This window comes from Symphodus melops (genome assembly GCF_947650265.1).
Source record: "Symphodus melops genome assembly, chromosome: 2".
Lineage (NCBI taxonomy): Eukaryota > Metazoa > Chordata > Actinopteri > Labriformes > Labridae > Symphodus > Symphodus melops.
The window spans coordinates 8,227,484-8,361,631 of record NC_136692.1 but is presented as its reverse complement, the minus strand read 5'-3'; the positions used below and the strand labels follow the sequence as shown (position 1 = coordinate 8,361,631).

At 40.3% G+C, this 134,148-nt stretch overlaps 5 protein-coding genes across 9 annotated transcripts; all 5 read left to right on the top strand.

Annotated features, from left to right (window-relative positions):
• The first annotated feature begins 18,100 nt into the window (after nucleotides 1-18,100).
• Nucleotides 18,101-31,705, top strand: LOC306820732 (uncharacterized protein). Its single transcript, XM_079338674.1, has 6 exons — nucleotides 18,101-18,498; nucleotides 22,382-22,426; nucleotides 22,839-22,883; nucleotides 24,820-24,964; nucleotides 25,796-25,957; nucleotides 26,363-31,705. Exons 1-6 carry the CDS (start codon nucleotides 18,448-18,450, stop codon nucleotides 27,493-27,495), a joined length of 1,581 nt encoding a protein of 526 aa, XP_079194800.1. The 5' UTR covers nucleotides 18,101-18,447; the 3' UTR covers nucleotides 27,496-31,705.
• Nucleotides 31,706-33,024: 1,319 nt separating this feature from the next.
• Nucleotides 33,025-49,524, top strand: pdcd4a (programmed cell death 4a). Its single transcript, XM_079337916.1, has 11 exons — nucleotides 33,025-33,516; nucleotides 39,085-39,372; nucleotides 39,807-39,904; nucleotides 42,130-42,243; nucleotides 42,405-42,626; nucleotides 42,854-42,951; nucleotides 44,380-44,494; nucleotides 45,976-46,083; nucleotides 46,928-47,038; nucleotides 47,141-47,280; nucleotides 47,870-49,524. The coding sequence occupies exons 1-11, from the start codon at nucleotides 33,471-33,473 to the stop codon at nucleotides 47,919-47,921; spliced, it is 1,392 nt and encodes a 463-aa protein (XP_079194042.1). The 5' UTR covers nucleotides 33,025-33,470; the 3' UTR covers nucleotides 47,922-49,524.
• Nucleotides 49,525-51,378: 1,854 nt separating this feature from the next.
• On the top strand, nucleotides 51,379-58,070 carry mogs (mannosyl-oligosaccharide glucosidase). 4 transcript variants are annotated; one of them, XM_079338645.1, is made up of 5 exons: nucleotides 51,379-51,486; nucleotides 52,400-52,763; nucleotides 53,598-53,821; nucleotides 53,947-54,140; nucleotides 55,133-58,070. In XM_079338645.1, the coding sequence occupies exons 2-5, from the start codon at nucleotides 52,415-52,417 to the stop codon at nucleotides 56,901-56,903; spliced, it is 2,538 nt and encodes an 845-aa protein (XP_079194771.1). In that variant the 5' UTR covers nucleotides 51,379-51,486; nucleotides 52,400-52,414; the 3' UTR covers nucleotides 56,904-58,070. The 4 variants fall into 4 exon arrangements, with proteins under 4 accessions (XP_079194771.1, XP_079194772.1, XP_079194770.1 ...); XM_079338646.1 differs by lacking the exon at nucleotides 51,379-51,486 and adding an exon at nucleotides 51,520-51,709; XM_079338644.1 differs by lacking the exon at nucleotides 51,379-51,486 and adding an exon at nucleotides 51,716-51,816.
• Nucleotides 58,071-68,765: 10,695 nt separating this feature from the next.
• Nucleotides 68,766-71,929, top strand: LOC306820572 (uncharacterized protein). The gene is made up of 2 exons (XM_079338452.1): nucleotides 68,766-69,136; nucleotides 69,385-71,929. Exons 1-2 carry the CDS (start codon nucleotides 68,980-68,982, stop codon nucleotides 70,710-70,712), a joined length of 1,485 nt encoding a protein of 494 aa, XP_079194578.1. The 5' UTR covers nucleotides 68,766-68,979; the 3' UTR covers nucleotides 70,713-71,929.
• Nucleotides 71,930-88,974: 17,045 nt separating this feature from the next.
• fbxo41 (F-box protein 41) lies at nucleotides 88,975-133,870 on the top strand. 2 transcript variants are annotated; one of them, XM_079337511.1, is made up of 14 exons: nucleotides 88,975-89,120; nucleotides 100,724-101,519; nucleotides 102,571-102,800; nucleotides 117,134-117,341; nucleotides 121,333-121,406; nucleotides 125,531-125,913; nucleotides 128,225-128,460; nucleotides 128,551-128,666; nucleotides 129,305-129,457; nucleotides 129,585-129,680; nucleotides 129,794-129,912; nucleotides 130,184-130,342; nucleotides 130,679-130,794; nucleotides 132,211-133,870. In XM_079337511.1, the coding sequence occupies exons 2-14, from the start codon at nucleotides 100,971-100,973 to the stop codon at nucleotides 132,271-132,273; spliced, it is 2,502 nt and encodes an 833-aa protein (XP_079193637.1). In that variant the 5' UTR covers nucleotides 88,975-89,120; nucleotides 100,724-100,970; the 3' UTR covers nucleotides 132,274-133,870. The 2 variants fall into 2 exon arrangements, with proteins under 2 accessions (XP_079193637.1, XP_079193638.1); XM_079337512.1 differs by having other exon boundaries at nucleotides 88,976-89,120; nucleotides 117,134-117,326.
• The last annotated feature ends 278 nt before the right edge of the window (nucleotides 133,871-134,148 follow it).

Here is a 134,148-nt window from a genome sequence, read left to right as displayed (position 1 = left end):
CTAAAATATGCTTTTGAATTTTGGACCGTGGAGTAAACAATAGCTAAAGACAATGCAACCATCGACGCTATTTATATAGGATATGAATGATAGCTTTTATTTAAGAATATGAGATAGAGAAACTCCCCACAAAGCTTGTTTTTTGTGTTCACATCCTGTCCAAGTCATTATGAAAGTCTTTTATGGGGCTGCAGAAACTGGATTGGGTTATGACGCCTGAAAGTATAAAATGATTTGCAGGGTTTCAGGTCGATATTTCAGGTTTATCTGCACATAAATCGAATGGAAAATAATCTAGCAGTTTACCAACACAAAATTTGTGAAGGCTAAATAAAAGAATGATTTATTAATTATTCAAAACATGAAATAAAAATGTTTGCGATTCCAGAAAGTCAATTATTAGTCAATATGCATTCTGCTGTGCAGACTGTCATGGCGGTTGTCTGGTTATCTTGTTTTAGTTTTCATTCTTTCCCTAGTGTTCTGTGTTAATGTTTCCTAGTGTTGATTGTTTCTCTTGTGTGTTTTAATGTTTCCTAGTCTCGTATTTAGTTTAGTCTTTTGTGTGTTTCCCTGTGTCCTCCTATGTTGACTGTATGTTTATTTCCTGTGTCACTTGTGTTTTTAGGATCCTAGTTTTGTGTTCAGTGTTTCCTGTTTTATTTTGTAATATCTGGTTTAGGTTTTGTTTTTGGGTTCAGGTTTTACTTTGTAATTGTCCTCAGTGTTCTGGTCTTGTGTTCTTTGCTCTCTATTTCCCTCCTGTCTTGTTTACCCTGATTGTCCTCACCTGTTTGATTAGTCTCACCTGTGTCTGATTACCCCATGTCTATTTAGTCTCTGTGTTCCTTCCCTCCTGTTGTCAGTTCATTGTTTATAGTTTATCCATTGAGTGTCATGTGTAATCTGAAGGCTGTTGTCTGTTACTTGTCCTATGTCTCCCTCTTCTCCCTGGATTTATTTGGTTTGGATCTTTCTGGATTTATTATTGAAGTGTTTTGCTTTTGGTTCTCATACTCTTGGACTTATTTTGTTTTACTCTTAGTGGCTTTATTGGACATTTTGGTTTATTCTTTAAGTGAGTTTGTTTTTGGCTTTTGTTTAATAAATATTCTTTGTTTTACCGCAACTTGGTCCTCTTCCCTTTTTTCTGCCCGTGGAACGTGACACAGACAGATAATAACTTGGCCGTCTTATGATCTGTTTTCAGCACATTCTGGCATTAATAATAATCATACATTTAATTTTATAAACATAAAAGCCATCAGATACATCCCTAAAGCGTGAATAAAATCAATGTCATGTGACTTCAGTTGACATTACGCCCTTCTCTGTTTTAGCGCTTCATAATCAAGCCTATATATTGCTTAATTCTCAGACCCTCAGCTATGTGTTTGCAGCTAAATTGTGGTTATCACTTTGCAAGAGCAATAATGAATGTTTGAGCAGGAGTGCTGCAGAGTATGAATGTGGTTCGGCCTGCATGGCAGGCAGCTGATATTGCAAGCAGCCAGATGTTTATGCCTGTGATAGTTGGGAGTCTTTCTGAAGAAATTACAACCACAAGGAAGTGACTTTTAGTGTGAATGATGAGGGAAAAGGCCCCTGAGAAGCGGAGCCACAAACATTGTTTTTGTTGTACGATACTGGTTGTAAGTGTCATTCAGAATCCCACTGCACACAATTTATCATATATTGCAAGAGTTCAGACAGCACATATTGTTAACTCTGTTGCTATGTGCTATTTGCAAGAGGGGGAAAAATAAAATGTATAGAGCTCTGTATAATTATGACGACCACAACACACAAATGAAAGTACATTAATTAATTATTAATTAGGGGTTTCTAATGTTAAATATACACAAAAAAAACCAAGGAAACAAAATGATAGGTTGATAGATAAAAGTAAGCTTTTTTGCAAGACTATTGGATCTGTGTTTTATGTTGCCAATCTGGCTGCTAAAGTTTAATGTTAATTAAGTGTCTTTTTAAAAAAAGACCTTAGATGTAAACAAAGAAATGCAATATTGTTCATTGTTGCAATGATGAAAACTAGATCCTATCATGGTTTCCATGTTGTGGTAGCTTGCTTTTGTTTGCCCTTTTAAAACCCACTTGTGAAGCAAAGCTGCTTGCTTGCGAGATGATGAATTCTCTCTTCCTCCCATGCAATTTTAATGTACTACATCAAAACAGGAGGGGTGGGGTTAGCTTTTTTGTGTATCACTCCTTAAGCTTAATAGAATACAATGATTTATGTATGAGATGGTTTGATAGCTTTTCACAGGAGACTATCGCTTGCTTTTCTGCCTGCTTGTCACTTTGCATGGTGATGTGAGGACACAGTAAACAAGAGACCAAATTAGCCTCACAACATCCTTGTTTCAGATGTACAGTCATATCGAGAATATAACCAAGACACTCACAGTGCAAGTGTTGAACAACAGCTATAAGCAACAGCATTTTCTCAGGTCAGGCCTGATGCTGTTTGGGCTGCAACTCATGACTCTTCCTGGGGTAATTATAGGCACATTGTGCCAGTTCTAATCAAGTGACATAGATTCACTCTAGCACCAAACTTTGGACATCTGCAGCTTATATCAGACCGCAGTAGAGTTTATGATGTCACGTGGTGCGATCTTCTCTTTAGGTTTTGGTGTTTGAGCATTTGTTTGACCTCACTACGGGTCAATGCAATCTAGCAAAGCCTGTGAGAAAGTTGACCTTGACCCTGCAGAGGTCTTTTATGTAAGCAGCCATTCATCATTGTGTGCATGTTGTCCTCTGTTTGTTTTTTTTGTACTTTTGTACACACTGTGCTATTTCTTTTTGCTGCTGCAGTTGCAGAAATATTTCAGTGACATGGTTTGACAATCAGCCCAGTTACAGTGATGACTTTAGCATAGAATCTTTGAAGAAAGGAGGTTAGTATGGTTAGGGAAAGATGATTTGTCAGCACATATATGAAGAAAAAGGGGAGACCTTCTGTTCACTTAGAATAGAAAATACTTGTAAAACGCCATCTGGTTTTGGAAAATGCATGTTAATCTACTTGACTTTCTAGATGTAAGCCTGTATCGTATTTATAATCTGTTATAAAACGGAAAACTGAACCACTTGAATGTAGACATCTGCAAAGTATTCGATGCAAACCAAGAAAATACACTATAGAAGTTTTAATTGCTTAAATTTATAATCACTGCCTGTTATCCTCCAGTGCTTGCATATATTCACGTTTTCCTACAATTGACAAATATATCAGATTAAACTGCTTATTGCCATCTCCTAGACTGGTCTGGTGACATATGTGTTTAGCAGCTAACCTGTGATGTTTTCTTACAAAATGAACTAGTCAAAACAGTCATCATCCTTCTGTATTTTATGTTATTGGGTCAAAATTAGAACAAACTCAACAATAGGCGGTCATGTCCTACAAAGCTCATTACACTGCAGATATTCTACCACCCTTTTGCAGCGTATTAAAGGAACTAGCCGCTGTCCCTCCCGCTGCATGTTTCTATTTATAGACTTATCATCTGCATGCTCTCTGATCATAGTGGCTCAGGCCTTGCATCGTTTGCTGCCTCAGGCCTGTCAGCCAAATGGCTACTCTCCCTCCACTCTTCTCTTTCTTTGTTGTCTTCCATCTTTTCCTGCACCTATAGTGAAGCCTCTTGGTCTTGTCAATCTCACCAGGAACCAACTGCATTTTGAGGATTATCAGTGACAAAAACCTGCATGGAGAGCATTTAGAGCTTGGACAATTTAGGTCAAAATATTTGTTGCTGACAATAAATAAGATTATAACATAGCCAGTTAGAATTTTAGTATTTGTTTTAAATACTGTCTGTATTTTATATTATAATATAATGTTATTTATAGTTAATTTTGTTGGTTGGAATAAAATCTTTTATTTATTTCCAGAAAATATTTTGTCGACCTTAAAAGATTAAACATACATTTTTAGATGAGACAGCGAACATCTAAATGGAAGTGTTTTAGGCTGCTTCAATGTCCTATACAAAAAAATGTCTCATTTCCCTTTTCCCTTTGTTTACCATTTGGCAATAATGAAAATAAACGTGGAGTAACAATTTACACATAAACACAATGAGACTGCAGCTCTTCACATTGACAACTGAGAATATTAACACATGTACTAAATGTAGTTATTTGTTAGAATAAAATATATGACATTCATTATCCAGCATTATCCAATAATAATTAATAAAAAATAATCAACTTTATGAAAAGGTAAATGGACAGTTTCCATTACATGGGCATGACAGAGGGAAAAAAATATCAGCAACATATGTTCTGTGCTTCCTGAGCATTAGCAGGCTGTCTCAGAGTGATAATCTCCCAATCAAAATGACACTCTAGAGGAAATGACCCAAATGCTTTCAATGTGTGGCTGGAGGAAAGTTCATTTTTCCTTAACACTCACTTGTTAGCTTCTTTGCATTTCCAGTCATGTATGTGTCTCATAAAACCATCTTCAACCATAAATAATCTGGAGACTCAGAAGTTACTGAGTCTATAAACCTTGAAATAAAAACATTAAATCACTTTTTGACAAAAATGTTTGACCAACCCTCGGTTGCTCATGTAAGATCCAATTTTACTGAGGACGATCTTAATAAAAAAAATGTCTGCCTTTTATAAGTAAATTGTAAGATTTACAAGAATGCTTCAAAGTTAATATTGAGCACCATTTCCAAAAGTGTGTCCCTTAGGATTTAACAACAACACGTTTAGAAGAACAATCACAACTCTGCTAAAATAACATGACAGCTGTTAATCAAAAAAGCTTATGAGACGTAAAGAGAGTGTGCAGAGTTGGGAGGTTATCTACCTCGTTGACCCTGATTGTTTACTGACCACCTTCTCCCATGTGTGAGCACCACTCCACTCTATCCTATAGGCCAAAGGTCGCTCACTGGAGTCTACCCTGCACCATTTTGGTTTCACATGTAATCAGGATTAGGTCTGCTAATGCCACTGTATGCTCTGGTGTAACTGTATAAAGAGACAAACAACAGGCCTGGGATAAGATTATCATTAAAGGATTCAAAGCTTCCTTTAAATACAAATCAAGCTGTGCAGAGCTCGTCGGCATTGAAATAGACGCTAAAGCCCCGAGCTGATAGAGTCAAAGCCTATTACAAGCTAAGATCTGAAATCCAACATTCTGCCAATACTGACCAGAGGTCACATCGTGTTAGTGTGAGCACAGCCTGATTGGTCCCGAGTAATATCGCATGTTCACAAGACTAATTGTGTCCCATGATAAAATCTATTGAAGCATGTGTTATTTCGCACCTAATATTCATCATGTTCCATTTACTTTGGTTTTCGTATTAGACAATGACACAAATAGCCTTAGTCACCAAAATAACATGCCCCATCATCTTCCAATACGCCTACGTTTTCCGAAACATCCTTTGTGTCATAGGAGGTGACGTAGCAGAAAAATACCAGAGTAAACTGTCTGAAAATCTTCCTAAAGGGCGAGGTGGGGTGTGTACACAAAAGGGTTAAGTCTGTAAACCTACACTGACTCCGCTACCTAACCCAAACACACAATCACATGACCAAATGTTTGCTCATTATAGATACACCTTGCAATCATCGATTAAAATGCTACAAATAGTAAAAATTCAGTTTTTAATTATGCTTTTTAAGACTGTTATTTATCTGAGATCAAACGTTTGAGCAACAACCAGCACAAAGTCACTGTTCATTTGCAGAACTCTATTGCATCAAGTTGACCGTTTTCATCACATAACGAAACTTCTCTAAGCCTGACACTATCCTCAACCCTGACTTGAAAGCTTTGATGTTGCCAGACATCAAAGCTACGAGAATATCACAGACGTATAACGCACTCCACCCGACATTATGCACCCATCACAACATGTGTGAATCACATTTTGACATTTTGCTTCGCAAAACAATGTTTTTGATAAATATGTTTTGCGGCTACATTTGAAAGGGTCTTTGTCTGGTGATTTCAGATGACCATCGTTTTTTTTAACCTGTTAGCTTGCAACATGCTGTCTGTCACGTTCGTTTGAGTCACATCGAGCCATGCTTATCTCAGCATGTGTGATGAGCACATGACACATGAGATATTCTTAGATCACATTTAGAATTTTAGGGGCGTACAAGGACAGACAAAAAAAGGATAAATCAGCCTCTGAGTTAATCAAAATCCTTCTATTTTTATGTAAATTCAAGCAAGATAATAATAATAATAATGCAATTATTTATAAGGAGCTTTAAATCAAAGTGCTGAACATTGATCAAAGTTTAAAAAGACACCTTTAAAAATAATCTAAAAGCCTTTAAAAACCTAAACTGACGATTTTCTCTTTCCATTTTGATATCATGGTTTTGGAAACTACCACTTGACATTTGCTTGCACCATATGTTTTGCTCCTGCAGTTTGCTCATAGCTGATTGGATATATTTTTGGAGCTCTGTTTGTCATTTTTTTGAAAAAAACTGTAAATATCTCTTTCCTCCCCGTGCACCCATGCAGTCTCCCATCTGTGTCCCCTTCTCTTTCCTGCTTGCTGTATCCCTGTGACTCTGCCCAGAGAGCTGACGTCTGCTCACTCTACAAGAGGCTGAAAGGTGGAAAACTACTCGTCTATCGTATGATCCAGTGTTGTGCTCCAGCCTCTTGTTCGCCTGTTTTCTGTTTCTGGCAGTGTTTACCCAGCCTCTTTCCAGGTTCCTGGGGTGCACCGGTCCTCTGCCTTCCCGGCCTATAGGGTGCTGCCATAGAACGCCTGTCTTTTAGTTGTTTTGTGCTCACATGACGATACCATGTAGATGTGACATATGTCCTCCAAAGGACCAGGGGAGTCAAGTGATACCAAAGTGCACAGGCGTTACTGCATGTAGCTGAGTATGTTAAAGTCGTGTGAAACATCTCAAAGAAAAACTCAAACCAATCCTTTCCTTTTTGTGGTTTAAAAACTTGAATGTTAGAACTGCTTAACAGTGAAAAGATCCAAGCAGACTGCAGACATGATAAAAAAAAGCCACTGAGACTTAAGCTAGCCTGAGCAGGGGGCAGGGATGTGAGTATGTGCGTTTGAATGGGCTCAAATAAAACAACCATATCCGTGACCATGGCAACTGGTGAACTTCAGCTAATTCATACACTCAAACAGCGGGTCTCTAACAACAAACATCCTCCCCATAAATATGCAAACCAGGCCTATCTGCTCTTGTGGGTGGGCAGTGGAGAGAGATGGTGACAGACCACCCACCAATGGATGTGATTCTCTTCTGCTAATGGATGAATATTGGAGAAAGAAAGCCCTTGCTCGATGAAACATGAAGCAGATCTGAAGCCCCAGTCCTGGTTTATTCTGATATCCCACTGAGAATCCTTGTCAGGATGTCTGGATTTACAAAACCCTGGTGTGTCACTCCTTGTAACCTTTGTGACTTGTCTTGTGTGCTTCCGTGTATTCAGTTGCGGTGATACTCCACCCAAAGACTGCCTTTCAACAAATACCACACGAAGACTTAAAAGAAAGGATTTCAAACTGCTTTAAAACCGCTTTACCTGCTGCATCACAACAAATTTTTAAACATTAATACTGAACACATGCCAAAATATAAGCTTTTGAGATACGTTAAGTGTCATAGCCTACTTTTCGTTTTTGCTAACGTTAGTAAGTGAGTTGCCCTCACGTTTGATACCAGCATTTATTTAAATATTCTCCTCAAAAGTTAAAAAAATTGTAAACCAACCACAACATCGGGAGAAAAAAGCTTAACACTGTGCACTGTTCACAAACCAAAATCTAATAAAAATTGTGTGGGGGTGCTGCTGCTTAAGTTTTTAAGATAGCATATGCTGGCTAGCTGCTGTTTAACACTTAACATGTTAGCATGAGATGAGTTTTGAAAGCTTTTAAACCACGTGAAGTTTATTTTCAGTCTTATGTACCAGCACATCTCAATATTTCTCAAAATATCACTGCGTAGATGAAGACAAACCAATTGTAAATAAAAATGGTATGACAGGTAAGCTAATATCCTTAGGTGAGACATTCCCCCGAGGAAGGCTTGATGTCAAACCACCACCAGTTTCAGAATCTACCAACTATCTATATGTATCAGAACATAACCCTGTACATCTTTATTAAGGGGGGCTGTGTTACAGAGCTGCTCCCAGACTTCATGCTAACGTACGTAAGATAACCTCCTCCTAGCTCTGACTATGTAACACATGGGCATGAGAGTGGTTTCAACCTTGTCATCTAATTCTCTTCAAGTGCAGAAATAACATACTGTAATCCAAACAAAGATGTATTTTTAACTACTTTATCAAAATTATCCCCTTTAAGTTATGGCTTGTTGTGCCTGAGGAAAAAAAAACACTCGGCAAAAAATAAACTTATCCGCAAAGAAAATATAATGCCATATTTTAAAGTAACGTTGCTTGTTGTTTTAATCAGTTTTTAGGCTCCATTTGTGTTGGTGAAAAACAAAATGTATCAACATGCCCCACCAATTATTAGTGGCCTGTGTGAGGGAATACCTGCATTGCTTAAATGCCTAGCTTAAGCTTTTCATCAGCTACATTACAAGTAGTTAAAAGGCGTGGCAAGGACAAATGTCAGAGACAACACACCACTTTAATTACAAACATCTAACGGGCTCATACATACACTTTGACATGTGTTTTTGTGACTGACTGACTGACTGCATGCAAGCCTTTGTTTATTCTCTTTGTATCCTTGCATGCATACTTGCATAGTGACTGTGCTATATGTGGATTTGTTTGGGTGTCTGGGTTTGTCTGTGTGCATTATTTTGCCCGTCTGGCATTTCAGGCCCACAGCTGCAAGGTACAGGGTTTGGCTCATATCCGGTGCTGAGCTGGCAGTGGAGGGAGGGGTGTTAAAGGGTCCTGACTGGGAAGAGTCATCGCGGCTATTTTCCTGCTGTACTATTCCACTGCTTCACTTTGCAACATCAGTGGTGTTTTCTCCCCTTGGTTTTAGGGAGGGCAATTCTCTCAAAAATGAGACGTCTTTCTTTTTCCACACACACACTCTGAGGCACCTGACAGGTGGTGTCCCAGTGGGTCATGGGAGGTAATTACCCCCAGGTGCTGCGTGTGCACATGTATATAAAACCCAGGACAAGCAATTAGGGGTAGGCCTGGAGGGGCATTGATGTCTAATCCAGACATGCCAGTGTTGGTGTCACCTTCAGGACCACCGCAGCTTTTTCCTCAGCTTTGGAACTTGCTGGTTAATTTATGTTACACATCAGCTATTGTCCAGAGCAGCAGGAGGGAAGCACATTCTGCAGTTGAGCAATGTTTTCATCACAAAACAATAGGCAGAACCACAGATATGCCCGGCGGTTTTTAATGGCTTTGAGGGAAGAAAGGCAATAAGCCTCCAGGGTGCTTTAATGAAGGAATCAAAAGGCCAACAAGACAGAACATATGCATGTGAAGACAAAACATGCCATCACAATGTTACTTTTCTGCATGCAAAGAGGTTTAATGTGATAACAGTGATGATGTTAACTAGACTGGTTTTCATTTAAACCCAGGAGCATGTTTCATAAGAATTGACCCAGACCCTGAGTCTTTATGCAATCCCCTTATTCATCACTTTAGGGGAGGAAAGTGGAACAAACTGCAGGAGTTTCAGAGCAGGAGGGGAGTTTGAAAAGTGAAGTTTTAGCTCAGTATGGCTATGTGATTGCTGTTGGCGAGAGAGAGAGATGGAGAGAGAGAGAGAGAGAGAGAATAGCCCACAAACGCACAGCTGTTTCTAATCGGTAACTCAGCACCGATGGCTGACCTACATTCTGGTACTTGCACGTCTTTGAACCCATGGCCCTGCTAGACTCAGCTATGGGGGAAGGTAGAGTGAATGAGGGAGAAAAACAAGAGGGAGGAGAGGCTGGAGTCAAGAGGGGCTGAAGAAACAACAGGAGTAAAAAGACAGGAAAGAAAGAAAAAGAGAACTCTTTACTTTTCCCCCCCTGTTTGCAGGTTTAGATCCGACACAGGTTGCAGTACTTGCATGCATGTTTAATGACAGTTTGTACTGGAGCCAGAGTTCTGCAACTGCCTGCAAACGTTTTCACAGCCCAAAGTGCAGCTGTGCACATCTAAAAAAGAGCGGAAAAACAGGGGAAAAAGAACTCATACAAACTTCCTGACTGTCAATTTTCTGGTCCTCTCCTTGGACTTGTTACGCTTGGAAAAATATCCTCATTTTTCAAAATTGCTTTTTTTGTCAACACCCTGCTGTCCATCAAACTTTCATAAAGTTCTGCTGTCTTCATCCTCATGACTGCCCCCTTTCATTAAGGCTTGAGTGCATCTAGCATTCCTTGCATGCAGAGGAGGGGTACAGCAGAGTGCCAGGGTCCCCTGGTAATGACTCATGGCAAAGATCCCTATCCACTCCCACTTGCAAACAGGACGCTTCCCTGGGTCATGCAGAAAGAGCGAGAGTGGGGGTGGGTGTATTGTATAGGAGAAAAAAAAATAGAGCAAAAGAAGGAGGGGAGAAAAATGCTGCAAAAACAAAACACAAATGCTAGCTTCAACAGTTGACCACCGCTGTGGAAAGAGGAAGGAACTGGAAGTGGGTCACTATGTCTTAAGACTGCAGCAAAAAGACAAAGAAAATGGAAAGCATCGGAGTTGGGGGAGAAGGGAAAATTCAGAGTCTGTGGTGGAGTCTCAGAATAAAAATGTGCAGCAAACTGCATGAAAAACCCAAAGACCTGAAAACGGTTCTACTAAAAGTCAGTATTAGAGAACATACGTATCAACTGTTCTCACAAGAATAATCTGACACCATGGCAGGATGTGTATCAAAAATGCATTGTGTTCTTTTTGAGCACATTTGTGACTTGATTCCTATATTTAGTTCCCATTTTTTGAAGGTTCTGTCATTTAACTCAAATAAGACACGGTGAGGAATGAGACACATGGCAGACAGAATCAGCTTTTCTGCTTGTGTGGAGTTTTCCTTTGCACCCCTGCTGACTGCTTTTTCAGCAGTCTGTGCTGCAACTAAGCTTTGGTCAACTTATTGTCCTTTCTTTCCAGTGCATCTCTGTTCCTCTTCGGGCTCTGATGGTCCCCTGGGTTCCTCTTGTGTTTGTGCCATGGCTGAGAAAAAAAACCCTGTTATCAGCAACACTGAAGAAGGCATTCAAGGTCTTTGCAGGGACTAGAACCAATAATAGAGCAAAAGCAGGAATGGAGATTATATTGATGTCATTAACTTTTTTCAATTCCTTCATGTTGCTGTGTTTGTTTTTCAATTGCCATTCCTTTAATTATAATTTCTTCCAGCACTTATTAGGATAAAAACATTGTTTTGTTACAACTACTTGAAAATTTAAGGGGCATCAGATCGCACCTTGATGCAGCTATAGGTTTACTCTCCAATTTATTACACAGCAGAGTCGCACACAATAATTGCTCTCTTATCATGCAGGTGCAAAGGCCACTACTGTAGGTGCTGTTTTTTTAAAACATTTTACCCAAGGATTTGATCTTTTATCTTATAAGTAGACAACATTTTTTGATTGATGGTACAAAATAAAATTGACATCTACTTACCCAAGGAAGCACAAGGCTCAATAATAAATCCTTTTTTAACCTGCAGGTACACAACACTTTCAAAAGTGAAGTCTTCAGATTAAGATATTCCTTGTCGTGTTTGTTTTCTTCGGTTGTTGTGCTTTGATGTGAAGCTCTGGATTACAGGCAGTAACTTGATGCAAGCCTTCTCATATGATGTTTTGCTTGTTTCACTCAACAGCAAGATAATCACATTTGATAGAAGGCCTCTTGTGTGTGTGTGTGTGTCGGTGTGCGTGCGTACATGAGTATGTGTGTGTGTGTGTCAAGGTCTCGACTACCCTCATTAAGTTAACTACGGATGACTTGCCAGGACTTGTCATGAACCTCTGTTTGGCCTATGGTTCCAGACTGTGTGTGTGAGTGTACGTGCGTTTGCTCATATGTTTGTGTGCTCAGATATTTGTGTGTGTGTACAGGGAGTAGGCGGGGCCTGTCAGTTTAATCCCCCGTCAAACAGAGGAACAGGAGAGCAGGGGTGCAAAACAGCCTGTCGGTCATGTGTGCTCTCTCTCTGAGTAAGAACCGGTGTTTGTCTCCTAGTTAAGACATTCAGAGTGTTACATTATGTTAGCTCTAACATCTTTAATGTGGAAACAAAACTGTTGGCGAGGGAAATGTTGGGACAGGACACTGTTACAGGACACTCTTTGTTTGTGTGAGAGTTTTAAGCTGAAGCCTGTGCCCAAAAAGTATTTTTTTTATTGCCAGCTCATCATTTCGCAGAGTGCTCTCTCCTCTCCGAAGGATAATGACTCACATTGATACAGCTGTTGTGTTTTTATGGAATCACATACCACACACTGATTGGGCACACATCAGCAAAAAATACGGTTCCCACAGAATATCTCATGATGTCTTATCACGAGATAAGGAGACATCGTATATTGGAAAAGCAGAATGGCGTATAAGCAGGGAGGCCTTTCGTGTCTGTGTTTTGACTTATAGATTGTTGTATTGTATTTTTTCTGTTTGCTTGTGGTTTGTGTCGGGGCTGTACCACACAAAGTCAAATGTTTGCAGCCAGATTAGTCCTGTGATCCTTAGACAAACATCAGAGAAATATTTTTATGTTTCCGTGTAGTTGTGTTTGACAGCTGTATTCTATTAGCAAAGAGACAGCTGATTTACAATGCTGATGATAACACTCTGTCATCAGACTTCAAACAAAGAGGCCAAAGACACTGATCCGGTGACTGGGCTTTGCTTAACCAGTGACAGCTGCTGGAGGATCTTCTTGGGGGCACATGAAGGCCTTGTATTGCATGTCTGGTGTCACTAGGAGGTATGACAAGGTGTCTAAATACTGGTTTCAGAAAAGTTTTGAATGCAGTTTTGAGCAACTTGCTTTCTATTGTTGGATTTTACTTCACAAAATGAACATTATAAAACAATAAAAAGAGTAAAGTTTAATGGGGAAAATTGTAATTTATACATATAAAATATAAAATATATATGCTCTCACTATGTCTGCTATCCTGCTTTGGACTGTGAGGGTGTGGCCAAATAATAGTTGTTTGACAGTGACATCTCCATGGCAACAAGAGCAACAAAACTTCAGCAAAACAACCTCTCGTCTGAATCTTCCTGTTTCCTATAATGTGCACTTAGTAACGCAACTTTTCCACGTTAAAATAAGTTGAAACTTCTACACCTATGTTGGATATTTATTTGGTTTGTGTACATAAATGATTCGAAATGTTTACATCAAACATCTATAATCTCAAATGAATCTTTCTGCAGACGAAACACCAGATCAGCAAGTCAGCGAGTTGTCTTTTGCATCACAGTAAGCAGACAATGGTTTTTTTTTGAGGCGGCGGGGGGGGGGGGGGGGGGGGGGGTGTATTGGTGAAATAGCATTAGAAACGGTTTACATATACATGGCCAATGAAAAAAGGTTTTAAGAAAATTAATATATTATTATACTAAAGTTAATCATAATTATGATTATGTAATTTATGGATGAGGGTAGTGTTGTAAAGTGCAAACAAAGCAAACCGGTACATAGAGGCCACTGGAGGAAGACAGCAGAGACACAAGTTCAAGTGGAAGCCACTTATAAACAGCGTCCTGAAGGACTCAGGTGTACCCAGTTGAACTAGTGGCCTTCCTCGCTCCGCCCACTGTCTACCAAGTCAGGAAGCCAAACAAATGCAGACAGAGGGCCGGACGTCACATCCAGGGAAAAGGGAAAAAGGGAGGGATGGAGTGGCATCGAATATGTTTTTTCCTCCATTGTTTATTCTGATTATACCAAGGAAACATTAAACATAAGTTATAGTATTCATCTCTTATATAAAGTAAGAAGATAGAAAACATAAATGTAAAGAAAAATATTGAATGATTTGCAAAACTGAAATGCTTTGAACGCACACCTGATGGAACATCTCCCTTAATAAAATTAAATTAAGGGTATTATGATTGGGCACACTAAGTATCCCCAGTGGAGCCTTTCGAAAGTAAAACTTAAGATAGACTTCAAAAGCCAGCACCACTGATAGTATGGGGCATAAGTACACATGGCACTCATGCCAAACGATATATACAGGTGTTTGAGCAACATGTGTGGCCAACAACCTGTTTGTTTAGGGAAGGCCTTGCATATTTCAGTAAGACAATGTCAGTCCACATTCAGGACATGTGACTACAGCATGGCTCTGTAGTGATAAACCAGCCTTACTGCAGTACCATCTTGTTACCCATTACAAATGTTTGTAACATTATGAAGTGTAAAATGAAGACCAACTAACTGCTGTAAATAAGCTGTAATACTGCATTAAGCAAGACAGGTAAAACATTTCACTATCAACATTTTTGAAACGTTTACAAAGTGTTGTTAAAAGATAAAGTGATGCAACATAATAGTAGTAATAACTAGTTCTGGGGCACTGATGGCCTAGTGGTTTTTTGTACAAAGGCTGGAGCCCTTCAAGAGGTCAGCCCTGGTTCAAGTCCGACTTGTGGCTCCTATGCCCCATGTCATTCCCCACACTCTCTCCCTACAGTTTTTGACTCTATCCACTGTCATATAAACATACAATGAATAGCAGGTAATTGGCTAGGAGAGAATTTAAGCATTAATGTGACATTACAGAGAAAAAGATACACACACATAGAGCTGTTATTTCAAATGGAGGTTAGCAAAACGCCTAGTTCTGCTTACAGCAATGACGCAAAGTATATCGACTTTTTCTCTCCCTTCAGGGACCCATCATGCTCTGTGCTGTCATTTACAGTGGCATTTTTAAATGTCACATGTCCACGAGGCACAGGATGTGACTTGACAATGTGGTAAGTGGAGGCCAATGCATGTTGTTTTTGCAGCACTAGATCTCTTTGCATTTTACCAGCATTAGCAAATTAGTAGGCTTTGGTGGTTTATCCTTGCAGTGTCAGTTGGGCATTTATCTACAGAATAAGGGAAGTTTAAAGAATCACAAGTTGTGCTTTTTGTAATTGGCTTTCCAGAGTGGTGTCATTGGGAAGATTTTTGACAATTATTTGATGGTCAAAACAAAACTGCAACTAAAGTTTGTTGCCACAGGAAACATTCCTTTGTGTCGTATGGGGGCTTAAGTTTGACAACTGTGTCAAAGTCTGTCACATGAACTCTTGAGATTGGGCCCAGGCTGAATTTAATCCCTCACAGAACAACATGTGTTTAATCCCCCATGCTGTCATATATTGTCCATTGTTAGTGTGCTGTTTAAGAAATGACTGTCAACTAGATACGACAGTGGATGTTTACAAGCACTTATTTGTGGTCGCTGTGCAAATGAGATATAACCAGAAGATGGAAAGAGAAGTTTAGAAACAAATATTATGAATAATAAAGTCATTATTCTAATATCTGTAAAGAGTACAACAAAATCCTGTTTAGCAACAGCTAAACCAGAATTAAAGCAGTTAGATAAATGTAATGTAGTATGAGGAAGTGGTAACAGGAAAAACATTGATGTTAGATCGAATATGTAAAACTATACCGATTAAGCTAAAGAAACTGTGTAATAAAAAACTGTATCTCTTGAACATTGCCTGTGCCTTCGATCAAAGTCTTAACTGTCACCTCTGAACGAAATACTCTATTTGAATTTACACCATTTCTCTGTAAAAGTTAAACTCTCCATTCTACAGGCACATGTGCATGAATGTGTAGCTGCTCCCATTCTGCATAATAAAAAAAAGTTGATGACTGTGTGGTGAGACTAGAGAGAGAGAGAGCGAGAGAGAGAGAGAGAGAGAGGGAGGGAGAGACGTGCTGCAAGGCCACATCTCACATACCAAATGCCTGTTAACAATTTGAGGCTCTTACAAATTCCACAGGCTACGGTAAAGACAAAGTAATTAGCATGATTAATTGCTGCATAAATCACGTGTCAACCTTGACTTTGAAAGTAAAACAAAACAATCATTAAGTTTCATTTTAAGTATTCTGTCAGGTGGTTTTGAAGAAGCAGTGCAATATCTTGTGTAATGCAAGAAATTTTTCTTGGTTTTAAACAGGTTTACTCTCTCTTGCATTTGAGCTGTTCATAAATATATGTGACATAAATCCGTCTGATATCCCTGCAGCTTAATTATTTCTGCCTCATAATTAATTGTCACTGACACTCCAACAGAACTTTAAACTTCAGTATGGGTTTGTCTTTGTGTGTGTCTAAATATGGGCGGGAATGCAAGCAGGCTATATGTGCTAAGACAAAGGAAGTGTGTTTTTTCACATTGTGTCATTATATGACTAAGCAACCAAGATGACCGAAACTTGAAACGAAAATTACAGCAAATCAGAAAACACTCTTTACACTGTAACAAACGAATGGGGAATGGTTTCATAATTTTACCAGTATATTTCAACACTCATCCCTCTGATTAACAACTAAATGATGATAGTGTGAAAAAATTAGAATTAAAATTAGGAATATTCAAAAGCCAAGGTGTTGCTTAATTGTATTTATCTGTCAGGTTTTTTTGTTGTTGTTGTTTTTTTGCTCGGATTTAACCATCTTTTTTCAATTTTTTCAAATGTTTTATATATTGATTCGTTCATTATCTGTTTTTTTTTTTGTATTTAACTACCAACACTGATTAAGTTACATATGTATATAAGATCAATACGTCCAAAAATAAAAAAGCAGTTTACCAAGTTGAATTGTTGTTTTAAGACTGTTTTTCTGCCAAAGGTCTTACAGCCAGCAGGAAAATATTTCAAAAGGCAAAAACCTGTAGTCTGCTGCCCTCTAGTGACAAAATGACACAACAGCCTGAGAGTTCTAGCGAGGAAGAAGAGAAGATTTGTTATGCATCTTAACACCTGATAAGTCCATAATAAATAAACCAGGCTCTTCCTCTTAATGCTATAGTTGAAACAAACAGTATAACACTGATATGTGGAAATAATTTACTTTGTTTGCTTTTGTTTGACATCATTTCATTCAATTTCAAAACAAGTTAAGAAGATAAATTAAATATAAGAGGTTTGCTGTGAGCAGTTTAAGCTGGTATAAAACAAGCTGAAATTCATATGCCTCCATAGCCTAGAACATCAGGGAAAAGACAGATTTACTCTATTTCTTCATACGCCTGTCACCACTACATGATGTCAGAGAAGGCCATTAACAGCAGGCTGCAGAAAAACCCTTTTAATAAATGTTTACACGCCAAAGATTCCTTGTGAGTCAACGTTAGATACCTAAACTAAAGATGGGCAGTTTGTTTTAAATTGTTTTTCATTTTTCAATTTTAATGTTTTGTCGACAGGGAGCAAATTATCCTACAGGCAAGTCAATCAACATTTTTTTCTCAGTCACTCAGGTGTGAAGCTGGATAACACATTGAGCCTTATGTGCAACAACCTACTCTATCTCTTTCTCTACTCCTACTATATGCAGTATCTACAGTACTGCAGTAGGCCTATGTATATTTGTTATTAATCTCATCGGCTTGATGATTTTTCTCTTGTTTTCTATAATTCTAATTCTTATGTTGCCTTAACTTCCTTGTGAGCCTGTTGTGTCTTTCTTATTATTTGTAGGCCTACTTGCATTATATATATATATATATATATATATATATATATATATATATATATATATATATATATATATGAGATTAACGTGCTCTACAAATAACGTGCATTATTATTATTAAATTAGCCTACGAGCCTTTTTCCAAACAGCATTGTTCTGTTTCGCTTCAAATGACCAGAACAATCAGGTTGACGGTCTATGTTGAGTTGTAGTAGCCCGTTCATACACTGTAGAGCAGGCCTATGTAATAGTGCTACACCGTTAGTAAAGCCAAGGCGAGGTTGCCCATGTGCGGCTGTTGCTGGGAGCCTCGGCCAATCAAAGCCGCAGCGCTCCCATAGTAGGACTTAGTGGGCTGGGGAAGCATGACATCATGCTCAGCTCCGACCCTCCACCAAATCACTGAGCCTAATCATATCTCTGTAAATACAGCAAACAGCTGTCGACGACAGAGCTGCGTTCACTGTGACAATCTGCGGTTACATCCATAAAACACACAGTTTGTCCAGAGTTCCCGTGTGTGTGTGTGTGTGTGTGTGTGTGTGTGTGTGTGTGTGTGTGTGTGTGTGTGTGTGTGTGTGTGTTGTGTGCGTGTGCGCAACGGAGTCTGGGAGGGGCATCTGTCCGTCCATCCGTCCGTCCAGGCAATGGCGGATGAGGCCACCGTATCAGTGGAGTGGGACAGCGGTGATGGGTGCTTAGCAGATTAACATCTCACCTCTGCATTTGTCTTTTCTCTGTTTAGCTTGGTATTCACCTGTCGCCATGGATCCAGAGAAAACGCTGACATTCTGCCTCGGGGTGAAGGCTGAGGAGGTAATACTCTAGCTGCACCGTTTTCATTTGATGCAAACACTGTTTCCAACAGCTGGGCTTCACTTCTTCTGCGGAGCAACATGCTTCCCTTGGCCTGTGTTGTTGTTGTTGTTGTTGTTGTTGTTGTTGTTGACGACAAACATTTGGCAGCAACTTGCTCGCTACTCGTTTCATTTTCTTCTTTCTTCTTGACTCTATGCATCTTTTGAAATATTTCTGGAGACACTATAGGTTCACTTTCTCAGCACTGCAGCAAATGTTTTGTGACCTGATAAGTCAGTCATGTGTGCTTTCTTTATGTTTGAGGTCAGTGAAAAACCTGCGACTTTGTAATCATGCAACGCATGATTATACCGATAAGTTCAAGAGGTGCAGACCTTTAATGCATGAGAAGAAGGTCAATATTTGATTTATAATTGAATGTAGATGACCTATTCTACATTTAGAGGGTTCAAGTGTTTTGTATGTGTACCTAGAAAGGTCAATTAGTACAGGCAGGTTGAGATTGTCTGAGTATACCAGAATAATTGTGGTTGCATATCGATGATTTCAGTCGTAGTATTTGACTTGTTGATTTGTTTTATGAAAGATAAATGAGTTGTGTATGTTAATTCAAGTTTAAGTAAAGTAGCTGAAAAAGTCTGTGTTAAGGATTTGACTGTAATTTATGTTGGTGTGATTACAAGAGCTTTTTGCTGCCAGACACTTAAAGCATAATAAAGCTAACGTACAGAAGCTTGTCCAACAGAACACTGCTGAATCAGGACACGACCAGCTCAATACTGAAGATTATGTTTCCTTGTTTCAAGTCTGCTGATGTCTGGAAGTAAGGCTTGTACCACTGTATTTATGTTAGGACCAGGCAACAACATTAACTTCAATCTAGAACATCATCAACAAATCAAGGAGACATATTTAACATTGAATTCTTACAGTTGATTTAATCTTCTGATTAAGTGCTGGTGCATTTGACCATAGTTAGGTTCAAGTGTATACCTTCACTATTCTCAGCTCTTTTTGAACACTTTAGTTTAAAAACAGAGTAACTCTTTATTCTTAAATTCCACTTTGCCCTGAAATGGAATATTTTGGACTCCAGGAAAACTAGGGATGAATTTATATTTTTTTGGGGGGGATGCCAATATTGATTTTAGGGAGAGAAAAAAATCAGATATCGGCCGAATCTTTTTCAGATTCATCTTCGATCTTTAGAGATAAATATAGATAAAGATATACATATGTGTTGTGTTAATCCCTCAAATGCAGTCATATATAAAACACTGTTAGCAAAAATATGTAATGACGACAAGATGGTCACTCTACTGGAAAGTAACTGTGCATGTGAAAATGCTTGTTGTAATCCGTATAACACACTTTGCTGGTGACAGCCAGAAAGAGAACTGCCGGTGTTTTGCATATGAAATGTTATTTCATTGGTGAATAAATCTCGTAAGATTGTTAACCGATAACTTTAGTCACATGATATGCTAACATCAGCCGATACTATCGGCTGGCTGGTTAATCGGTCGGCCTTGCACGTTCAACTTTGACGGTGTTGTTGTGGTGCTTTAAAGAATCTTAAATGTTGTTTTGCTTCTTGCAGTGTTCAACTGTCAGCCTGTCTTTGATCTTTCATCCAGTAATTATGTTTTGGGGGCTTTCAGGTTACAGAGAACGACACACATAGGTGAATGTTCTTGCAGATTTAAAGTCATAGTTCAGAGCTGGTGTGTGTTCGGTGCTGTTATTAAGAGTCCTCAGTGGAAAATCGTGTGGTTAGTCAGTGGTCTCTTGGGGAAGTCTGTATGATCACTTCAGCGTACTCGGCGCCGTGTGGTGGGCTTACCACAGGAACTCGACTCCCTTCTTTCTCCAACTGACTCGATGACTTTCATGACAATATAGAAACTTAGAAACCACCAGAGGTTATACAGAATGTGACGGTTGGATATGCAGCATGATTTATGATGGGGATTTCATATTGTAAAACATTGAGTCAACACATATTAGAAACAAATTCCTGCTCAGACATAAATATTAGTCTGTCTTTGATAAAATAGTTTCTAAGTTTAATTCTTAGTATTTTTTTTGAGTATGTTATTCAGCCTGTTAAACTTGACTGAACTTCACAGAGGATTGTATTAAAAATAGTGTTTATTATCTGCTAGTACATGTTGTATCAGTACTGAGCCATAATAGCCCTACTGGTCATGTCCTCTTAGTGACGCCTCAATCAAAAATGTTTCCCCCCCAAAAAAGGTAGAAAGAGGTAAACAAGTCCTGAACACCACCGAGAGCATGTTTGCTGTGTGTCCTCAGGTGGCTGATGCTCTTCCATCGGACTTGCTCATTAAGTGTCTAATATTTTTGATTTCATTTTTAAAATGTTGTATATACTTTCTTAATCCCTGAGGGGTAAATTGTGGTTCGCACTCTGTTATTTTTGAGACGTGCTTCTCACACACACACAGGCCTGAATCACACACATTCATTAATGGAGAGATGTCATAGTGCGGCGGCTGCCCCCACTGGAAGCGCCCCCATAAGCAGATGGGGGGTTCGGTGCCTTGCTTAAGGGCCCCTTGGCAGTGCTCGAGTGGTGGTCTGGTACCTGGAGAGGTGCCAGACCAACTTCCATATTTTGGACCGCACCGGGACTTGAACCGGTGACCCTTTTATATGCTCATTTGAGCGACATTCTCTCGTAAACATTAAAGTGTTTCTAACTATTCGCCACGGTTACACGTTGCAGCCTCAGGAGAGCGAATGGGGACAACTGTTAGTGACTTCTTTTGCTAATGTTGTTGTACCTGAATAGACACATGTTGTAATCCTGAACCTGGTCTGCGTGCACTTTTACACTTACTCTACAGTCTGGGGGCCAACATTGTTCACCATGCTGACTACATAATCAGAAGCCAGTTGTTAACAAAAGAGCTCTCATTTACATGGCTTCAAGGCTGGGGAGCCCCCTTGTGTGTCCACATTGTTTTTGACAGTGGTGGGCCCACATCCAGCAGCTGACACACACAGGCTTTTTCTCCCATTCGCAGTGGGCCTGCATGACACTTACAGAGGCGTGAGTGACACACACTTGTTTTAAATCTGCAGTGTAATAGAATAGCATTTTAGTTGGGTAAATGCACATTTCGCAAATCACATGATCACTCACTAATGGTGGTGCTCATATGCTGGCTGCTTCAGCGTTACAATGCTTCATGTTTATAAAGAAAGTTAATCCATTTTAATGACGAATTCAGTTGATGTCTTCAAAAGCAAAATTTGCAGCCTAGGGTTTTCAAATATTTTAATTTGTTAGACATGATTGGAATCGAAGAGTTGTTTTTGTTTTTGAACTGGTGGTTATATGTGGACGTCTCCCTTCAGGCTCCCTTTTGGGTACAAATGTAGTTACATTTTATGAAATAAACAAGAACTCACTTAACCAGAGACCAGATCAGAAATAAAAATACTGAAAATAACTGACAGTTTTTGTAGTCTGCATTTTTCATAAATTTTTACATCTCAAAGAAGTGGGCAGAGAAAAAGAGAAAGAAAAGGAAGGTTTCTGGAATGTGTCTGGGAATTGGTGACTTCTGTCTGCTATCACGGCCCACAGGGGAGAAACAGGTTTTGTTAAAAAGCCATTGACCTCCCCATCTCCTTGATGAGCCAGGAGTGTGCAGCAACCGGAGCTTTCAGACTGGGATGAAAAAAAAAAGAGCCTTTATGTCTTTTCTTGACATGCTAGATTACTAGAGTGATATCGAAGTGGAACGTGTTTTGTGAAGCATGCACCCTTATCAGGTATGATATTGACACGTTTTTTTTTTTCTTCCTTATTTCTTCATCTCAATCATTGTAACTCTCTGTCTTTCACTAGATGACCATGTCCTTGCATGGGCTGGACAGGACTGAGGCTGCCACGGTAGGTAGCTCCGCTCGACCTTCAACCACAGCCAAACATTTCATAACACTGGATAATACAAAGCATTGTCCCCATGTGTAGAAAAGCCTCCGAGCATAACCACACTGGTTGCTATGGCAATCCATAATTACTTTCTCGCAGATCTCAGTCTCGTGTGTGGGTAACTATGTACATAACAGATTTAGAAACCTCTTCTTGTTGAATTACTATTATTGTGATTTGGCCTTGACTGCATGTGCTCATCATTTCGAGTCTTCACTCCACGCCACGACATTTGACAACTTTCCATGATGTTTTGAACATTTGATATGTAATGTTTAGTTCTTCACTTGTCCGTCTTCCTCGCGTTGACTCGCTATTTATTAAGAAGCAGCTGTAACATTCACAGAGGTACTTTCACTTCTTCTTTTAGGTGGCTGTTTCTCAGAAGGAGGCTGACGTGCACACGGTTAATAAGGTGTGAGATGTTTTTTCAGTGTAATTCAACTTGTTACCCACAGCAAGCACAGCGTCACTGCCTTTAATGTGTGCTAATCTTTGTCTGACGTTTTCTCTGAAAAGTTGTCCCCTTGAATTTAGGAATCCATAGAGAATCTTTACCAAAGTCTTTTTAGTTTTGTTTGGACAGTGTCATGTCAAACCTGTTTATATGTGCTGCTGGTGGCTTAGTCATTCAAAGGTCCAATAAGATCACTGTACACAGAACAAACAGCTGACAGACATAGTTTGTCACTAGTTGTTGAACAAGGTAGATCCTTTAACAGCTAAGGAGACAGACACTTATCTGAGGACACAGAGTTAAAACACAGTGGGAGTGAAACACTTCTGGCCTCTGTTTCAGAGTTTGTCTACGTCTTGAAGAATAGTAAATAGTTGTAGTCACTTTCAAGTAGGGCGGCTCGCTTATAGCAAAAATCCTAATCATTATTTTGATAGATATTGAGATCACGATTATTAAACGTGATTACTCATTTTAAAACAGCTGCACGGCACAAATGTATCAAATTGAATCACTCTTGACACTTTGGAAGAAAGAAGAAGCGATGAGTGAAAACAAGTGAGTAAACTATAAATATGTAAAAAATCATATAAATAATCAGAATAAATAAACCTACTGTGGTTTTCATTCAGTGATGATGTACTCATGTGGCTAAAAGTATAACAACAAACTCGAAAACATTTACCACACGACAAAACCCATGACAGAAACGAGTGCAACGCAGTACGCAGCACAGAAATGGTTAAATCTCGATGAGCTTGTTTCATGATCGTCGGACGCCATAATCATAACAAAGCATTGAAACTTCATTTATTGCCCTGCCCTTCCTTCGAGTCATTTTGTACCCTTTATAATTTCATCTAATTTAATTAAGTCAACGACTGAAAACGTGGTCGTCCAGTTTTAATCAGTCAAAAGTCATTAAATTCTCGTGATTACTTTTACTCCAACGTTTTTCATTTTCAAACTAACTACATCAGTCTCATGCAGACATCAGACTGTGGTGTCGAGGCAACAGGTTGAATTAGCTGCCGAGAAACAGAGAAGTAAAATGCAACATATCAATGCAGCTGTACGATGAAAAAAACACAGTCACAGGGTACATATTACTGCGCTATCAATAGTTTGTAACATCACACTGATGACAGTGCTGATATTCTTTTGATGAAGGGCGTTCAGTTCACAGTGTGGTTCAAGTACTTTCACGAGCTCTTGCTGACATTTGAGCCAACCTACCAAACAGATTTTTAAAACGCCTCTTCACCTTATAAGTTTACTATTATTATGATACCATAAAGACCTAACCCCCTCACTGCTGGAGCAGGCTGTGGTAAGCCTGGTAAGATAAGATAATCCTTTATTCATAACGTAGGCTCGCTTTAACATCAGCTCGTGCCCTGCTCGGCGCTCTATTTCTCTTAACACACAGACACACTTCTTCAGCCTCTCTGCCCGGGGATGCCACACGCCTCTCCTCTCTCCTGCTTGTATTTTGACAGATTGATTAGACACACAGTGGATAAAGACTATCTGACAGTCTGTTAATAACATTAATCTCGTTGAAAATTAAACGTAGATGTCGTCACAGTTTTTTAAATCACAGATCTATTTTAGCTTGTCAGTGTCTTTTTTTTTTGTCATGAGACCTCAGAATTGTAACTCATAACAGTTTGGTCCTGTTTTTTTTTTTTTAATAATAGTATGTTTTTGGCAATTTTGCCTTTATTGGATTGGACAGCTGAAGAGAGGCAGGAAACGTGGTAGGAGAGAGAGAGAGAGGGATGACATACAGGAAAGGGTCAAGGTCGTATTTGAACCCATGGCCGCTGTGACGTTGTCCTATCGATGTTCCCGTGCGGCGGTGATATATGTATTGTTGCGTTTTGTCCACTAGGTGGTGAAGCATAACGGTTCTGATGGTCGGCCAGTTTTGAGTCCCAAGTACTGCCCTGGGATCAACAACAATCCAGGCTACCTTTGCGAGACAGGACACTGCTGCGGAGAGACAGGCTGCTGTACCTACTATTATGAACTCTGGTGTGAGTCACCACGTTTCTTCCCCCTCAAATGGTTATGAATGTATTTTGGGTTTCCTTGTCATTGGATTACTGATGCTTTGACTGGATACATCTAGTCAGGTATGTTTGCACAAAAATGTGACTGGGAAATTCATTTAGTTTCTCAGTCTCGTCTCAAGTATCTCGAGAGAATTAGTGGCTCTTATTAATGGAGCCCTTCCTCGTCTGCTTTAAAAGACTGATTTTGTTTTACTTCTACAGCCATTGCAGATCTTAGATTAATTGAACATTTCATTTTATTGTGAGTATTGTTGTGTAATTTAGACTCTTGTTGTGGTACTTGCTGAATTTGTTGCACAAGCTCAACTCATATTTCATGATTTAAGAAAAACACACTAGGGGGCGCCAAAGAATCAATCAAGTTAGCATGCTGCGTCGTTAAATCTTATATTTACATGTTAAACAAGTTATCTTTAGCTGTGTTTTTTGTTGGTTATTTCGTACAATAATTTACCTCTGATTAATGAATGACTCTTTATGGATGTATTTTATTTGAACATAGCAATTGAAAGACCTTTCATATGTAGTCTTCTGTTGTTAAAGTGAATGACAATTAAGCTAGGCTATAATTCCCCCCAAAAAAGGACAGGAGTAATATGTCACACAAGATTTGCATCTTATGACCAAAAGTATCCCAAACTGTCATTGTCCTTGTTTGAAAGCAGAGTTTGCGTCTTTGTAAACTAAACCGATTTGAGATTATCAGGTAACACTGTGAATTATGATTATTGTATGTTTTGCTCATAAAGAACCTGAAGGGTGATTGAGCGTAAATGTCCTTGTTTTGTGCAGGGTTCTGGCTGCTTTGGACTGTTCTCATACTCTTCAGCTGTTTCTGTGCGTACCGACACCGCCGGGCCAAGCTGAGGATCCAGCAGCAGCAGAGACAGAGGGAGATCAATCTGATCGCCTATAACGGAGCCTGCAGCTACCCTTCCTCAATGCTGGACCTCAGTATGTCGATACATGTCTGTGTGCATATCGTTTCGTGAACACAGGTCTTGAATAATAGACGTGTTTTATATCTCGAAATCATTTAAATCGCTTCTAAATCGATTTAAAAGTCTGTGTTTATTGTTTTGTTTGAATCTGTTTTTCCTTTCCATCTATAAAACAACTAGTCTTCATGTGACCTATTTACAGCGAGAATTTACTAAAAGCAAAACTCCAACATGCCTACTATACCTACTCATTAGAACATTGTGACACCATGCAGAATACGCGGTGCTGTTTGCTTATGGTTGTAGGGTAAAACTGCACACAGGCTAAAAATCTGGGGATAGATAGCAGTGTTCTGGGATTGATGCTAAATGAAACTGCAGTCCTTGTGGCCATTTAAGTTATTTTCTTTTGTTGCAGGTTTCCTGGCTTCCTTCAAGTTGCCCTCCTATGAGGAGGTGGCAGCTCAGCCCACCACCCCTCCTCCGTCTTACAGCTCTATCTTTGCCCTGCAGGGAGGTGCCATGGGGGGTCCTCACTCCTCTTACCTCCATCACCACCACCGTCAGCCTTGTCCCCCGTACCTGGGCCCTGGACCTGGACCCGGACCCAGTGGCCTGACATCCTCCCAGAGCTCTGACAACTACACCAGTTGTTCCTGCGAGTCATGCTCTCTCACCTCCCCATCCAGCACATCCTTCTCAGTCCAGGTGACAGATGAAACATATGACAGCAGCCACATGTCCACCCCCAGTGAAGCAGGGGGCGACTTTGCTGTCATGCCAAGAGTCGGGGCCAATTTTTTATTAAATCCTTCCCCGCCACCTCCATCACAAGTTCCACCTGATGTGATATCTGCAGTCACTCCAGATTTCGTACCAAGACGGTCCTCTAATGGAAGCAATGGAGCCTCATCTTCAGCCCCACCGCTCTCTCTTTCATTCCACTCTCATCCTTCTCATCTCCAGCTTTCTCCCCTCGTCCTCTTATCTTCTCTTCCTCCTAATCAAATCCATTCTTTCGTCCTCTCTGACCCACTTGGAGCTGTGGCTGTTCAGAAATTTAAAGAAGAAGATCCCTCTTCTGGTAGTCCGGCCCCCAGGCCTGCTGTATCTCCACCGAAACAAGCGCTCCTGCCCTCAAATGTTCATGCTTTCACACATTCTAACTACAAGGAGGGGCAAAAGCAAGAGGAGGAGGAGGAGGACGACGACGAAGATGAAGATGACGAGGAGGATCATTTCCGCCATCGCCGGCTAACAGGTGACTCCGGCATTGAGGTTTGTCGCTGCCATGTCAAGAGAGAGGTGGAAGAGGAAATGCAGCAGGGGCTTTCAGGTCAAGGATGGAGAGAGGCTGCAAAAGAGGTGGAGAGGGCAGACACGCTGCATGACAGCGTGGACTGTTCCCTCCGAGGGAAGGCCGCTGTCCAGTCTCCACTCCTGGACGAATGTGCCGATCAGTGCAGCCGTGTCTCCTCAACCTGCAGTGTGACCAAGAAAACAGGCGAGGCCTTTGTCACCGTGGAGACATCATACACCGTCAGCAAGTGAGATGTAGAAGTGGAAAAAGTGAGATGTTGATGCTTGATGGCTTCCTTATAGATCAAGACAAGTAGGTGAAAAGTGAAATCACTGAAGAAAAGTCTTGCAGGTCTTGTTGCGATGGTCACAAAAAAGAGGGACAGGAAGAGTGATGTACTCTCTTGTTTCAGTTTATTCCATCTCAAATCAAGAAGGCCCAGAGAAGCTGACCCGTGAAGGTTCCTTTTATTGTAGTTTAGGAGAAGGCATATCTTTTTTATACAGATAGATGAAATGCTAATCCCTCCTTCTCTGCCTCCCATTTTTCCACATCTTAAACAAATCCATTTTCAAGAACAGTTCTGTTTCAAAAGGCCGACATACCTCTGCCACTCTGCACATACCTCTACGTTCATCTCTTTCCCCTGCATGATGCAACATTGCAGAGAGAAGAGCCAGGACCCGTCAATGGAGTCACAAAATAAATCAGAGGTGTCCAAATTAGCACTTGTTTTGGCACCTAAAAGACCTTTGGGATCATGTAATCCTGAAATGGAACAACTCACAATGTATTGTAGTTCCACGACAGTGGTCTCAAATCTTTGATTTTAAGAGGTCATACAGCAAGAAGATTGGGATCCATCGCCTCATATTTCACATTTCTCCAATAATCCTCGGCAATTTATTCAGTGACTATGAGAATGAACAAGACTGTTTATTATTTATTGACTTCTTGTAGACTTTAAAAAAATGCTTCTGATATATTCTGGGAGAATATAAAGTTGATTTCATGAACATTTCATTTTCAAAAGAGCAGCTCTAACATTTGTGTCTGGATCACATAATGTGCCCTTGATTTACTTTTTTACTTTGGAAAAGGTCAATGATTGAACATCTGGTTCAATGACACAAGACGCTGACTTTCCTTTAGTGTGGTGGGTTTTTTGCTGTCACCAGCTTTATCACTCTGTGAATCAGAGGAAATAACGAACGAAGGCAACGATTGCAGCTTATTAAAGAAATGTGTGTTTTATACATTGTGTCTTATGTTGCTCCCTAAAGAAGGGTGCATACGTTGATTTCAAAAGTGTTGGTGGCAAAGCTTTACAAGGACATGGGCAGACTGTTGAGTTTTTTTTAAACAGGCCGAAACGTTAAGCCTAATCTCATCTAGATAATGAATGTAAAAGGTTATGCATCGCAGCAAACGCATATATACTTCAATGTTTACGGAGAACGGTTTTAGCATGTTGCTTTAAGAAAATTAGAAAAGCGTTGTAAACTGCAGCAGGGCTATACAATCTGCCGTGTATGGGATTTAAGCAGACACTTTCAAGTGAAGTGCCCATTAAGTAATATGTGAGTCCAGTAATTCTCGTGAATCATAGTGAAAATGCACCATGTAGGGGTTTTAGTCACAGTTAGAATAATGCCTCTTTTATTATCATCACTGTGGCTATACATTTTTTTCACTTCAGAGACTCACATTTTTAAATGTGTCCTGATTGGTCCGTTATTGTACAGTATGTCAAACAGTTTGTCCATTGTTGTGTAGTTGTTCAGTGTCTGTCATGAGAGAGTAGCCTCTGTCTGTTAGTGGGGGGGATTGTGGGGTTGATACTCTTGATTGATGTTCTTGATTAAGGTTGTCGATCTCTGGTTTTAGGATTGGAGAGTAAATGTGTGCTACTCCCACTGCTGAGGACAAAATGTGCTGAAGCTTACAGCAACATTTAGGAAGAGAGAATGTCTCCAATCACATTTTGTACGTTTGTCTTGCTGTAGTTAATATACGTCTGGTGTCTGTGCAGCGGGCCACATTGGGATGTCCTCTGCTCTGTGTAAAACTAACTTCATTGTCAAATGCATGAAAGAGAAAGCTTTTAACTCATGTGTGGTTCTGTGGGCAGAAAAGCAGACCTCAGTTTAGCTCAGTACCACCTTTCTTTGTCAGGAAAAAAAAAAGCCTGTTTGAACATAGAGTACCTTTAATAAGAAGTCTGAGCAGGTTTGTGGTGCAGTTTTGCTTTGTCAGGAAGGTTATCCTGGAAACTCTTTTCAAAGCTTTCTTGCTGTGACTCACAGGTGTGTCTCAGAGGTTAGTGGTTTCTGGCATAAACCGTGCATCCTCTGAAAAATTATTTAAAAAAAACGTTTTTTGCTAGTTGACTTTTTTTGGGCTTTAGGATAAAGAGCTGTTTTCTTATAGGTTCGATGTTACTCGATGTGACAGGTATATGGTGCCTAGATGAATTTAGATTTTTGTGGTTATGCATTTTAGGGTTTACTGCTGCTATGTTACACAGAGAGAGAGAGTGAGTGTGTGTTCTGTGTAAATTGTGTATATTTGTACATCAAATGGTCAAACATTTTCTTGCAGTGCTTAGCAGTGTCTTTATGAAACATATACAGCACATAGTTCACGTGATCTTTGCAAAACTAGTATTTAGCAATAGTATTCACACGTTTTCCTTACTCTGGTTGATGCTGGTTGGTAGGAAATAAGCTGTTGTGAAGAAAAAAAAAGACATTTACCTCTTTATATCTGATCCGTGGGCTGTGCTGGGCAGAGGCCCTTGATTGTACATAAAACTGCATTTTAAAAGCCTTTGGTTAAAGATTTTCCAAGTGCACTCTTTGATTATTTGGTTTCATTTATAGTCCCAGTCTGTGCCTCCTTATTTATGATTATTACATTAAAGACTATAAATCTGTAAAAAAAAAAAATAGATAGACTGACAATCCTCAATCCACTGATTTCTCAAAGACTCTGTCCATTTCAATGAATATTTTTATTTATTTTATTTAATATTTTTTTATTAGCCCTGCTGCACGATATCAAACATTTTGTTTCCTGTAACAACTGTAGAAGAAGCCAAAATTGAGAAATCGTAATTACTTTGTTTGATTACTAATTTAATAAAATACATGCTTTTCAGTTACATACATTTACGTGAGTCTCACCTTTTAAAGTTTAAATGACTCAAACTGTCCTTATCTAAGACAGTTTGAACTTGTGTTAGAAAGATGGATGCATCGTTAAATCTGTCACCAAATTATTTGTTTTGTCTGTTTAAAGTGGGACTTTTAGCTCTATCCTCTATACATATGAGTCTAAACGTTTATTCCTTGTGCTTAATTCAAAAATTTAAATGACTTTGCATAGAAACTTTACTCCAAACTGAGGACGTCATATAACATCCTTTTCCTCCTGCTGAAAACCTAATATACGTTTATCTTGGTGGATAAAAGTAGATTTTAGTAACTGTGTCAGATGTTTTTTTTCTCTTACGAGATCTAATGTAATGTAATGCTAATATGGCACAAATGGAGGCTATTTTGATTCGCACTCTTATTTTGCATCACAAACAACTGATCTGAGTAGTATAACTAGTTTGACTTTGTTTTACCTTGTCAGCAGCTTTTATGTACACGGACAAATTGCCCAACCCTCCTTCATTGCCACAGAAGGCCAATGCCTGTTACAAGACTGTTACCTCGCAGAGTTTGACTGTATAAAGGACTGTTTACTTCTGCTTATCAAGATAGTATTTACTCTATATTTGTACTGATTTTATTTTGTAATGCCAAGTATTGAGGGATTGAAAACCAACACAGAGCCCACACTAGAAACCGCTGAACTCGTTTGCCAGGAATATGAAGCCCTGTTGATTCAGGACTTACTGAAGACTGTTTGCCTCCCGAGAAACAAAGTGTTCTCCTTTTCCTCCTGCAGCTATGAGACGGCAGGATTTATACAAGTATCTATGTGTCATTCTTAGTAGAGTAGTTGAGATTAATATTAGTACAACGTGCGGTGTTCTTTTAGGGTATCTGTGTGCATTTCTACCTGCAGCTCTTACTGTGTCGTGTGCATGTGTGAGAGGGTTGCTGTCAGCTGTGTTGTTGTTGTGACGTTGCATCATTGTTGCTTATTATCAGGCCAAAGTTGATTGTTGTTATCATGATATTTGTCAATATAAATATCCAAACGTTTTTTTCTCATCATGAATATCAAGTTGATTTGTATCTAGGTGTAATGAAGAAAAATCAGATGTTAAATCCAAAAATGAGATATACTTTTGAATATTTTTTCTGGTTGCTCATATCCTGGTGCTTTTTTTTTTTCTAGATCAGTGAATTTGTATCGTTTGTTTGCATTCAATTTTTTTAGGCTCATTTGTATTGAAATTTGTTGGACACAAACATTTGTGCTACTTTATTTGACAGAAACTGTGGATTTTATGTCAAAATAAAGTATAAAAATGCTAATAATTACTTGTATGCCCTTTTAAATGCATCATGAATGTGTTGTGTAGTTTTCAGCAAAAGTGATGAAAATGATGTCCTACAATTTAGGCAGAAATGAGCCAAACACCCACACACGAGTAGATGTCTCTGTGACTCAGGATGAATCACCAGGCACTCAGGCACTGAAAGCTTTGACTTTTGTCAAAACTGTGATCATGTTATTGACAGCAGATAGGATGAACACAACCGACAGCAGACCTGTAAATACTTTTTTTGAAAGGGACACATTTCAAAAACAGTGCTAGATTTTAAGTCTCGCAGAGGATCCCTGTTTGAAGAAATGTAAAAAATTGACATTTTGAATCAAAACGTCACTCTAGGAACAAGGCAGTATGTAAAAGCTGCTGTAATTTTTCAGATTGTGGAAGAAACCCTTCTACCATAAAAGCCTTTTGTGTTAGTCTGTCAACATGGAGAGACCACACGGTGATAAGACAATAAAACAGGAACTAGTAGCCGATGGAAAGATACAAATCAATCCATAAAGGAGTGTTGAAAACTGTCACTGACATTATATTGTATTATTTCCAAGCAGCATGTTTTCAGCTCCATCTGGTGGTGCAACTTTGGATGACATAAATAGAAAAAAAAATCAGTAAAGATTCTAAAGGTTTGATTTCTCAACTAATGTCTCCCTTAAAAGAAGCAATTATTCATGTAAGCAGAATTGAGCTAACAGGGAAATGAGATCCAAAAACCATAAAGTTCATAAAAAACATCTCAAATCCAGTGAAACAAAACACATGCATTGCGTCATAAAAAAAAGTTATACTGATAGAGAGCAGCATTTAACAGAGTAGAAGACAGGGCAGACGCTTTACAGCAGTCATGTTAAAAATATAATTATGGTGCCTAATGTAGTGTCATGTTTGGGGTCTTGTAAGGCTAGTCTTTGCAAACAAATCCAAATACAACATTTAGATCAGAGCCCAGACAAAAGAAAAGAAATGCACATCTGATATCCTTATTAAATACAATTAAAAAACATCATAAATGGGATTGAAGTAACACTTATTAAACGTGTGTATTAAGTAAGTAAATTAATTAAGTATTCATGACTTAACCCGACATAAATTCATTAAAAATATATATATTTTATAATGCTCGGAGGCTGTGTATTTAGGGACTGCTCGCCGTTAACAGCACACACTATACATTCAATCCAAACAGTGTTTTCTGTGCTGTGATTGGTCAGATCGCACCAGTACCCACCCCCTCTCTCGACCTCTCCCCGTCCGCGTTTTGTCCACGTGACAGCGCTGTGCTCGATTTGCAAAGTTAAAAACAGTTTGTTTATCTTGCAGGCTTGTTTGTCTGCGATGCTCTCCGACTAGTAAACCTGCACTTTCCTCCCACCCTTCCATATCGTCTCCCATATAACTCTCATCAGCCCTAAACGCTGACAGCAGTTTTACAACCTTTGCATTTCACTGCACACCCCGCGGAAGCTTTTTCTGCTCTCTTTGTATCTGGATTTTTTTTTTTGCGTTTGTTATCAGTAGTTAGCTGATACCGTGCATCACCAACAAAGACTCTTCTACCGTGTCAAGCGTTAAACTCAAAAGATCTTTTCCTGCAAACAGCCTCACTTGCAGTTGTTTTTATAAAGGGGGTTTGTTGCAGCAGAAGCTTGCTCGGCAGGAGGAGAGCGCACACAACGTGAGGGTTTTTAAATCGAGCATTTGGTGAGCGCCATGGCGACCGACGTGGGTACGTGGTCCACGGCTCCTCAAGCAGACGGTGAGTTATTCAGTTTATCCACGTTTGATGCAAAAAAAAATACTTCTGTGCAAAGGAGCTAACGAGAGGCCTATTGGTTGTGCTCTCCTGGATCCATTGTTTGTGCATGGGATGGGCTGCAGTGAGCACTAGCCACGCTTCACCATGTGCTCCATTAAAGCCTTATCCACACACACACACACAGAGCTCTGGTAGACTACTATAATCCCTGCAAATATGAGTGCAGATAGACACGTAATACGCAGGAAAAACAAACAACGAAGCTCCATTTACTATGCTTGTGTTTTCTATAACATTTGCTATGGTGTTTGTTTTTCCTCTCCGCTTACATTTAACCCTTTCACGCTTCTGATTGGAGGAGGACACAAAACGCTCACTTCCGCTTTGACAAGTCGTTGTTTTTGCATACAGTGAGGCGCATTTTTCCAACACAAAGGAGTCTTCTTTGCACGTCTTTGCTTGTGTTAAAAAAAATCATGTTTTGGTCATCGTTAAATCGTGTGTCATGAGTCAGCTGAGCTCTTTTAGTTCGGTGTGTTTGTGTTAGTACGGTAGGATGTTGTGATTTTTCTTAGTCGTTCACTTCCTCACATGTCAACACGTTTTCCTCGACTCGCCTTATTTGATAACGTTATCTCAATATTTTGTATTTTACGGTTATTTGACCAGGATGCATTGCTGGGTTAAAATCAAACCCGTAAAAGGCTCCTTTAGTGATTTTGATCATTGCTCTGTCTTTGACTTGAGCTCATGGGACACTGAGTTCCGTGCTTCTTCTCTGACTGCCAGGTGATGACGTCGACACGTATAGCCCTAATATAGCAGCCAATAGGAGCGCCTTACATAATCTGTACACTGCCTGTCTATTTAAAGGTTACATAAGTAGTCTAAATGTATTGTTCTTTAGTTGTAGATTCCACTTGTGTGTGTCAGCAATATCATCAGAGGTGAATCCGAGACACCACTTACTATAACACTGTTGTGATGGTGTGTCGGTGCACAGATGGGCTGTTCTGCATGAACTCTGAAGGCCCTTATTTCTCAAGAGAGGTCAGCCACGCTTGATTGAGCAGCACTCTGTTGATCAGGTGAACACACACTCGTGCAACAGACTGTCAAAGACTCCATTGTTTTTTTTGTGTGGTCGTGGTGGTGGGAGCAGAAGGGGCAAGTCCTCCATAAGATGCGGGTCAGTCTGGCCACTGACCTCTCGCTCAGTAGTATGGGAATTGTATAAAGCTTGCATGGTGAGGCACATAAGTCTGTCAAAGATCCTTGAAGTTAGAAGTTGTTCTGGATGTAAAGAACTTCCCGTTTATCGGCCAATTACCCATCAATAACCCAACTCTAGCAGATATGTAACCACCGCTTACTTCATAAAGATTAAAATGAGGACAACAATTGTTTTACCATGATCATTCTCTTTCATGTTAGATGGACTTCCACAGTATAGCCTCCTAATCTGCAAGCTTCTTTTTATTTTTTGGCTACTTTCATGCTGCTTCCTTTCAATCAGCAGGCGTCTGTTTCTAAAGATGCACATCATGATTCACACTCTGCTGGCTATGCCACAGGGAGCGATTTGGGCTTCAGTTTCCCACTTAGGTACACTTCATAATATGTGACTGCAGGAATTGGGGATTGAACTGACTATCTTCTCAATGAAAGACACCTGACTGTCCCACTGAGCCACTGTCACACTCTATGTCTGTAGTCCTACCATACGTCAGAAGAAAACACGAACCCAAAGAAGATGCGTTTTTAAGATTTTGATTTCATAGATGAAGCACATTAGGAATTGGCTTTAAAAAAAGAAACGTGATTCGTTTAATGTCGCCAAAATAAGTAATCATAAAACATTTTTAACCTGGATGAAACTGAGGTGTGTCTGTTTCTGGATTTACACAGGGCAGGTCTTTGATGGGGTGAATGTTCTAAGTGCAGATTTAAAGCCCCATAAAACTTTACTCCTTTGATAAAAAAAAACAAACATCCGAACATCCCCAGAGTCTGAACTGTCGAGGCAGATCTGTTCATGGTCTTCTGAGTACACATAAAGTTAATCTGCTGCTCATTCTTCTTTTGTTAACCTACCTCCCTGCATATGCTCATGAACCATGTTTGCATACATCCCGCCTTTGTATATAGTTCCTTCAGTTATACAGTAGTGTAAAAACATGGCCGTGATTGGTTAATAAAAAAACGTTGCCGGACTCTTGACTGTTTATCTGAGTCGCTCTTATCTCTTGTGTCGTCTTTATCTGTTGTTGTTGCTCTGCAGCTGTCGCAGAAGGCACACTCAGCAGACGTATCAAAGTGTCCTTCATTTCTTTCTGCATTCACCAAACACGACTCGAAACACGGTTTCAGATGTGGCGACCTTTGTACTTGTATTTGTGGAGCGCGTGTGTGGCCTGCTTCAGTTTTATCGTAGGTTTACGCCGTGCGTCTCAAACATGATTTGAAGTCAAATTCGGCCTCCTTTCATTAACTGTAATGACAGTTAAACCTCCAGGACATCCACACCCTCCTCTTTTTCTGACAGATTACCACCACACAGCCACGTGCAGCAGGACTGATTTTTTTCTTTTCTTCTTCTTCTGCTGTCCCTCTTATCATTGCAAAGAGACATGTTTAATGATGGGGGGGGGCATCGCACATTGTGCTTATGTTTTACTGTGCAACGGGCTGACCAAGAAAGAACTCTAGTCTCTTGAGATTGGAAAGGTAGAGGGAAAAAAAACCCTCTTTTAGCTCGTAAACAGACAAACCGTTGAGTTCTTAAAGATGGCGGTACCTTACGACCAACCCTACACACCACGACCTAGCATTTATTACTGACGTCATCAAAACTAAATACTGTGCATATGTTGCTGTCCAGTTTTGAAACTGTGGCGGCTTTAAACTTAGTTTAATTTCACAAAGTTTTGACTGCTAAGTAAAGCACAGAGCGTGGATACACTGTCACCTGCATGACATGTGCTTCTGTTATTATAAAGGTCCTGTGCTCATGTTTTCAGACATTTGAGGGTATCTCATAATGCATGTAATGATATATATATATATATATATATATATATATATATATATATATATATATATATTACGTGTAAAATGGTTTACAACAATGAAAATACATTTTGATTTATAATAACATCTCCTCCTTCCATTTTGAAAGAATCCAGTTTTGATCACGTCGTATTCTCACTTTTATATTCGCTGTCGTGAAAACTACGACTGTCCCCTGGGAGTAATGTGAGAGCTGTGCTCTGTTGACCTCCCTCTCATTCATGAACACTGCCACCGTGCAGGCACCTAAAACTGAACGCCTCAGCAGTGCTGCTTGGGCTCTCTGACTGCGGAAAGCTCCCACACAACATGTAGGCCAGAGGTCTCTGCATCCCACAGTTATCATTTAAAAACCATTGGGACTGCATTGTGTCCAGTTTGTTTCTGCTGCAGCTTTATGGGATTGTGACAGTGACACACATTCTGGAGAGTCAACTTTTAAAACAACAAATCCTAGTGCTTGCATTGCAGCCATACTTGAGCACGGCTTGTTTTGTAACTCTTGACTTGGCAAACGGCAGTAACTTTTTTTTTTCTTCTTTCTGCGTTTCCATTTTTCTGCTCCTCTCCAATTGGCCCGTGTTGTATTTGGCACGTTACCATTGGTTAGTTCCTTATTTACTGCGCTGACAGGCCCTGTGGCCTACATGAGGGAAGGGGGAGGGGGGACAGAAAGAGGAGCAGATGACACATGGTCGGCTGTTTACACTTTTTTAAAAGCTCAGGGTGTGGTGCTGGACTTAATGCGACAGGTTATATCAGGAAGGTGTCGAAGGTGCTGCCTGTTGTTAACCCTCCTGGGCTACACAAAGTCCCAAGTTTAACAGCAATTCCTGGAATTCTTGAACACTTTTTCCCCACCTGTATTTATTTATTTATTTTTGTGACTTTATGTACTGCACACTACTGCTAGTTAGTTAGTTCGGTGAGTTGTATGGACATGTTCCCCTCCCCTCCCTCTTGAGTGTTTTACGTCTACATGTCCTGTAATGTATAGGGCCAGAACTCCTCAAATTGCCATTTGAGGCTCATGCCTAAGGACTCTTTAAGTATCCATTACACCCTCAGACATTCCTCCTCCTCCTGTTTTCTCTCTCTCTCCTTTTCCTGCAGCCCTGTCATGTGACCATTCCTAGACCCAACCGGGCCATATGTAGTCAGGTCTACTAGCTGCTGCGGACAAATCGCGAGAAGACAGAGAAATAAAAAGCTGGTGTCAGCATTTCTGCACCATGTGTTCCTCTGTGCTCCCTCCCTCCCTCCCTCCCTGTCGTGCCTGCAGGAGCGCTCTAGTCCCACTTGTTGTTGTCTCTGGAAGAAGCAACCGAGACAGTGTTTGTTTAAATGAAAGTGTTTTCTTTACACTCACAGGGAAGTAGTATTAAAAAGTTGATCAACCCACCTTATGGCTGCTGATGGAGCCGGTGAGTGTTACATCAAAGCATGTGTTTTTTAAAGTGTGCAAAACATTGGCCATGACAAATGGAGGTGGATGCAGCACATGCAGTCCTGTTTGGCTTTGGAGGATTCTTTAGGGTCAAAGTGTTCATAGAACTTGTTGAATACAGCCAACTTGGATTTGTTCCAAGTCAAACAGTATGAGCAAGATATCCATGAATATGCAATGCATGATGGTCAATTATGAGCTTTTGTGTCCAAACATCCTTCATGAACAGCAGTAATATTTGGAACGTGTCATGATTTTTGCAGCTTGCAGTCAACACGGTTAGGTTTGAGGTCAGCTTCAGTGATTACAGCAAAGCTTTATCGATAAAGTTTTTTTTTTGTAAATTGTTTCACTGGTTGAGATCGAAGTCTCGATCATCAACATTTAACTGAATATTCCAGGAGCATTTTTGCTGGGTTGAAGTTGTAATTAGATTTATTTGTAGGAGTTTTCAGCAAGTAAACTAAAAGGCATTTCTTTTCCTGTCACACTTTTATGGTGGATGTCGCTGAAATCAACAATTCCTCATTGTGTGTTTTGTTGACTGAGTAAGCCGAGTTCTTCTGCTGTAGCCAATGTGTCAGGAGCCGCCTACATGTACCAGGATGCATTGCCCCTGAGCAGCCACAGTCTTGGCCTTGGTTGGTTTTATGTCTTTGGTCATTTTTCATCCAGAGCGTTAGTCTCCTTTTTGATTAAACTGTTTGCTTGCTTAAGAGGAATGGCGGCGCTGAAAAGACTTGTCGTTCTTTACCTTTACTTTTACTGAGCTCAGAGACACGAGAACACTCGGGCCTTTTTTCACTCCAAATACTTCAAATCTACATACAATCCTCTACCCTATCACTTCAGAGCTATGAGTTTATACTACGTAGAAAAAATCGTTTTGACACTTGCTTTTTAACAATTAGGAATTGTTCTGCATGTAACAGTGCAAATTAAACTGGGGTCATTCAGTGTACTTGACTTTTTAAACGTTTCCAGTTACTCGCACATGTTTTTTTATAGCATTTTGATCTTCATCTTCGGTTCTGTTGTTTTTCTGCACACAGGGATGTTTTCTCACGATGAGAACCTGGCAGACGCTAACAATTCCTACAGCGGCGACGAGGCGGAGGTGAACGGCAACTGGACGCCTCAGGAGAAAGCGCTCCACGAAGCGCGGCTCAAAGCCAAAGCGAAGCGTCGCCTGCGCAAGACGTCCTCCCGCAACTCCACCAGCGAGTCGCTCTCCGAGTCAGGAGACGTGGCAGGGGGCGACCCGAACAGTCCGAAGGGCAAAGTCAACACCAACGACCGCAAGTCCAGGACGGGCAAAGGCCGAGGCCTGCCAAAAAAAGGTACATCTGAGCTAAAGTGGTGCGTGCTGAATGATTTTGTTTTTTTGTTTTTTTAAGAAGCTGCCACAAATCTGTTTTTGGAGACGTGGAGCAGCTCCAGATGATCTCAGAGAGTCAGAGAAAGTTTAGCTTCCGAGAGGAGCGCTAAAACAATGGCTTCCTTCTCTCTTGTTGACCAGTGTACACCGATGAACTTACAGGACATTGTTAGAAATAAAACAGCTAGCTTTTAAGTACTCCGACATTTCGAAAAGTTAAAAAAGGAAGCGGTGGAAATCTTGATTAGCATTTTCCAGGATACAAATCATGAAGATATGAGAGATTCTTATTTTTCTAATTTGTACCTGCCCTTCATCAGCTGCATCGAATGAGTTTAAAAGTTGATATCTAAATATAGATCTTGCTTGTCTGCCTTCTGTGCGTTTTGTCTGCAGGCGGAGCGGGTGGTAAAGGAGTTTGGGGGGCCGCTGGGATGGTCTATGAAGACGAAGAGCCTGATATGCGGGACCCTAACTATGATGAATCTTCTCAGGTGAGGGATTAATGGGTTGGGACTTCTGTCTGCCGTCTTTGTCTTTGAAGAAATGTCTTGCACACTGTGGACACTTGTGATATTGCTTTTGGCAGACAACAAGAGGACATGAAAGGAAAATAGTGATTCGAGCCAGAGATCATGCAGCATTTGATGTTGTCAATGTTCAATTAAAATATGACGATGAATGATTGAACTACATTTAACCAGAAATGAAACGTATGTAAAAGTGGAACTGTTTTCTGTCGTGCAGTCTGAGAAATGTTTGGACATTTTGACAATCAAAGTTTGGCTGCTACAAGTGTTGATATTCTTCATGAAGCAGTTTATTGGTATGAAAACGAGGAATTCACAGTTGTACGCCAAAGTGATGTCTTTTTACTCATAGTTCCAAACTCTGGACCAGAAATAAAAAATAAAAAAACAAATTTGAACTGTCAAATTAACATGTTGGTGACATGTTTTCTGTCTTTCTCAAAGCATTGAAGTTTTTATTTTTTAGAGGGGAAATAGTTTTTTTTTTTTTTTTTCATGTAATGCCTTTATTTAATTGAGAAGACAGAGGAGAGACATGAAAGATAAAGTAGAGAGAAGGAATGTTTTCCAGCAAAGGCCCATCCACGTCAACTCAAAATAACCTGAGTATCAGCAGTCCGACCTGTTTTTGAACAGGCCTGTCCAGCTGAAGGTAGTTGACCACGGTTGTTTTCAGCTGGACCTGTTGTATGGAGCAGCTTTTTGTTTCCAAAGAGGCCCACTGATTAAAGCTGTGCTGCACTGCACGACTCCTTTTATTACTTGTGTCAAACAAACATGCTGATGTTGAAGGACTGCAGTTAAAAGCAGTGTATATAAAAAAACAAAAAAAAAACAGCCAGGCTCTCTGAACAAGATAATCAGTGTCCATTCTCAGACAACAAGCGCTCACTCTGCATCTGTTTATAAAGAACACAATGATTTGTTAAATCTCCACTGGTACACATTCAGAGTATCGTTTCTTTGACATTCACTGGACAATGAAATCATTTGGAGTTGCTCAAATGTTCCATTAAAGTCGACGTGATCTGGCCTGAGCTGCTGTAAAACACGCCTCCTCACATGATTCGCTTTATCCAGATGGCTCTGTCCCATCATAATCAACAGTATTTTTTTAATCTTTAACTGGCTTATCAAGCAAAGGCTTTGTGCAATGCCAAAGTTTGTCTGTCTCCCCATTATGGCCATAGCTGACTGAACTGTAGAGTGTGAACGGCGCTTCTGTTAACCAGAGGCCCGATAATGGCTGAGACGGGCTGGTGGGATTCGGCCTTGAACGTTGCGGAAATATGTCATTGTGTTTACAGGGAACTGGGTCAGAGTGGTACAGGAAGATACTCGGGACATGTGCAGACACTGACCTTCAAATCAAGATCCTGATAAAAGATTTCTAAATGGTCCAGGTCATCATGTTCTAATGCGTAGTGATGAAATGTTGGCTTTACTTCAGTGGCTCTGTGTTCTTTACATATAGGACGTTTAAGTATGATTTGATTGCAAAATCGTCTCGATTTGTTTCTCGAGTTTTTTAGAGATTTTTGAACACTGCTCCGTTCTTGTGCCTGTTTTTGGCAGTAAATGATTGTTTTGGTTCTCTTCCATCAGCCTCTACGGTCAACAATCCCTTCATACAACATGAGTGAAAAACAGGAAAAGTGAATCAGCCTTTTGGACTGGTGGTTAAAATCCTTCCTCACACTCCTGTTTGTTTTCTTCTTATGAGAACTTTGGTTTTATCGAAAGACCTCAAAACCATTAATGTTTAATTTTATTTCCCCAAATTTGCTTCAGTTTTCCTCCTCTTAAAAAAAGGCAAAGAAATCTCTCCATTCTTTTATAGCGTATGCAGTTAGTCGACGTAGAACTTGTTAGTCAGTGCACTTGGAAGATAGATAGTATGTGAAAACGGCCCATTGTTCTCCAGGTCAAACCAACCTCACCTGAAAGTTAGTTGGACCGGTTCTGACCGACATTCTTGGCGTTCACTGATGTACACTTTAAAAGGGAAGGGCAAAGAAAATGTGTCTTTATCACAGAATGTTGAAACAGACAGATTTTTTTTATTTCTCAGAAGAGGCGCTTTTCTTTTAAAACACATCAGGGAAAAATGATCTGAGATAATAAATTATAAGGCCATGTTACAACTTCATTTTTCTTTAAGTAATTTTTGTTTTGTTTTGTTTGCTCAGGGTGACACAGTCTATGCAACAGTTGTTCCTGAGGTAGATGAGAAGGAACTGGAAAAAATGGTCAACCCTATCGTGCAGGAGTACTTTGAACATGGAGACACGAAAGAGGTCCAGGTAAATAAAGTCTTTGTCGTTCACCGCGCACAAAGACTGCCAATTTGTAAACTCCATGGCTGAGTTAAAAAAAATCACATGGTGCTTAAATGTGTTTGCACACGTGTGGTTGAGTCCCACCTAAGTTTGCATATTGTCATTTGTTCCCTCCGCCGGGTCAGATGTTGCTGAAGGAGTTGAACCTTGGCGCACACAAGTACGAGTTCTCCTCCCTGGCCGTGTCTCTCTCCCTGGAGGGGAAGGCGAGCCACAGAGAGCTGACCTCCCGCCTGCTGTCCGATCTGACCGGCAAGGTGCTGTCACAAAATGACATGTCCCGAGCCTTCGACAAGATCCTCAAGGAGCTGCCAGACCTCATACTGGACACGCCAGATGCCCCCCAGGTACATGCAGTATAAGAACGGCCATCGGAGCAACACATCTGTTGAGTGCATAAGATCGAAGCTGTGATAAGATGTTCTTGGAATTTCCTGCAAATAAAACATTTGGATTGCTGAAATGATTTGCCTTTGCAGTGTATTAAAATGTTCTCATATGGCTGCTGAAAAAATACTAAAAGATGTGGGGATGAAATGATGGTTCAAGATTCTTTCTTTTCATATTTTCTCAGATGTTGGGCCAGTTTATAGCGAGAGCCATAGCGGACCACATCCTACCCATGTCTTTCCTGGACTGTTATAAGGGCAAAGTGGACTGTGAGCACGCCAGGTGAGCTTATATCAGCGAATCAACGTTTTATTAAAACATTTTTACAGTTGCAGATCCAGCAGTTGGTTCTTCAAACTAAAAAGTTACCTCACAGCTCCAGTGAGGAGTTTTGAGCTGGTGATGCTTTTATATGACTAACAAAGCGCAGTCCATGTATGGGACAAAACCCACAATGAGATGAGTTATTGCATTGTCCACGGGGGGGGCGCCAAAATCAACACAAATAGAAAGTTTCTCACAGGAGCTTTAACTATATGAGCTGTGGCATTTCTTAAGTCTCTTTTGGGAGAATCTGTTTTGTAAATTATTTTTATGTTCTAAGATACCGTAAATTCCGTACTATTGAGCGCACCTGGATATAAGCCGCACCGGCTAAAAATAAGTAAATAAATGTATTTGTACATATATAAGCCGCACTTGATTATAAGCCGCAGGTGTCCACGCTATAACAAGAGCTATTTACACAGACGTAGGCTACCGGTAACATCCGCAAATACTGTAGCGTCCGTACGGACGTTAAAGGACGACGAGAGCATTCAAATAATAACTTTTAATAACCCGATCACTGTCGGCCGTGACCACGCCGTTTACAGCAGAGAGCAACACATAACTTGCCGTAACAATCCAACTCTCTCCCCCAGCGTTCTCTCATACAGCCACTCAACACGTTCGCGCTGGTGCATTCACTGACTCTCCACATAATCGGAATTATGAACACATTATCAACTACTGACTTTACAACATGAACCGTTACAATACGAAGCCTAGCCGACGGTGTCTGTAACACGGCTGATGAAAAAGATGACCGTAATATATTTCACAAGAAAAAGTCCATCCATTCACTGCCTCAGAATGACTTCATTACTCACTTCCTCAGTCTCTGTTGTCGCTGTCAGTGTCATCTTAACGTGCAGCAGCTCTATTTCCTTCTTTGACAGCCAGGTCGATCGCCTTTAACTTGAAAGCTGCATCATATGTATTTCTCCGTGTGTTTTCCATGATGAGGGTGCGTGCATGAAGCGCAAAATGACTGATATTAAGATCCGACGTGACGAAGTCAAATGTTTTTGCGGCAGAAGCTCATTGTCCCCCATAAAAAATCCATGCATTAGCCGCACCGGAGTAGAAGCCGCAGTGCTCGAAGTGTGAGAAAAAAGTAGCGGCTTATAGTCCGGAATTTACGGTAAATATTTTTTTTCTTACAGATGCTAGCAAGCTAGACTTTTGGGGATTACTGGCCTCAGTTTGCAGGTCTGGCCTTAAATGGTTCATCCCTTCAGGGATTACTCAGACACATTTTAAAGAAAACATTTCCTAAGCCCTCACACCTAAACAAGAAATCTAAAACAAAGATACAGTTCAACACTGAAACACTGGTTTATCTCAATAAATACCATATGAACAAGTCTGTATTCCCCCCAAACTCAGAGTCGCTTTGGACCGTGCTGCTGTGCTTCTGACCATGAAGAGAGAGATGGTTCGCCTGGATAACGTGTGGGGTGTGGGCGGAGGCCTGAGACCTGTCAAACATCTCGTCAAAGAGGTGAGCTTGGGCCACACAGCGGTGTTTAAAAACTGACGTCACCTGCTCATTTCCATTTTTTTTAAACATGTTTTCCTAACGCCCTTGGTCACTCTCTTTTGTATCGAAAAAAAAACAACAAAAACCCTGCATCTTAATAATGTGGACAGAAGGCAGGAATGCACGCTGGGTAGAGAGCCACAGGGCCAGCCCTCTGCTATGTTGCTGTGTCAGCAGAATACTTTTCTCCCCTGAGAAGGGAGAACTGCAAAAACTAGGGCACAGCAGGGACGGACACAGATACACACCCTCGTCTTTATCTGAAATACACACACACACACACGCACACACCTTCCCTGTTCATTATTCCGCATGTGCTTTTGCTTCATGTCTGTTTTAAAAGAATTGCTCCATGATCTGGATTTTCTGGATGTTGTTCATGCTTATGTGGGTGCGGACTGTAGGTGTAATTAATGTGCATCGTTTTAGTTGTGCAACTTTGAGAGGGTTTAGAGAGTTCCTTGTTGCATGTGTAGTAATGAGTGAGTGAGTTCTCCGTCATGCAGCCTTGTGTAAGCCTCAGAAGCTCTCAGACCTGCAGGCTCTTCGGTCCACTTTTGATTTCCTGCCCGTCTGTGTGCTCCCTCCTGACGCACACACCGAGCTGCAGGAGCTTTCTTTTATCGCTGTGCTTCATTTTGTTGTTGTGCACTTTCTTTGCAGAGTCGACCTATTCTCCTGCCACTCCTCCTTCCTGTCCACATTTCTTCTCCCGCTTTTAATAATGTTTCGTTCAGATTCTCTGCGACCACACGTTATATATCAGCACTTAGAATACGACCCAGAATTGACTGGCAAGTCTTGGTCTAGCCTTGAGGGTTTTTACACTTCTTGCCTCAATCCTGCTCCTCTCAGATCTCAGGAGGTATGACTAATTGTTCCATAGCTACGTGTTTTTTTTCTTTTAAATTTAATGCGTGATATAACTACGCATTGCTTAGAAATGAGACTCATGGATTTGAGCATAGACCCGATCTGAAAGATATTCCCTTAAGAACACAAGTTATTGCTTTAGTAAGTCCTTAAACATACAGCGTTTGTTTGAATGCTTCGGTTTAGATGTGTGAAAATAGTGTGAATTATGAGGCTCTGCTGGAACACTAGATTAAGCCTGGGGAGGCTGAGGGGTAGATAACCTTTTTTCCACTGGACAGTGTTATTTAATTATTATTCTATTGTTATGCCACTAGAAAACATAGAATAGTGATCACTCTATTGTGAAGTGGAGAAGATGCATTTCAATCTGCCTGTCTCTCAGGAAGTCTCCGTTCAGGCAAAAGAAAGACATACGATAATTGCATTTTTGAGGTTTTGCAATATTGGAACAACTTCTCTCCCCTCACCAGGCACAATAGCTACAGGTCCTACTTCATTCCAGCCATGTTGGATGAAGTCTGACCCCACAAAGACTTTGTGTTTATTTTGTGTCTCCTTTGTTTCAGATGAATCTCCTGCTAAAGGAGTACCTGGTGTCAGGTGAAGTGTCCGAGGCAGAGCGCTGTCTGCGAGACCTGGAGGTCCCCCACTTCCACCACGAGCTGGTTTATGAGGTATTTAAAGACACAACGAGGATTTTTCGGGCAGCCTTCAAACACATTTACCTTCACAGTGAACAACAAAACAAATTCCTGAAAGGTTTCAGGCTAATTTCAATATTTCCCAGCAGAAATGTGAACCAAATCAAAATCAGATATTTCTTTATTTTTCAATAGTATAAATCTCAGCAGGGGTGAGGTTTAATTTCTTTTGTAATTTTTGTATGCTCACATTTTGAAAATAAAATACAAACCAACCGACCAACCTTAAAACCAACAAGTGAAACTCTTTAAACTGAGCTCCCCCTCTTTGTGCCCACTCCATTACACTGCAGAGAAAAACGACTCACAGCAAAAAATATTTAGCCCAGGACTTTCTGCCATTGTCAATGTTTGCATCCTGTGTATTAACGGCACTCAGTCCAAATTGTTGATCCAAGGTGGAGCAGGACATTGCATTAGATGGGACTGTCTCTGAACTTTACAAATGCAGCACAATGATTATGTACAGGTTGAAGGAAGAAAGCTATTCGTTTGTCAAGTTTGCATTCTTTGTCATATTGAAGGGCCTTAGCTGTGTGCATGAACAAGTTACTGTTTTGTAGCCTTGTGTGTTCGACATGTGTGGAACCTTTATCCTATCAGTTTTTTTTAATACTTAAACAAATGAGTTTTCTTTTCAAGGTTTAAACTGCAAACACTGCCACCAAGTGGAGGAAAAAAAGCATCTCGCACATGTCAAACACTTTCATTTTAGATCGTCACTTACTGACTCTGCTGATTCTGACTTGAGATATTAGAAGATTGAGCCACACTCCTCTTCAGTTATACATTTAATGTTTGATCATTGTTGTTTCAGGCTGTAGTGATGGTGCTGGAGTCGAAGGGAGACACTGCCAGTCACATGATGATGAAGCTGCTGCAATCCTTCTGGAAAACCGCCCTCATCACTGTGGATCAGATGAACAGGGTCAGTGCTTCCTTCTTATTCATGTAACCTGGAGATTTCTCTATGGCATGATCTTAATCAAGTTATTGATTTACCCCCATAGTAATAAAATCCAATTTGTAGGGTTTCCAGCGTGTCTACAGCGAGCTCCCAGAGATCAACCTCGACGTGCCGCACGCTCACTCCATCATGGAGGCCTTTGTGGACCTCTGCTACCAGGAGTCTGTCATCACCAAGCAGCTGAGGGATGCCTGTCCCTCCAGGTTAGCTATAATTAATTTACCATCAAATGCTTTGTCATTGTCATATTTAGATCATTCCTTATAGCTGGTGTTATCATGCTCCTTTTGTCGTAGTCGAAAAATTCCACAAAATAAACAAAACCTGTTAGACTTCATCTACCTTTTCTTGGGAACTCTAGCCCAACCTTGATCTTTCAAGTACAAATGTATTTTAGAATTTTGTTTACTTTAGAAACATTTAAAAAAAAAAAAAGGCCTGGTTATTGCTGCGTTCGCTTATACCAGACGATAATGATAGTTTCTTACAGAAAATAACATGGCAACACCTTACACAGTGAGAACTCGCACGATACCATGAGTGTGATTGATAATTATACACAAAGATGACTCAGCTGCGAGACAACCACTTAAAGACATCCCTGTCGTTGCACGTAGCATTGACCCAGAGCTAAAAGAACATTTGTCTGAAATAACTTATTAAATCAATATTTGTATGGAAAATGTTGAATATACAATGAATAACATTTAAAGCAAGTTTAAAGAAAAACAATCTTTTTATATATCAGATACACAGCATTACAATTTATTTAAACTCTTTTTCATCCACTAGAGGGCGGAAGCGTTTTGTCAGCGAAGGAGACGGCGGAGTGATCAAGCACTAATCCACAAGAGGAAGAGCAGGAGGATGAGGATGGGTGTCTACAGGTTCATTCACCCAGTCTCTGCTCTCGCATGTCTTCTCCTGACACCAGGCGTGCTGGAAGTCTCGAGTTTCCTTTTCCCTTTTTTGAAAATATCGTCATTACATAAACCAGCGTTGACGTTTGGTGAAAGTAGACAGAAGAGTGGCTCAGGCGTTCAGTCCTCTTCATCTTGTTTATCACCGTTTTTGACTTTTGTAAGAATCCTCTTTATTTCTGGGATTTGATGCGCCCCTCTCTCTGCAGTCTTTGTACCTATTACTCAAGAAGAATACTAGAGTGGCAGGATTACAGGTGGACAGGCTGGATTTTTGGGGAGATAAATTGGGGTTGTTTTTTGTTTTTTTTCGCTTTGCTTCACCTTTCGCCATCTTGTTTTTTCTCATGTGCTGCATTATACATAAAAAAGCACTTACAAGAAAGAGCAAACTGTACAGTCAGTTGGCCCTGAGTAATTCAGCTCAACTGAGCCTTTTTTTTCCTGCTACAAATGGTGTGAAATGATTTCAAGGACAGGCTGCTTTGTAGCTTCTGGCTCAATTGGTTCTATTGATCCTTTCTGAACAGCTTTTTTTGTTCACTTTGTTTCATTTGTTTTTGGTCTCTCAGCCCAAATGTTCACTTTGTTAAAAACAGCATTCAAAGCAAGACGTTTATAGAACTGTTTTGGGTTTGTTACTTGGTATATTACATCAGGCAATATACTTTTCTGGAAAAAAAAACAAACAAACTGCATAATTAAGTGAAAAAATTATTAAACAGCAACATTCTGAGTACTCTGACTTTGTTTGTTATTAAAAAAAAAAAATACAGCGCACATAGTAAGCACTTCATTGTCCACAGCTATACAAAACGTATGTGAAAAAAAGCTGCAAAATGAACTTGGAATAAGTTTGTGAAATTGCAACCCCGACTTTTATTTGAAGACAATATGTCAGGCATATTCAGACTTTACTGCCACTGTCTGTAACAGTTTTACATGTTGGCCAAAGTTAAAATATGTTGCTGCAAAAATATATTTCATTCATTAAAAAGGCAAAGTAATAAAGTTTCTATGTTTTTGTGTGTTAATGAGAGCTAGCTAACATTTGTTGATCAGACATGTGGTCCACTTTGGTAATTAAATGTGTCTTGCACTTGTAGCAGCTCTTGTATCTTTTTTTTATCTGGAGATGGCTGGGGGTAAACCTGTCACTGAGCAGCAGCTTGCGTCTAAAGGATTCTTTTCCAAAGGCTCGAACTCTTGACTCCATAAATGGTACTTCTAATTCAAAGTTATGTTATGTGTCTTCATAGCACAGTTAAGTGAAGCCTAAGTGTAAATAACTGGTCAAGGGAAATTATGTTTAATTCTCATTAGTCTGAACTGGGTGTAATACATGGAACACAATGTATGGAGCTGTCTTGTGTTAAAAATGGTTGAGGCTGTAATGTTGTTTTGTAAACCTACAGTCATCTTTGTACTTTTTTTTTTTTTTGATCGACAACCTGTTCATAAAATCCTCACAAACACAAGAAGTTCATATATATTTAAATAAAATTACGTATTTCCCTGTAAATGAAATTTGACGTTTTATTTTATGAGTCTACATGTTCCGTATTTATTTTCATGACCTTTCATCGTGAATGTGCATACAACAAGAGAACAAATACCATCTCAAAGGTAAGTTTGAACCTCAAAGGAGGGACGAATACTTTTTTGTTTACCAGCTATTTACACTCAACAAAAATATAAACGCAACACTTTTGTTTTTGCTCCCATTTGTCATGAGATGGACTCAAAGATCTAAAATTCATTCCAGATACACAATATTACCATTTCTCTCAAACATTGTTCATAAATCTGTCTAAATGTGTGATAGTGAGCACTTTTGCTTTGCTGAGACAATCCATCCCACCTCACAGGTGTGCCACATCAAGATGCTCATCAGACACCATGATTAGTGCATAGGTGTACCTTAGACTGTCCACAATAAAAGGCCACCCTGAAATGTGCAGTTTTTGCTTTATTGAGGGTCTGGGGACTCAGAACCAGTCAGTATCTGGTGTGACCACCATTTGCCTCATGCAGTGCAACACATCTTCTTCGCATAGAGTTTATCAGATTGTCAATTGTGGCCTGTGGAATGTTGGTCCACTCCTCTTCAATGGCTGTGCGAAGTTGCTGGATATTAGTGGGAACTGGTACGCGCTGTCGTATACGCCGGTCAAGCACATCCCAAACATGCTCAATGGGTGACATGTCCGGTGAGTATGCTGGCCATGCAAGAACTGGGACATTTTCAGCTTCCAAGAATTGTGTACAGATCCTTGCAACATGGGGCCGTGCATTATCTTGCTGAAACATGAGGTGATGTTCATGGATGTATGGCACAACAATGGGCCTCAGGATCTCATCACGGTATCTCTGTGCATTCAAAATGCCATCAATAAAATGCACCTGTGTTCTTCGTCCATAACAGATGCCTGCCCATACCATAACCCCACCACCACCATGGGCCACTCGATCCACAACATTGACATCAGCAAAGCGCTCACCCACACGACGCCACACACGCTGTCTGCCATCTGCCCTGAACAATGTAAACCGAGATTCATCCGTGAAGAGAACACCTCTCCAACGTGCCAGACGCCATCGAATGTGAGCATTTGCCCACTCAAGTCTGTTACGGCGACGATCTGGAGTCAGGTTAAGACCCCGATGAGGACGACGAGCATGCAGTTGAGCTTCCCTGAGACGGTTTCTGACAGTTTGTGCAGAAATTCTTTGGTTATGCAAACCAATTGTTTCAGCAGCTGTCTGAGTAGCTGGTCTCAGACGATCTTGGAGGTGAACCTGCTGGATGTGGAGGTCCTGGGCTGGTGTGGTTACACGTGGTCTGCGGTTGTGAGGCCGGTTGGATGTACTGCCATATTCTCTGAAACGCCTTTGGAGACGGCTTATGGTGGAGAAATGAACATTCAATGCCCGAGCAACAGATCTGGTTGACATTCCTGCTGTCAGCATGCCAATTGCACGCTCCCTCAATGCTTGCGCCATCTGTGGCATTTTGCTGTGAGACAAAACTGCACATTTCAGGGTGGCCTTTTATTGTGGACAGTCTAAGGTACACCTATGCACTAATCATGGTGTCTGATGAGCATCTTGATGTGGCACACCTGTGAGGTGGGATGGATTGTCTCAGCAAAGCAAAAGTGCTCACTATCACACATTTAGACAGATTTATGAACAATGTTTGAGAGAAATGGTAATATTGTGTATCTGGAATGAATTTTAGATCTTTGAGTCCATCTCATGACAAATGGGAGCAAAAACAAAAGTGTTGCGTTTATATTTTTGTTGAGTATATATACATTTAAAATGTGTTTGGTAGCTCGATAAGGAAGAAGGCGTGTACTTGATGACGTCAAATAAGCACACTAAGGAGCGGGCTACACGTCAGTCAAAACGAGTTGTAACTAGGAAGTGGCTCGTAAGCTAGCAACGGATAATGAGCCGCAGCTGAGACTCTGCCATTTTTCACAGGTTGGTAACCATTTAATGAATTAACTTTAAAGCATACCCAGGTACCGAGCCAGTATCCTACCAGCAGCTGTCTTGTTAGAGCCATATTGTACTGCAGAAACTGGCCGTTTATGTTGAAACTGTTAGCATTACGACATCACTATCGAGCAGCGTGCAGCCTTACAGGCTACGTTTGCATTGCTGGAGAGAAGAAGCACCAACTTCTGTTTTATGGCCAGAGCAGGTGTCTCTTGACGCTACTTGAATCTGACACATTGCCTAGTTAGCGAGCGTTATTTTTAAATGGTCTCGGCCGTAATTGCGCCATCGGCAACCATGCACCATTCAAAGGTTCACGTCAGTCTGGTTTATGTTTCGCTTGCTTGTCAATTTAGCTCATGAGTTTTATTTTTTTTTAACTAACAGTTTGCCCTTGTTCTTTTCGTAGTATGGCCCTTATAAGGTAGAAGTTCAGATCATTATTCATGTTCAACAACTCCTTAACTTACTATCAATAAGTATTTATTAAGATGGTAATGAGAGCAAAGTCTTAGTTATTGGCCTGTTAGCTATAGACTGTGGTCATGCAAATAAGCAGCTACTTAATACTGATTTTCATCAGTATTGTGTTACCCGCAATTTAACAAAATAAAAAACTCATTTTAAGTTAAACTTGTTTCTAGTCTGTAGCATGAATAATATGTTTTGGGCTTTTGAGCCTCTATATTGAGAGGTTATGTGGAGAGAGAAAGTACAACATGCTCCATGAAGACTAGGGTGCGCCCCCCCCCCCCCCCCCCCCCGACCCTGAGGCGTTCCCAGGCCAGTCGAGAGACATAGTCTCTCCAGCATGTCCTGGGTCTAGCCCAAGGCCTCCTCCCTCCTCTACATTTGTGAAACTAAAACCTGTTCCTCTCTCCACCTGTGTCCCCAGCTTCAGAAGGGCAGGATGGGCAGGCAGAGGAAGAGGGTGGTGACCGGTGAAGCTGCTCCGCCTCCACGGAAAGATGAGAAGCCCTCTGCATTTCACCGCAAAGAGAAGAAAAAGAAAGTTGATATTGGAAAAATCTTCATCAACATCTCAATTGGCCTCTGCATATTCAGCCTGATCTGGTTCTTTTACGCCCTCTATATGCGGTCAAGCCTGGCCAAACGTGTGGTGACCCTGCATCCGTCATCTCCTGTCCTGGATGCTAATAGCAGCAGTGCCAAAGTTTCCCCAGACCGGTTCTGGGGCTCATACAGGCCTCAGGTCTACTTTGGCATGAAAACCAGAAGTCCCAGTTCAGTCGTGACAGGTAGGCTTATCTAGTCCTCATAGTTCAGATAATTACATCTGTGGCACCTGAAGCAGAGCTCAAACCAAAGTAACTTGGTCTTTAAACATTAACTGGTCTAAGCATGTTTAGTATGATCAAAGAGAATGAGACTGATGACTCTGATTCACAGTACATGATGTCATATTGAGTCATTTTTGGGGATTTATCGCCTGTGGGGATAAAGCAGGAAGGGGAGTATTGGTCACTTAGGTAATCATAAATATGTATGTATTTTAATTATGATTTATTCCCTTCACCCAGTGTTTTTATCTGAATTTAAACTGAGATTATAAAAAATATAATGCAGATGTACCAAAGACAGAGTGAGCACTATACAGTGGATACTAACTTTAATGTGAGAGTCACAGTATCTCAAATCATAGAAAACCGTTTCAGAGAAGGATTATCCCTCTAATATTGAATCCCTTGCTTTAACTAAATATTTGCACTGCTGTAATAACCAAGTCTTCACAGTTGAATTGACACTACATCAGGGACAGGTTTGGGAAAAAAGCCCAGGCACTTGTCAAATTCAAGTACATTTTGGCCACAGTTCTTAGCACTGTTTACCCTGTCAGCCAATTTGGATGACCAATATTGTTAATTAGCCGAGAGCACAAATGGCACAATATTTTCCAATATTGAGTTGAGACTGATAATTAAGCGCTGCTGTCCTCAAAACTAAATTGGCTGGTGAAACACTTGCATTTAGCCAATGATTTTTTGGGACAAACATCTCAAGTGAACATTTTTTTTCTAATTCTTTGTGCTGTCTAACTGAATGTTTCTTCTCTCATGGTTACGTCTCCCCAGGCATGATGTGGATGCGTCAGTTCTCTGACCTGGATGTAAACTTGAGGCACACTTGTGAGCAAGGGGATCGCTTGCAAGGCTATGGCTGGCTGATGCACGATGGGATTACCTTTGGCGTCCAGGAAATCAGAGATAATGATTTCACACTAACCACAGAGTTTGTCAAGAAGATGGGAGGGGATCATGGAGGAGACTGGACCTGGAGGATCACTGCTAAACAGCATGTGAGTACTGAAGAGTTATTCTACTACATGTACAGATATCCTCTCCATTACCAAAAAAAAAGTTTATCGGGAAATTGACACTGAGGCTTATTATAAAATCAATGCTTTTTGTGACTTCCTTCCAGAGCTCTGCCCCTCAAGCGCCTGTCATCTCCCTGATGTTGTACGCGGCGGCAGACACACAGGGCTCACTGGAGGCTCACGTCGAGGAGAGAAACCGCCTTGCATCCATCACTGGTTTCTCCGAGGAGCTCGGCAACTTTAAGCTTACCTTCCGAAAGCCGGTTACTGGGGAATTATCCAGCGCTAAATATGCCAGGTAAAAAAATGCAAAAATACAGCAGTGAAGGCTTCAGCAATGAGTGACAATGTAGAAGTAAGCAGGAGGGGAAACACTGTATACTAACTGCTAGTGCTCAGTCTGATCAGGCAAACACACAAACCGTCATGAAAGAAAGTCTGAATGACTCAAATGCTGAAGTCTGTGGCAACTCTCCTAATTCTTGCCATCAGATGTATGAACTTTGGATTGTACTTAGTCATGCTATGCTTTAATGTAGTGTGACTATACATTACTAATGCGGTTAATAGAAAGTCCCACCACTAGATGGCAGCAAAATGAGAATGTTTAGTCTTTGTTCCATCAGTTTATTAATCCAACAGCACACTCGTATTAGTAGGAATTAGGATTTCATCTACTTCCAAATTTCTGGATGTTGTCATCTGGATAATAGCAGCACATGATTACCTATTTTGGTTTTTAAAAGAAAGAAAGAAAAAAAAAAAAAGAACCCTTTATGTAAGGGCTCTGCTCTTCCTTTTTGAGGTGGCACCAAGCGGTCATGTTAATAAGTGACAGGGTTCATTCACTTCGTCGTTGCAGTATTTTTTTATATTGAGTGGATCAGGACTCACAGGGAGCTCCAGTATTTCACACTTGCATGAGGGCCAGAGAAGACCAGCATAGCAACATTGAAAGGTATGGTATGCTTTGATGGAAATGATACACATGGTTTGAAATAAGATTTATTGTAGGAACATGGATGTGCAAGTGGGAGCACACAATTTGATTTTTACTGTGACTGTTGGCCTAACGCCTGACTCACCAGTACAGTATGAGACTGCAAAGCTTACAACATGCCTCTAAGCTATGACACAATGTGCTAAGGTTTCACAAACATAGCTAGTACAGCTGAGATCACTTGCATATTAGTGGTTGACTAAAACAACTTAAAAGGCTGTTGTCACTATTTGGATTTCCAGTTTGATCAAACAAAGGCCAGTTGACCATGAAGTTGTTTGTCTTTTCAGTTACAACTATCTTCAGACCGTCTCCCCCGGCTTGGAGAAGCTGACAGACATTGTCAAGCACAGTCTGAACCGCAGGTTTGTATACAGCTCGCCTTCTGGTGAGAAGAGACATTACATAGCCGTAGACACCTACAAGCCCCCTCACCACCAAACCCAACAGAATCCTGCAGACAAAAGGAAAGACAGCGACTTTGTGGTCCACCAGGTGACAGTCCAGACGCCATTCCAGATGGAAGTCTTGTTTGAGTCTGGCAGCTTTCACAACCGTCCTAACCAACTCGTAGGCTCATTCATGACTCAGGAGCTGGAGAAGAGGAAATCAGAGTTTGACGCAAAGTTTGAAAAGACTTTTGGGCTTGAGAGCAAAGGCTATGGCCATTCACATATCAAGTTTGCCAAAGCAGCACTCAGCAACATGCTTGGTGGAGTGGGCTATTTCTACGGCCAGTCGGTAGTTCAGTCTGTCTACAATGAATACCCACTACTATACCCTGAAGGGGCTTTATTCACTGCGGTACCATCACGCTCCTTCTTTCCCAGAGGCTTCCTTTGGGATGAAGGCTTTCACCAGCTGCTGCTCAGCAAGTGGGATCCCCAGGTGACCAGGGAGGCTATTGCTCACTGGATGGACCTGATGAATATGGAGGGCTGGATCCCCAGAGAGCAGATCCTGGGAGACGAGGCTCGCAGTAAAGTCCCAGCCGAGTTTGTCGTTCAGCGCAACGAGAACGCCAACCCACCTACTCTGTTCTTGGCTCTTCAGGAGCTTATTGAACAGCTTTCTTCAAATCCAGATAAGACTGCGTCTCAAGCAACCTTGCCCTTTCTCCGGAGACTCTTCCCCAGACTGAAAACCTGGTTCGAATGGTACAACACCACACAGACAGGACCCCTGCCAAACTCTTACCGTTGGCGTGGACGTGACAAGGACACCAATCTTTTCCTCAATCCCAAAACATTGACCTCTGGCCTGGACGACTACCCTCGGGCCTCACACCCATCTGCAGATGAGCGCCATGTAGATTTACACTGCTGGATGGCCTTGTCTTCAGGCATCATGGCCAGTGTTGCCCGGCTTTTAGGTGAGTCACATCAGGACTACGAACTGTCCCACAAAGTACTCAGTGACAACAACCTGCTGAATGAGCTCCACTGGTCAGAACAACTCAAGACTTTCAGTGATTTTGGAAACCACACCCAGGCTGTGTCCTTGCAGCAGGAGAAGGTGTACGTGCCACCCGGACAACCTCGACATCAGTTCCCTGTGGCGCGCCTTGTGCGCTCTGTCCGCCGGGCTCCCAAGCAGCAGTTTGTTAATGCTTTGGGTTACATTAGCTTGTTCCCTTTCTTACTGCACATTCTTACACCGGATTCACCCAAACTGGAACACATCCTTCGCGACATGAGAGACTCAAATAAGCTGTGGACACCCTACGGCCTGCGTTCACTTTCTAAGTCCGATCCAATGTATATGAAGCGAAACACCGAACATGATGCCCCCTACTGGAGGGGACCCATATGGATTAACATTAACTACTTGGCAGTCAGAGCCCTGCACCACTATGGCAACACAGAAGGACCTTACAAAGAGAAAGCAGCTGCTCTTTATGAGGAACTCAGGACTAATATTATCAACAATGTTTATAGACAGTACATTGAAACAGGTTATATTTGGGAACAGTACAATGACAGCACTGGCAGGGGCCAAGGGAGCCACCCCTTCACCGGCTGGTCTGCCCTGACAGTATTAATGATGGCTGAACAGTACTGACACTTTGTATTCAACTCATTTGTTCTGAGAAGTTTTCCTTTTTAATTTATCCAAAACAAAAACCTTTTCAGGACACAAATGATGGAAACTCTTCAAATCTATGAGGGCAAGATCCAGGATAAATGTCTAAACAGACTAATTTGCAAATGAGATTACATCTGGAACTTCTCAGTTCATATCTGATACTAATAGGCTTTTTCAACATGATGCACAGAGGTTTGTTAATACGTGAGTCAGAACTTGCTCATTGTACATAACATGAACTACTGTCCACTTTGGAAATACTGATGTTACAAGAAATGGTAGACTGTTTCACATTGCAGCAGCCATCCTGGTTCCCAACCAAAATGTCTCAGTGGCTTTTTTACAGCTTAACAGTTTTACATCTTCCCAGTGCTAAATAAACGGCAAAGACTGGCCCAGCCACACAGGTTGGCTGGAAATCTGTCTGAGAAGGAGGGGGACCAGATGCATCTGCCAGGTTACAAAAAAAAAATAATGTTCTGGAAGTTTTGTCTGGTTCACAGTCTAGACTAGTGTAATTCTTATCGCATTGCCATGTTTAACCTTAAAAACAGAAGAAAAAATCACAGGTATTCTCTATGGAGTAATTTCAAACAAGTGTAAGTGCAGCTATTCTGTTTTTGCTATGTGGTGCCAAGCACTGTCTGGTGCTTCAATTTTATACTTAAGATGCATTTAGGAAACCCTGAACTCATATACCTCACAACTTCATACCACCACAATATCAAATGTTTAATTTTGAAAAATAGAACACATGACGACTCATGTTTCCTTTGTTTGCTGGAAACGGCTGCTCTCATTCTTGTACCCTGATGCACTCTTCTGTGATCAGATTTTCATTGAGAAAAGAAGCGAATAAATTAATGAATAAAAGGGCCTTTGTACTTTATAGCGCCATTTCAGTTTGATCAAATGTCCTCAGTTCTTTTTTCTGTGATAACTGACTATTTCGATATGTTTTTGTTTGGTCACAGTCTTCAAGAAAAGAAGTGTTCTAAAAAACCTTGCCAATGATTTCTTAAATAACTGCTTTAAAAAGCAGATGTATTTTGTATCCACAGCCTGTGATTTTCCGGACAGGGTTAATTCATTGACAGTGATATCAGTATTGTTTTGTTAAAAACAATAAATGTTTTAAATTTGTTTCGGACTACTGTACTTTTTGATTATTTTTCTTCATTATTTGCGTTGATAAAAGCGAATTATTTATTGAATCGAAAGCTTCACTCTCTGCTTGGTCTGTGTCACACAAATATCAACATATCCTTCAGTTGTTGCTTTATAATTTTATTATTTTTGAAATATTTTTTTGTCTGTCAATAGTGACTAATCACAGTTAATAAAAGGAACAGATAATCCCCAAACCCATAAAAACATGTGGTTATCTTTAATCAAAACTACGTTGTATATACTATATAACCGTATAATGTACAATTCAAAAGTGAGAATGAAGGCAGTAAACCAAACATGCAAATCTTTTTGATAAATTAAACGTTTAGTAGATGTATGGCCATTTTTTTCTTAGGTAGCAATCATAATAATGCATCAGTGAGGTAGTGTCAGTAGATGAAACCAGCATGACTCCCTTTTTGTGTCCTGTCCTCATCTTTCTATGATCCCAACCATGCCTAGAGTTTATATTATTCCTCCACAAAAATACAAAAAGGCTTTAGTGAAAAGTCAGGGCATTTCAAACTCAAAATAATGACAGCTCAAATAGTTGGTTTAACAGAAGTTATTGATCGATTTTCCATCATTATGACTACAAATCCAAAATTGTAACCTGCCTCAACCTGTTGTTAATATACTTCACATGTGCAGTACAAATGTCAGCCAACCTCTGTCACTCAAAGCTCTTTCGTTTTTAGCTGGCACACTTGAAGGCCGCTAGCTGACGTCAGGCTGCTGTTTTGCATGGTTTCCATGGAGCACAGTTGCTGTGAGGGCTCGGTGCTTAATTGGCTAAAATCAAAAGGCATGGAAGGCATCAATGGCAAATTATTTTCACTTGTTGACAAATGCTGGTATATATCAGTGTGAGTATATATACTGTGAGTATATATACTCACATTGGCCATGCAGTGGAAATGTGCATATTAATACTTTGACACTAAATAGAAGCTGAGAGCGATGATACAAGCTCTTAGTCTGTGTGCAAGACCCTTGCACTCCAACCTTTACACTATACTGAATCCTTTGAATGTACTACATGTGAAGTTGTATAGTTGAAGGCTTGGCATGGAGCTTTAAGGTTACATGGCTAAAAATAGTGCCTCTATCAGTTAGCAGAACAGCAGAAAGGCTGTGAAGCCACAGGATGGTTCTTTCACCACATTTATTTCAAGCAACAGCATGTCCCTCAGATTTTATACTCGTGAAAAAAAATATACTGAATATGAACATGAACAAACACTGCAACATCGCACCTACTGTATGTGCATTGTTAGATATATTTCACATCTACCTTTAAGCTGTTTTTCCAACATGGTTTACTGGTCAGCTGACAGAATCTTTTGCAGATTCGAATCTCAGAAAATGAGTGTATGATGTATCAATGTGCAATAACTGTCTTTAGGCTATGTTGTAGGAGACACAAGCTACTCTTTGACCTTCTGAGCTGCTTGCGCAAATCCCAATGTCTCGGGAATGGGACACAGATGAGCCATATCCTCTGCCTTTCGCTGTTTCTCTCCGAGGGAAATGGATTCCACATCCCCTCAATGCAACTACAGTTGAAAATGCATTTATTTCTTTGAAGAGTGCGGACAATCTGTGTGACTAAAGCACTCACTGCGCAATCCATCCCCCTCACCCAAGACCCTTTTTTCACAGTGAGATGGGATAATAGCCAAACAGCATCAGAGCTAACTAATGTGACTGCATAATAAACAGATGAGTCAGAGACTATTCATTTGCATATCATCCCAACATTATCAGCGCTTCTATATAGGGGATATTTTATGATCGCCTGCAGCCAATGAATTGACTGCTAAGTGCACTGAACATGGTGTGAACATGGTGTCCAAATGGCTGCCCCTCAGTGTTGAAAGAGACTTTAAAAAAATGCAAATCATTATACATCTACAGAGTAATTATAAAGTTGTCTAATAGTGTCTAGAAAGACCCCCCTTGTAGCAATGACTGCTGTACTGAATGTAATTACTGGGAACTTATGCTAGAGGGAGCTAATTAATAAGGCATTTGTGAGTGGAAAAGAGGCTTTCTGAATACAGCTTAGCGATCATTTTACTTACAATGGAGAGCTACTCAAAATTAAAGCAGTATAAGTGGATAATTATGCTAATGGCTCAATTTGGATTTAAGATATGGTGGCAGGCTGTATTTCTCCATGATCACTGCTCCTGCGTTACAGCCGCTCTCACAGGTTTTCTGTGTGTACGTGGGCTTTGTGTGCTCATATCTCACTGGAGAAGTCAAATGTTTTGTCACTGGCCACATGTTAATATGTGTGCAAGAGTGCATGTGTGTGTACACTTCGGGCAAAAGTTTTGTGTTTTTTTTTTTTGCCTCAAATACAAAAAGAACAACAAAAAAAACAAACAAGTCTTTTGGGGGGATTGACTCAGAATTCCTGCTCCATGTGACGTATGCATTATATCTTTGTGTGTTCCTCAGGCTTCATGGCAATGGACTGTTTAAGATGTCAATTATCATTAGCACACTGTATGTAGATTCGGACCTTGACACCTCCTGCCCTCCCAGGACGGTGTAACAGTGTTTGTTCTCCCTGACATCAAAGCAGCAAGCCTTCATTCTTCTATTTTAATCACTCGCCGTCAGCATTGTCATCCACTCCGTCCTAATTGCTGTTTATACTTGATGTTTTTCTATAAAAAACCCTCCAGGATCCAGTATCTCCTGCTCTGTACCCTGCCTTTGCCCCCCAGAAGCTTGCTGCTGAGCACCAAACTTGCCTCAGCCAACATAGGTCTATGTATGTTATGTAAGGCCCACTATAAATAGGTTCACCCGGGATCTTTTGTCTTTACCTGATTCGCTCTTAGCCCAACAGTTTTTATTTCTGGAGAGAGCTGTGGAAGCTAGTGCAATGTAGAGCTGGCCGTTTCCATAGTTACTTTTGTTAGCTGCAAGCTCTTAACATTCTTCATCTGTTTCCTCACATGTCTGATGTTGGCTGTTTGTTTGAATCAGTTTGTCTTGCATGTCCCTGTAATGACTGTGTGTGTGTGTGTGTGTGCATTGATAAATCTGTAATGGAGACTCTTATTTCATATTATTTACCTTCTTATTGCTTCATGCACGCTGCTGTGTGAATGGATTGGAGAAAGTGCAACAAATAGAAATCAGTGTGGGAGCAGATGAGTCAGAGCCTGGAATATGTAGACATATTAACTTCTGTTGGTCAACAGTACATGCAATTAGTCCCATGTTGTATGATAATGATTTTTGTTGTGAATGTTATTGAGCTTCAATCCATTGAGATTGTTGCTGTATCTGGTACATAAATAACCCAGTTATTTGCATTTTGACACACATCTGCAGTTATCTAACATAGTAGCAGATTTCTGTTGTTTTTTTTTAAGGTTCAATGAAACATTTGAGGAGACATTAAAAGAAAATATAAAAACCGATCTCTTGTGGTTCACGGATTTCTTCAGCAGTTAGGTAACAGCAGGTACAGTAGCTGGATCAGGTCCAAGAATTGGACTGTCAGAGTGCTGCAAGCATGGATCCAGCACAGAAGAGGGCAAGTTGGGAGCCATGCGAGTGCTGTGTGTGTGGAGGAGTCTGGGGGCATGGTTAAAGAAACACTGGGGCATTCCGCAATCACGATTGGAGAGCTGAGTATGATTCTCACCCATCCCTGTTGTAAAACCAAAGAGTACAGGCGGCTGGGGACCAAAGTGGGCGAGTGCAAAAGTATTTTTGGATCGCACGGGAAACCTGCCACACCAACAGCAGCAGCAGCATCGGGGCCTGGTACCGGGCTTCCCTAACCCACTCCCACTCTCAGAGGAAGAGCAGGAGAGAGATGTTCCTTCAAAAGACGAACCACGCTTCCGCTGCTTTCATTTTTCTTAGTTGTGCTATTTTCCTTTCATTTGCCCAGTGTCGAAATGATGATGTAGTATATATAACTATGCAGAGCCCAATATGACAGAAAAGAGAGAGAGAGAGAGAGAAAAAAAAATAACGAACTTGGCAGCTGAAGCGAGTATCCTGTATTTATAGAAAGTCGTGTTTCCGGCAGAGGTTTCTGTGGTTTTAGCACTCCCAATCCATTTTGCGGTGTCTTACAGGCCCTATTGTATCCAGGTTTAGATGGAAGATGTTCCCTCATCTAGTGCCTGGGGGGGAGATTTTACTGTGAGACATGTCAGAATATGATTTGGGGGAGGCAGATGGATTTCTCCGGTTCTTGTGCAACACTGGCTTTCGTAGGATTTCTCAAAAAAAAAAAAAAAAACTGCTTTGCATCCTTAAACTTAAAAAGGTATTAGTCAAAAGTACAACACAGCACTTAAGGCTGAATACAAATGTGTTTCTTGTAGGATAAATATGCATATTACTGCTATGAGGATCTATAAAAAAATGTGATCTACCATATTTAAATGAAAAAAATAAAAACTCAGGTTTTGTCTTGCAGACCCACTGCATTATTTCCTGTATAACCTCTCTAGATCATGGTTGCTTTTAAATGCTTTTGTATTTCAAACAGCAATGGCAGCCTCTGCATCTCAGTGGATTTCCTGCTATGGATCAGCTTCTTCTATTATTTACTCTCAAACAGTGTGGGCTGCATAGTTGGTTGACAGAATGCCAAGGCGTTGAGACTTTGAGGAGCTACTGTACGTGAAGTGAGACATATTTCATGTTGAAGAAAAAAATGACCATATTCTTTGCTGTCAGGTAGATGTTGCACGAAAAACATTTAACACCTGAATATACCTGGTCAAGAAAAATGTGTTTAGATCTAAAAAAAAAAAAAAAGAGTCTAAATTTAGACTTCCCTTTGTAAATCCAGAGATGAACAAAAAATGTCTACTGATTTTCAATTAAGGGTGAGGGTACTGCACTTAACTGATTGGGCTTATAGCAGAATAATAACAACAGAGATACACACATTACTTCTGAATGGGCTCTGGCCACCTAAAGACCCTGTCTGAGACTAGAGGACAAAAGTTGTTTTATGTGTTTCGACCATTGATAATCGAAACCCGTAAACCAACATGTAAGGAGCAGAATTAGATGATCCATTGAGGTGTGTTTAGTTTTTGTCAGTGCTTTGACCCTTGCACAGTTCAGAAAAAAATCAACTGTACAATACAGCTTCACCCATCAGGAAATAAAATATGTTGTTATGGTAATGCCCCCTTTTTTAATGTTGTCTAATTCAAGCTTAATCTCACAAAAGACACCATAATCTTTTGAAGATTGCTCTCAGTATAGCATCATGTTTGTTATTTGGTTAACAGATGAACATATTGTGTGCATATATTTATTTTAATATATGTGTATGTGTGTATATATGTGTATATATATATATATATATATATATATATATATACATATATACATGCATACGTGTGTGTGTGTGTGTGTGTGTGTGTGTGTGTGTGTGTGTGTGTGTGTGTGTGTGTGTGTGTGTGTGTGTGTGTGTGTGTGTGTGTGTGTAACAGACTGGCCAGCCCAACCTGCAGGTAGTCGTCTCAGAGGGCAGTCACCAGTCACTCCTCACTGCCTCTTCAACTCTATCAGGCACCCACCTGCAAGCACAACTCCCACAGCCTGTCCAAGAGAAAACCTGAAAATAACACCGCCAAGGGGTTACATTCAGTATGAAGAGAAATATTTAACCTTCTCTGGGGCACAAGGCTTTTACTTTAGCAATGAAAAAAACATTAGGTATCACACACACAACCACAACAGCTGGAGTAATGCTAACAACAATTTAAATAAAAGAGCAAAAATGAGACAGTCAGAGTAGATCTGTTCTATTTTTTTTTACATGGAATTCTTTCCTTTTTACGCAAAATGTGATGTCTTTGCTGTATAAAAGGTGGCAGTCCTGACTGCTATAATTTAGCAAGCGAGCAGATTATAATATTTAAGTGAGACATTCATGATCCCCGGAGGATGACTTAAACAGACTTATTCTGACACCTAATCTCATCTCAGAGAACATAACAAGATAAAATGTGTAAATGCACTTCTTCCCACCCTTTTTTCTGATCTTTGATGTCTGATGTTTCTAGTAAAGTCAGGTACTTATTCCTGACTGTCTGTTTGATATAGTTTGATTTCTTTTATTTACATACAACTTCAAATCAAGTGTGAATTTTTCCACCTCTTTGGCTCAAGACCAAATGTGTTGCTTAACTGTACTCTGTGGTTTTACTCATTTGCAAATGTAAAAAAAAAAAAAAATTACAGATGCTGAACACATTATAATCAGTATACCTGCTTTACATAAGCATGTTAGTGTCCACATTGCTAACATGTTTGCATGCTGATGTTCACATTTAGTTCAAAGCTCTGCCTCATAGTGCTGCTAGCATGGCTGGAGAGGAATTCTGTTAGCTTTATCTGTGTACATGACGCCAGTTGTGCATGATCTTTTTGAAAGTAAATAAGCAGTATAGAAAGATGTAAAAAAAAAAATACACTTGCATATATACCCACATAGAAGCACACAACATAGGTTTGATTTATTACCTTATATGAACATGCAATTGTATACACTGGCTAAATTCAAAAAGACTTTTTGCATGTAGCGCCTTTAAAGTATGTTCTAGTGGTACTTTATTGAAAAAAATCAAATCAATAAAAGTGCCAAGATATGCTTTCATTAAAGTCATGTTTCATCTTATTTCATTAGCCAGGACTTTAAATCTTGTTTGAACTCGACATACCTGCTAAAATATGGACTCTGTATTCTTCATCAACCTTCCACGCTGTTCATAAAGAAACAGAAGCATTTTAACTCGCTGTGCTTGGACGCCAGGGAATAAAACAAAGGCTTTCATTTAACTTTCACCGGTATGGAGTTAGCTCTGCGCTATAATGTCAGTAAGTGCTAACATTACATAAATCCATTACTTAGTCCCAGTGCTGTGGCATTTTCTGGAGGAGAGAGGTTAGGCACACTGCAGTTATCATAACAGCATCCCGTGATCTGAACTCTGTGTGATCAGATTGGTTTTAATAGACTCGGGATTACTTGGAGGCAGTTCCTCAAAGCTAAACATCTCTGTGCCTAGAATTAGAGTGCACATCTGAGGTGAAAACCATTTGTTCAGGAGAATGTCACTGCTGCAATGAAAGAGCTTATATGCTATTATCATACACTACCTTAAAAAGATGACAGGGCAGCAACTCAGAGCTCCTTTGATACATTTTTCAGTGCTCAGTATTCAAGGAGATAACATCCCATTTAAGTAGTCTAGCATAAGCAGGTAGTCTATTATGTCTAATAGTCTCTTTGCATTTGTGCAGCAGTAGACACAATATATTTTATTCCATATTGCCCACAAGCTTTTTTATCCTCAGTTAATCTTGTCCATAACAAAGCACACTCGGATACTATTCATACAGTCTGAGCTCACAGGAGCCCTTTCATTACGGTTAAAAAAAAAAGTATCAGGTGGAATTCTTTCTGTAGTGGGGTGAAAGATGTGACTTTCTCTTACAGTCTTATTTCACTTGACTTACAAGCCTGCAGTTTCAAACACTTTTTTTTTGTACGGACATACGGCGCAAGTGAAGTTGTCACCGTTTGCTGTCATGTTTTATGTTGTCTTTTTCTTCATTAATAAGTCATTCAATCTTTATTTGTATAACTTCGATTCACAACAAGTGACACGTGGCGACGCTTTACAAAAGAGCAGGGGAAAGACCTCACTCTTTGATAAGAAAAATGGGATGAGAGATATGGGATAAGATAGAGGAAGGATTTGTCCTTTGTTTTCCTCGTGTTCCTGCTGTCCACACTTCCTTGCCGCTGAGGTGGAGGTCGGAGCAGGCCGTGCATGAATGAGGATGGTGGTGGTTGTGGGGACGACACCGTCTGATGGTGGTGGCTGCGGGTCAGAGACGCCGAGTGGTAGTGATTTAACATTATGCTCTTAGTTCTTCATTGTGGAGTTAAGGATTTTAAAGGCAGCATCTAAAATGTAAATCTGAAGTGTGACCGTCATTTCAATTTGTCATTTAATATTTTTGTGTAAATACTATGTTTCTCAGAGAAATGTAGTGAAATAGAAATGAGGAGAAACTTAACATGGAGAAAGTAAAACATGTGTACCTCTAACTTGTAGTTAATTGGAATGCTTGAGTAATTATTCCGAGTTACACATTACCTTTTACAAATATACTTGGATGTCCGACTTCATCACAAAGGTGTAAATAGTTGACACTCTCTGTGTAAAATCTTAAAGTGAGCTTTTAACAAAAGTTGTCAAATAAACGTTCAGTTAAAAAAAACAACATTTCCCGGTGGAGTGGAATATATAGAGAGTAGCACTCATGATTGGATTTAATTGAACTAAATATAGTGAGTTATTTTTCACCATTCTTACTATATGAAGTCTGTTTACCTACAATTAAATCAAACCTAAAGAGTTCTTTGGCCTGTTCTCTGAACATTAATATTTATTTTAGGGCTTTTATGTCTTTCATGGAGAGACAGGAGATGGAGTTAGAAATGGGGGCGAGGGAGTGGGAAATGACATGCAGGAAATTAGCCACAGGTCAGATTTGAACCCGAGGCTGCCGGCTTTGAGGACTGTGACCTCTGCACCTGGGGTGTGCAAGCTAAGCACACGGCCACCAGCGCCCCCTCTTAAACATTGGACTGAAACATGTTGGTACAAAAAGAAGACTAATATGAGTGGAGTGTAATTGTGTAGTGCTAACGGAGATAGTCAATAAAAAATAATACGCTCATGTTGTTTGTCCTCTCTGGGGAAGCTATAAAGCAAAAGAACACAGAACCACAGCAGCCAGCATTTAGTGTAAAGGGAGAACTAAAGTGTGTGTGTACTATGTGTGTGTGTGAGTGCTGCTGGTTCATGTGTGATTACACGGCTGAATGCAGCACCGTCGCTATCCGTGGTCCTGAACTTCCAGCCAGTGCCAGAGGTCTGCTGCTGGCTGCATCGTCCTATGAAAGAGTATCGACTTTTTGTAATAGGAAGTGTGACCACGGAGGGCACCCAGCAACAGATGCGAAACAGAAAAAAAAAATGCTTTGGGGGTTGAAATGTCATGTGAACAGTTGGGTTCAACCACTGAACACCTCAGGGGTGTTATCGACTCCCTTCAATGCTTTTAAAGGCCAAGGGTTCGTTTAGACTGGGCTCGGCTGTTTTTTGCCCTGATGGTGTAAGCGAGAACAGTATCCAGGCAGTGAATTTGTTCAAGCAAATCTAAAGCGGTGGACTGAAAAGGAAGAGCTGTTCAGTTAACTGCTAGATAACATGTAGGGCATGTGGCGTGGCAGTAAAATGTGTTAGACTGGACTGCAGGTAGCTCCATCTTAATAGTCTACCAGCCTTTGCTTGTATTTAAAGATAGTCTTGCAGATTCAGACGTATTGTTAGGGCTTCCTGGTGTTTTGCATCATATCCTTTAAATAATCGTCCTTTAATGTGCAGCTTGTTTTGCTGTGGGGCTCTTAAAGTCTCACTTCAGTATATTTGCTTCATTTACATTATAGCTTATGCAATAGTTGGATATAATACATGTCCTTGAATCACACACATTAACAGTGTCTGCTGTCAGCCATAGCTCGCAGGCAATATACAAACCTTTAAAATGTGAGCTGGTGTTATAGCCATTATATCTCTCTTACTGCGGTCTGATTTTGAACTCAAACTGGACATTTATAACTCACAAATACAGCTCAAAATTAATGACAGTTTTGTCATAATATTGTCGATTTTCTGCTGATCATGGTTGTTTTTTTTATCTCTTTTTCCATTATTGTTCACTGAGGACAGGTTTTTTTTATTTGCTTGGGAAACTATAAATGTCAAGAATTATTCAACACACAACACGCTTGTTTATCATTGCTTTAAAAAAGAAATGACATTAGTATCATTTTTTAAAGAGGACAGGAACAAACGTGGGCAAATATGTGGATAGATTCTATTGTATATAATAGACAGATAGATCACAGCAAAGATGATCAAGTATCAATACAAATGATGGGATTTCTATAAAATAACCCTATTTAGAAAAGGACCAAATTAGCAAGCAGATAGACAAGTGTTAACAGGGAGTGCCCAGATCAACGAAAAAGCCAGAAGTTCATCACAGGAGCTTTAACTGGTTCTGGTTTACCTATTATAATCAGAAAAATATAGTTTCTAAGACAATATCTGGCACATAACTTGTGACATGAGGTTGTTGAGGTCTTGTTTTGCTGCCTGAATGTCTTCTTATCTCCATGAATTGTCTGTTAAACAGCACTGCCATGTCTTATTTGTCAAACCACAAGAGGACTGTCCAAACTAACCTGTTCGAGGTACGTGAGATAGCTCACCTCCACTGTGTGCCATTCCAACAGAACGGCACTTTAATCTGTTTCTTAATTGAATATCAAATGAAATTCGGATTATTATCAAACACTGGTCTCCACTTGTTGCAACGTCAGACTCCTGCTCTCCAGTATGGGAGGAGAGAAAGGGGGGGGGGGGGGGGGACTTCGTCACATCCTCTGTCCATATATGGGCATGAAGTTTACACGCAGCGGGGAATCCTCTCACTGGAGCTGATGAATGGGGAGGAGGGCCGAGGGAGCTGCCAAAGTGTATAAAAGGCGCGAGAGGGGAAGTCGCTGATGTGAAATCCACAGCAAGCAAACACCTACCGAGGAGCAGAGCCGAGAAGGAATACCTTTAACTGCTTTTTTTTTTACACCTTTTGACACAGACCACTTTGGATCATTTGTTGAAAACCATTAAAGGGGAGGTGCAAGAAAGCAGTCATCTGAATAATTTGTTTTACATTTACCCCCCTTTTACCTGTTTTTTTCCCCTGGAAAGGACGGACTTCTAAGAGCATCACTATGTTGAACAATATGGATTTGAATGCGAAAGATTCTTTTTATCCACAGTTTGACAATTGCAACAGTTCTTCATTGGGAATGGAAAACAGCGCGCGGAAAGATAACCAGGAGGTGTATGTCGATGCAGAGCGGGGGGTACCTGCCCAGTTTGGCCACGGTAAGTTCGTCTCTTTGCACTGCCGATTAAATGTATGCATGCACATTTGAATGTGTAAAATATCAATATAGTGAAGGAAGCGAGAAAACTAAGACCTTCAGTGATGTTTGTCACAGCGTCTCATCAAGGCACGCCGTGCCAAAATACGCACGATTGTTTATGTAACGCACATTTTCTTCCTCCTTTTATTTGATTCTGAATATAAAACATCCGCGATGACAAAGTTTTTTCTCTGTCGAATTCAACAGAAGGAGCCCCTGCAACCCTGAAAACCGAAGCTTCCAACTCGGAATTTGCTTTTAACCCTTGTGAGTGCCCAAAAGACACCTACACCCCCTCCTCGCTCGCCTACTCCGGCAGCTTCTATGTGGAGGCATCTCAGGGAGCGCCGTGCAGCACCGAAACACTCCTCAATATGATCACCGAGATCGTGGGTATCTCCACTCTGCCACTTTCAGAAGTGCAACCGAGCGGCAACAGTCGGGGAACTTACCCGTCGCCTGCACCGATGGATAGCAGCAATGGCAATTTTGGAGACGTTAAGAGGCAACCCTACACCTGCTCTGGACCCACACCACCTGTTTACTCTCCAGACCAGACGTGCCCGAGGTATCCTGACGATCAGGCCGGCAGCCAGGCCCAAGACCCGTCTACTTCCCAGCTCAACTTCGGCTCCTCTCGAGCTCTAAACCAGAAGAAGGATGAACCAAAGTCCGAGGCCGCTTCTTTCCCTGTCGTGGTGAAGAACGAGTTTGAAAGCAGTTGCTACGAATGGGGCACATTTACCAATAAGACAGACTGTTTGGAGAACAGTTTCCAGACTGAAACCTTCCCGATGTCAAACGACTTCCCCCCTGATCAGCAGATGGATGTAAAGGAACTTTTAGACACGTTTCCCCCCATTTGTCCCAACCCGGACATGGAGTTTAAAGTGGAAGGTGGCATCAAACAGGAGCCATGTTTTTCTGACACCTGCTCCCAGAGCTACTCCAGCCCCATGTACAATAATTACCTCCCCCCTCCTCCAATGGGCATTTCCTCCAATCTGAAACCCTTTCCCGAGCTCCCACAGCCCTCTAACCAGTGTGATTCCTTATACACATCACCAGCTCTACCAAGCACTATAGACTCCATCCTCTACTCTTCATTGTTGCCAGATTCTTTTGCCCAAAGTTACACCACCCGTCCACCCAAGCCCCCAAGGGCCAGAAAAAGCCCCGCGGCCTCTCACGGCCCCGCCAAAGAGAAACCATTCGCCTGCCCCATGGAGAGCTGTGACCGGCGTTTTTCTCGCTCCGACGAGCTCAATCGGCACATCCGCATCCACACGGGCCACAAACCTTTCCAGTGCCGCATCTGTTTGCGCAGTTTCAGCCGAAGCGACCACCTCACCACCCACACCAGGACTCACACGGGGGAGAAGCCGTTTTCTTGCGATGTGTGCGGCAAACGGTTCGCCCGCAGCGACGAGCGAAAACGGCACGGACGCGTACACTTGAAACAAAAGGAGAAAATGGAAATAAAGCCTCAGGTGAGCACAAGCGCGTGGCCCTTCACTCTTCCCGAGGGAATATGAAGACGTGCCCCTGTGTCCACACATACTATTTTATGATCTTTCCGTCTTGGAAGATAAGCCAGCTGAATACAAGTTGATGTCTGAGTTGGCCACTGCTTGACATGAGAGGTTTTGCAGTTTTAGAGGAACACAAATGGAGAAAGAGAGAGGTCTGCTTTGGCCATATTGTCTGCTGCAGATGCTTCTGACTTTAAGTTGTAAAAGTGGGCAAACAAATAAGCAGTGACTTGTTGCTGTTCCTGTCAGGAGAGCTCAACCTCTCTGCTGCGGCATTGCATGACTGCTGTTCAGCACCTCGTCTTCTGGACAGCTCCAGCCTCTGAGCCTGGAAGGATTGCACTTAACAGATTATTAATATCAACATTTAAGATTCTTATTTTCTGCTTTTTAGCATTCTTAGAGCAATGGTTTGGACTATGTTTCTTAAAATGCATGTTTATGTCAGTGTTTTTTTCCTTTAACTGGAATATCCACCACTGTCAAGGTCCTCTTCCACTCAACATGAGGGTTATTACCATGAATGTAGGCTGACATATTTATGGCTTTGTCCACAAAGATGTTCATCTTTGATTAAAAAAAAAAAAATGTATTTTTTTTTCTTATCATTTGGCTGTCATTGTTTTTTGTCATTGGTCTTTGTGTTGTATTACAATTGTTTGGATTATTACGATTGTGAAAGATATATCATAAATGGGAAATAAATATATTTGTATTACTGTACTTCTTTGTATTTTTATAGCTATAACTGTATATTTTACATTAATCACATTTGAGCGTCCTTTATCAAGGTGAAATGTATTCTTAATCATTAATAATGTCTTGGTTTTTTCGAGGGCTACTGTTTAGTAACACAATATTTTAAATGTTACAATTTGATATCAGAGACATTTTTCGCACTTCATCCCGTTGTTGGTATGATGAGAGTTATTTCATTCAACTGCTGTTCTAGATTTTAAAGGGACCAGTTTCTAACCTAGTTGTGGTACAGATTTGACAGTCTGTACTGAAATATATTTAATCAAGCTAGACATGACTAGCAAATCTTATGTACATTGCTTTTGAGTAATCAGGTAGCACACATTGCTGCGAGTTTCTGTGGACTTTCTGTGGACCTGGGTGATGAAAAGGTTTTGATTCCTGGTATCTTTTTTTCTTGGAGATACTGTATACTGAAATGTTCACTTTAGCAAAAAAAAAAGAAGAAAAAAAAAAGAAAAGCCAAACAAACAATGTTGAGAGATTGGTGTGACTGTCACCAACCGGGTACTGCAAAAAAAGAAAAAGGAATTTAACTCGCCTTAAGTTATATTAACTGTTCAAGTAAAGAGTTTGTACATACACAGTTTCTACAATACTTTAAATAAATATTGATGTTGTTATTTTTATGAAAAGTTTATGAACAAAATAAACATTTTCTGGAAGCAGCTTGTTTCTTGTGCCGTTGTGCCTTTCTCACTTTACAGCAATAGTTGCATACCATATTTGGACCCCCATCAGAGCGTTGACATGACTGTACCACCTCCAAAAAATATGAATACTTGTCCACCTGTGGTACCATACTGTAGTCTTAATATAAAGCATCACATATCTGTCCTGTGACTCACACATTTATCTCAAAGACATTAAAGTGAATACTTCATTACCCAGTACTGTAATTGTGAATCCCCTCCACTTCAAAGATCACTTTTCTTGTGTTGTAAATGTGGAGACGAACACCAAGGGTGCCATGTAAATCTCTACAGGAAACCTCTTAAACAGGACATTTTCTTGCAGTTTTAGAGACATGATCTGATTCTCTCACTTCTTTCTATCCTTTGTTAAGTCATTCATCCAATTTTCAATAAAAGGGTATTAATTTCAACTCAATTGCTGAATGCGATTATGATCAATTACCAGGCTTTTTCTCTCTCAAGGGTAGTTGGTACTGAAGTCTCCTCTTGATAAAACTGCCTGTACAATCTTGGAAATGCCGTTGGTGGACTCTGTGCCTGGATACCTATATCAATCTACTAAAATAAAAAAAAGGCAACAGAAAAAAACAGTGTTGTCAGCCATGCTTCTTTATTCATACTGATTATATATTTTCAAAGCAACTGCGTTTTGCATGATGAGAGAAAATATCCAGTTATCCCTGTATTTGTATGTGGACTGGTAAAATTAACACACAATTCTAATTAAAGTGATCTTTAAGATGAGAACTGTGCGATTTAACTGACTGCATTAACATGCATCATGTATTTTCACCAATAACTCTAGAGAAGGCTGTTGTGTCCATCGTAAAAATGGGATTTAAGATTGCAGTGTGCCCCTGTGGATCTTCCCTCGAAGAAACGATCTTACAATCTGTCACTACAAACCATGCAGATATGTATGAGCAGGGACCCCGCGGTGGTACGTAGCACATGTATGTCCCCATGACGCAGTCCACTGGCAGAACACTAGCCTGCTTGCCCACGGCAGTGCGTAAGTGCCTGCATTGCCTGTAGCTGACAAACATACTGTAGCAGTGTGAAAATGTAAGCTGCCACATGGAGTACTGTGAATAGTATGTAGCCATCCTCTCCTGTCCATCACTCTTCATCACTTACATCAGCACCGAGCGAAACCAGCATCTACCTGCACTCCCCTATCCATGTTGTTTTAGTGGCAAACATTGTCCAGTGATGGATAGTTGAGGCTTTGAATTGCGGTGATGTGCAGTCACAGTGACCATTATCCACACACTTGAAGACTGAAGAGTTATTGAACTCTGGCCAGTGATGGAATTTCTGCATTTGTGCATTTGGAAGCTGAAATTCACATTTGCATACTGTAAATGGCACTTGATATATCTACAGCATGTGCGTACAAATTCATCCGTGTTGTCTTTATCGAATACGTTTGCAGTGTCATAAACCTTGAACAACTTGTGCTTTGTTACAGACTAAAAGGCATAAATCAGTTCTTTTCCACTCCCTGACATTTATGTTTTTTTTTTTTACTCCTGTAGATATGCGTAATTGCTGAAGCCATTAAGTAATTGTGCAAGAAGGGCACATGACCGCCACGGAGAACCATGCTTTCTCAGAATGTGGACCTCTGCTGTGAATGGTAGCACATCAAGTCCATTAAGTCCTTGCCAGGTGATTTCAAATGCAAATACGTTAACATTAGGACTGTTACATTGGGGGGTTTATCTGAGGCTATGTCTCTGTGTGACTAACATATTCCATACATAAAACCATGAACAGATGTGATTTCCCTTCCTTATTGTCTCATCCAATTAATCGCTTGATGTAGGATTGCTTCTGGGTAAGTCAATAGCACTATTTATCTGCTTTCCCAAATGAATACTTTGGCACAGGATTAAATGAAAAAAATCTTGACATTGACAGTGAAGGATTAGGTGGCCCCCAAATTCTGAGGATAAGTGTCACTGCAGAATGATATGTACTTCCATATTCATTACTTGTAAGCACAAGCTTTCTTTGCTCGTATTGGCACACAAAAGTTTTTTCTGCATAATCTATATTTTTCTTTGCATCATACTGCATATAATAAGCTCTTACTGACCTCCAGATCATCTATATTATATAGGCAGTAAACTGGATTATAACACCCTGCTTAGAGTGAAGCTCATGCACAATTGTGCCTCCATTTAATGTTGAAGTCGATCTTAAGAGGAACAAGTGCAGCCCCAGTCGACTCTGAAGAGCCCAGCATTCCTTTTATTCATGCTTGAACTCCAAACAGTGCTACAGCTACAACAATAATCCAATAATGACTTTCAGAATGTATGAAAATGAATTTATTTGCTTACATGAAGGATCGGAGGCAGCCTCAGCGGTTCAAGCTTCAGGTATCAGGTCACCTCAAGTACCTATTAATAATCACAGTCCTACTTGAGACGGTCCATATGGCCACACAGTCTCATTCGCTGGTGGATTGATCTATTGTGGCGTAATCACCACATAATTTCATGCGCACCTTTAAAATGTGCACCCGGGCACGTCATGGTCCTTGGGGTGGGCTCAGTAATCAAGGTGCATAATCGCATGGCGGTAATGGCAATCAGGCTTAGCAGATTAATTCCTCGGATCACACATCAGCCCGTCGGTCCTGTATCTGATCATGAAGAAGGGTGTAGGTGGTCTGGAGAGTGCAGGTGATTAAAAAGAAGAGAACCACTGTGAAGGAGCTCGTTATGCAAACATTTTAAAGTGCCTAATTCTTTCCATTGTTCAGGCGCCCCAATTCTTCATTTGTATTTCTGATCAAGACTGAGAGGAGAACTTTTTTTCCTTGCTCCTTCATAAACTATAGGTCAACTTGAGGGTCAAGGAGTCCAGTCTACCATGTTTTTCCTTGGCACAACATCTCTATGGAAACTACTTCTAAAGACTCAAGGTATAGGCTGTAAGTGAATGGAAACTACTGACAACAATACACAGATAGCTGTATGACTTCACAGTAGTTCAGTTATGGATGGAAGTTTCTGGTGCCCTTGAAACGTATGATTTTATCCCATGAAATGCTGCTGCAGCTCTGTGGTGCAGCTGTGTGTTTACTCAACCCCAAAGAAACTACACAGTTAACAGAAGAAATCATTCCAGCTTTAAAGCATGTAATCATTTCTTTTTGACCTGTTGCATCTACATGTGGTGTGTTGGCAGCTTAAGTATTATCTAAGTAATAGATAAACCTGAAGATATGACAGGGTGGGCCTGGTAAGGCTTAACAAAAACAGTGACAATGTCCACAATTTTTCAGTGCTCACAAAGCATGGCAGACATTTTTTTAGAGGACTTCCAGGTAAAAATAAGGCTGAACATGAATCCCCAGATGTCACAAATTTGGATGTTTCGTGTTAGAGTGTCACCTCTAATAACATCCTTTTTTAAAAGTCAATTGTTAGTTTTTTTCAGTCTGTTATCATAAATACAACCAATGTTCAACATCAAATCCAAAATATGTGAATTTATGAACAAAGAGCGTGATCGGCTGTTTCTTTAGTTTATGTCGACATATGTTGATCATAGACTGTAAAATGTTGATGTGTATGATGAGGGATTGGGGTGGGGGTCAGCGGAAAGGGGGGGCCCAGCAGACAATAAGTTTTGGAACCCCTGCTTCATAAGATGATGACATGAATTGTCCCCCGAGGATAGAATGGACTTCTTTCTAAACTCATCCAAACAGCAAAATATAATTTCCCAACGAAGTGTATCTTCTTCCAAGACTGAGCCAACAGCAGGACACCAGATCTGATCTGAGGACAAATAGACCTCTTGAGGAGGACATATTGCTCGTATTGATGTTAAAAACAAAAAAACTTGTCACCACTTTTTTCTATCACTTTCAAACAGCAGAAACTTTGATTAACTCCTGTGACACTAAAAGGAAACTTTTGGACGCCTGTGACAGGAGCTGTTAGCGACAACGGGATGAAAGTTTAACCATTAACAGGATCAGCTGGTGCTAGAGTCAAGACAGCTTCCTCTAATGTTGAATGATCCGTCAAATCAGTCATGATACAAGTCAGAGGCGGACTTTGTTGTTTGACAAATCTGGTTAACCTGATAACATTGAAATAACCCTCACAAATCATTTGCTTGTAAAGGTGCTAGCTAAAATGCGCTAAGTATGCTAGTCAATGCACAAATCCCAATTTCAGTGTCCATTAGTCCCTAAAATTTGAACATGTTTCTGGGAAATTAGTAATTGCTTAGTACTTTGTAAGTTTGTATATTATGCTGAGCGCTCTATACGTAATTAGAGATGTACACGAAATTGAAAAGACTCAAGTTTAGGCTTCCAGAATCGGTACCAGGGAGGAAAAAAAATGATACAGGAACATCTCCAGAATAAGTTTTCGTTTCTCATACTGTGTATCATGAACTCTGTGAGCTGCAACCTGCTGGATCTTGGATTGACAGTAATGACTCTGAAGAAAGTTTGTGCCTGTGTGGAGAAAAAAAAACGTCCATCATCTTGAATTGTCCCCCGGGGACAAATAACGTTTTTTGAATTGAATTGAATCATGCTATTACTTGTTTGAAATACACAGCAACCTGCAGTCACATTAGCAAGTAGGAATCTTACAAATAAAACCTCTCATCTATAAACCATGACTGACTGTCAACCCTTTTTCCTTTCAAATCAATGATATGAGTATGACGATGTGTCCAGTAGACCTATGAGTGATTACTTTTGTGCTTTGACATTTGCAACAGCAGTAATGAGGCGAGTCTATGACAGCTGTGTCACTAGCAGCAGCCTATATCTCGCCTGTTCAGTTGAATGCTGGGAAGGAGGCTGTCTGCGGCCAAACACTGGCACTCTCTCTAGATAATGATGGCTCACCCATAGAGAAGCAAAGAAAATGTGTTGAAGTCTGAAGAAAACTCTGCGCATGTGTGTTTCACTCAGAGAAAGAAGTGAGTGAAGGAGGAAGTGTATTAGTTTGTGTGTATGTTTGTGTGTGTGTGTGGTTGTGTGTGTGTTGTGTGTGTTTGTGTGTGTGTGCATGTCTGTCATTGCCAAGATGGAATCAGAGCCTGGGAGAGGAGGCAGTGCTGGGACATAAAGACTAGTAGTATAAAAACGAGTGGGCTGAACATGCTCAGCTCATACAGTGCACCCCTCGCCGTCAAGCAGGGCGACGATTTGCATGTGCACACCAGCCTCAAACGCCAACTACTGTATGTATTCTGCATCTAAATTAACGAGCCAAATCAAGCATGGCTCTTTGAAGCTCCATGAAATGTATGCAAAATGTAGCTACTTCAGCATTAGCAGCCCGCTCTCCCTCTCTGTGCTCGCAACAGTTGTTTTAATGCCCGCTAAAATTCTGGTAGTTGTGAATTGGAGCCATTAGTGAGGAATAACAGAGAACACAGAGCCCCATTATTTTCCGGACACGAACAGAAGTGACCTAAATCACACAGAGAGAATCAGACAGTGGCTGTTTGTAAAGGTTTAAGATCACAAGCGTGTTTCTTTTGTTTGATGTTAAAACAAGGAGAGCTGTTTTATTCCACTTTCTTCTTTTTTGGATGCTTTTTTTTTTTTTCTCCATTTTTTGATTCCCCATTGTTTTCTTGTTTTCAATCCATTCTCCCCAACTTGAAGTCATATTCTTTCACTCCATTTCATTCAAATTTACTCTTCCCTAATCTCATGGACGTGTGTTTTGTTCTGTTCCTCTCTATTTCATTTGATCTCTTTCTTTTTACATGTTTTGCTCTTCTTTATTCTGTTCTGTCCAATGTTTCCTGCTCTCCCTATTAGATGTGCTTCTATTCTGTGATATTTTTTACAGTTATGTTGTATTCTGTTTCTATTGTGCTCTCCTCTGATCTGTTCTATATAGTCCTACCTGATTCCATTCTGATTTATTTTATCATCCCCTACTCTGTGCTGTCATACCCTGCTCTTTGAGTCAACTGAATGTTTTTTATACGTTTAAATCAAAGAGATTTTAGACTTTGACATCAGATGTGACAGGATGATCAGCATCTTGGCTATTGTTCTATTCAACGTAATGCAATTTTATAGCTGTGGCAATTTACAATCATTTATTTTAGAGGAAACATGCAGCTGTATTCTTCTTCTTCTTCGCTGCCTGCTTGTACTTTCTGCTTACCCCCTTCTGGTTAGCATCATTGAAAAGCTGTAGTGTCACAAAGTCTCCTCCCCTCCTTATTCCTCACTGTCCCCCCTCAGCAGTGCATAATGGCTGGCTCTGCCCCCCAAATGGTTTTTAGCCGCTGATGGACTGTCACTTTCACAGGGGGAGTGCTCAGAGAGTGACGTCTCTCTCTGTCTGAGTGTATAGGAGCCATGCTGGGGTCACACAGGGGCGTATACACTACAGTATGTTTCCCAAGCCTGAAAAGCTGCAGCCGTATATCACACTGAATCCGTCTCTGATCTCAAACCTGTAGAGTGTTGGAAACCTAAAGAGACAGGTTTTGTCCCCCTCCTGCGATTCTTGGCGCTTTAAATGGGGGCTTTCATATGCATGAGTCAGATCAGCAGTACACATTTAAAAATCAAATCTCTCACTGCAGGCCCCACAGTCTCTCCTCTTGTGTTGTAAGCAATCACCATGTGAATTAACAGTGGTATTTAGGTTGTAGTTTTTATAATTGCTTTGGAAAGATTTGGAGAGGATTTCACAGGCAGTTAAAAATAGAGAAACCGAGCGACTGAAGAAGGTTGATTACACTGAAGCACACCAAAAAAGGATTTAAATGACAACAGACATGTTGCAAAAGCATTTATAAATATATGTACACTCTCACAACCCTCCCATTCAGGCATTATGGCAGTTTGCATACTTTTTTTATTTCATTGGCTCATACACAGATTTCCTGTTTAAGCGTTTTGTGTTTTGACATTGTAAAATTAATTTTCCACATCAGACTCGATGCCTGACATCGACTCTTTTCATTCTCCAAAAATATCTGTTTAGCCGATATATGTTTATTTAATTTTATTTTAGTTTAGTTTCTCACAAGTATGAGAACTGTTTCTCCCGTCTTTTTCAAAGATGTTATTCTGCTTTTATATTTTCTCGAAAACCTTAGACACATTAAGATACATTTCTTATATGTGCAAGCCTATTTGGCTGCTTTAAAAAAAAAAAAAGCATGGATGCATACGTTCTTGTTTAATTTGCTCTTTAGTATTTTCCTTTACGAAAGATAAATAGAGGTGAGGATGCCTCATTCAGCTTTGAAAAAATTAGAAGCCTAAATGCTTAGTGAGGACACACAGGAGAAGGAGAGATGAAAAAAAAAAGCAGTCTGCTGTGTTGTTGTTAGTCATCTGTGATCCTGTCACTCAATGCTGTGGTGGCATAGGGTCTGCTTCCTGTTAACAAGATATGTTTACAGCATCAGCATTGGGCTCCCACCGTCTGTGTGTCTGTGCATTTACACTCCATGTCATTCCTCAGGATTGATGCATCGACGTGTCTGTTAACGATTAACCCATTAGGAACTGCCATCTTTGGGGAGACAGATAGTGACAGGGCCCCCGCTCGTCCACAGTGTCCTAAGAGGCTGAGGCGGGCCTTCCTTTGTCATGGAGCCAAAATCGTGCCCGGTGGCAGGATGCTGCGTTTAACCATTAACTAGATTCTTGTCACTTGTGTTTCTTACATCTAAAGAGACAAATCACAAAGTCCCCAAGGAGTTAGACTGGAGACATATTAACCCCTCTCTCAGCTGGGCTCTTCCTCTAGCGTCCTGCAGATAAATGAAGAGATGCTGATCCTTCCATCACCATCAGCTCGTCCTTCCTCCTACTCATCCTCTCTCTGTGTTTGTGTCTCTGCTGGCACTACTGACAGTGGCGTCTTGTGAAGGAGGCAGAGATTGATATGATGAGAGTTAGACGTGCTGCTTCCTGCCTCTGGACGAGAGAAAAGGATAATTTATGGACTCATCACTTTGTAGGCTGTTAGTGTTAAGCAGATTTTTTTTGGTAAAGAGAATAACCCTCAAAGAAATTATCATTATGAACGAATCGAGAAGTATGATTGAAGTTGAACAATCACTTAAACAGTCGCAGCGCCGGTACAATCAAGGACTTTAATTTATGTAGCAGATTCTCTTCATTTGTGATCTCCCACTGCACCTGAATGTTTCACAGTCGTTTTAAATGTGACCATGTTTCTGTTCTTATGGCCCATTCACTGCGCCCTTGAGGTCCACCTGTGTTTAACACCTCTGAATATTTTTCTCTCCCTCCATCCACAAGAAGTTAAAAGGGTGACAGGTTTAGCTGTTACCTTCATCATTAAATCCTGTACCGCCCCTTCATAAAGTCAGCCAGCTAGACCTCCGTGGTGTCTCGGTCCCATATTGTAATGGCCGCTCGTGGTCCAAATGGACTGAAGAGCTTTCATGTGTCCTGAACAGTCTACTCCTCTCATTACAGCCCGTAGTGGTCACACATCAAACAGCCTCATTATTTTCATCCAGGGAGGAAGCGCAAGTGTGTGACCAGTTTGAGCTACAAAGTGACTACCAAGTTCAAATAAAATCTGCACTTTGTAGTTCTGCTATGCAAGCAAAATGCTGCTGAAATGTAAGGGTTTCTGCAGACTGGTGACATGGGGCTTAAAGTCACAGTTTTTACTCATATTGATATAAAATCTAGTAAAAATCCAGTTAAATCATATACTTATAACAGTAAGCTTACATCATGCATGCTGAGCAGTCATTGTATCAAATCCAGAAAGAAAAAGAGATCAACTTCAGGCACCTAGTAGCACAAATGGTATCACTAAAACGCTGCAGAAATGTTTTCATATCACAGAGACCATCATATTAGCTCTCAGGGGAATAATGCCTATTTATAGTTTTGAAGCATTTTTACATCATTTACATAAAAAGCCACAATTACAAGCCCTAATTTAATATTAGCTGACAACTGTTTGACAAGGCAGGATCAAAGGTTAAGCTAGCAAATTAACATGGAAATGAATGCAACAACTCAACAGCCTGTTGTCATACCTACAGTGAACAGCCTAAATAAGTTGCAGAGGGGGGAAAAATCACAAGGGCCGTACTTGATAAGACATACTCGTGTTACTATGGCAACATCCATGGCTCAAGCTAAGAATGCAGAGATGTGGATAATCGTTGTCATTGTGACACGTGTGCTTTTTTTGCTGTAAGACCTGTGTTTTACTACATCGGGATATTAATGCCTTTGTAGTCAGCAGGATCTGATTCCATTCAGAAATCAGTGTGACAATGGACATAACACTAAGCTGCATGCAACACAAAATGCTGTCTATCATGTCTTTCTTTTCAAAGACAGTACATACTTATTCTTATTCAAATATGTACATTGTGCAATTGAAGATAAGGATAAATATGATGGGTTGGGCAAATGTAGAAAATTTCTAAATTTATTGAGTTTTTTTGTTGTATTCCTGCAGAAATGTAATTAGTAATTTTGAATGTACAACTGCGAGGGGTGTTTTTTTTTCTGTGTATGTACTTTATTTTAAAAACGTTGATATTGCATTAAAGTTTACTTTAAAATTCCAAAGGTCAAATAATAAAAGCATCTATTTCCAATGTGTAGATAAAAGTCAAAGTAAATGATGGCACTTATTGCAATCACACTCTTTTCTAAAAGCCATTTAAAAGATACATTCATGGAAGTGCAGAAATGAGCTTATTATTCCCCCGGTATAGTTGGATCAGTAGTTGGAACATTTCTGCAGAAAACACATTAATTTATCCAGCTCCAGGTGACAGAAGCAGCACTGTTTGCCGACAACACTTAAAGACATCTTAATGTGTTTTTTAGATGTTTCATAGTTCCCTGTTTTGAGGCCGTCATGCACACACACACACACACACACACACACACACACACACACACACACACACTCACACATTTCTTCATAGCTGGACTGTTTTAAAATAAACCAAACCCCTTTGATTGAGTTGTGTTGTTGTTCAGTGACTGTGATAATGATTCTCAAACTGTAAGCCTGGAGTTTCATCTCTTTGATTCCTTTAGTGAGGATAATTGGAATTTGAGGTGATATATTGATATTAGCTGAGCTCCCACAGGCCTGTATGTGGTTCCTTTGTGTCACCCTGAGTGTAAACAGACAGCGAAATCCTGTTCGACTTACTGAGGTAGCAGAAACTCCTCCTGCTTTGAGGGTGCTAGCCACCTTGGATCTCTTTTTTTACTCTGTGGTCTCTGATCAGGCAGAACATCGAGCTTTATGAAATGTACTTCCTTCAAATCCTTCATAATTAAAATTGATGTTGCGAAACATTTGAAAGCATTGCTGATCTGTAAACAATTACAGACATTTCTAATCTGATCTTTTTCTGATGTATAAAAAGATAAATAAAAAGCACTGTCATAATATTCAGTTACTGACTTTAATGTTCATGCTTGTACATTACTGGTGCCCCCTTCTGTTCAAAGCTTTAACTGCTTTATCTCTCTTTTTAGGTTGAATTATTGCTGCTACTTCCCCATACAGCCACAGCTTATTGATGTGTTTGGTTGTGGGTCATTAAGCCAAACATGACCTATTGAACTGAGTGGATTTTGAGGTCAGGTGAAAAGGCTAATTTCTGTTCAGAATATCATTATAACCACACTGACTGGAACATGTATAGTCCAAAAAGTACAACTTGAATCGTCCTTTATAATAAATTAAACATGTGACAAATATTCACATCCAAAAATGTATCTCTTCTATTGATTTAATATTTTATGTTATTTGCACTTGTGGATGTAAGATAAAAGCTGCTTTAGTGTATGCAATGTTGGGTATCAAACCTCTTCATCTTTTTTTTTTTTTTTTTTTTTTAATTCTTTGCCTATGTCTTCTTCTTGTACACTTTTTTTCCAAAATCCCTGCAGCCAAAATAAACTCTGGGCTAAACATTTTTATTGTACAAGAATGTCAGACATGTGTTGTGGTTGCTAAGCAAACAGTGACTAATAATATCTACATGGAAGAGGTTTGCATTAGTGCAGCAAGCCAAAGCACAGCGTGTCTCAGTCTCCACCAATCTAAAGACAATGAAGGTTCACCACACTGTAATTACCACACAATGAGTTTGTCACTCACTTCTCATAAATATGAATAAGGAGGGATGGATAAAGGTGTTCGCTCTAAATTTGCCACCATTTTTGACGTGAGAGCGAGGAAACGGCCCGGCATCATATTCATCCTATCAAAATGTCCCGAAGCAGAGAGTTTTTAAGCTTTTGTGTGTCAGTCTTTCCCTGTCATGACTGGATGAGTGTGGTACGTCGAGGGCGTAGAGGGGTAGAGATTGATGTAACAGGTTTGGGTTTTTACTTTTTTTGGACTGATGAAAAGGGTGATTAAAAAAATAAAAAATAAAAACAGCCTGAAGGTGTCAGCTGTTACTGTGAAGTGTATGACAGGCTCAAGGATATGGCAGACAATATAGCTACATAAAAAAGGGTAAGATGCACCTTGGATTTGATATTGTTTAGTTGATTAGAATATCAACTGATTAAATAACATGGACCACTTATACTGTTGCATATTTGTCTTTACGTCCAAAACACTGTCTAACTATCAGCAAAATGAGACTGATCATCATCACTGTTACTAAAACAACATGTCAAATGACCAAGAAGATGAATGCTGAATTGGTTCATGCTATTATCTGTATGGATGTGTGATTTCTATGAGGGTAATGATATCAGTCTCATATAGGTTATCTGCATTTGCACCATGCTCTTTTCTATATCATGTGTCTTGACACAAAAACAATCTCCATCACTGCTATGGAAAAGTATCAAAGCTTTGAAAAAACCTCAGATCATACAGGTTAGTCATATCTAAATTCAAGAGCTGCAACCAGAAAAAAAGAGAGAGGGCATGGGCTAAATTAAACAAATACATTGCTAATGTTTTGTTTCCAAAATGTTGCCAGTGTTTTTGTGCTATTTTAAGAAATTTCCAAAGACTGAGCGCCTAGGATTCTATTTTCGTTGCCATGGTATCAAAACAGGTATTGATTTTGTTTTTAAAAACCTGGTATCGCGACAACCCTACAGCCTAACATAGTTATATCAGTATCAGCGACTATTTCTTCTAACATGCACCCATATGAAAACTTACATTAGAACTAACCAAAATTAATAATTCCTACAACCCAGTGCAAAAAAAAAGATGCTGAGAAAACAAGAAATGGAGCCATCAGAAGGATGCGATCATTTATGTGCTGTAATAACAAATAGACAAGATGATTACAGGTTGCTATGCATTTTTTAGGGCTTGTGAAATGTATAGAATAATCTATCTCTGCTCACTTCATCATAATCCTATTTAAAGTACAGAGCTATGAAGTAATTGATTATCTTTCTACAGAAGCCATGAGAAGCATCGGTTATAAGGTTGAAAAGAATCCTGACTTACTGATCACTTCTTGTCTTGGTTTTATAAGAGTGGGCTCAAATCAGAGTGCACATGTAACTATAACAAACCTGATATTCTGGTCATTGATAATGGAGCTGTATTCACATCATTAGCAGTGTTGACTTGGCGTGTTAGCCAAACAAAGCTTATTGAAGAATTCAGGAGCGCTGGTTTAGCTCACATGATAGATCAGGCGCCCCATCTATGAGGCTTAAGTCCTCGTCACACCGGTCGCTGGATCCAATTCAGTGTATGTCATCTCCTCCCCACATCTTCTGTTTTCAAAGCATTGTATCAAATAAGTACAAATCCCATAAATAATCTTTAAAGAAAATCAACATATAAAACATATTGAATCGGCTGTGTTGAGCGAGGGTTGATTGGTCTATTAAAATGATATAAGCAAAAAACATGTGACGAATCAGACGAACAGATCATCACATACATTTTTCAATAAGATTGATTATTGACAGATATTACGGCTGATTTTCACAATGACAAAGAAGACAGCGTCTGATCATTAGCACAACAACAACAAAACAGTATCAGATTTGAGAGTGTGTTAAATTATTTTCATTAAAACATTTAAGGACATCAAGAAATCACTTCAGCACATTCTTGCTGTAACATGAACTAGTTACAATCATCATTCCATTCATACTGCCTGAGGATGTGTACAACAATGTTTACCACAGAGAAAAAACATTTTCTATTGAATTTCTATTGAAAGAGCATCTTTCATCTTATACAAGTTTTACTGAGAAAATGAGTGTTGAAAAAGTTGACATTGGGCATGAGTAATTTCAGAGTGTCAGGAGTGTGATGAATTATGGCCCATTTGACATCTTAATGTTCTGTGTACTTTCTCAGAATGATCTAAAAAATGATCGTTTAAAAGGAGAGCAGACTAAATGAATTCTCAGGGGGAAAAAAACAAAAGACTAAGGTGCTTAGACTTTTTAATTGCCGCTTCAAATTGAAGCAAGGTTATGTGCATATTAGACATCACAGTGTGAGGACTTTAGATTATATATACACTGCTTTATTGCACTTATTCCATTGGAACATTTGCCGTTCTGTCGTAGATTTTCTAATAATATATGGTTATCATTTGTTGATAGCTTGTTGATGTTTTGGGTCATTTTGTGTTCAAAACTATTTCTGTCATGTATTTCAGAGGTAAATGACGCTGAAGCTTTAAATGTCCAATTTTTGTCACGATAGGGGAGCAGCAGTAGTTTGGTCTATAGGGACTTGGGTTGAGTACCAGTTCAAGTACTGGTATGGACATAAACATTGAACTGGTTGCTGTTGAGGTGCAACAGCAAGGAACCCCTGTAATTGCTCTAGTGCGCCCCCTGTGTGCAGTGCCCTCTCTCTGTCTGTAAATTCATGCATGTCCACAGCTTCATGTATGAATTTTGAGTCTGTGTGAATAATAACAGAATGTAAAGTTGAATACATTCAAACACACCAATACATACATACTGTACATACATGATCCTAAATAAGTCCCATTCCCCTCTGTGTGCCTTGTTGTGAACTTTACAGTATTTCAATGAATCACATGTACAGGGAACATTATGAAGAGCTCCGATGAACAATGTTGATTTGTATTGTTTTCAGCTGTTATGGTGGTCGTATGGAAAGACATGACTTAATCTGTGCATTTGTTAGGAGGTGATCCGTGATCCGTTTCAACATTTTTATATGGCAGCCTGCTCATGGTGTATTTCTCCTCTTTGGCCAGTAAGTGGTGCCTGAGCTCCTAAATGGTATCCTGCAACTTTCTCTCACTCTTCACCCAGAAATACATGCACACAAAACCAGGTGAATTAACGCACACACACACACACACACACACACACACACACACACACACACACACACACACACACACACACACACACACACCTGTTAACTAAACTTTTATTTTGCATTTCCCCTTTAAGGTCTTCTGCCCAATTCTGTAAAAGCTCACTGTTGTAGTGTCCTCCACCTCAATTAAGCCTTTATTTATTACGACATGAACACTTGATGAAGACATACAGCAGTTATGGTAAAGTGACCTTTCTTAATAATTCACATAACACACCCTTCTTCCAAGATGTTATTCTAAAGTATAGATGTCTCATGAATGCTCTTCAAACAAGCTGGGTTTATCAAAGAAAGGTGCAATAAGATTGAGGTGGACTATTTCACATCTTTGGCTGATGATGTGTTGACATATAGGATCCCAAGCTACCTAAATCATAAAAAAAGTATTACAACATAATTATTTATGTACAAACATTAAAACAAGAGTTTGCTATGACATTTCACAAACAAATAAAACTCAGGGTGCTCAGAAGGCAATGCAACCACATAAACTCAAACAGGGCCCTGTGGCATCCCCAGTTATAGCAATGATCAACACCATGATGATCAGATAGGTGTAAAAAACAGTAAAAAGCATTTGAAATAAACATCATAAAAAAGCCAGTATGAAGAAGTCGTCTTAATAACTGATTTAAAAGACTGACTCCATTTGTCTTATCTCTTCACACAAGTTTTCCAAAACGGAGGGGCCCTGAAGAGAGAGCACTTCCTCACCTGAGGATCTTTGGCAGCTGGTCTATGCGGTGATGTTTCAGCTTTTTAGGTTTGGGCCAGACTCAGGCATTTAAAAGTGATCAGTAAAATCAAAGATGGAACAAATACAAAGAAGCAATGATTTGAGTGATTTGATGTCAGTTGTGAGAAGCTGTATGAAGAAGCTGCTGCATTCTGAACTAGTTGTAGGTGAGAGAGAGCTTTTGTTTGTTTATGTTTATTTGAAGGAGTTCCAGTTATCAATCTGGGGAAGATGATTGCGTGAATTACTTTTTGCTTGTCTTAAAGTTACGTTTATCCATGTGTGTTGTCTGTGTAGAAATCAAGAGACACTGTAGCACTTTTTCTATGAAAATAATTATGTAGAAATTCAATTAGACCTAAGTTGAACCTTGTGTTACAACACTGATAATGTGAAGAAGAGTGTTTACAAATTGTGTCTAATTCACATTTTCTTCAGCGGAGAATACATAAATGCACGGTCCTTGATTCAATTAGATTTAGGGTTATACAAAGTTAAAAATCAAATGTTTTTATATAGTTTCGTGTTTTTTTGTAGTTTAAATTCTTCACACCAATCTAAGCCATTTCAATGACAACTAACTTTTCCCTGCAGGAACACCAAATACTACATGTTTTGATTCCTCCAGACACCTGTTGCTTTATATCTAAACATGTCATTTCAGCAGAATCTTGTTTTTTTAGAGAACTATCCATATAATATCACTGATTAAATGTGTATCTCACAAAACTAAATGGAAGAACTCCTTAAGAGACACAACACAAGGACAAAGACTTAGAGCTGTACATAAATGTGAACAAACCTAGCCCACAGCTGTGTGAAGAATCACTAGAGGTGGATTTCTGTTTTGTTTTCTATTTTTAGTCATCACTAGAAAGTTAGTTCTAAGATGTATGACCCCCTCTTTAACTTACACCAGCCATACAAAGGTCCAGAGTGTTCTCAAACTTTGAGAAGTCAAGGACCCACAAAGAGATAAACCGCCTGCCTCTGATACTATATGATACATGCTTGCTGTTTAAACAACTACAACAAGGACAAAGTGAGCATGATATGAAATAAGTCTACACAAAACATGTCATCACATTTCTATACAACGCCAAATGGCTACACACGACTAAACCATGGCTTTACAAATGTCTTTCTGGATACAAACAAGCTTTGGGACTCCAGGATTTTCCCTCAACTACACTTTACTCAACTATACTGAGGAAATTTGAGAATTTTAGATTGTTTTATGTTTTGCACAGAGACCCATAACTAACCCATATTCCTGAGAGCAAACACTAACTAATTGGCTGTTCAACAGAACAGTGATACAGTAAATATGGTACTGTGCTTATCATTTTAACTGATGAAAGGCAGATTCTGCAAAAAGGGTGCAGAATCTGGTGTCATTCCAGAAAAGTCTGAGAAGCATATTGGTTGGACAATTAACAGGATGCTAGATAGTGAAAGAATGACTCATGAAATGCATGTTTTTTCAACCTTTACATTTTACTGATAGATTAACAAGGCAAACATTAAAGAAGCTAGCAGTGCTAAATAGATTAAATGCAGAGCTGTGAGAGTGTGGCACGTGTTTGTTTGTCCACACCCACAAACTCACAGGTACACTATCATCTCCATAATCAGAAGATGGGAGGGATGTGTTTTATATGATTCATGTGTTTGCATCTGTTTAAGCATTCTCTCTCTGTCTGTTTCTCCTTCCTCCTCTCCTCTCCTCTCCTCTCTCCTCCCTGCTCGTCCTCTGCAGGCCTGCTGCTCTCTGCTGCAGAGAGAGGCTGCGTGACGTCAGTGGAGGCTGGAGCGGTTCCTTGGTTGGAGCGGAAGAAAAAAATGGGGAGAAGATTGCAAGGTAAGTGAGACGCACATTTCTTTTCGTTTTTTAAACCCTCACTCTGCACAGCACAAGTGTCTCACCGTGTGTGCGTGTGTGTGTGTGTGTGTGTGTTTGTGCTTGTGCTACGTATGTTTACAATTATCGTTTCATTGACGCCGCTGCTGATCCGGTGCAACACATTTATGCAACGTCAAGTCCAGCGATGAGCCAGGGCTGCTGAGAAACAAGGGGAAAAGCGGCAACATGCCAGGCTGTCGCCCCTTTCCCACCATCACTATCGGTGTGAATTAACCTGACCAGGCCTGCCTGTGCATGCAAAGCTTTCTAGTTTTCTCCTTCAGTTTCATTTCTCCATGATGACATTTGGTAGTACCGCTCGTCCACACCCACATGATACGCTGCGTGTGACTGGCATGTGTGCAGTGCAGATATGATGAGCATTGATTCTCTCTGCGCTTGCAGACCCAAATGTTGACTATATATCAGATCGATAAGTGGTTGTCAATCTAGTTTCCGACATCATCAACATTCAGGAGACTTTGACCGGCCTGCTTGGCCTGGATGTGTGAGGAGTGTACCTGCTATTTAGAGATATTCTGATGTGCTCTGCCACAAGATGAATCCGACTGCTCATATAGAGGACAAGCAGCTGTGATGTGTTTTCGAACGTTTACATGCAGTGATACAATTGTAGCATGACATTTAAGAATGTAGCATCTTCCTGCAGTCCTGCTCGCATGCAAAATGTTGAGCAGATTTTGATTCAAGAGAAATGTGTGCAAAACAATCATTGTAGTTTCTATACACAGGAGAATCTTCCCATGGGATGAATTCAACTCTCCTGTATGCCTCAGTTGAGGAGGAAGCATGCTGGGGTTAGGGAAACTGCACATGTGACTATACAGTGCATGAGCAGTCAAACTCAGTCAGTGAGTGGGCCTTAAAGCCGAAAAGCTGCTGTGATTGTAGAAACAAGAACTGAGGAAAAGTTGGAGCTGTCATGCTGACAAGTAGAGAAATGACTAGAAGAAAAGGTTCAGAATATAAGCCTGGTTGATGTGATTTTTGCAGACTGAAATTAGATTTACTTCATACAAGTAACAGCTGAACTATAGTCACGGTTCAGTACCTGCAGTTTACAGTCATGTAAATAATACTGCAGACAGATTGTTTCCCAGTGATCACTTGTGGCAGGACGACATGATGCAGAATATTGTACTGGTTAGTTTGCGATCCATTCATTGGCTTTTTTTTTTAATTATGTGTGTGGCTGTGAGAGGCATGACAGTGAAATCCTGTATCATTTATTGCACAGTCCTACATCATGGAGAAACTCCCATCTATTCACCCATTCATCCATTTTTGACTGACTTCCTGATTGGCAGTCGCCTCTCTAGCTTTGAGACTCATGCATCAGTGTATGTAAATATACCTGTCTGAAAGTTCATTCCTACAATCTATAGAACACTAAGAATCACATAATTAAGTGCATTTACTGGTTTATCATTGTTTTTATACATAATGAGGATATTAAGAATGAGGCCCATGCATATCCAAAAAGGGGTTTTGTAGCTAAGTGCACGTCTAAAATCAGTCATTGGATACACGATCAATACTTTTTAGTGTGAAAACAGACAATTTACCTGTTAAATCTATGGGTTCCATTTGTTCCAAATGTATTGATTTGCTTCATTCACAGAGTATTAGTTTTGAATATGTATAAAATGTCTTAATTTGTCATTTCATCATCCCAAATACACCAGTAGCTCTGATTAAACAATCAACAGAGTCATCAATTGAAGAAGTTCGGCCACAAACGTTTCCTACCCCCCCCCCCCCCCCCAAAAAAAAAAAAAAAAAAGTAATTAAACAATTATGTATGCATCAAGAGTTGCTGGTATTTATTTGTAAATTAATAAGTTATTTGGGCTATAAAGAAAAAAGACATCTCCCTCCAAGCAAAAGCTCTCTGTCCTCTACACTTTCATGTCTCATCTGAAACTTGTTATTTCAGTTTCATTTTGATTTATTAAACGTCCTTTCACTTGTGATCAGACTGTTTTCCCTTTAGCTAGTCATTAATTTATAATGCCACCTTAGTATTCACATCTATTATGACAGGACTGTTTTTGTGCCTGTGCTCAGGACGCTCTGGCATCTCTGGGCAGTTCTGTTTTTATTGTAACTGTCTGTAAGATAGTGTTCATCTAACCATGACTTAGAGATCCAGGGTCCTGATTCTTTAAACTTTTCCATCATCTTGTGAAAGCAAAAGACTGAATCGAGGAGAACGCACACACAATAATTGAAATTATTATTATTTTTAAATGCTTCCTCATAATAACACCACTTTCATGCCCAGTTGAGACATGAAATATTTAATCTGCACCCATTTTCTCACTTCTCTAACAGTAACTTGACTATCATTCTAAGGCAGGCTCGGGATTAATGAGTATAAAAGGACCTTTGAGACAGTCCAAATGCAGCCGCAAATCACTGTGGCCATTTCCTGCATCATTTCTCACAGACGTCCTCTAAAGCAGCGAGGACGTCCCCACTTTTATTTTGGCTAGCACAGGGATCTTGATGTACGCACACAGAAGAACATACTCAAGTCCTTTAGAGAAGATATTGGATGCAGAATGTACTGCGCTGATTGGATAAGATAGTGTGGCAAACATTCATGGAGGCGATGAATGTGCTCGCTTACATGAATTGACTTCCTAGCTGCAGGCATGACTTACAGTCCTGTAATAAGGAGATTTTCTGTCATTATCTTTTTTTTTTTTTTAAATAAACAATATGTATACAAACAGCTTGTCTTACATATTGAATACTGCCAAGGCTTGCTAACATCATCGCTAAAACCGTCCTGTTACTCTTCAACAACATCCTCCTGCCCTGCTTTGTTTATCTACGTATAGTGGAGGATAATCGTGTCAGTGAACAGACATTTGGATCAATAGTAGACAGGGTTGATGAGAGTATGTCTGTCCGTTGGCTCACTTTTGTGAGAGTCATTTCATCTCATACACTCTCTCAGCCCTGTGCTGAACCTCAGCTCCCATTATGACGCTCATGAGGTGTCAGTGCAGCTCTGCAGCTTTGGCCTTCTTCTATTATGTCCTGTATCAACTAACTGTTAATGCTTCTTCAGTAGGTAAAGATTGGGGTAATACCATAAGACATTAAAAAGCATTTACGCACGTCTTCCTTTGTCCGTGTGTCATTGAAGTAATGGCTAAATGGCAGGCAGTTAGCATTCGTTGGTTCAGTTTGAACAGATATCAGTACAGTAGCATGATTTTCTTTTATGGAAACAAAGTCGAAAAAATAAGCAAAAGCCTTTAGTATTTGACCCTTTTTATGTAAAACTAGTCTAACTTATTATGAAACGAGAGATTCTTGTATTTGGTTTTGGCTAGAGAGTGAGCCCTTGTTGTAAATTGATATGTTGACCTATCTAGTTGATCGTTTTTGTTTGCTAATTCAGCGATTACAGATTAACATTTAAATCCTTTTTCACTTGTTTTTGTCCAATATTTATTCTCTATTATCACTGTTCTTGGTCTTTTGCAACTTATAAGTGAAATATCTAGCTCTTTAGCTGATAAAAGCTTCTGTATTAGCAAATTACGGTCTGTCAGCTGTTCGGTGCTATGGGTAGTGAACAATGTAGGCCAAAGTATACAGTTGATTTTGAGTGGTTTGGATCAAAAATGTGCTTGCTTTAACAAAAAAAGAAGAAGCTTTGAGACGGATGAAGGTGAATAAAGCACTGTGGGCTGGACTGCGAAAGAAGCTAAAGGTCACTATAACGTGAAAGCCGTGGGGAGATTTATACGTATAGGTTATTATTCTTTATAGAATCATTCCTTTCAAGTTGACTCATTCCTTTTCACATTGCCAGGAGAAACACTGTGTTTGTAAGACTATTGATTTACAGTTACTATTACTTCCAGCTCAGAGTTGCATCACGCCTAAATGTTGCTTGGCTAGCAGGTTGTTTCAACTTGCTAACACTTTGTTTTGTCTGTGAAAGACAGGTTCAAATAAATCACTTTTTTTGCTTCTTTTTAGTCATTCAAAGTGGATATCATTGGAAACTATTTCCAAAAAATGTTAATGTTACCGAAGCTACAGTGCCACAGGACTACAACTGTGTGGATTGTGTGTGAAGATGTTTTAAAAGAAACCATAGAGGGAATGTGTGGATGTTTTATTAAGAATAAATAATGATAGGCTAATAGGCTAAAAATGGTTGATAAAGAACAAAGTGGTCTGAGTAATACCCTCATATAAGATGGGTTTCTTTTGTTTTATGTTCCTCAAAAGACTATATTTTTGTCAAAAAAAATGGTGCAGATTTTTTTTAACACAAGTGTTAAGTTTTCCCTCTGCTGTCATGTGAGGAGTCCCAGGTTGTGAGATTGTCCTGTCATAAAGAGCCAATGGCTTACCAAGGTCTAACCCACTCTGACATGAAGAGCCTAGGAGGCATCAGGAGCTTTCACTAAATCTCTAGTTAAGGTTAAGGTACTCTATAATAATCCAGCCTGTACAGAGAGCAGATAGATTTCTTCAACCAACGCTTGAAGCTGCACATTTCATTGAGGGTGAGGGCATTATTTTACTATATAATTTAGGCTTTGAGATCATGGCATTGACTCTGAAAATAATGATTTTGGTGTGGGAAAAAAACAGTAAATACACGAGAAATACCAGCAGTGATAACAGCTCCACTGTTAATGCGTAGGCTGACACTCGTGTCACACCTCTCATACAGTCTTGGCACCACCAGCATTATGTACAGGAGCATACTTCTAGCTGCACGGTCGGGTTCAGTGCTGCAGTATCTCTGGATTTGTATCGACTACTGGCAGGGCTGCTGTGATACACCCTGACTCACTCTGCTCCTCACACCTCCGAGCTAAACAAATCTTCGTCAGAGCACACAGAGAGATAAATCACCTGACTGTGAGATTAAGCTCCAGAGACAGTCCAGTGAGTGAGCCTAGTGACATTCATGTTTAAGCTTATGACTTATTATTTACAAATGAATGCAAACCAATTTGATCAGTGTGTGTTCATCCTTTACAGCTGAACTTCTAACAGTCATGTAGCCTGAGGGCCAGCTGATGTTTTATGCACATGGTGCGGAGTTTAAGTGACGTGTTGCAGTAGCCGTTTTATCATCGCGTGGATAATGAAAGGATTTTTAAAAATAATTTATTCTCAACCAGGGTAATCAGGGTTATTGTGTCTCTTGGCCTCTCATTCTGCTTATCCTGATGTTGTTTGGTCAGACCTTTACAAAGAGGAATATGTCACTAAATAAAAGGGGTTATGTCGTTTATAGACATTGCTTAAAAGATCAAAGACTCACTTTAAAAAATAAGGATTTTAATCCCCATTTTAGAAACGCATTAAAAACACCTTAGTTAGAAATTTGGAATTGGATGGGAAGCTGTTGTCAGTGTTGTGATGAGCATAAAAGAAGAATATATTAAAAATGTAACATGTACACCAGGGATGGGGGAAAAAAATCAATACAGCGTAATAATGATGACTTTTTTGGCATATTGCAACAAGAAAACAAAGTGCTCTTTTATATTATTACTAAGAATTTAGCTTTCCCCTGCCATTATATTAGGGGGGTGCCTGTAATGGAAATAATCGACAATGGCAAGATTACGTTGGTTAGAACGTCGATTAATTTCCCCACCCTAAACTGAATATTAGTTACTTGATGTCACAATATAGCTGCTGATGCTATTCTTTAAAGTACATGTGTGTCTGTCTCCCGGACCCTGACTATATCCCATGACCAGTGCTCTGTGAAAACAAGGCCTCACAACCAATATTTCAGAACAAAAAGATGCACACCATAAACCAGAGAGAAACAACCCCAAAGTCCTTGAATTCGCACTCATGATATCTTTTCTGCTGCTACTTTGCATAATATTGTGATCCAGGGACAGCTACTGCATTTGCTATGGCCTTCTGATACACGTGTGCATCAGATGTTAAAGAGAATGAAAAATGTTTTTCTGAAATCAAGATTTAACCACAGAATCCCAATTGAATTAAATATTGAAAAACTTACAGGGACTGGGGAGATAAATGACTTCAGAGTGAACTTTCAGGAGAGAGACTTAAAACCAGAGTGACCTTGGGCCGAGGCAGACGCAGATCATCCACTGGGTTGAGTTGCATTGAGTGGCTTTTAAAATATTAAAGTATCTAGTAGCATGGATCTGCAAAGCCTGCGGCACAAAACAAATGATGGTGCTGTGCTGGACAAAAATACCTCTTTCTAAAAAAATACAAAAAAACCCAGCTGTGTACACAACCTCAAAGCCAATTAAGAGATGCATTTTTACAAGTAGAGGGTGAGAATGAGTAAACATGTTTGTCTCTTATTATTTTTGTAAGAAACAAAGAAATTTATTTTGTTGACCTGGCATACATTTCAGACTTGTTACTTGCTCCTGTGACTCAAAATAAAATGTAGTGGTCATATGATGAGTTATTTTAAAAACATAGACATATGTCTCTGTCAAAATGGAACAAAATGGTTGGCCTTAGTGCCATACTTTTTTGTTTAACTTCAAATTAAAATTTCACTATTTTAATATGATTCTGCAGAAAGGTAAAGCTTCCTGATAATTTTTTCTTTTTTCAAAGTTTACAACCATTGATACCTAAAAATCCATCGTGTGTATGCTTGAGTTCTATTTATATCCGTAAAGATGAATGGCCCATGAAACACATGTAATGGCAGTTTTTTGGGGGTAAAATGAAACTCATCATTAACATCCATTCTTTACTGCCTTTTAGCAGTTTCTGCCTTGCCTTTATTAATGCATGTCTTCACTTCTCGACACACTAATGTTATCATCTAAAGATCTGTGAAAGAGTGTTAAACCGTCCATGCAGTGCACATGTGTACATGCAGCGATTATTTAAAAAAAAGATAGATCCAGTGATTGAAAGCTGTCTCCTAATTAGAAGTATAAGGATCACTGCTTACTTTCCCTTTTGTAGCTCTGCGGTGCTGTGCTTCGATTACTTCTCTAAGATTAAAAGTTCTTGCAGTATTGGACACCCTCAATGTGAATCACTTTTCCTGTCTGTCTCCAAAAGAGTAAGCTTTCTCACGCCTACACATCTGTTCTACCTCCTGTCTACCTCTCCACTCTTTCTCTTCATTATCACTTTACAGTTTTTTTTCTCGCTTTTTCTATTTGACAGTGTGACCTCTTCCTGACTTGATGCTTCGGAACTTTTATTAAAAACACACTGTGGGAGTTTGCTTTTTACAATTTTAAACATCCATTGACTTTAGGTTACTGCTGTGGTTAACCGCAAAAGACAGATACCAAGTCTTTAAGGCCCAATCTCTTCATTCTCTCTGTTGACCTCGTTAGAAGTAAGAAAACTGAATAGACATTATGATTCTCTGTTGTACTAACTTTAATACCTTGTTTGACCGTGGAAAAGCTAACATGGGATTGACAGACAATACAAACAAGATAATTAGCGTTTCCAAGCACAGAGCCCTTAAAATATGGATTTCCAATGTACTGTCAGGTTACTCAAGAAACAGAAAGAAAACAACCAATTAGGATTTTTAATGGCCTGCCATGACAGTTACGAATGATGCCCACATCAGCAACAATACTCACACCATTCCCATCAGCCCTTTATAAGACAAGTGTATTAAACATACATTTAACATGCTTTTACTGCATCTTTGGTACAGCAGAAGCCCAGTCTGTAGGGACTGGAGGGTCACTGGTCCTGGTATGGAATAAGTAGGGAATCGAGACTGGTACAGTTGATGGAGAGATGCCAGTTCACTTTCTGAGCATTGCCGAATAGCCAATAAGCAAGGCACTGTAACCCTGACTGATCGGGCAACAGTCCCTGTGCCTCACCTGACATCTCTTATCCGTACATCATGGATATATCCATTGTTTGTGCTCTGGCTTTTGTGTGCATAGTTTGCGTTCAGTCAAAGAGTGTAAAGTTCCTTCGGGATTTAATAAAGTCATAACATTAAGTGAAAAAAGAAGATAATTAGAATAAATATCTAATATCAATGATCGTGATATTTTGTTTTAGCACCAGGTGGCTGCTCTGGAGAGGTATTATTATTCATCCAATATGTGCATATCAATGTCCTAAAATAGTCCAAAACATAATATTTGGCCGTGTGATTGTAGCAGATGTGCATCTGATCAGTGCAGTGATAAAACAGAACAGAAAGATCCCTGTTCCAATCCTACAGCCTTTACTGAATGGTCCTGTCTGTCCAATCAGAGGTCACACAGCTTGAAGGTTGGCAGTTAGAAAGTGCTGATGTCGTGATGGTTTGGTAAAGGTCAGGTTTGTGTAATTTTTTAAGCCAAGACTTATTAAATGTTGTGTGTCTACCTTCTTTTATTACTTACTTAAAATGTACATTTTTTTTTATTGGCACACGATGGATCTTGATATATTTAATTATTTGCCTAGTTGTTCCTTTTTATTCCTTCCTTACAACTCTGTGGTTAGCTTCCTCTTTTCAAAGTTGTTTACTCGTGTTGTAATCTCATAGTAAAGCTAAGATTTAAGCTGAAGTCTAAAAGTTTTAATACTACAAATTACTATCTGACAATCGACTGTTTGTCTCTCTTGTTTTCAAGCAAAAATCAAGCGGACCAAAGCTCATTTTCCAGACTTTCCAGACCAAATGTTGTTTTTTTTGTTTTTTTTTCTGGCCAGGGGGCTTTCTACCAAGGATTTAACTCTGGTTCTCGAAAGGTTTCTGCCTGATAAAAGGACACTTTTTTTTCTTGGCCACTCTTACTTAGTGCTCAATCATGATGGATTCATAGCCTCTCTGTGTAAAGTGTGAACATTGTTTATTTTATTTACATTAACATAAAACCACAGTCATGGCTAGTTTCACTGCAGATGGTACTTTCCCACATGTTTTTTGAGCAGAATTATGAGCCATACAGGCAACAGATCCGAGTAACACGTGTTTTTTCTCTCTGTGCCGTTGCTTGACTTGAAAAAAAATCGACTGGCAGTCTTTTGTGCTGTTAGAAAGAGCGATGCTGAAGGCCATGGCTGCCTGTGAGTCTTCTGTTTTACACACATGCCCACTTTTTTTACTAATTGAACAATCAAACGTTAAAGGCGCTCCCCTGGGATCTCTCAGCTGAGCTTTACTGGCAGGATGTGACATGTGGCCACCAAACAGCTTCACTTCCTTCCATTTCCTGCCTCACTCAGTAATTTTGAGCAGATGGGAGCGCCTGCTGTCTGCAGTGTAGTGACTGCATCTGTGAGATCCTCCTCTTTTAATAAGTGGGCACGTCCTGCCAGTTCATTCCTTGTTCCAGCCTCCCAGACGTCTAATAACAGTCTCTGTGACTTGTGGGAATTTCCAGTGTAAAGAAGCTCTCTGTGAGGACCGGCCTGCATCTGTGATCTGGGATTACAGTGCCACATGTCTCTGCCTATACTGCTTCTCTCATGAATGGCTGCTCTAGAAAATTCTGAGAGGGAGGTCTGATCTCCTATAAGATTCAGTCTTGGGTTGGTGTCCAACACTGTTTCTACCAGCTCTAAGAGTCCAAATAGTCATATTTTAAATAGAGGCTGTGCCCATGCTTTACCAGCTACACTAGAAGAGTCACATTAAAACCTGTTAAGTAGCTTTATTTTGTTGAATTTTAGTGTTATGAACAAGTGGTGGCTAGACAGGAAATGCATCCCAAATACTGCCGATCATCCATCACTGATTGGATCTATGAGAGTGGGCAGAGTGGATGTTCTGTTTTCTTGATTTTTTTGTATGATATGGGTAAAAGACAATTATTGGTCAAGCAATTATTTAATGATAGATAAGTACCACTTCAAACTAAATGTGAAATGTCAAAGAAAAAGAACAAACAGTTGGGGCAAATTTAAAAAAAAAACACATTTAAAGGAAACACAACTAAAGTTTTGAGACTACTTTAAAATCAGGTGGCAAATAACAGAAAACTTGAAATAGTACGAGTCCAGCAAAGCTGCATGAACAAACTATTCGGGTGGTTTCACGATAGGGACCCAGACCCGAGAACGGTTGACCCCAAAGTCCAGTTCATTGGATTAGCGTGAACGCAGATGTGACTGACCTGAAGAGCTTGCAAAACCTTTTTCAGTTTGGTGCTCGATCAGAGATTTGCGCTTGATCAGAAGACCTGAAGCTGGGGAATCATCTGAGGCTGTTCTGCTGAATATTTATTTCACCAGTGGCATCAAGTGCTCAGAAAAAATCAGATAAACACAGTCAAGCAATGTTCTTGCAGCAGATTGACTCATCTCAACATCAAAGTATTAGATGAAAATGATCAAATTAAAAATTGATTACAGCTGTTTTAGAAGTGTTTTTGCCAGACTGTGGTGCTAAGTATGCAAGGCTCCCTTCTATATTCAGATGTGTCTCTGGAAAATAGCTGGATTATAGTAGACTCTGTTTGTCTGTATGTCGTTTTTTGTTTATTTATGCGCCTCATCTTTTCTTCATTTCTATTTTGGTGATATCCTAAAAGGTTAAGATCAGCTCCAGCACCTCCCGAACCTGTACTGGAAAAAGTGCTAAAAAATAATGGATGGATGGATGGATAAAAGGTTTAAAAGGACCGGCAGAGGGAGCATAAAAAGGACTAAACTAGGATAACAGAGAGTGGACCCTCTTGTAAATGTTAAATGGACCTGAGCTTGTTATATCACTTTTCTAGTCTTCTGACTACTCAAAGCGCTTTTACACTGCAGGTCACACCTCCCCATTCATACACTGATGGCAGAGGCTGCTCTGTAAAGTGTCCATCTGTATTAACTACCCACTACTAATGATCCACAGCCAGCACGTAATGGACTCCATTGTATTGTCCAGCTGATCTTGTAGACTTCAGACTTCAACATTAGGCTGGCGCTAACAAGCACTCTCACTAATGGAGCCATTTCCTTTCCCCCACACTTTCCCTTGTCTTCCTCGAAAGGCTACACGTAAAAGGGTTTACTTGTTCTTCACCACCAAACTAACAAATCAATAATCCCACATAAACTATTGAGACACAAAGGGCTGGCCATCTAACCGCTTGGCCACCGGCGACCCTGAGGTTTATAGCTGTACTAACTTTTATCCTTTTACGTTCACAGATCTGTTTTTAACCTTTTATCCCTCAACTATTTATTGTTTTCTTAAGTCTGGTTGTTCAATAGTCTGTTAACCAATGGTTTATCATTTAGGTCATGTTTCACTTTTTTTATAGCTTATTTATGTAGTTTATTGCCTGTATGTTTATTATTTCCAAGCTGCTCTAAACCAGTTGCCTCAAAAATGATTGAATTTGTTTGACTTGAATGAACAGGACAACAATTGGCAGTGTTGCAGGGAAACGTAAAATATATATGTAAAAAAAAAAAAGAACATACACACATATTCACCAGTTTTCTGTTTTCTTTGTCATCAGCTTCTGTGATGAACTGATAAACCTATTTATGTCTCATTTGTTCAATGGATTTTAATCTGATGTGACATCAGAATTCACAGTTCTGTCTTTCTCTGTTTGTAGGACCTCAGGCTGGGGAACCATGAGGGATGAAGCGAAACGGCCGGTGAAATGTTGATATCATGTCTGGTTATGTGACAGAGCTGAGCCCCTTCATTGCACATGGGATCTCGCTTCCTCTGCCTGACTTGCTGTAGTTCCCCTGTTGTTTTCACCATGAGAGGATCTGTCAGGTGCTCGACCTTCGTGCCCTCATCCTGGCACCGCTGTTGTGCCGCGTGAGCGCCTCCTCCAGCAGTTACTGCGAGGAATGGCCTCTCTGGACCTGCCATACCGCTGTCCTCGCTGCGGGGAGCACAAGCGCTTCCGAAGCCTGTCGTCCTTGCGTGCCCACCTGGAGTACAACCACACGTACGAGACCCTCTACGTCCTCTCCAAGTCCAACAGCGTTTGTGACGCCGCTGCTCTCCTGCCTCTAGTGGCCGAGGGAGCTCTCCTCACGCCCGCCAATAACAACGACCCCTTCGAGCCACTGCGACCTTCAGCTTTAAAGGAGCGGCGCTTTCCCTGCCGTGAGCTTACCTGTTCCGACGACCTGAGTCTGACCCCGGCTAACTCCAACACTGCGGCCAGGTACATTCCCAATGTCGAGTTTCCCCTGGGGGAGATTTTCATGAAGAAAGCCATGACATCCACAGACCCTGGTCCCCATGGAAACCCCAGCACTGCTGTAGCGGTTGCAGCTAATGTAGCGGCTAGTGCTGTTGAGGCTGCCTATGAGGAAGGCCTGGCCAGGCTGAAGGCTCGGGCATTTGAGCGGCTGGAGCTGGATGAAAGGCTGGAGAAGCTGTCTGAAGAGGTATTGTATTCCCAAAAAGCTGATTGAAGGAAACAGGCTAGACAAACATTAACAGTTGTTAATTGAAAACTTACGCATAGGGTACAATTTTGATACTGATTTACATTTTTACTTTTGAATGATTATAGTACATTGATACATTTTACTTTCACACTTCCAAATTGTTGATTATAAATTATATTTAAATTCTTTGCCCAAGCATCCAGCCAAAGAGACTGGGATAAAAGATCTTTGATTGCAAAGAAACTGTATCAATCAGAACAGTTCTGTAGAATAGTTTCTCAGGAAATTATATTTAAAAAAAAGACACAGTAACAACAGAAGATCATTAAAAACAAAGAAGAAATAATTCAAACCATGTGGTTGTAAATAAAGAATTGATGATTCAGTTTTTTATTTCTTTGATTGAACTACTACAGTCTGTACCTTTCTCCTCTTTGCCAGTTTGAATGCTGTTGGATTTTTCCACAGAAGATGAGAACTCAACGCCTTTTTTTCATTTTCTAGCTACGAACAGAGATCGTGTCGACATTCTCAGTCCACTTTTAGAAACCTTGAACTTAGCAACAGAGAGGAAATTAATGACCTTGTCGCAGGCACAGAACTGAACCTGATGAGTCCTACATTTTATCAGTAACAAATGAAGGATGGCTAAACTGGGAACAACATCCTTCCTGTAAGAAGCTTAGCTGCACAATGATTACATAAAGAATAATATAAATCAAGGAATGTAAAAATGCATTGTATCGATCACAATGTTAAAGCTGTTAAAGGTATTCTTTGTAAGGAGAGACATACAGGCACAACTTTAACAATGGTAAAAGGTTCTTCATGGGATGGAATCATTTTGAAACAGAGCAAGCCATTTCATAATTTTGCAATTTCATTTTTGATAAAAGATGCTCAATTTAAAGATGTTCGCTGACCTACGTCGTCTTCATGAATGTGATAATCGCTTGTCTCACTTATTTTTTCTCAAACACAGAACTAGTCACATCTCACAATAATAATGTTGGATCATCGTGTAGCTAACGGGCCTCTTGCCCTGCAGGTGGAGCAGAAAATAGCGGCCCGAGTAGGTCGTCTTCAGGCGGAGCTGGAGAGGAAGAGCTCGGAGCTGGAGCGAGCCAAGCAGGAGAGCGAGCGGCTGAGCCAGGAGAAACAAGACCTGGAGGACAAGGCCTCTGAGCTTTCCCGTCAGGTGGACGTCTCCGTGGAAATGTTAGCTAACCTGAAACAGGACCTGGTGAACAAGGAGGAGGAGCTCACTCACAAACAACAGTAAGTGATTTAGTTTTTCTGGTGTAAAGGTGCTTTCATGTAACTTAGAAAAAACTAGAAGACCATCTCACATGAACATCTGACATTGTCAAGACAATTTTAGGACATTTAGAGTCTGATATCGTCCAGACGTGCCTTCCATACATGCACTTCACATAGACTAGCTGTCAGTGTCGGCCGTGCTCTACAACTCAAAATGCTTTGTTTGGTTTGGGTGTAGTGTGTGTAGAGCATGCAGGAGGAGGAGGAGGAGTCTTCACCAACAGGGCATGTTTCTAGGTCAATGTCATTACATCATGTGTAAGTGTCAGTGTTAACAACATCATCACCCAACCTGCTTACTCATGATAAATATTATAGACTATTACCCGCTGATCTCACACATCTGGCTTTTACGAGGGGGCTGATAGGAAAAAGTCTAAATGAAGTCAGGGTGAACAGGCTGGGCCATTTGATTCATCGTATGCACTGAAATCTATGTAAAATGCATCAGAGTTTGACTACAACACCTGGGTAATGTTGTTGGGGATAGATAGTCTTGCATATATTTGCCTCTATGAGACGCTGTACTCGGTGTTCTGCGCGTGTGTAGGGATAGTGTGCATCGCATTGGTACCTAAAGTAAAACATAGAAAATAAATAAAAGGTACAGAGCTCTACAGTCGTCCATGTTCTCACTGTTCTACTGACAACCTGTTTGCTGTCAACCAGAAGAGGGTCCAATAGCTGAAATTGGTGCATGCTAGAGGTAGGGAAAACAGATTCTTATCTTCTGGGATTTTTAAATTGATTCATAACTTCCATAAATCATTGTTTTTTTTCAGGGGGGGGGGGGGGGGGGGGGGGGGCTCATCAGTCACTCCCTGCCTAGCTCTTTAACTCTGTACAATGCCAAATGGAGCAGCAAATAATGCAGCCAGTCTCACAGATGATTGGAGTAGATCCTGAAGTATGTGTTCATTCATAAATAGACTTTGAATAATGAATCGAGAATCATTGCATCGAATGGTGAGACACCCAAAGATTCCCAGGCCTAGTGCATATTTCCATTACCATATTCCTGTAGAGGAGTCAGACATACTTGTGTCCATAAATCTACTCTTTCCTGGCGCTTGTATACTGGGACAAGGACAGCAGTCCAATTAAATAACCTAGGGGCAGCCCTTTAAAGATTATTAGCTTCCGTTTCTTAAATTGAATATTTGCCGGATTTTGGACGATTTCTCATTCAAAACAAGTCATTTTAAGAAATCCCTTTGATCATGAATAAAGTTATTACTTACAGCCCTTATTTTCATCACATTTAAAAAGAATTCTATCTCACACACCGCTGTGTGTACTTCTCATGATGGTAGCGATGTGGGTTTGTTGTTATGTCTATCCACTATAATAGTTTTCAAAATAGTCTCCGTCTGTCCACATTAGCCTGTGATCGAATCAAAGTAGGGATAAAGCAAAATATAAACACTCTTGAATACTATTTTACGCTTGACCTCAATACAGGCAGCTCTTATATATTCCCCTATAAAACACATCGTCATGCACACAAACCCCACACACACACACACACTCGCCTTCTCTCCTCCACCTCTGTCCCTCTGGTGATGGAGTAATTTTCAGTCGTATCCTCCCGCCAGATGTGGTCAGCATCTGTCCAGCTGCTGTCTCTGTATACCTGTGCCCTGCAGCGCCGGTTAGCTACTCAGGCTGAATGAAAAGTTAGAGAGGAACAGGTGGGAGTGCCACAGAGATGTCCAGTTACCCTCCTCCAATTGTCTCCTTCTTTCTCAGACCAGTACCTCCATAGAGCTGCTGTGCTCCTTCACCAGGTACTTAAAAGCAGGCTGCTGTAAATAGAAGGAGTACTTGGATGTAAATCACAGCGTGGGGATCCAAGTTATTGCTGGCTCTGAATCTGATGAACATGATTTGCAGTTCTCCCACAGCATGGCATAAAGAGTGACGAAGGCAGGGTTTGTTATTGAAACGAATCCCACAGTAATTCACGTGATGCATTTATGCTATTTTTAGTTTGACAGTCCAGAAGCAGTGCAAACAACAAAAAGTCTATGGTGATATATGAAATTAATTCTGTACTGTATATTTTACACACTGTTTTTCATGTGTCCTCTCTCAGTTATCTGTTTTATTTATGATATATGTCATGATCTTTGTTTAATGACAAAAAGTCTTGAAAATCAAAGTGATACAATTCATTATTTATCAAAAGCGTTCATGAACTCGTTAAACAATGTTCATAGACATTATTCATCATAAGAATAAAGTTGTTATGATTTTAACTAGACTTGACCACAGTGGCCGGTGTAAGGGGTTGTTGTTGTCTAAAAGTGAGGCAGGTATCCAAAAAGAAAGATTGAGACAGACATTGAAATAAAGACAAGTGTTAAATGAGAAACAAACAAACCAACTTCTTAAAGAAGCCGACTCTAGCTGCCACTGGTGGTGAGCAGGCGATCTGGTGGAGAGTGGGTGGCAAACCTCGCTTATGAACGCTGCAGATTTGATAGCGGAATTGGAAACAGGTGAGTATCAAGGAGGAGGTGGAGATCTTGACCAGGTGACAAAGACACAACAACGCTTTATACTTCCAGCACCTCAAATTCAATTCAAAGTACTTTTCAGCCACTGAAAAAAAAGAAAGAAAAACTTTAACATTATCTCTTGGCCGCCCCAAAAAACTGTGTGTGTACCAAAGAGTTTGGGTAATTCTGGCATTTTTACCCATATAAATCATGTTTTATTAATTTGCACTTTCCCCTTTCAAAATAAACTGAACTGAAAATTGAGAATTCTCCCCATGGCCTATACTGCGAATCTTTGTAAACGCTTTGTTATAGCTGTGTATGATTACCTTTCATGTGCTGTTTTTTTTTGTTTCTATTTTTTTTAAAAGCCGTCATTTGTTTCACCAACATTTCCTTTGGCAAACACACTTGCATGGAAGCTTGCTCATTAAATAAGCTGAGTCATGCAGGTTTATTTTTAATGAACTCTTCAGTAGTTGATAGCTCACATGTATGGTGCCAAACATCTCTTTAAAACAATGACAGGTAAAAAGAAAAGGAAAAATATCTGTGATGAAAAGTCTTAAGCTTAGAATAGTCATAAGTCGGTTTGAAGGGATTTATTTTTGACTTCTATAACTAACATGTCCATAAAAGAATTGATCAAATATTTGAAATGATCAAATATTTTCCAAGGCATTAAATATTGGACAGAGTAAAACTTTTTACAGAGTAAAATTGTAAAAACTACAGCTTCACATTTGACAAACAAAATACACAGATCTCTTCCATGACACTGGATGCAATGAAAGTTACATTTCGTGAGGTGATTATTTTTAAATCTCACAATTATGTGAACACTTATTTTTAAACTGGAAAAGAAGAGTTCTGAGCACTTCCACCTTTCCACGTGTAAGACAGAGGCTCTACTATCCTGAGAATTTAAGCAAGTGTACTCTTAAGTGCCAGTTGATTCAGAGAGTTTATGTCTTTTGGTCTGTGTTTGAAAAGTCAACGCTGCACCAGACATTCAAGATTTTCTGTATTCCTAATAACTTTTCCCAGCTATGAGGTGTTTACATGGCGTGCTGTCTCCTGAAAAAAGTTCTCTGCTTGTGTGAGTTTCTGTTGTCTAGTTTGCTTGTTGTTCAACATCTTTGCATCCTAATTTACAAAACCCTGCAATGTAAACTAATGTGTACACATTCAGTGGGTCATTAATCTCTAACAAAACTGTTACATTTAGTTAGAGACAGCTGAACTTTGAATAGACTTTCACTTATCTAATCTTGTGACAAAGTGCTACATGCAGGGTTTTATTGCACTAAATAAGCAAAGAGACAAGTGTTCCTTTCTTCTTTGCGTCCAGCTCCTTTGCTGTAAAGGTCATCATGTCTGTGAGAGTGTTTTTCTTAAAAGCTGGCGGCTTCTGACTGGGAAGGTCATTCTTTGACGTACCGGTTGTTCCAGTAGTCCAGAGTCTAACCCTCTTCTCGCTCCTCCACAGTTTTTCTGCCTCTGTGTCTCTGTTGAGAAGCTGGCAGTCAAACAGAAAGCTCATTCAGACTCTGCAGAGTGGGTCTGAGGTGGAAAAAGAGCATCACGGTCGGTGAATGTTCAGCAGGGTTGATGACTAAGCAGTAGTTAACAGACACAGAGCAGCTTATTGGCTCAAACATGTCAGGCTAATACACCCAGCTGATTTTCTTTTTTTTTAAACTGTTGAAGCTTACAAGGGGCTTTGGGGAGTCCGTGAAACTCATTTCAGAAGATGTGCTTCATGTTTGTACGTCCATGGTGTCAAATGCTAAAAATGTGAGTCACCTCCCTCTGAGTTGCTATGCAACCACAGGAAACTCCTACGACCATCTTTTGAGGCGAGCATCAGTATGCATAAAAATATGACACGACACAATAATTTATGCAGCGCACAGAAACAGTGTAAACAAGCATGCATAAGGCCTTAGGTACAGTAAGTCTTCAGAATAATCTTAAATGTGCAGTTTAGTTTGCAGAAAATTCACAATCAACAATAAAAAATACACTGCCTGCTCCGTGACAGTCACAAAAAAAATGCATTGTGATAAACATCACTCTACACTGTAGCATCTAAGCTGAATGAATAACAGTCCCTGGAGCGTGCCTCTTAAGTGGTTCCATGGCAGCTGGAAGAAACGGGAGCAGCTGTAATCAGCAGAAACTGCAGCCGGAGGAGGAATGAGAAATCTTGGGGCGGTTATCTCCATCATTTCAGCGAGCTGCAGATTCTCCCACATTAGAGAAACAGCCTAATTCTGTGTCTGTCACGGAAATTCTTTGAATATTTGTCACAAATGTCCTGCCATTACGGATGTCTCGAAGACATGCAGCAAGGTTCATTAAGTTGCAACGAAGATTTTATTACAGTCACTAATAGGCCAATTGCCTTATTATTGTTCCAGTAGATTATTTTGAAGTGCTTTCTAATTAACTGTGATCTTGTCTGTAACATTTAATACAGCACAGTTTGTGATCTGTTTTAATGATGGCTGGCCTGGCTGGATGCTCCTGCAGAAGGACGCTATGCCGTTGTGTGCTTCAGAAGCCGCCACCATTATCAGATGCTTCTTTTTATGCTTAACTGTGTCTCATCTCCTGGGAAACGCTTGTGTGAGATGAACAAGGGGATGATACAGTATCATTAAGACCTTTACGCCATCCTATCAGTCCAGTAATACAACCAGGCCTAAGACAAGTAAGAGCTAAAGCGGTCGAGTCGTTGATGAATCTGTTTATATAGAAAAGGCTATTCTAATTTCTGGGAGTGTAAGGAATGAAAATTATTCAGCTGTAGATTTTTTTTATACAGTTTATTTACACTGCATCATTTGACACTAATTGAAATATGTTTTTTAAACGGAGATCATGACCTGCAAGGGTCACAAACTATTTTCTCATCTTTCTGTACAAATTACAGACAACCTAACACAATTTGATCTTCTACACGACTGTTTGATGTTTGAAGACATAATAATCTTTGGCTTTAGGATATTTTGGTGATTACATTTGTCCTCATTTCTGACATTAAAAAAAAGAGAAAACCAAAAAGACAAACAGAGGAAATGACTGTTGAGATGATTAGTATTTGGGATAATTGTTAGTAGATGCCCTACATTTCTTTTGGTTGAGCTTTGTGTTATTATTAAAGTCATTTTGTAGTTGCACATTTTGGCATTGTTTTCTAACTATTCATTACAATGTAATTACCGCTGTAACTGCCCTCATTTCACTCTACAAACAAGAGAAGGAGTTAATGTTGCAGTATTGCAGTTGTTGGCTTTTCATTTTGTAAGTGAACATGATCTGAAAAGAGGGGAGTGAGAGGTGCAGAGAGAAGTCCTGTGAGGTTTTCATATCATATTCAGCACACACAGTTGCTGCAGTAAACCTGAACACAGAAGCTTGATTTATTCCTATAAGCAGCTATGATAAAGAAAGAGTTTCCCATGCATCGTCAGAAAGCTGACAGCTCTGAACGCATCACGGAACATTGGAGGATTCTTTCTTTTTTTTTTTGTCACTTTCTCCCTTCAAAAACAAGCTGGTTTTCTCACTGAGCAGCTGTTTTGAATGTGAAGTGAAGCAGTGAGGTGCTGGGCTAACTCGCCTCATTACCGGCAGAGTCTAAGTGAGAGGAGGATGTAGTGTTAGCATGGCAGGACATCTGAAGGCTTTTTAATGAAAAGAAACATGAAACAAGAAACAAGAGGAAAACATGATCCCAGCAAGGACATCGAAGAATGTGGAGGCCCTGGACTGGAAAATAAGTTTGACACCTGCCATCATGATACATGTAATCAGGGGTCTTCTTTATTACATTCGTGTGACTGTGCTGTGTATGTCAGAATATATCAGAGCACAGGACAGAGGAGGAGTATTCGCCCAGACTCTGCAGAAACAGATGTCATGTACGGTTGTAAATTGTTTGGATGACATAAAAAAGCAGTGCTGCATTGCCAGTCTCTTTTGTGCAATAAAATGTGCACATGCAATGCACCGTGGAAAATGTTTGTTATTGGTAATTGGCCTTGTATTCTGCACAGTTACTGGCTGTGCTATCAGCATTGTGAGAAACATATAGAGCTTATTAACTTAGATTTCTGCAGTGATATATTAAGGCTGTAACGTAAAACATAGAGCTGCTTCGAGGGACGACAGAGTTCTATTATTGCTATCAAGTGTTTTATTGGAAGTTCTGCATGATTTTTGGGTAGACGGGATTGGAGTGTATGGATATTCCAGTTGTTGTTAGCTTTCAGTTAGAGCAGCATTTATGAGCAGGGGCCTGCTCTTGTCTGTCATTATATTAACACAGACGGACATGTTTGTCTTGTTTGAGCCCAGCACAAAAGGGGAACAGGAAGGACACTGTAGCCAGGCGAACAGTGGACATGTCTCCTCTCTCTCATTTTTGTTAACGCTGACATAAAAGGTTTATGTAACCGCTACGCGTAGATCCTTTCTGAGTATGGAAGTGTCTGAGGCTCGGGAGATGCAGTGGGGTTTAGTGTCAGGATGTGTTTGCTTCTTCAGATAAGGCTTGATATTGAGAAGATGCTGCCATGATTTATTTCTCAAAGCTATCATGATATAATTGACACCATGAGCGTGACTCAGGGAAGAAGGCTTTATGTCGTTATAGTGTCTTACAGTGTTTTGGTTCTAAGCCATATAAATACTGGGAGTTCAAGAAGTCATTATTTGTTCCGAGCTTTCAGATTGCCAGCAGCTGAGCAGAACAATAGAAAATCAGGACGCCAGCTTTATTACAGATCAGAACGCATATTTGACAAACAACAAGCTGCCATCAGACACAGTGAATCTAACCTTTACCTTCTTGCGAGCCAGAGGGGCGTTTTTTCAACAGGCAAGGCAGGCAACTGCTCGGCGCCCAAACCCAGTTGGAACTTTAAACCACAGCAGTGGTTGCAAAATGTCCACATTTTTCAGTGACAGTAGGAAAGCTCCCTAAGGGGGCGCCGTCTGACATCCCTCACTCCTGTGCCTTGCTAAGCGTTGCGTGCATTATTGCTTATGAAACCAAAGTTTGTCAATGAAAGTCAACCAAGAAAAATGAAAAGAAATGTTCAGGAGAGAAAACAGGAACAGGAAAAAAAAAGAGGAAGAGGAGTTAGCGTTGGGACAATGGCAGACGTAATGGTGACAAATGTGGGTTGTAGGGCCCCTAATTCTTGCCTGAGGCCCCAACAGACTCAAGAATCACCACTGTTTCCAGCTGGTATTACTGTTAGCTGGCAGGTAACCTGATACAGTAGGAAGGCAACTATTCCTAGCTCATAGCAATGTTAGCAATGAAATGGAACTTCAACTTTTCTCTAATTGAAGCTAATGAGTTTATCAGATACTGTGTGTAATAGAACTATTCATGGCTGCCAATCAAAATTGAGTCATGATTATATCAATAACCAGATTCCCTACATTTATATGACTTAAAAGCAAAATCACAGCAAAAAAACCCCCATCATACCCTTATTTAAAGAAGTACTGAACAACCCTGAAGCTGCGATGTGAATACTGTGTTTTTCTATCATATTTATTGTAATGCTCTATTTTGTCTTTTCTGTATTTGTCTTCATTAACTGGTCAGAAATAACTTCCCCCTCCAAACGATCCGAGGCGTACCTGTTGTAGGGATTTCTTGTGGAACCCAGTCACATTTTCTCTCAGATGCTTTGACTTCAGCGTGTCTCTTTCATCTTCCTTTCTCTCGTGCTTTCATCCTCACCTGTGTCACACCTCCTCTCATGTAGGCATACTCCCGGCACATCTCCTCATGCCGTTTGTGTTTTCCTGTATGTGTGTAATGCCTACAAATGACACTGTAAAATAACAGCATGATTAAAAAAATAGCAATCACAATTTGATCCAGGTGTCAAAACAGACGACACACAAGAAGATGTCCTTTGTCTTAGCGGAGAAAGCTTGTATTCATGTCTTTATCTGCGCCGCCCTTTCAGTCAGTCATCTCTGCTCTTTAGCTATTAATGAGGCATCATTTTGAATTAATAGACAGTGATGATGACAACTGTGAAAGGAGACTGACCAGTGATTATAATTAACATTTAAGCTTCAGGAGATCATTCCTTATTAATCATGCTCGGTGCAGCTGGATGTCTTCGCTATACTCGACTATTTGTTATGGTTGTTTAAGGGGAAAGGACATTTAATATGGTCGACTTAGCTCTTCATTATTTCTCTGAGCGTGTGCAGAAGCATTGGGCTTTAATGGAGGTCTTCAAAGCCCTTTTTCCTTTTGTATGATAAAAAAGAATGATGTTTGCAAGCTCTGTAGAAGCATATCATTTTGTCCGTGAAAGAGAAAAATCTGCATTTTCTATTTCCAGGAGCTGGAGGGACAAGAAGGCATCAGATTGATGTGTTTGTATATTATGCAAAAAATGAGCGCTTTATTGAAATCTTATCACAGGGAGCAGCAGAGAGCAGGAGCAGCGTTTGTTGTATGTGCACTGAGGGGGAATGTGTGGTTAAAATAAAAGAAGATCTTATACCGTTATATTCAGTGCTATTGATCGTATCTCAGATGTTAGTGTTCATGGGAGGATTAAATGAGGCACATTGTTTGCATCAGAGCTAAACTCTTGTGTATAATTCAATACAGAACATCAATAGGACGTGTGAAACAATATGAAGATAAGAGATCAGGATCCCCCAGAGTGCAGCTATAGCGGTGAAGTGAAGGCAGCCGACAGAGGATGGAAACCCTGAATGGTGATCTCTTTATTATTCATATTTAACCCTTTGTCTGATATATTATTTTATTAATTGACCAACTTGAGGCATTAATAACAAAGTAAAAACACTGGACTATCATAATTATATGGTCGACTAGCCTTGCAATAGCTTCTTAAACATCCATCATCCGTTACAGAGCAACATTTCAGTCATCTCAAGATGTTCCCTTGGACGCCGGGTAATCGAAAGACAAAGACGTATTACTTTTAGCTCAGTTTTGGTCTCCACCTACTCCTAAAGAAAGAAGGCTCCAGAGTTTCACTCTGCATGGTCAGCTCAGGATTGTTGAAATACTTATTACCTTATCTAAATGTGTACATTCAATGCACAGATATACTGTAAAAGTGATCAATCTTCTCAAATAACTCTTCATAAGTTTGACCAGAATTGTTGAACTATTGCTATCAGTCGTTTGCTTTAACAAGAGGGTTGCATTTGAATTCTGAGCTCTATCATAGCAACCTGTATGCATGATTTTAAAGCTGTATCTGAGAAGTGGGTGCGTTTGAGCTAGAAACATAGACAGAGAGGAGGAGAACCTCTGTGCCAGCATCAGTAAACACTGATCACCAGAGTCACATATACAGTATGTAGCTTCCCCTCGCCGAGGTGAATGACTCTGTGTTCTGTGGACTGAGTCAATACAGCGTGGACGCACCAACGAGTCATTTTCTCTGAATCATGCTCCAGACTAATGGCCTGCATGTTTCTCACTCAGAAAGGATGGTGCTGTGCTTTTTTTTTTTACCCCCAGCTCCCCTTTTGAGTCTGGATAAACATGCCACCTTGAGGCTTTGTTTCCAAGGTGTCGAAGAGTGAGTCACACTGCTGGAGAGAGGTCTGTACATGTGTTAAAATTAGGATTGACAATCGGAAGCAGCCACATCCCATTCCCCCCCCCCCCCCCCCCCACTGTGGAACCTCCTGTGCTTTCTGCTTCCACATGACTGCAGATTCCTGTTTGCTAGCTGTTGCTCTAGTCTCTGCAGTGTTTTCTCCACACAGCCTTTGTGCCTATTTTCTCCTCCAGTGTTTTTCCCCGAAGCTTCAGTCCTCCGTTTCCATCTCTCCTGTTCATCTCTGGTCTTTCCCTTTCTCCTTGCACGCCCACTGGGATCTGGTACAGCGTGTTTTTTTTCTCTTTCCCCCCTCCCTAACCATCCTCTAACATCCATCTTCCAATCCAACTCTTGATTCCCTTCCTTGAGGAAGTATGGTTAGCTTGCCAGGTGCTCTGGTGCATTTGGTGCACTTCTTGCTAACACAGGGGGAAAAAAAGAGGGAAGTCTTTATGTGCTGATTCCAGCACATTCCTCCTCATGGGATTGATGTATCTGTCTCGAGAAACAACTTCAAATCTGATACAGATAACATTTCACAAATTACAGATGCATGACAATTTGGATGCAAAAATGTAATTTTACTTGTGCACAGTGCATCACACTCGATGAGAGCAGCTGTGAGAGAGCTGTTTATTATTATTATTATTATTATTACTGGAGGCTGAAGGTAAAACAGTGCTCAGTCATTGTTCTGTCATTTTGAATAATGAGAGCAAAACTTTAGCTTGAGGCTAATTCATGATGCATAACATTAGGTACAGCTCCACTTGTTTAATCCAAATAAATGATACGTGGGCTCATTAATTGTTCACAGTAATGAGATGCATTTGTTACAGTAGGATGACTCAGTGATTTGATCTGTACAGCATGTTTGTTAATGCATGTCATTTTGACAAGAGCCTTTAATTCCAGCATCTGTCCTCCTTCACATTCATACAACTCTGCATGATTTTGGCAGTTAGGAGGAAGACATGTCCCTCAGGAGTTGGTATACACAAAGAGAATATATGTGATCTATGAATTTAATGTATTTGTAAAGCACATTCAAAAAGAGCAATAGCTGACCAAAGTGTTAAGCATTGAACATTACAGTAAGAGCGAAGAAAGGAAATCATGAAACATGGGATGTGATGGAGAGTGGCATGAGGGGTGTTTAGGCCTTTCAACACAAAAACAGGAGAGACGGATCAGCGAGACAAACATAGAGTCAAGTCAAGTTTATTTGTATACCACATTAAAAAAAGTACAGTTTAGTTACAGAAACAGCTTCGGGGTCCGTGGAATCATTTACGGAAAAATTAGAGAAGTTGAACATTGAAAAAGAATATCTCCAAACTGTGACCTCTTGCACCAATAAAATCAGCTATTTTGTCCAATACTTCTGCCTACTTTAGTTTTGTGCCAACAGATCAACTCGGATATGATCGTGACGTCTGTCACTTCGTAGTCACAACAAAAGAAGAAAAAAACTCATCTCGGTGCTAACATTTTCTCAAAGATTATAAAATGACTTTGAAAGTAAAAGTGTCGCCTAATTCTATCGTTGCAAAGTACTACATAGTATATGAATAAATTGTGAATGAGCCTTGTTGACGCCATCTTTCTGTAGTGTTTACAGATGCTGAGATCTCTAATTTCTCTTCAGATGTAAGAGAACAGGAAGCCTTTCGTTTTTAATCTTTCAGTCTCGTAATACACCCCATCATATCAAGAAAAAAAGAAGATAAACGTGAATTCAAAATAAGAACAAATAGAAAGAGCCTTATCATTGAGGACTAGTTACATAAGATTAGTTGTGGTTACTATAAATGCATTCATTTAGAGATTCGTTGGTTGTTTACTCACAGAATGAATGGCTCATCTGTTTTCATTTCTCCCTAAAGGTCAAACTCCCGGACTAATTCTGGACTCATATTTTTGTCATCTACTGCCTGAAGATAAGACAAGTGAACTGTGTCAGACTCTGAACTATTCTTATCTCTGAGTGTCCCCGTTTTAAGAATCCACTGTGTGCTGTTACTGTTTCTGAACAACTTTGTATTATAGTTAGTAGTAGCTGTTGATTTTTGACTCAAATTGGGCAAACAGGTTTCCATTCTAAGTTGAGTTGCTTGTTTTTTTTTTTTTAATCATGAGCAGAAACCTATTTCAACTGAAGGCACTCATGATGTCCCCATGTCCTGTCTGCTGTGTCAGTCTGATCCTTTTAATGGTTCCTTTTTCAAGGTCAGATGTCTGCGTTATCCTGTTAAGCTCTCCTGGCTGTGTTGTTTGGACAGTCGAGGCTCAGGCTGTTAAGAAGGACACACACTAAGACAAACACGCTCTGGGGACCGAAGGAGGCCCAACTGGAGACAGAAACACATGGTTCAGTAAAAAGAGATCTGGAATGCGTTTTCTCATCTGCATCAAGCAAAAACTGGTTAAGGCATCTTAAATGTCGGGATCTGCTGCTTTAACACTTTGCATGTCATTCCATGCATATCTGGGGAGTTTGAACCGTTGGTTGGACCACGAATGCAGATGTTGAAGCTGCTGCGGATGTGACCTAGGACTCAGATAATGATGGATAATTTTTCACTCTTTCCTGACATGAGGTAGTTAAAAAAAACAAAAAAACATCTGAGATGTTTTTAGCCTCTTTATCTCATGATAATTATGGCCTGCTGCTTGTTTTGGTTCAGCCTCACTAATTATCTCACTGACTTTTTCAATCTAATTGACTCATGGTTTATTTAAAAATAAAGCGAAAGTCTTATCCATAATGATAATGATTGTACATTGCAGAATCGCAAGGCCGATGAGTCATAGTCAACTTTATGTCAATGTTGCCACATGCATGCCCAAAGACAAGATACTTATGGACTTTTTCTCTCCGAGCAAAGGTGCAAAGAGTATATTATAAAGTACATTATAAAAATACTAAAGGTAATGTGCAAAAAAGATGTGCATTCAAAACAACAACAAACGTGCATGGATGCAATTGATAGAAGGCTCTGGTAACTAAAAAAGCAGGAGCTTCAGTGGGTTTTAAAGTCCTCCATCTTCAAAGTCATAGGGGCTTTATGTGTTCCTGGTGAGGGGAGATCAGTAGGGTTTAGAACATGACATTAGTATGGAGTGCTTGTTGCCTTTGTGATTTTTCTGGTGATTTTGACATGAGGCAGCTTTAAGAGATATTGTTGGAGTAGGTCTCAACTCATTGTTTAGCTTCCCTCTCACTGCTCTGGTCAGCTAATTGTTGGTTGATGCAGGAAGCTTTTCTAACCTTCTTCACAATGTACATATCTCTGTGTACGCCGAAGGTGTGATGAACACGTGTTTGCTGACAAGAGCAGCATATCAACTTAAAAGCTGGTGTGTACTCATGTCCACAACTGAAACATAAAATGTGCTCATAAATTGTTTCTGCTGCCCCCAAGTGGAGGAACATTTTCTTTATTTTTTTATTGCAGGTTTGAACAATGCAGGCTTTATGAGGAAACAGGTGGCATTAACTTAAAGGAAACAGTCGTTTACAGTTAAGTCTGTCATGTTGGTGTGATTTAACAGACTGCGATGCAACCATTTTTCGATCGGACAATAATGATAGGTTATAAATCCTGCAGTGAAGGCTACAAGTACTCAGCATGCTGAACAGGCTGCAGGCGTGCTAACACAGTCTGACTCCATGGTTTGTTTTCCTCTGTATGTGAATAAGACACTGTCCTCTTAAACTTAGTCCAGATGGGTCTGAGGCAGCCTAAGTATCCAGCTGCTCTCTCTCTCTCTCTCTCTCTCTCTCTCTCTCTATCTATCACTATCTCTCTCTCTATCACTATCTCTCTCTCTCTCTCTCTCTCTCTCTCTCTCTCTCTCTCTCTCCCACTATTCCTGCTCGCTCTCTCTGCGTTTGAGTTTGTTAAGTATATTTATCTATGTCACAAAGTGTCTAGTGTCTGTGCATAAAGGGCAGGAGGGCAGCTGGTGTTTGTAGTGAGAGGTTGTCCTGCAGACTATTTTTTAATTACACAGCAGTTTAAGTTTCACGTGCCAGCCAGAAACAGGTTGCAATACCTCTGCAGTATTCCCTCCTGATCAAGCAGATTTACATAGAGCTATGAGACAGATTGCTGCAGATTTAACATTGTCAACTCGCTCTCTTTGTCCTCAGGGAAGTCGCACAGATCGACCAGTTCCTCCAGGAGACAGCGGCACGTGAGGCAAATGCCAAGGTGCGTCTGCAGCAGTTCATTGAAGAGCTGCTGGACCGAGCGGACCGTGCAGAAAAACAGCTGCAGATCATCAGCAGCTGTGGAACCACACCCAACGGGAGCCTGGGTCGCTGCAGCCTCCAGGCCAATAAGGTGAACGGGCGCCAGGTTAGGATACGCTTAATGCAATGTGTCATCTATGTTTTTGTTTTCAGATTCCACTTGTCTATGTTAGTAATAATGAAGGCATTTGTTGTTTTCAGACTGTCAGGAATCAGGGAAACAAAAAAATAGTGATTTACCTGATTACATAAAGATATCCATTCTTATACAAATACTTTTTAAAAGGTAAAATCATCCTGACATCTCAAAGCCTGATCATTCAAGACGTTGTAATAACACGTTGTTTCAGATCTTAATTTTTACTTTTATTTTTCAAAATGAAACTTCAAATTTTATTTGTGTATGGCAATTTCATCACATTATGAGTTTAACTGTTATTTCACCACACATGATTCCACTGAGAATTTTCAGAGACAGTTGTTTGCATGGCAGCTCTTAGCTTTTGAATAGTGCATAGGCATTGATTTTATTGAGTAATGTTCCTGTAAAGCACCACGGGTCAACCCCTTAATGTACATAAAGAACCCCGAGACAACAAGTCTGCTCCTCTCAACCCGGCTGAAGTTCATTAACTGTCACAGACATTAACGGTATGTCACACAGGCAAATTTCGATTAACAGCTATTACCTCAAAATCGAATGATGATGATAAGCTGATGTTTTTGTCCAAAGTGACGAAAAACCGAGAGTAAGGACACAAGCAAGGATCAAGGGAGGAGGAAACAACGTCAGTAAGGGCAAATGAACAGCTTTAAGTGTGATCGTACAAACAGGTGCCGACAGGCTTCTTGCAGCTCAGTCTACTTTTTTCTTTACCAAACTTTGACTAGATACACTGTGAAAAATGAAGAGTGTCTCCCAAACACTCTCAAGCTGTAGTCTATCATTTAACATTTACATCAATGTGCTCCAAAGTAAGTCCCAGACCAAAAGTATTTAAAAAATATTGACTACATATACAATTGTTTGATATTGAGTTATGACTTAAAATATAGCTTTGCTTTTAGCATAATCACTCCTGCAGGAGACCAGCTCTTTTTATTCAGCTCTCTGTAGCTCTCATTGTTGCGTTTTCTCACCCTGCGTTTTCATTTTGCACAACATATAAAAAACCCGTATAATCAAACACTTTCTTCTCTTAAAAATGTCCCTTATTCAAATGATCAAACACCTCTAAAAAAAAAAGAAAGAAAGAAAAAAAGGCGACCTGTTTAGTTGCACACATTTTTGTGCTGCCATGGTAACTGGTTCTTGCTCCAAAATGAAACACTTCTGCCGGAGATAAATGAGCTGTTTCTATTTTTCTGACAGCGTTTGAGGTTTTTAACGTTTATGTCTTCATCAGATCATGTATAGTCAGAGATATGGTTGATATACTCGACTTCGTCCCTTTATGTAATATCACAGTACAGTGTTTCATTTAAGTGCTCATGTGTAATGCTGCTGTAAGTCTGATTCACAGTTGATAGGGAACACGGTGTTTCTTCTTTCTTTAGCTATATGACAGGGCTGTTTGGCCTGAGATTGACCTGCTGCCTAATTTTACACGTCCTCTCTCTGGATCCAACCGTCAGTGAGTTTCATGTTTGTGTGCAGGACTGTGAATAATCTACTTGACAAGTACATGTGTGGAGTCACAGACTGGTTGGCACCTTCTTACACTGTCAAGGGAAGCCCAGAGATATCACCCGTCCAAGCACACGCCCTCGCGACCTCCCTTTCTCCGTTTCTCTGTCCCTGCATCAGAGAGGTCGCCCTCGTCTCCTAGGAGACGGGTTTCAGAGCCACAGAGGTATTTTAGGACTGACAGCGAAGGAAAGGATGGATGACTTATTTCCTGCTCACACTCTAGTTCAATCACAGCTGAGACTAATGCATTTCTACACAGGGAGAGCAAGGTGAAGATAGCTTTGTATCCAACACAGTGGGGCATAACATTTGGGGATTTTAACAGAGAGGCGACAAGAAGAAGAATATGAGAATCAGTGAGGTTGGTTTAAGGCCAAACTCAGGTCACAAAAGTGGAGATTTACCCGCTATTGAATGCATCTTATTCATTCAATTTAACCCTCTGTCCTACTTAAACTGAGGCCTGACCAGTAGTGAGAGACATGGGTGTTTTTAATCATTCACAAATCTCCTTAAAACTTCCCATAATTTACAGGTGAGATGAATGAGTAAACATAAACAGTCAACTGTAAGTCAACTTCATTCTTAGCCCCCCCCCCCCCCCCCCCCCCCCCCCGCGCGCGCCCAATCTGATAGGGAGAACTTAACTTAACGCTGTCAGGGCCAAGTGTGGACAACAACTTTGGAAGATTGCAGGGTCAGACGGCCCTGAAATTTTTCGGAGTGCATGTTTGATGACAGCTCCTTCTATTTCCTATGGCACCGGGCCAGAAACAAGCTGTGTGAGGAGAAGCAGAACACAGAGAGAGAGAGAGTGGAGTGACAGTGCCTGTGTTTATGCAAATGTTCCCTCAGTGGCACATCGCCAGGCTTGTACACAGAGTCCCACCTGGCACTGCTTCACACACACACACACACACACACACACCTCTTTACACACTCTTACAAACACTACACACAGCACACTTGAGTGCACAGACAGCTTTGAGTGTTATATAAAAGAGTGACTCTGGGATTTTGCTCTCAGGCAAACAGAGAGAGAGAGAGCAGGCTGCACAATCACAACCAAGTGCACGAGAAAATGCTCACCTGCTTTTAGCGCTACAATCAAATATGCTAGGTAGTAGAAAATAGGATACGAGTTTGGGGTGTTTCAGAGGGAGAGTATAAAATGTTTCCAGGACGTTTGTCATTGATGTATTTTTCCCAGGTGGATGATTCCTAATCCTAACACAGCTGAAGCATCTCTGTCAGCCAAACGTTTTCACCTGTATAAAAAATGATAAAATACATCTTTGTCCTAAGGACAGTGAATCCATTTTCTTTCAGATTCACATTCCTTACTGTCCAACAAGGGGACATTTGTTTGGCTGCAGGAGCACACACAAGACAACACATACCAGGACAACCTCAGTGTACAATCCAAATGAAAACAAAGTGAACAAATCAGACAACACAATATTTAACAATATTAACATCGCAGTGTAGGAGGAAGTCAATGTCTCTCTCTGATTTGATAGGAAAATATTTCAATGAAATTGTGGTTGCATCAGATGACCATTTGTAATGTAACGGCTTAAATCAACAGCATTTCATTTAAAGTTTTTTAGTTAAAGAATTCCTGATTTTCTTTTCTCTACTTAATATTTCAGGACAGTATCAAACTGAATAAAGGGGAGCATAATTAAACTTGTGTTATTTGAAGGATGGATTGATGGATGGACTCCAATCCACTCTATAGCAGTGTGTGAACATGCATTTATATTTACATACCTTACATACAGTTCCTATAAGATACAAAATGACTACAACAAAAACTGTTTTCTTAAATAAATCATGCAATGGAAGGAGTACACTACGTTCTCTTTTTTAATGATTTATGCTTTTGCACCAAAATAACCTCATGAAAATACTCTCTTCAACATCAGTGTTAAAGTTCAGTCTCATGACGTCAGACGTTCTAAATAAAACAAAACAGAAAGTGTTTGATTGATTGGAGGATCTGTTGTGTTGTTTTCTGATTCTTGATTATTTGATTAACATGTCAGCTTTCAAAGCTGGGTTTGAAGCCCACATATTAAAGCTCACCATAAAGACCAACACTAGCTTTTGATTTACTCCTTTGAGTTTTCTGTGTTCAGTGGGGACTTCTTTAGCAGCCTTCTGTACCCATTTCATTTTTATAGCAGAGCTAACTTAGTGTGACACTTGAAATGAATCTCATGCTGCAGTTGAGAGCGTATTCTTTTTAATATAGTCTACAAAATGTCTCATATGACTCCTCAGGAGCTTACTCGTGATAACTCAATCTCACATAAACTATATAATAGGAGCAAAAAGAGCATCATTGTGTTTAATGACTCGTTGGGGCACTGAGTAACGTTTTCATTTTTCTGTGTCTGTCCAGAGGAACTCCAGCCTCTCTGGGAGCACCAGAGGCATGTACCAAGTGTCAGAGCGACGGTCGTCCCCCAGCACGGGGTAAGTTAACACACTGTTTCTCCTCTTTAGCATGCACGAATGGTTTCACGACTTAGGAATACATCCACACCACCAACGTGTCATAAAGCGGTTTATTATGGTACAGGTGGTACCACCCAGAAAGGAAAAGAAGATTTTACCAGCTCATAACTGCCACAGTTCATGAGGTTTCATTAGGAATCATTTACTTCTTATGAGAAGGAATTTTTTTCCTAGCCTTTTGAGAGCATTTGTAGTAAACACTTACACTCTCTGCTATGGGAAAGTACTATAAATCAAAGCCGCACTGAGCCTCCATCATCATCATCAATCTTCATTTGTGTAACACTAAATCATGGCAGATGCTATCTCAAGACACTTCACATAAAGAGCAGGTCTTATTTTTGGGTATGGTTTGATAATAGCACCCTAGAAAACTCAATAAAAATAGACAAAGGGGCCAGGGTAACCCCCCGTTTGACTTAAGGCATTTTTGTGTTCTAAGGCTAGCTGAGAATACAAAGTGAGATATTCACTTCACGCGAGATTAGATGGTTCTGGTACATTCATACACCAGTGTTAGAAAGGTAGCTGCACACAACTTTCTGCGAAAACAATAATCATAATACTAGACTGAAAAATGAAGTTTATATGATCCTACTGTAATGTGGTCTAGTCTTATTTTTCATTGATGTATGTAAACAGACTTGAACTGGTTTAGCGCTTGTCTAGTCTTCTGACGACACCTACACATTCACACGCTGATTGCAGAGGACTCTGATGATCATCAGGGGTATCTAAGTCCATTCATACGACTCAGAAGAAGCAGCGGGAGCAACTTGAGTTTAAGCGTCTTGCCCAAGGACACGTGGGACATGTAACCCCTAACCTTCTGATTAGGAGACGACCGACTCTACCAACTGAATCACAGCCGCCCCATGGAGGATATTTTGTTCATAGGCTTCTAGGTGGATAAAGGTTCACTGGACTCTGTGGACCTAGGATCACCATTTCTTACTATTTATGATTTTTCTTTACTAAACAACTGATTCACGAATGATTAATTATTAGTTGCAGGCCTGCAGTACTATTGAAGTTAAACTTTAATAGTAGGTGGTTTCTCCTTGCACACTTCTTTATACTTAGACATCCTCATCAAGAGAGTCATGTGTATTGCGGGGTTGGAAACTGTAACACGTAATAGAGGAGATCCCAGTTTTTAGTCAGACTCCAATCAGCAGCAGTGAGTTTCAGACTTGCCGTCCCTCCTCATGAGGTGTGATTGAAGTATTTCTGGGTCTCTCTGTCGGAGATTTCAGACACACAGATGAGCCATCAAACTCTGATCAACCCCGCCATCACTTCCAGTTGGTATGTGAATGTGTTTCCTAAACATGACGACACACAAAACCTGTCAGGCCTTCCCTGTTGAATCGCAGATGGCAAAAGCACAAATTTGCACAGTGACCTTTTCAAGCCATCTGTCATTTAGTTATTGATAGCTCTCCATCGGGGAGCAACATATTTTAATAACATTATGTAGTTGAGGTCATAATCTCAAGTGTGAGTTATTCATAATAATTGACATCATGATTTGTCATTTCTAGTCTAATCCCCCCCCCCCCAAACACACACACACACACACACAACCCCCAAAAAAACAAAACACTTTAGGAGCTTTTTTTTTGGGCTTTGATTAGGCTCCTGTCCTGCTATACATTCATATTCATTCATTCATTGAAGTATTTCCTGTTTAGAGTTAAACAAGAATAATGACACACAGTCTAAAGCCAAATGTTTATACTGACTCGCACTTCGGGAACTCCGACCAAACACAGTGTTGTTTCATTTTCCCTTTGGAGCGACTCTGCATTCTCCCTCTTCACTGAAACACTAATCAGTTAAGCAGTTTTTAATTAGCTCTGCTCCTATGATGTTGATCAAATCACATCATTACATCTTGTCAGGGATTTAATGATGACAAACATTAAAGCAGGTTCAGTAGGTTACTGCTGTACGAGGTCTCCACACTGTAAAGAGTCCCAGTTTTGTCTGTGACCTAGTTTAGATGATTAAGAAAAACAGTTTTTGTTTAACATAATCTCATTTCATATACGTTGTGCTGCATCTCATCCTTTGTGTATCCCTTTCCCTGCTAAGCAATGATAAATGGTACCTGCAGCACTGCCTGTGAGACTTTTATTTTCTTACATGATGAATGCAAAGGCTTCCACTCGTCATGTTTCTTTGGGAGAAAGAGGAGGGAGAGCTGATGAGGAAGAAATGGAGAACAGGAAAGAAAAATGCCCTAGTTTAAGAGAGGCAGAGATTTGTAACTGGGAGGTTATTTTTAAGTTCTGTAGCAATATCGATGTAAAAAAAAAAAAAAAGCTGCCTTTCTTCAGTGATACACTCGCTGTAGTGCAGCAGTTTGTTGTGGGTGTCAGTGCTCCCACTTAAATCAAATTAAATAGACATACAGTACTGCTGTTTTTTCAAGTGGACCTGAAAGATGTTTTCTGTGCTGAGGAGACAAATAATCAGACAATAAAAGCAAGGAGATGCTTCACTGGAGGTTTTAAAGCAAGAAAATTGCTGAACATTGCCATGGGGCTACCATTGACTGGATAAACATGGATGCAGCGTCAGTGATGTCATCCAGTGGTTTCTTATAGCAGGGTTTTGAAGCCCATTGATGGTGGTCGCCATATTGCATATGCTGCATTACTTTCAGTCAAGTTAGAAACCGGCAAAGAGCCGGCGCTGAAGTAAACCTTAGGCCACTTGGCAACCAGCTACAACAAAACTGACCGTCAATCAGATCGGCCACGCCCCCTTTTTGTGAAAAATCCTTCCCTGTATTGTGTTTGCCAATAGAAAAATACACCATGCCCTGACTTTAAAGATCACTTTTGGCCTGTTGTTCTTGTTAATTTGATCCATTAAGAAATGAGTAAAAACACAAGAGTACATTTGCCTGGATTATTTTGTGGTGGTTTTGCTGGATGCTGAGTTCCATGTAGATTTACAGTACCTCTGTGTAACTCCATGTAAAACCACATCATGTCAATTTTACACTTAAAGGTACATTTATATTGCTGGGTTTGGTCAGAGCTTACCGTAGCTTACCTGCTGTAGACTCATTTTCAACAAACAGTCATACAAGTGGTATGGATCTTCTCTTTTTACTCCGAGAAAGACGTTTTTCGAGAGCTTATGTTTGCATTGTTTAATATACCGTAAATTCCGTACTATTGAGCGCACCTGGATATAAGCCGCACCGGCTAAAAATAAGTAAATAAATGTATTTGTACATATATAAGCCGCACTTGATTATAAGCCGCAGGTGTCCACGCTATAACAAGAGCTATTTACACAGACGTAGGCTACCGGTAACATCCGCAAATACTGTAGCGTCCGTACGGACGTTAAAGGACGACGAGAGCGTTCAAATAATAACTTTTAATAACCCGATCACTGTCGGCCGTGACCACGCCGTTTACAGCGGAGAACAAAACCATAACTTGCTGTAACAATCCAACTCTCTCCCCCAGCGTTCTCTCATACAGCCACTCAACACGTTCTCGCTGGTGCATTCACTGACTCTCCACATAATCGGAATTATGAACACATTATCAACTACTGACTTTACAACATGAACCGTTACAATACGAAGCCTAGCCGACGGTGTCTGTAACACGGCTGATGAAAAAGATGACCGTAATATATTTCACAAGAAAAAGTCCATCCATTCACTGCCTCAGAATGACTTCATTACTCACTTCCTCAGTCTCTGTTGTTTCTGTCAGTGTCATCTTAACGTGCAGCAGCTCTGTTAGCTTCTTTGACAGCCAGGTCGATCGCCTTTAACTTGAAAGCTACATCATATGTATTTCTCCGTGTGTTTTCCATGATGAGGGTGCGTGCATGAAGCGCAAAATGACTGATATTAAGATCCGACGTGACGAAGTCAAATGTTTTTGCGGCAGAAGCTCATTGTCCCCCATAAAAAATCCATGCATTAGCCGCACCGGAGTAGAAGCCGCAGTGCTCGAAGTGTGAGAAAAAAGTAGCGGCTTATAGTCCGGAATTTACGGTAGCTATAACACAATCATCACATCTGCTTTCTCTTTGTTGCGCTGCAGAGCCTCAGGGAGGATCAAGTCAGTCTCCCAGGGCTCTGGAGGATATGACAGTGACAGCGTGGAGATGCATCCCATGGAGGAGTGTCCTGAGGCTCAGTACTACCACATGCAGTGCCGGCTTGGTGAGGGGGGCTACGAACGCTCCCCAGGATGTGGCGGATCAAGAAACTGGGGTCTTCGTAAACAGGCTATCCAGAACTGGCAGCGGCGACCTTACAGGAACAGCACCGAAGGAGAGGAGGGAGACGTGTCGGACGTGGGCTCCAGGACCACTGAGTCCGAGGTGGAGATGTGGGAGCAAGAGAGGAGAGCTGTGGCTGAAGTGCAGCAGTCGGCACCTCCGTATCCTCAGCAAGGCAGGGCAGGATATCGTCCCAATACAGGTATGTTTTATTCCTAAGAACATACACACTGTCACACTCTGAGCCCAATCAAAGACACCGTGGGGCCATGATTTGGTCTTCAAATGGTCCTATGAGACCAGGGATTGATGGGATCTGGGTCAGAGTGAGTAACAAGTTGCTGTTATGTTAACGGAGCTGTCTGACACAACAATGACAAGATTCCGTGAATGATGACTTAAAGTCGGAAGTAGCGCAGTCTGCGTGATGTTCACTGAGAGTGATAGATGCAGAAGAAATTAGTATTTGAAAGTTTTAAATACACAGTTTTTATGAAGATGAGTTTTTAAGTGTTAAGCTTTAAAAACACATTTTAATAATACTGCAGCCTGCCACCTCATGTCAAAGACCATGGAGGTAACTTGGGCTTGTTCTCACTTCAAACAAACTATCAGATATAAGACGAACTTAGGAAGTTAAGAGCCCAACAGATATGACATTTTTGGGTTCAATGCCGGAAAAGATTTTGTAAAGAGGGGAATATTTACAGATTACTGATATGGCTGCTAATATAGTAAATAGCTGTACTGAAAATAGAGTAGTCTTGATGGATTGTGCACCAGTTATGCAAATATATGACTAAGCATAGGTCCCCAGATATCTGCTTTCTAAAACCAATAACTGTATTATAAAAAAGTACATTTACAATACATATACAAGGAAACAGACTAAAATAAGTAAAAATATATTGCATTCTGCAAGTTCTTTAAAACAAATTCATCCATTGACCTGATACCAATATGTGTGACCAATACTAGGCCCATTGGTCAATAAAATGTGACATCCATGGTGTATATACTTAAGTCTTAAGTCACTAAGTCAGCATGCAGTCTGATATGACTGATGTGGCTTCCGGTCATTAAAAGTATCATTAAAAAAGAGCTTTTTATGAGGGGCCTGCACTATGTTTACTTTGTATTCCAGGGTGTTCTTGCTGTAGCATCTCAGTCCTTTGTATCTACGAGTGAGCCAAGTCAGACAGTCAATCATGCCCGCACATTTCTCCAGATCCACCACAGATTGTACATCTCTCTGTTCACTCCCCACCCTGCCAAGATCCTCAAACTCACGCTGCTGCTGCCCCCCATCTCTCTCCTCCTGCTGTCGGCTTTCTACTATAAAACAGGTGGACTGAGGCTGTCAGTGAGGGAGTAAAACTGGGCCAGAGCCGTGTGACAAATGTGTACAAACTGCTCTGACTGCCCCATTAACTCAAAGATTTCTCTCACGTAACGCTCGACATGTTATTGGCATGCTGCTGCTCTGACGTAGTTCTCCTTATCGGGAGAGAGTCTGTGCCAGCTTTCATCAGATGGTAGACTGTATATCTACAAGAACACTTGTATTTTCTCAGCATGTCGCACACAGTTCGGTTGTTTTTAGTTCGTTTGGCAGTTTTGAGTGTGTGAAAGAGAGAGAGAGAGAGAGAGAGAGAGAGAGAGAGAGTGTGTGTGTGTGTGTGTGTGTGAGAGAGAGAGAGAGAGAGAGAGAGAGAGAGAGAAAGGAACAGAGAGCAAGAGTGTACGTTGTGGTTCATAGCCCTGATGGTTTCAAGCAGACTCCTTCGAAGGCCAAACATGTAATGAGTCATGTAGGAGCAATGACTCTGTGAGCTAGAAGACAGGCTGGGATTGGACACACAGTACCAGCCAATAGATTTCTATAGAGAGAATAAAAAGATGAACATATGGAGAATAAAATCTGTTTTAGTGTCTTGCTGAAGATTGGCGCCACCATGTGATAGAAAATCTAACGTGCACTTTTTTTTTATTCAATGTATTTAATGCCAGAAATCAAATGAATCTTGTTACATACATTTAAGTTTTATTAGAAAAAAAAACCCCATTAGCTTCTATAATGCTTATCTCGGTAAAGGTTATTCACAGGTGGGGCGCCTGTCTCTCTCTCTCTCTCTCTCTCTCTCTCTCTCTCTCTCTCTCTCTCTCTCTCTCTCTCCCTTTTGTCTGACTCTATCCACTCTCAATTAAAGGCAAAGAAAAAGTCGATGAGTTAATGTTTTATACAACATAAAAAGACAAATCAAGCACACAGCAACAATCACATCAAATACCAAAAAATCCTAAAGTATAGACAGTTTAGGACTTTCATAGAAGGGTCTGACATCTAAGAAGCTGTATATGGAGTCTGCACTTTTTGTTTTGTGCATGCCAGCATAGCCAAAGAGTACAATGTAAATACATGCATGTATGTTTGTTGTAAGTTTGTTTGGCCTGCAGTTGGTTTTTTTAAAAGATAGGACTTGCCATCATAAACTTTGTTTTTCTTCCGACAGGACGGCCTGATGGTGTCTACAAGCCATGCCGCCATGAGAAGAGCCCGTCCAAATCCAACGAGGTGATCAGCCCGGAGATCTTGAAGATGCGTGCCGCCCTCTTCTGTATCTTCACATACCTGGACACTAAAACCCTGTTGAGAGCCGCTGAGGTCTGCAGAGACTGGAAGTTTGTGGCTCGACACCCTGCTGTGTGGACCAGAGTGCTGCTGGAGAACGCTCGTATTTCTTCCAAGGTCAGTATTCAGATACTGCATGCTATAGCGTCGTATTTTGCTCTGTCTTTATATGGGTTTCACTGACGTGATTTTTATTTTTACCTTTAGTTCCTGAGCATATTGTCTCAGTGGTGCACTCAGACACACTCGCTCATCCTGCAAAACCTCAAACCAAGACAGCGAGGCAAGAAGGAAACAAAAGAAGACTACCTTAAAAGCACACGGTGAGACGCACGCAGAGAAGGACAAATGAATTACTGACTGTACTTATCACTGTATGGATTATCATTGTTGCTTAGTGGTCACCATGCAAACTGGTACACTAAGCTACAGCCTAAACAACAGAACCATGTTTGCAAATATTTAACACAGCTTTTTCTGTGCTGTTTGATTGTGATCATAATGTACAAAATCCTGTCAGTTCCTTATACATGACACGTGGAAGTAAAAGTTGTTGTTTTTTTCTGAGCTGAGCCTCAGGATGTCACAGTTCAAGGCTGCTTTGAGTTTATACTGCAGATGCATAGATGTTCTGCTTCCTGTGTACGTTTTCTTTTGAGCGATAAAGAAACCTTGAGACACATCTCTTTTCAGCCTGCAGTTTTCTTAAGGCGCCTCCGAATGTACAGCCTCATGTGTAGTTCTAATTTTTGTTTTTCCACACTATTGTATTTGTATATTCACTTATACTGATTGTATATTTTCTGTGATATGTTTGGCTTTATTGTTGGCTTTGTTAATCCAGCAAAACTATATAAAATGTATGCAAAGCTGCTCTATAAATAAAGCTGAGTTGAGTAAGAGTTCTACTTCTTCTTCTCTGTCTGGCTGTCTGCTGATCTCTCTTCACTTTCCGTCTAAGTGGCTGTCTGGAGGAAGGTCTGGAGGCGTTGTTAAAGGCCACAGGAAGCAACCTTCTGATCCTGAAGATTTCTCACTGCCCCAACCTGCTGACTGATCGCTCTCTCTGGCTGGCCAGCTGTTACTGCCGAGCTTTACAGGCTGTTACCTACAGGTAAACCAGTCCACAAATAATATTATTTTGACCTACACTGCTCTAAAGAGTCCACACGACACTAAGCTGTGTGCTGTAGACATACAGGGTTTGTATTTTATCTTAACATAATAACATTGTACTCTAGGAGTGCCACAGATCCAGTCGGCCAGGAGGTGATCTGGGCCCTTGGTGCAGGTTGCAGAGACATCATCTCCCTACAGGTGGCGCCACTACATCCATGGTAATAGACATTTAATGTACCTCTCTGATTTTGGATTAATTCATCAACAGGCTGTCTGTTGTCAAATCAAGGTTCAGGTTGATTAAATGAAGGATTTTTTTTTTCTCCTTTAGCCAACAGCCCGCTCGTTTCAGTAACCGATGTTTGCAGACCATTGGAAGATGTTGGCCACACCTCCGAGCTCTGGGTGTGGGCGGAGCAGGATGTGGCATTCAGGGGCTGGCCTCTTTAGGTAAAGATTACTACTAACAAATATTTGTAGATTCCTTCAACTGAATTAGATACAAAACAGAAGTTCCTCATTCAAGATGTTTTCGCTGTACTTAATTTGTAAAGTACTAAATTATGACAGGCACAGGCAGGTCGCATGATGTTTTGATTCTGATATAACTTTAAATGAGTCTTCATGTTCTTCTGTAACATTTTTTTGTTATTATCTTGACTCTCACACATGTGTTTTCCCCGTCTCTGCATCTCCCCCTCATCTTCACTCATCCCACTAGCGAGGAATTGCATGCGTCTGCAGGTGCTGGAGTTGGATCATGTGAGTGAGATCAACCAGGAGGTGGCAGCAGAGGTTTGCAGAGAGGGACTGAAGGGACTGGAGATGCTGGTGCTCACCTCGACACCTGTCACCCCAAAAGCCCTGCTTCACTTCAACAGTGAGTTTAAAGAATGATGCAGGGACTAGAGAACTCCTCATGTTTAACAGACTGAAATGAACATTACATATTTTAAATGATTATATTTGATAGTCAAAGGTTGTCACACAAAGGTTTGAGGTATTAACAAAATTGGACAATAAAAAAAGCATGTAGTTCTATTCAAGACTGTTGTGTTACCTAGGCTACTAAAGCATTACAGTTGAAGGTTACATTTAGACAATTAGGTATAATTGCTTCTGTTATTTTATAATGGTTGGACTAAAAAAGAAAACTATGGTCATTCTAACGCTTAACTTACAAATATATGCTGCCTACATCCTTCTTCTGATCCAGGTGTTTGTCGCAACTTGAAATCCATCGTGGTCCAGATCGGTATAGAGGACTACTTTGAGGACCCTAACAGCCCTGAAGCTAGGAAATTATTTGATGAAATGGTTAACAAGCTGCAGGTAATAACACCAGAGCATCACATCACACCTAGCATAGGACACCTACTGTAACAGTTTGACATACATCACATGACAGGTAAGAAAGGAACATGAATCATTGGCAAGCAGAAGTATTCTACTAGCAAACGCAGTGAAACAGTCGTATTGGTTTTAAACGTCCACTTTATTCACTACCATTTAGAGAAATGTACACTTCACTAACAGTCTTCAGTGACCAATGGCTACCAGTGCACCCAAACACACTTCTGATATCTACATGCCATAACCATGTCCACAATAACACAACTCAAAATTAAATACAAACTCAATAACATTTCTAGTAGCATGCTGCTACATTGAACTAATGTCCATTATCCCGTTACCACCAATTGGACGTCTCAACACGCCTCTCTTCCACAACCCCATAATGTTATTACAACAATATCAAAACAGTCTTTTTATTTAAATTGAAAAAATGCTTCTCAAACAACAGTTTTGATGATGTAAAAACCTTCAGAACTCATGTCTTTACTTCCAGCAACAAAATTAGGATGACATTTCCATCTTGGTTCTTTTTGCACATTCAGCCTCCCAACAAGAAAACTGATATTGATCATTGAATAATTCTTCCCTCGGAGCAGTGTTGATTTTGTAAGGGTCATGGCTAGGAGAAAAGTAAGTTCTGTTAACATAGGCTTTCCATTGGACTCTCTATTTACAGCCATCATGTCCTTCGAGTTTTTCACCATTGTTTGCACATAACTAACGGCTCGGCCAATAGTTGTTCGGAGGATGAGAAGGATCTATTTTTATCCCGACCACACACATTTTAAACCGTGACTCAATCTTCCGAGTCTCTGTGTTGGCTGTTTGTGGATGCTATGTGGCTAACTCACTGAGAGAGGCTAGGGTCATTCTAACACACACACACACACACACACACAGCGGAGCGCTGTAAAATCCCAGGATTTATTTATGTTTCAGTTTTATGAGTCAGTATAGTGTGTGTGCTTCCTGGATATTACTCTCATGGTGGTGGTGTTGCTCACAGCAGTTAGGTAACTTTTCTAAAAGCTGCAAAACATTCATGGTTTATTTTTATCCCTCCCTTCTTTATATTTGCAGTGAAAAAAATGCCAAAACTCGCCTCTCTTGTTAAATCATTTTTTTAATGGCATTTCTGTAGAGGTGAAGCTTATGAAGAGAGACATCCTTAACCTGCTGCAGCTTGGTCCTTGACATTGTTTTTATAGCTTTCTGTCATGCATGAGTCACTGTACAGATTTTCCTCTAATGCAAGAATACATAAAGGAAGGAAGGTGACAGGGACAATGAGTGTTTTGATTGCAAATGTAACAAAAAATCAGTCTGATGTTCACAAGACAGAAAAAGAGACTTCCGTCCTTTTTTCTGACTTTTTTTTTTTCTTGCTTTCAGGCTCTAAAGAAGAGACCCGGCTTCTCCAAAATCCTTCATGTGAAAGCAGACAGTCTCTGCTAACACCTTTTATCTTGGAGAGACGCCAGCTTGGCTCCTGTCAGTCAAAAAGACCCAGCTGTTTTCGAGCCCGCCCCATGTGGATGAATGCGTCTGCAGCACAGACAGAAGAAGGCCGTGAAGAGCCAAGAACAGGACAGTGTGCAAACTTTACACCTGAAAAACTCTTTCAATATTCCCTTAGGGGAGTGTCATTTTCTCCTAATTGTTGGCAAAGACTGATGACCCCATCAGGAGGTTAGTATTTGAACTAACCATGGTACATCATGAAGGGCCTGTTTTTAAATTCACAGGCTTAAATAACCTGACAAAACTGTCTCTCTCCGTCTCTTTTGCGTTCACCTTAAAATGGAAAATATTGCTGCACAAAGCAAGATCTCTCTGTTGACGCGCCTGCAGCCAGGTGACAGTGCTGTATTTAACTGTCTACATCTCCGTTATGCTTAACATTTACTCCAGGCTACCTTCAACACCAGTAGCTGGTGGGCGGGAGCCCTTTTTAAAGCATATACAATTTCCAACAGAAGTACAAGGTTACGAGTCTCGAGGATGGAGCTTTATGTTTGTGCGAATGCTTTCAGCTGAGGCTTGAATAAACAGTTTTCAACCTGCCTGCCCTGCATTAATATATGCCGGGCATCGTTCAACACTTACCGCTTCCACCCAGAACAGAAACATGCTGCACAAGCTCCAAGCGGAGTGGAGAGAGCGAGGACAGAGCTCTCTGTAACACAGACCTTTACAGTCTTCTAGCCACAGCACGGCAGATATGCATTTAGCCCCTTCCTCATGTCAACACAAACTCCGACTGTTTCTATGGTTGTAGTATCTTCTACATTTGTTCATCTTAGAGAACAGGATGCAGTATCTGATGTTTCTTATTGAGAAGAAGGATTGGAGGATGATCCATAACGCATTTCTACATCAACTGGTGCCATTTGTGTCTGTCCTCATTGCAGTGAGTGTTTTCTCCAATGTGCCATTAATGAAGAGAGAAGGGCCATGTCAGGGGGGGTTTCCGTCTTTTTAAAATTCAAATTAACCTATTCTAATTTTATTTGAGCAACTTGTACTGAACAATAGACGGTTGTTACATGGTCTCCAGCTGCAAACAGATGTCATTTGTCTTTCATATCATACCAAACTAGACAGTGCCATTCCTTTTAATAGTGCTCATTAAGGCAAACGCCCTCTTTTGATCAACGTGTCTGCTTTTCAGCTGACGTCCTCTGGCTCCCTCTGCTGGTTTTTACAAGCACTTAAACACTTACTGTACTCTGCAGCCTAAAACATGTCACATTTACTGTTTTGCAGAGCTCTATCTAAAGGATCAGGTCTTCTGTGCTACCTTAGAATGCAAATGTTAATTTGTGGCTACAAGTAGGTTTTCTCAAGAGGTATGAGTAGCAATACTTACAGCAGTAATACTTCTCTGTGCTGCAGATGACGTTAAACAATACTGAATAATAATGTGTATGACTAAGCCTGTGAATGGAGTTGTTTAGAGTCTAATGCGGCTCTGAAGGAGATTCAAGTCAAAGAATATAGGCCTCTGGATGTCCATTAAGCCGCATTGGCTTGGACACAAATTTAAACGCACAGAAACATTTTTTTTTGAACATTTTTGAAGAAGTGTTTACAAGAGCTAAGGGTCTAAAAAAAAAGATCATTTTGGAGAGTGAAATGATCCAGAATTGGTGAACCTTTTTTTTTTTTTTTTTTTCTTTTGACCAGGGACCAGAAATCAGGATTTGATGCATTTTCTGCATTGTTTGTCTCAAGTTCCCTAAAAAATATAAAAGTGCAATACTAATCACCTTGAAATCACCCTTCTAGATGCTTACATTCACTTTGCACAGTGTTTTCAAACAGGTTGAT

What these genes read in the sequence shown, in the direction of transcription:
- LOC306820732 (XM_079338674.1), top strand. Translation starts at nt 18,448, where the DNA reads ATGGATCCAGAGAAAACGCTGACATTCTGCCTCGGGGTGAAGGCTGAG. An exon ending in TCGGGGTGAAGGCTGAGGAG is followed by an intron (nt 18,499 to 22,381) that starts GTAATACTCTAG and finishes GTCTTTCACTAG; the next exon opens with ATGACCATGTCCTTGCATGG. An exon ending in ACGTGCACACGGTTAATAAG is followed by an intron (nt 22,884 to 24,819) that starts GTGTGAGATGTT and finishes TTTGTCCACTAG; the next exon opens with GTGGTGAAGCATAACGGTTC.
- pdcd4a (XM_079337916.1), top strand. Translation starts at nt 33,471, where the DNA reads ATGGCGACCGACGTGGGTACGTGGTCCACGGCTCCTCAAGCAGACG. An exon ending in CACGGCTCCTCAAGCAGACG is followed by an intron (nt 33,517 to 39,084) that starts GTGAGTTATTCA and finishes TTCTGCACACAG; the next exon opens with GGATGTTTTCTCACGATGAG. An exon ending in TCAAACATCTCGTCAAAGAG is followed by an intron (nt 44,495 to 45,975) that starts GTGAGCTTGGGC and finishes CCTTTGTTTCAG; the next exon opens with ATGAATCTCCTGCTAAAGGA.
- mogs (XM_079338643.1), top strand. Translation starts at nt 51,769, where the DNA reads ATGGTCTCGGCCGTAATTGCGCCATCGGCAACCATGCACCATTCAAAG. An exon ending in GGATCACTGCTAAACAGCAT is followed by an intron (nt 53,822 to 53,946) that starts GTGAGTACTGAA and finishes ACTTCCTTCCAG; the next exon opens with AGCTCTGCCCCTCAAGCGCC. An exon ending in TCCAGCGCTAAATATGCCAG is followed by an intron (nt 54,141 to 55,132) that starts GTAAAAAAATGC and finishes TTGTCTTTTCAG; the next exon opens with TTACAACTATCTTCAGACCG.
- LOC306820572 (XM_079338452.1), top strand. Translation starts at nt 68,980, where the DNA reads ATGTTGAACAATATGGATTTGAATGCGAAAGATTCTTTTTATCCACAG. An exon ending in ACCTGCCCAGTTTGGCCACG is followed by an intron (nt 69,137 to 69,384) that starts GTAAGTTCGTCT and finishes CGAATTCAACAG; the next exon opens with AAGGAGCCCCTGCAACCCTG.
- fbxo41 (XM_079337511.1), top strand. Translation starts at nt 100,971, where the DNA reads ATGGCCTCTCTGGACCTGCCATACCGCTGTCCTCGCTGCGGGGAGCAC. An exon ending in CGGTCGTCCCCCAGCACGGG is followed by an intron (nt 121,407 to 125,530) that starts GTAAGTTAACAC and finishes GTTGCGCTGCAG; the next exon opens with AGCCTCAGGGAGGATCAAGT. An exon ending in AGCCCTGCTTCACTTCAACA is followed by an intron (nt 130,343 to 130,678) that starts GTGAGTTTAAAG and finishes CTTCTGATCCAG; the next exon opens with GTGTTTGTCGCAACTTGAAA.